This window comes from Anoplopoma fimbria, chromosome 3, assembly GCF_027596085.1.
Source record: "Anoplopoma fimbria isolate UVic2021 breed Golden Eagle Sablefish chromosome 3, Afim_UVic_2022, whole genome shotgun sequence".
Classification (NCBI taxonomy): domain Eukaryota; kingdom Metazoa; phylum Chordata; class Actinopteri; order Perciformes; family Anoplopomatidae; genus Anoplopoma; species Anoplopoma fimbria.
Genome location: NC_072451.1, coordinates 16216969 through 16334293, shown reverse-complemented (window position 1 = coordinate 16334293; position 117325 = coordinate 16216969). Strand labels below are relative to the sequence as shown.

General features: G+C 43.9%; 2 protein-coding genes across 8 annotated transcripts; one reads left to right on the top strand and one right to left on the bottom strand.

Moving 5' to 3' along the window:
• Positions 1-4854: 4854 nt before the first annotated feature.
• Positions 4855-9089, top strand: LOC129089276 (histamine H3 receptor-like). Its single transcript, XM_054596673.1, has 3 exons — positions 4855-5014; positions 5802-5968; positions 8337-9089. The coding sequence occupies exons 1-3, from the start codon at positions 4876-4878 to the stop codon at positions 9087-9089; spliced, it is 1059 nt and encodes a 352-aa protein (XP_054452648.1). The 5' UTR covers positions 4855-4875.
• Positions 9090-18436: 9347 nt separating this feature from the next.
• On the bottom strand, positions 18437-108155 carry LOC129089046 (zinc finger protein 521-like). Of its 7 annotated transcripts, none has more exons than XM_054596374.1 (8): positions 108101-108155; positions 100238-100291; positions 93394-93594; positions 64121-67632; positions 63903-63987; positions 35752-35883; positions 29950-30065; positions 18437-18642 (listed from the first exon to the last, which is right to left on the bottom strand). In XM_054596374.1, the coding sequence occupies exons 4-8, from the start codon at positions 67274-67276 to the stop codon at positions 18613-18615; spliced, it is 3519 nt and encodes a 1172-aa protein (XP_054452349.1). In that variant the 5' UTR covers positions 67277-67632; positions 93394-93594; positions 100238-100291; positions 108101-108155; the 3' UTR covers positions 18437-18612. The 7 variants fall into 7 exon arrangements, with proteins under 7 accessions (XP_054452349.1, XP_054452350.1, XP_054452345.1 ...); XM_054596375.1 differs by having other exon boundaries at positions 100238-100294; positions 108101-108125; XM_054596370.1 differs by lacking the exon at positions 108101-108155 and adding an exon at positions 107359-107736 and having other exon boundaries at positions 100238-100294.
• Between the last annotated feature and the right edge of the window lie 9170 nt (positions 108156-117325).

The following is a 117325-nucleotide window of genomic DNA, read 5'->3' as shown; positions in this document are numbered from 1 at the left end:
AAGATAGCCAGTTAGACTGCACGTGCCTTTTAGTGCATGTGAGTCCATGTTTGTCTGTCCTACTGGCTAGCTCAGGGCCGCCACTCTGCACTGCACTTATACGGCGTCTAATGCTGATCACGCCGTCCCGACCAACAGTGTTGTTACAGAAGCGAAGCGCCCACCCGTTACCCCTCACTTTGACCGCCATGTTGAGGCAATCCCTCAGTCATTCCTCTGAATTCCTTATAAAGCTCCTTTAACATAGAAACTCTCACCTCAAATATGACTCATCACCAGACACATGCATTGTTTCTCCAAAATGCTCTCAAAAGCATTGTCTCCTCTCTGAATGAACCCCAGTGGATCATCAGGTTAAGCTATTATTCTCACAGGGTTTTTGTCAATAGCACTGATACTACACATTTATATTCATGAGGAATATCATTCTAAAGTAATTGCTGTGTTGGTGCCTTGAAAATACAGGATAGATGTGACACTGTTTTGGAATAGATTACCTTCGGTTATTTGTCTGTTCACCTTCAGCAAGGAAATTGAAGTAAATAATCTAATTTCAAAGCCTCCTCAATACTTGTTTTATGATTTTATATTTTTATATCACAAGAACCAAGATGTATTGATACACCACCAGTGCTGTATGAATCAAGGACTAAGTGGGCATTTAAAAGGACTATTACATCTTTATTATATTTTCAACCATGACTGATTACATAATACATTATATTACCTTGTAGACTACATTTCATTTTTCTGTAAGCCTAGGCATGCTGCATTCTGGTTATTTAACATGAATACTTACACAATGCTTACAGTAATAATTAGGGCACATGATGATTACAATAATAACTTGCTTTTTTTTTTAATATGAGGGTGGGGTACAGTGATACATGGATTACCCTGCTTGGAGCTTTTGAAAATGAAATGAAAAATTCAACAAGTCAACTACTGTCATTATGAGGCACGCCCACAGCATTTCAATGAGCTTCTGTGGATCCACAGCATAAGGTAAATGCCAGCACCCTTCATCCCGGAAGCAGCTCTGCCAAACAGACTGTGAGGCTGTGAAGCCATCCAACTACGAGTTCAGCTCTCTCATTAGTGATTAGCACTTATTATGTAAACTGTGACAGCACTGATGTGATGTGGAGACTGAGACTACCAAGGGATGTTTCTGTTATGTTCAAATGGCAATACCCAGCATATTGATGCAACCCTCCCCGTTCAACAGTGGGACTACGCTTTTCAAAATGTTATTATCTTCCTCTAACATCATAGGGGCATCACCCCAGTGTCTGATAGATGCTTCTCTAGGTTTTTTGGAACTTTTTAACCAAAATGATCAAAATTCAAATCTTAAGGAACTCACATATTTTACCGTGGAAAGAAGAATTGTTCAAATCAAGTAAAGTCAGATAGTTAAGATAGTTCAAATACAGGATGTGAATCAGAACATTTTATTCTGTTTTTTGCCCTTTTTTTTTATCATTTTGCAAGTTGTTATCTGATCAGCAAAGTTAGTTAGTTACTAAGACAATTTTAAAGAATGCATTTCCTGGTTACTTGGTCATCGATATCAGTTTTTATCAAAGATTTCCATAAGCATGCAATGGTTGTTAAATAATCAATCTTAAGTCTGTTTTGAAGGTTTGTTTTTAACCTGTCTTCCCTGACTTTGAATATTGGTCACTTTACCCTCTATCACTTTGACAAGGATCACAAAGGTTTACAATATAATACACAGACATACATTAATATGTAGCAATTTTTTATATTTATAGTAAAATAGAGTATCTAGCTCCAATATGCAGACAATTTTTACTCCCAATTTGTAAACTGCAACATACCGTACAATGAACGATGAATGTGGCCTTAGAAGGACTCCTACAAAGACCCCACTGAAGAGAAGAATCTGGATGTGCACTGTACATTTCATCGTTTAATTTAGGCTGTGATTACTGTGGATAGGCACACTGTTACAATGTGATAGCACCAGTACTCCAGCCCAGCATCCAAACACAAACACTTGAGTACTAGAGTAATGGAGAGCCACAGCAGGGCACAGTATAATCAGCAACACTAGAGCCTCTGTGTACCCTCTGTGGCACTGCTTTGTTTCTGAGTGCCCTCCATTTTTAGATGAGACGCCACACTTGTATTTCCAAATCCAGCGAGGGTGCACCTGCTAAATTCATTGCTTCCATGACACACTTTCATTTGCCTTCTGTTTAATATGTATGCAGTACTTTACATTTCTTACACTGGCAAAGCATCATTATATTAAAATACATTTACCTTGGGCTGCGTAGATACTGCTCCCAATGTTTCAGTGTACCACTCAGTGTGGTTCAAGAACACCTTAAGAATGACCTTTGCAGTAATGATCTAATATTAATGTTGAGCTGACACACCTGCTTGATCTTTATATTGTGACATTTATTATTTATTATTGGTAATAGAATATTTCTAGATAAAAATCAAGAGGAAAATTAATATCAATGTTTAACTTTTTTAATGTTTTTTAAGACAAGAAACAACATTTTCAGCGAAAACTGCCTCCGGAGCACTTTAGCAATAGTACAGCACTGGTGTATATCTTTATGTGCATTAGTTTCCATGACGGCACAGCGCCAGTTTCCCTGACGTCTCTCTGCATTTGTTGACTATTTGAATAACTGACATTTGTCAGTAATGGGTATCATTATCACCATCACTAGCCTTTTTGTAGCTAGCCAGAAACTAGCTGAATAGGTTGGCCTCTGAGGGGAAAAAAATCAATGGATATGAGCGTAACAATTCACCAGGATTTGAGATCATTACGGTTTAAAAACATATTTGTCGGTCATTCTTTAGAGGAGAGCAGTTAATCATATTGTATATAACTTGAGTACAGTAAGTTAATATTCAGCAATTGAAACAGAACTTTATTCCCTAAACTGCCTTTCAACAACCATTACCAAATGTAGGACTTTTCAAATTTTTGTCTTTGAAAATATATATTTTATCAACTATAATGAGGTGCGAATCATATGCACAATTTCCTGTATGATCATTATAACACATTTCTCACATGAGGAAGCACTCAATCCTTTCTCTTTTATCAGACCTGTTAATACAGATTGCCATTCCTCTTATTAAGAAGATCTGCAAAAGCAGTTATGGTCAAATTTTTTAAAGAGCTGATTTTATTTTAACTGAGCTTATTGTGAACAACACTGGTGAGAAGTCTGAATGGAAAACTATGCTTTGCCTTCACTGGTTCCTGTGTTACAACTGTGACGTGACTAACACTGAGAAATGGTGGTGGCTCCATTTGTGGAAAAATAACAGTAATTCAAGCTGGGCTCCTTCAGTCACTTCTACTGTTCTGTAGTGTTTCTCATTTCTCTTGGACCACAGCTGTGGGACTGACAGGATAGTATCTGAATGCAAATAAGGCCTGCAGCTTCCTCCACTGTGAGCTCCTGGGAAGTATTACACCCACAAGTATCTAAACAGGTTCAGGAAATACACTGTAGGTTTTCGAAGTGCTACTAGCGAGAATTCTAACTATTTTACTGCGAATGGTAAAACTGTTAATCTCACGAGACCTGTTGAGTTGAGCTTCAGTGAGAGACCAGTGTGCCTCCTATACTCGCTTCTGTTTTGTCTACCAGGCTGTTGCTGGCTTGAACAGCTTTTCGTGTCAGTCAGATTGAAGGAACTGGCTGGTGGCAGGATGGGAGGAAAAAGAATGGAATATATGAGATTTATTTTGGGGAACAATGTCTTTAATCTAATATGTAAAGCCTTAAACTGTCGTTGAATGTCCAAAGTGTGAATTTTAATGAAACAAAAGCCCTCAACAATTTCCACAGACAATGGAAGCTGCACCAATATACAAAAAAATAATAAGAAAAAGGGTAATATGCACGTTTCAGTAGCTGGAAGGCAATGTTCTTAATACCATGTCCAGTGTGGGATTCCTTTAGGGTCATCTCAGTTTGATTGTGCCATGCTTGTTCATGTCCACGCCCTGTATCATATCCTCTGCACACCCACAGCACGCTCATTTCAGGCTACAACAAACAATTAGTGAGTCAAACAGGAGGTTTCCATTAATGGATTTCAGCAGAGGAAAGATAGATTTGGTACTAAACTCAGTTTACTAAATCATCTGATTCACAGCATGAAAATATTGGGGGGGAGAAAAAAATTGACTCTCTGACGTCAGTAAAATTATCTAAAAGTACCAATTTCAGTTTGTACAGTTTAAAAATAGATTTCAGGTTTCATCATGAGCTTCTAAAACCTCTTTCCATTGAACAAATTGAAGGTTGATGCTGGAATAATAACTCACGAGTTCTTGGATACGTCTAAACTAATTCCTGTTCATTTCCTTTTAGATACGAGAAACCAAACTTTTCTGTGTCTCTAAACCTCTTCGTGCCCCTTCATTGTATCGTCTAAACGGATCGTGATATTTCCTTTAAAGTCATTATGTATCATACAATGTGTGATGACAAAGTCAATCCTTTTGCTTGGAGAAGTAATGTCTCCAAAGCAAGGCTTCGTTGCTGGGAAATGCGTAATTCATCTAGTGTCCAGGCAGCGTTGTGTGAAAGGAGCTGTGCGCTCTCTCGTGGATTTTCCCTGCACAGCTTTTAAAGGATGCGTGGGGGGGTGTTGAATGCGGAGTCCCTTCGCCCGCCACCTGTTGCTGGCTTATTCTTTTCAGGTCTGGTCTTTTGAGGATATAACGAGAACACCGTTCATCATCACATCAGGACCATGTCGGAGGAACAAACTGATTCCAACTCTAGTCGGTACTATTTTGAAAACACCTCAACTAGAGTCCAGAGCAGCTTCGTGTTTTCTGGACCCGTTTTTGTCATTTTGATGGTGATGATGGTGACTTTGGTCGTTGTCATAGTGTTGGGCAACGCACTTGTCATTTTTGCCTTTAAAGTGGACAAGAGTTTGAGAAGACAATGCAATTACTACTTCCTGAATTTGGCAATATCAGATTTGCTTGTAGGTAAGTCCAACCTTAGTATTTCTAATATACCCTGGAACAACAGAATATAGAGAAAAGTATGTGGTAGCTCTGTCATAAAGCTTATTGTTACAGGCTATGATGTGCTATGATATGTGCATCCATTCTGGTATATGACAGGTAAAGTTTTGGAATATATTTGATGCTCCTGCATATGCCTGTCAATCCCCCTTTACTGTAGTAGTGTTCTACCAAGTAGAGTATTTAAAGACTACACTCATGAATTAAGCCGCTACATTGATGCAACCAACAATATATTTATAAGAGAGCTCAATGCATTTCTTGATATTTCCTTTATATGGCAATGGATTTGCTTATTTTTTGTAGATGTGCAATCTTTCTATTACATTAGAGTCATTTAGCAGACGCTTTTCTCCAAAGCGACTTACAGTCAGTAGTATGTTACATATCATTCACCCATTCACACACTGATGACAGGCTACCATCAAGGTGCCACCATCAGACTCTAACTAACATTCATCATCCAGTCCACACCGATGGCAAGCCTTCGGGAGCAACTTGGGGTTAAGTGTCTTGCCCAAGGACACCGACATCGACCGGGTATCGAACCACCGACCCTCTGATTGGAGAACTACCTTGCTCTCCACTACGTCACAGCCGCCCATGATCTACTCTTTCACTCTCATCTCTCATCACTTTGTCACCCTCCCTGCGTTAATGTTCTACTTAGCATTTATGCATGTGCATTACTGAAAATGTACTGTGCAGCCTTGGTTTCTGATTCCTTTTCCAATAACTGTGTCTGTAGGGGCATTCTGCATCCCGGTCTACATGCCTTACATCCTCACAGGCAGGTGGACACTGGGCCGAGGACTTTGCAAGCTATGGCTGGTCATGGACTACCTGCTCTGTTCGGCATCTGTCTTCAACATAGTCCTTATCAGCTACGACCGCTTCCTGTCAGTCACCAGAGCAGTGAGTGGAACATCCTGTGACTCACATATGTAATGCACACAGCAACAGCAAAGTGAACTCAGAATTGTGACTCATGCGGCATATTTGTGAAATAATCTGAAATGTTGTCACTATCAAATAAAGGTAAGATAGAAATAACTTTAATTTTTTTTATTTGAGTGAACACTAAAGCCTTTTTCCATTGTAATCACACAAATGTTCACTGCCCATGTCAGTGGCTTGATTTCTGACTGGTGAGTCTCCCAGGTTATTGGTAGTGGCAGTGGCGCCTCATTCTCCCAAATGTGCCCATCTGCAGAGGTTAATCATTCCTGACCCATTCAGGCCCAGTGCCACCCCTAATTATAGCCCTTCCCCATGACGAAGATAAAGAAAAGTCACATTTTGACTTTGGGACGGAGTGTTCTTTGGAAAATATGGAAGATGTCAATAGCGTAATATTGATATCTAAACTTAAATACTTTTAAATTCCACTTTAGCAGATTCTAATAATTTCATCAATGTCCGGGCAACTATGTGCCGCTTCTTTGTTTTTCTGACATACAATTGCACAGCATCAGTTATGTCCATTTTCTAGTTGGATCCAGTAGTAGCCAAACCTCTGCAGCTCTTAGGCCCATTGAACCTGTCCTGACTGTATCCTACACACGTGTGTGTCAACTCAAAGGTGGGATGAGGCTTGGCATGGCAGACAAAGAGAGTGTTCTGTCTCCTTTCACAAGCAAACACTTAACATCAGAGCAACGAATACAAATAACACCAGAGAGAGAGAGAGAGACCCTTCTTTAATTTGCTAGCTTTGATCATAGAGATCCTCCTCCGTGCCGTGGTCCTTCCAACCTGGAGAGATCAATCACAGCTGAAACAGTGCCACCGGCTGCCAAGCAGTATTTTCCTAAAAGCATTTCTCTCTGAACATTGAAAGACAAAGGATGATCAACAGCCACGGGACAAAGTTGGTCTTTTGAAGGAATAAAGTCAAATTAGATGCATGTATTTGGCAGTTAGATGAAATGTCAGCACATTAACGAAATGCTAACTGCACAGTTTTAGAAAGTATGATATTGTACGTGTTATTTAGGATGATAAGAAAGAGCTAAGGTCAATCTCTAGAAACTCCCAGGATTAATCTAACAAACCTCAAAAAGATATGCAAAATTTCAGATCGGATTTATGAGTACACTTGATTCTTCTCCGTTGAGTGCAACAACACTAAGTGAAACAGGGGAAATATTCACTGTACTGAATCACTACATACCAATTCATTTACACAAACATTTTCCATATTCCTCGAAGAACTGTGGTTTATTTCTTGTCATTCAGAACAGGGGCAGAGCAGCTGGAGAGGGTGTAAAGTATGTTGCCCGCAGAACAAGAATGTGGACAGGAACATAGGAGTGGTCATGAGAAGTGCCTCATTGACTGAACACTCATTCACCCACTTTTCTGCAGAGCATGATGTCAGGATGTTGCAAAGTTCACATGTTCTGTTTGTCGGCCAACATGTTCTATGATTTCACAAACATGTCATTGTGTGTCTCCAAAGCTGCATATTATATGTTTTAAATGTTATTAGCTTGATGATTATCGTAATTCTCAGTTTTTCTCAGTTTTGAAGGGTTTCACTGGATGTTTTTGTTAACATGGTTTAAGATATGGCTTCTGGTTGAAAGATGGCCTCTGTATTCATTGTGCCACTGTGCTGTGATTAGTACAAGAAGATCAGTGATGTGTTTCAGTAAATATACCCAAATACTGCACTACAGTTGTTAAGGCATGTCTACTCTGCTTAAGCACTTCTAGTTTCTGCTTCTTGAGCAAATGGACTTTTTACTCCATTTGACAGCTATAATAACACCACTAGTTACTTTTAAGATACATATTTTACAGAAAAAACATGTGATCAGCTCATAAAATATGATACACTGTCAAAGATTAAACTATAACAGGTGAAATTAACACTGAAATGTAGCTCCACCCTGACCAGTAGCAACATTTAAATGCTGTTAACGAATGAATGCATCACTAATGACAATAACATTTTAAAACAAATGATAAAACAACACTTTCAATACTTTGCATACTTTTAAAACATTTACTCAATATTTAACTGTATTTTTAATTGCAATGCACTATTTTACACTGTGTTATGGCTCTTGTAAATCTCAATACCTCTTCCACCAATGCTGTTAAATGAACATTGCCTACCTTTTTATGGTTAAAGATAGTGTACTTTAGCATAAAACATTCGTTATTTTGCTCTATTTCTACAATAATTGCAGCATGCAGCAACTACAAATACAATTGAGTGACTCCACGCTGACAGTATCACACAGTATATTTTTTTGATTTCTGCTTATATTTGCAGGTAAGTTACCGTGCCAGGCAGGGCATGACTCATCAAGCCGTAGTCAAGATGATTGCTGTTTGGGTGCTAGCCTTTGTCCTGTATGGCCCAGCTATCATATTCTGGGAACTGGTGGTGGGCAGAAGACGTGTGCCAAAGGATGAGTGCTTTGCAGAGTTCTATTACTCTTGGTACTTCCTGCTGAGTGCCTCCATGCTGGAGTTCTTCTCTCCTTTCATCTCTGTGGCTTTCTTCAACCTCAGCATTTACCTCAGCATACGCAGGAGGAGGCTCCACAGCAGGGAGGCCCAGCTCCACCTGCAATTGAGCGTACCTGCCTCTGCCCAGGAGAAAGGTATCCCCCTGTCCCACAACTGTGGGTTTGGGATGAAACTGGCTGTAAGAGGCTCAATCAACTCCCAGACCTCCTCTCCCAGTTTGAGTAAACTAGATCCCTCAACCAGCAGGGCTGCCCAGCCTAGCCGTCTGTCCAGGGATAAGAAAATTGCTAAGTCCCTGGCCATCATAGTGTGTGTGTTTGCCATCTGCTGGGCACCGTACACCCTACTGATGATCATCCGTGCTGCCTGCAGAGGGCGGTGCATCCAGCATCACTGGTACGAGGTCACCTTCTGGCTCCTGTGGCTCAACTCTGCTATTAACCCATTCCTGTACCCGCTTTGCCACAGTAGCTTCCGCAGAGCCTTTAGCAAGATTCTCTGCCCAAGGCGGCATATTACTCCCATATCTTCTGTCCTTCGCACTGGCCAGTGACAATCAGATATGGAAGACTGATGAACAATGTGCCAAAACTGTGGATGGAAGTGTTTCAAATCAGACCCATAAATTACACAGTTTCAGCAGATGAAGCTAAAACTGTGCATCGCAGTTTGTCACTAAGATCATAATTATTTGTTTCCAAAAGCTTTTCAGTGTTTGGATGTACAAGGTTGGTGCTGTACAGTATGAAGTAATTAACAGTTTTCTGTGTTCACATCTAAAGCGTATATTACACTTCCATCAAAGGCATAAAAACAGTTTTCCTGTCAAAAAAAACCAACTGGATACACAAACAGTTCTCACCTACTATAAGAACAAGTTCTAGATTTTATATTTGTCTTGAGTGTGTGCAGGCTACATAGCAATCCATTTATCATGTTGTCTAGTATGATATGTTATGCAGCTTGTATCTTGATTACTTCCACGAAGTATAAATGTGTGTAACATGAAACGTTTTTAAACAATATATTAATAATGGATTACATTTCTCAACAACAACAATGAGTACATTGTCTGCACATTTATCGTCTCATGTTAAAAAAAAAAAGTTATCTTTGATGTACATAAAAAACAACACAAACAAAAGTAAAAACAACAATGTTTTTTTAAGATTATTTCTCAGTTTGTTAAACAGAAAGTATTTTCCTTTATGTAAAATAAAGAAAATAATCCGTTTACAAACAATACCAAAATACCATTTTACTGTGAACTGAAGATGCATGTATACTTGTGTGCCACTAGATGTCACCATGAACCTTTATAGCTTCCTGCGTGTGCAGTGCTTGAGCATTAAGCTCTAATTCATCATAGAGAAGTCAACCTTTGTTATTGGCCAGGGTTTACATTAAGTGTGTTTTGTTTGTTTTTGAATTGTCATATATGTGCTATATTTTTGCACCAGGACCCTGACTGATTGGAAATGTAGAAGAAAAAATATAATCACAAGTTTATAAAAATCTCTTTATATTTATTCACAGCCTTTTCACTGTCACATAGTATCAATTGTATTTGCAAAACTTGAAGCATTCCAGCATGTCCTATGCTTTAGCAAATGTTTTATACAGTCCTTTAGTGCTTTTATGCCTTATCATTTTTGGCAATAATTTGTGTAATTAAATATTAGACCTAGTTAGTGGCCTAAATGTTGTCCTCTTGACGTAGAAGAAAGTTCAATCTTTGGTGCTAAAGTTAATTAAATTTAGGATTTTCCAAAATAAACACATCTCTGTTACTGGCTGAGGTTCTTTATGCACATTATAAAATAAATAAATGACGCTCTGTGACGCATTTTAATTTTAGATGCTGTCTACCTGATGGCTAATTGGGTCAGTGCCAAGAGCCGAGTGGCTTTTGTTTGATGTGCAGAGGAAATGCTGAGAGTACAATATCATTTTTTGTATTGTTCCCCAGTTTAGCTATATGATTTGATAGATTAAATGAGTTCTTACCAGATGTAGACTTATTAGACCTGTAATTACGCTGTCATGTTAGATAGTGGGGTTACATTTGCAGGTGCCTGGGTCCCACAGGGGACTTACATTGCTCAAATTGTTGCTGTTGCGCGAGTGCACATCTGGGCCCCTGGTCAGGTGCTGCGAATAAGGGCACAGCTGCAGGGAACAGGCCTCTGCTCCCCCCCCCCGCCTCACTCCCTTTCCCCGCCTGTGGTGTGGTGGGGGGACAGAAGCACACTTCTGACCAGAGGGATGCAAGCACATTTCCCTCAGGAGGACAGAACTGCATTTATCAGCGGAATGGCAAGCCTGGGTTCACTCCCTGTGTATCTAAATGTGACAGCAAGAGCCGTATCACTGTGAGGAGCGCTTGCACTGTGTGCAGTTATATTAGCAGCACTACTGCTATTGATTTTGTTGATAGATTGAAATGTCATGGCATGTGTGCCAAACTGATGTGGCTACTGACCGAGGCTGTGTTGCGGATCATGCCAACTTAAATTGGTCTTGGAGGAAAAAATATGTAAAATAGATTTTAATTATGTCCGCATGCAGAGGTCTGTGTGTGTGTGTGTGTGTGTGTGTGTGTGTGTGTGTGTGTGTGTGTGTGTGTGTGTGTGTGTGTGTGTGTGTCTTTTTAAGCCTTTTCAGTATGTAAACGTGAATGTGTTTATCGCAGGGTTTTGGATGTCTGTGACCCCAAGCAATGGATCTAAAAGCAGTGACCTCAAATGGAGCACACCTGTGCCCCTTAAGTTTATAGAGTCCCATTAGCAGAGACGCAGTCAGTGATCAGAGGCGGGAGAAGGCCTATATAACTTCCCCATGATGATCTCTGTACTCTAAGATGGTTCCATTTTAGCACTTTGTTAGGATGACTTTAATGCTGAATTGTCTTGTTTTCAGACAACGTCGCTAGTCTACACAATAGAAAGACAATAAAAAGTAACAGATTTTAAGGCACTGTAATGTAAAAAAAAAAGTACATTTTCATATACCATTACTCCTTACAACAAGGGGATGACGGATATAGCATTTTAAAAGTTAAGCTGGAATATAGCTTGAGCCTGCAGACAAGACCAAACCACTTTAGTCTGCAGATACAGGTCAAAACTGTGACCTCTTTTGAAGTTGTGGCATCACTTAGTGCACATCCAACCCCTGCGTAGGCTGTTCACTTTCTCAGCTAACTAAATGTAAACCACAGATTAATATTTCATGAGGGACATACTCAAAAAGAAAAAAACTGACTATTTCGGCTTCATTTTTGCCTGTTCCGTTCTTCCGTTTTTCCCCCTGCTTTTTCCTGCAGTGTACTTCCTGACTAGAGATTAAATAATTCCATTGGAATCCTCTTAGGATGGGTTCCCAGCACTTGGCAATTAAACAATTACATTTAATCAGCATGGGGCGACGCTTCAAGTCACCCTCATTTCAGACGTTGATTAAAAGCAATTCTGCAGTGGTTATTGCTGTCGACTTTCGAAACTGTGGTTCACTTAGGTTTACTGCATCTGTGGGGTCAGGTTGGATAGCAATATGGCAGGTTCAGTGATGGTCGAGTGCTGTATCTGCCTGTGGTGGGTAAAACAGTAATGATGGAACTCATGGCAGACCTAATATTGTCCCTTAAGTCAGAGCTAGTTAGATTACTTTGAGACACTCTGACCCTACAGCAAAGAAGACTCAACTAACAATAGAATGAAGAGGGACATTAAGTTATGCATGTGGGAGTCCAGATGTGTGAGCGTGTGTGCTTTTTTTTTTACATGTGCATTTGACTGTGTCCACACACAGCTGTTTCTTCCAGCATCCACCTATAGGTGCATCTGCAGTGAATGAAATGCACCTTGACATATACAATTTCATCATGCTATGCAATAACATCTCCCTCTGTGATGGCAAACAAGCTGAGAGAGGGCACAGGGGGAGGAGCGCTTTTTTGTGCAAGAGCCGTATTTGACATCATGCCCGAGTGAAAGAGTGCTACGTGGCACAGCGCTGGAGCGGACCATAGTCTTCACCGTGCGTCGCAGATGAGTAGTGATGGATACCCGGCCCCCTCTTGTGAAACCCAGGTGCCCCTGTTTCATAAGGCACCCCACTGGCTCCCCAGCCCTCTTAATTAGCGGCTTCCGTCAGCTGGCACCAAGGCCTTCAAGCACCAGTCACCGGCCTCTGCTGCTGAAGGAATCCAGCTCGCTCCAGATCTTCAGCTTTTCTAACAGATGGATACATGGGTGGGCTGAGTAAGAGGCATGAAGGTTTTTGCAAACCTGTCAACAATCTGTGAATTTCCTCGGATCTAGATCAGATGCATCCATGCTGACAAATGCTTCATTCAGTATGTTTTTTTGGTATTAATAAAGATTGGCAAACTGCAGACAATGGGCTTTAAGTTGAAGTCTGCATATACACTGTAATGAGACATTGATGATTTATATATGATGAAGTCAAATATAGATAAAAGGTTTCAACAGGACTGGAATGTAGCCTTCTTCCCGGTGCAGTATCACAGCAGAGCTGTAACAATAGTCTCTTCTAATGACATTCCCCTAGTAACTTCTTGCCTCTAAGAATCTCACGGGGGAAACGCTACAAAAAGTGATAATTACATGAAATATACATAGAGAATAAAGGGAGCATGTTTACATAACCAGGCCCATAAATATCTGACGGAGAAGACATTGTTCTCCGACTCCTTTTAAGCTGATCTCCCAGGGATGCCATTTTAATGACATGATGGTTTAAAGAGATGCTGCTCCATCTCGTTCCATATTTAATTAACTTTTGCTTTTCTGACGCAGAGGAAAAACAGAATAAAGAACGCGTGATAGAGACAAACACACACGATAGCGGAGGAGACAATAACAAATAGCTGGGAGAACAGAGAGGGAGGCAGGGGGAACATGAGCGGAGACCTTGTCATGCTTTTGTGAGCTGTTTACAATACAAGAGATGCAAAGGGAGGAGGAGGGGCGGTGGAAGAGCGAGAGTGATGAAGACTGACATGGATGAGAGAGGATGGTAGTAAGGGATGAGAAAGACAGGATGAGAATGAATGCCAGATTTAAAGGAAATTAAAGGAATAAAATGGTGTTCTCCAAAGGGGCTCCATTATGGAGCATTATCTAGTTAATCAGTGGTAACAGAGCAATAAATACATAACTGACAGTGGTGGTATGTGTTTAACTGAAATTCTAGATTCCCCAAAATAAATAGAATAAACATTTAAAAAAATAATTTAAAAAAGGAAGCAATTTTTTGTGTTCTATTTCAATATCCTTCTCCACATTTTGTGCAAAACATACCAGTGTTCATCTGCCACATGTTCATCAAGTAAGCACGTTTACAAGATTATTTCACATCAGCATTAATATATACGTATAAAGGGATTTCTAAAGACAGCACTAAATTGTTGAAAAACATGGTGACATTTCTTTGCATTACGTGGTCTCTCACTCCAATAGTGCTAGAAAACCTGAACCACTTTCTGCAGCCACAACGAGCTCAAATCATTTAACCAATAGATTCATGTTCTGCCGCGTACATGCAAGGGACTCAGCCCAGAATTTGGTGTGCTCTCCTCTCTCTCAGACAGTGTGTTTTTTCTATTTTTACTGTCAGCTGTATACGGTGTACGCTGCATTATTGATACTTTCTTTCCCTTTTCTCTCCTCTTGTTAGACTCTTCCCCTGTCCTCATATCATCACATCGGCCACACTGGCGGTGGAACCTGGAGAATAGCAGTGAATTTGACCCCACCTGGTCTATATTTTATTGCTTGGTGTTTAATACATTTTTGAAAATCCTCCCCCGGCCCATCCACACACAAAAAATAAAAAAATTCTAGTGCTTTGTCTATTTCAAGTGTTTGTCTTGGTGAGGCAGAGGGAGATGACTGGAGGGGGGTACTCACCTTCAGCTCTCCCAGTTCGGGAGACAGGGGGCATCATTATGAAGGGCTGCAGAGGAGGGTGAATGCATTTGCTAGTCTGTATGTGTGTATCTCGGTGATGGACTGACGGCTCGGCCAGGGTATACCTGCTTCTTGCCCAAAGTGTGTTTGGATGGGCTCAAGTCCCCTGTGACCCTGAACAGGATAAGCCATTTAGAAAATGCATGAGGGGATGAAAGATGCATCTCCCCTACATGAATCAACCCAGAATAAATGTTTTTATTTTCTAATACATTTATTTAAATTTTCAGATGTTGAAGCTTCAAGTGTAGGATGAAGGTGGATATCCTCTGAAGGTGATATTCACAGCTCCAGGTGCTATAATTATTACCTGAAAACTGACTTTGCCATTCGATACATTTGCAGGCGAAAAATCTGTAAAGTAACTTTACTCTTAGGAGATCTATTTGAGATAAAGCTTTCAGAAGTTTTTTTTTACAGTTTTTCGCATTTCTGCAATTACATTTTAAATACAGAAACAGGTTGTATTCAAAATTACGCAGGGTATAAAGAAAAGACAATATCAAAAGCCCTTAAGCTGATCCATAAACACTGTGGCAGGGCTACACACTGAGGTTGGAGCGTCCATTTTGCTGACACAGTTCTGAAGTAAAAAGATGGCTCTCTGGATGTGGAGTGCCGGTGTGAGAGATTGGGTTACCCCAGACACTCCCAGCGGATCTCCTGGCCAAATGGATCTGGATCTCACGCTTGGGCGCACATATTGAATGCCATAAGAGGTCTCTGAGGTCTCTTTCAGTGGGAGGACTGCGCAGCCTAACAATGTGGAGTTTTCACCAAACTAAATTTTGCACCAAAGAAGAGTGATAGCAAGGACATTGGAGCACAAGGGACAAACACTGAATGCATACCTACATTTGTGCAGGTTGTTCATACCCGATAAAGTGGCACATTCTCAGCCTCGCAGATAGCAACAAACCGCACAGGTTCAGTCGGATCTCATAATTCTTTAATAAAGTCTTAACACAGGCTGCCACTTTTCCTCTAAGGGACCATGGGTATTAGGCTGTCAAATGAAAAAATCCAAAATGCCATTTCACACACATCCTGGACAAGAACAATGGCATTTCAGCGACTCCCAAACATCTGGCCCGACTGCCCAGTTTCACCAAGGACCGGCCCGGCTCTTAGCTTCATTGAGTGCCACTTGCATCGAGGTTATGTTCAGGCAACGACACCGCAGAGGATCAGCCAGGCTAAGTTATCTCTGAACAAGCCATCCATTCTGCTGCTTTCTGATGGAAGAATACTTGGGGGCTGTGTAATTATATTGCTTTAAACGAACCCCTGAGAACGCCCCTGCCAAAGCGCCCACAAAGTCTCACACTTGGGCGAGTGTCAGAAGCACATCGCTTGTGTATGCACTCATGTGTGTAGCTGTGTGTGTGTGTGTGTGTGTGTGTGTGTGTGTGTGTGTGTGTGTGTGTATGTGTTTTGCTGCTTAGGCTGGCGTTAAAAGGGAGGCCGCAGTGGTTCTGATACGCCTCACAAGTGAATTTAATTAAATCATAAATATGAGCTGGAGGCCGCCACCCAATTTAATGTAATGGATGATGTGGGCCAGTCCATCTCTGGCAAAGCTAAGTTCTGGACCCGTTCAAATGCCCTTGAAGCTTATTAAAAGTGCCTGGCACGAGGAGATGCTAGCAAAGTTGTTTAATGGATGCCCAGCTTGCATTCAGTATGACAGTTAATGTTGGGCCATACCATCTCTGCTTTTGGACGAGGGGTCTGTCAATGTGAGAGGCCCCGGTCCATTCCTCATATGATCCTCATTATAGTAATGTAATAAAATCTAATATGTGACAGACAACATGCCCATTTGATGTTACGCTTGAAATAAGAAAATTGAATAAGCTTCAGAAACCCCGATGACACAAATTATTTTCTGTGACAAACGTTCTTTAATATTAACATCCAGAGGGGTCATATTTAATAGTTTTTATACACGCTCTGCACACACTAGATCAAAAATATGAATATTACTTTTCTTCTCTTAGTGTTCCATGTATGTTTTAATATGCATACAATATATGGTATAATGCAGTATTTCATACATACAGTACATAATGAAATGCAGTATCTTCTGTGTATTTAAAATAAAGCGTGAGTTCACGGTCATTTGTTACTCACAGCATAACCTAGTTACAATAAGCTGCAGCGCTGAGCCTTTTCAAAACAACACTGAAAGCTTCGATAAATGTTATGCTGCTCGTGTGTCACCATTGATGAATCATTTGCCGGGACAGACAGATGTTGTTGCAGGGGTTTCGCCCCATCCGGCAAAGGCAGAAGAATCTTTTCTGCAGTCTCCCGGAGAGCTGGAGACTCCCTAAATAGACCCAGCGCAAGGGTGTGTAGAATGGGACCGCACAGGGTGATGGGTAATGGAGTCATTAATAACACAGACCTCCCTTAAGATGCTCAGATGTTTGTTAGCGAGAGCCACGAGGGAGTGAGGGAACATAGGATGCAATTTGATACAATGAAAAAAAAAGCAGTATACACTTTTGATGATGATCGTGTTGGTGCCATCATAGGTCTCGTCTGACAGGTTAATTGTGTTCACTGACATTAACACTCAGATACACAAGTCTTTTATGTAGATAATGAAGGGACAATGAAGCCATTTCCTCATACAGTTTTTAATATTTCCATCACATGTGCAACACAAAAAATGAGGTCTGTCAAATACAGAACTCCATATTTGTACAATACATTTTAATAAGATCGGAGATAACTGTCCTTTTGCTGCAGGAGATGGTGATTTCCTGTAAACTGTGTACGAACAACTCTCAATCAAAATGTCAAAACATTAAAGTTTTATACAAAAGTGCATCTCAGGTTCAATGAATGCAAAACATTTACATAACAGAATGGTTTAAAGTTTCGTATGCTGCCACAGAGGCTTCCAGCTTGAGCAGAGAGCAATGGGACACTGCAAAGATACAAGAGGAGTACTTGGGCACTCTCCAGGAGAGCCAGGGACCGAGTTTTGTAACCACGGTTTATCCCCAAAACAGACTGAAATTATGTTCAGTCTTAACAAACCCAAATCCAAATGGATTTTACTCCCCTACTGCGAAAAAATATGTATAGATAACAAAACGTAAAGAAAAAATATTCCAGTAATCTCCAGGCTTCAACGAGCAGTAAACATTGACAACAGAAATGTACAGGTTGAGTCAGTGGGCTGGAGATTTCCCCATGCTCTGAGAGCCACATGGGAGCTTCACGCCTCTGTTCACGAGCCAACCAGAGGAACTAGCCTTTTCCAAATCTGTGTCACTGCGTTTGCATATATCAGCATCCTGTCCTGTTTTTCTGTTCTCCGTGTTGTTTTTTCTCTCTCTTTTTATTTTTTTATTTTTCCTCCCATCTGAACTCCAGCGCAGGCAGTGCAGATTAGACGCACCGCCGTTCTCAGCTGGTCCTCTGGCAGCCATGTTAAAACACGGACAAGATCTCAGCCTATGCTGGTGAATCAAGCTTTTCTACCCCATAATGATTGACCATGTTAAGATACAGAGTGACATACTGCACAGTAGGAGTGGCGCTGATGAAAAGAGTCCTCCTAACAACACTTGCCGGCTCCTACGGCTTCCAACGCTCTGGGTGGCACCCTGTTTCTCCTTTACACAACTGGTTGAGTCTCATCTGGTCTGATTGACAATGTCATTGATATTTTTTCCCCCCCCTTTCTCTTCTTTTTTTTTTAGGACAAACATTTTGAACTGTACATTGGCAAATACTGTATAAGATTGCAATATAGCTGTAGTTAAGCAACACATGAAGAATTCTATGTACAAACAAGTTGGCTTTTTCTTTATTTTTGAAATAATGGTTAGTAAAGATCGGAGGGCTCTTTTATGTCCCCCCCCCCCCCCCCACCCCCCCCCTTTCCTTTTATTTTCTTTGCCTTTCTTTTTTCTTGCTGTAGCATGGTTCCTTGTGGTGAAACTGAACCGAAAGTTCAGCGCAAGACAGTCAGTGGGAAACTGCACTGATGGTAATTGGTGGTCAGGCATTATTTTCTGCGTCATGTGATCCTTGTTCTTGGCCACAGCGCTGATCTTTGCCACGTTAGCTGCTGTGCTGAGTCAACGCGTGGTTCTGCAAGGACACAGAAAGAAACAGGGGAGACATTATGATCACATAAAACAAATGTTTCTTTTTTCCCCTTTCATTAAAAAGGACATTGGGGACATTTTTCATCTTCCATAACAAGGACAATAATGCTCTACACCTAGAAACATATTTCAAATATTATGATTGACAGGTGAACAACATCATCATTAGGCTTTCATTATTCAGATCCAATTAACTTGCACAGGAATCAAACCTGTGTAGAACAATTGCAGTTTGGGATTAAGTTAAATCGGGGTCTAATACAAAGGCACAAGACCACTGACGGATAGCATCGCACTCCTTAGAAAAACCTGCCTCCTGATCAAAGACTGTGTGCATGGAGACAAATCCATAACAAGACACTGGCACACCTGATGGAACATCATCCTTTGATCCAGTGCCTATACATGCATCTAATGTACTGTAAATGTACAGCGCAGAAGAAAAGCAGTCGAAAAATACTTTATGTGCAGGTGAGGCTGTAGAAGATTTGATTGTCCACACTTCTGCAAAAAAGTAAAGGTGCACAATTCACTACAACGGGATAACAAGCTGACAATATCACTCTGTTTTGCTGTATCTCCCCAATTTATGCAGGCACACACACAGGCCGTTGAGAGTGGTTGTAGTGGGGCAGCTGTGCCAGGTTCTTTAAAGGGAGTGTGGACCAGGGGGTGTGTAACTGGTGTCCCTGGTGGGCTGAATCCAGGTCATCTTTTGAAGTGACTGCTAATCCCTTTAATGCAAACTACATGCCCCACTTGCTGCGCTCTGTTTAAAACACGGCCTTGGACTCTCTAAACTGGCATGGACTAGACACACCTGTCACAGAGACATCAGCACGCATGCACGCATGCATGCACAAATACACGCACACCTCAGCGCACACATACATTTTTATCCTGCACATAGGCAGAGAATTAAGTGCACTAGGATGTGAGATGACTTTTTTTTTTTTACGGCTTCACTAGTTTGAAAATAAGTGAGTGAGAGGGTAAGAGACGATCTAAAATGATTACTGCAACCTCAGAGGGAAGGTTTACCAAAGCAGTCACCTTCAGTCCTGTTGGTGCAGAATCCCTCGGGCAGTTCTAGGAGACGACTATTAGCCCCCCCTTGCATTCATTCCTTCCCTCTTTACCCTTTCAGCTGCCTCCATATAAAGCATTTAAACACCTCGACAGCTTTCCTTTCAGCTAGGGCGATTACTTCCCGACAGGTGGGGTAATAAGCTGTTTGACGGGGGGAGCAGGAGTGTGACCCCTGTAAGGGTTAGCGTGGCTCGCCTGGGCCCTGCTCTCCCTTTTTTAAAGAGGCGGCCCCGGACAGCTCCTCTGCTTCCCTCACTCTCCTCTCTTGCTGAAATAAAGCTCCTTTAAGTGAGTCTGGGAGGAGACTCCCCACGGGACACTCTCTCTCTCTCTCTCTCTCTCTCTCTCTCTCTCTCGCTTTCGCTCTCCCCACCTCACCTCCTCCCCCTCCTCACACTCCACCAACCCCCCTACCCCCCGGTGAAGACATCCTTGGCGTTGCCGAGGAGGGACAGGAGCACGGCAACCTTATTAATGAATGCGGCCCATTACCCGTCAGCCTGGCTCCTCGGCGACTCCCAGAAGCCCCTGCAGTACGTGACTTCAAATGGCAGGATATTGACACGAGGAGAGCAAAGCGACTAGGACTGAGTGCGTGTGCCCGTTTGTGTGTGTGTGTGTGTGTGTATGTGGAAGACAGAGAAACAGAGAGAGGAAAATTGTGCTCAACTGAGTGTGCATGCCTTTGTGTGAGTGTGCCAGTGCGTCTAGGTGTGTGTGTGTGTGTGTGTGTGTGTGTGTGTGTGTGTGTGTGTGTGTGTGTCTGTCTGTGGACCCCAAAGGAACGTAGCTCCTTGGATATAATGTAGGGCTCGTAACAGCTATTAGAGGGGAAAATAACCCCTCTGGGGAATGGCTCCCCCCTCCGCATGTCCCGGCTCTGTCTGACACACACTGCATTCTACCTTTTCCTTAAACATGCCAGGAGTTTTCTCACTGAGGGCTTTCTCAAGGACGGTGTTAAACGACTTCAGTGGCTGTGGCAGCCATGCAGACTAAAGGGAAATAGAGGAAAAAGACGGAGGGGATAAAAAATAAAAAAAACGTTAAAAGAAGATGAAACTGATACCTTTATCTCTGTGGATACTAAACTCCGCAAAGTAGCTATAAACTGTTCTGTGTATGAGTATGGAGGGTGGTAGCGACGGGAGGGGGGGAATTCACTTTCCAATCTTCATCCTTTTCAAGTTCTTCAAGTACCTCTGCATCGGTGGCGCTGTTTAAGTTAAATACTGACAATACACAACCACAAATGTCAAAATCAATGTAAAACACCTTATTCAGGTCTTGTGCAATAAAATGACCAAAATGTCCACTAGCCCGGCACGAAGGATGTCACTAATGGTGTCACACCAGAATCACGGCAATTTAGGATTAGATGCCCTCCATTAAGCCTTTTAGCTCCCATCTTAACCCCCCTCCTTCAATGCCACCCTATTCCCCCTGAAACTCTGCCATTCCTCTTATCATCCATTTCCTTCCCTTCTATGCAACCCTTAATCTCCTCCTCGATCCTTTCAACCACCTGCTGGCCACACAGGCCTGCTGCAGGGGCCCAGTTAGCAGCAGTGTTTCAGGTAAACCATAGCAGTCAATTCTCCACTAAATTAAATTTTGCTCTGATCAATAATGCGCACCCGCTTCTCCCTTATGAAGACTGGCTGCATTGGCTCGGAGCTAGCCTCCTCCTCCTCTCCTATTCTCTCATCGGCTCTGTGCCACCGTTAAAACCACCACTTTCATCTGATTACATCACCCCACTGCAACGCCCTCAGGGGTAGTGTGAGAAGAGGGGGGAGAACATCCGGCAGGGGTCTTGTGTACTCATGCAAACAGGTGCAACATGTCTTAGGAATTTAACACTGCTGCAGAGAGGGAGAGGGTGAGGAAAAAATGGTGAACGATTGGGGAAGAGCAGAGAGCGAGACAGAGCAAGTTGGCTAGGGAGCTGATTTATTAACTAATCATTCTTTATGTCGTTCCCCATTGCTCTGGTCTCCATCGATAGCACCCGGTCTCCAGTGAGGCAACAGAGGTGCATCTCTTGCATCAGCTCTGCAAAGGAAGTCCAGCGAACTAACACACATCCGCTCTTTCAACTGATCTCGCTGCATTAAAGACATGCTTCACATTGTCCAACATCACAGGGAGAAGATTAATCGCAAGCTAACAATGTTTGATTAGCGTGACGTTAATACCTGCAGAGCACATGTTAAGTAGCCTACATTGCGTCTGCTCTTCTACCTGGTGTTATCCAGCATGTGAAATTAAACCCAGGCTTTATCGAGTGGTTAGAGAGCTGAGTGAGCAGTAACGACTCTTTAGGCTGTGACCTTTTCAAGGCATCTCTAGCAAACAAAGCAGTGTGCACTTTACACAAGCGTGGAGCTGACCACTGAATTACACAGAATTTGTCTTCAAATTCTCGGAGCTGTATCTTTAAATTCTTACATTTTTTAACATTTATACATCATAGAAATAGAAATGCCACCAAAATTAAAATGAGTGCATAAACTAGCACTGAATAAAAGCATAAATAAATACATGAACGTTGACAAGGCTGTTAACTAATACAACTGTAATTGTTGTAAATCCATTCTTTTAATAAGTTCTTTGTATGTCAATATTCAACCAACCCATTCTTATTCCCAACTCGTCACATACAGAGCCCCTGGTGTCAATTAGGTTAAGTAAACAAAACTACTTGACTAGGTTTAGGAAAAGTTTGTTATGTAACCCAAGTCAAAATAATGACAAAATAAGTCAATTTCACACGGGGACACGAACAGCGGTCTCCTGGGTAAAAGTCCATCCATCCATCCATCCATCCATCCATCCATCCAATCCTCCTCCCTACATGAACTTAGTGATTGGTTGGCTGGAGCAGTATCTGTGAGCATTTTATAAAGTCTCTGTTGGGTTCACATTAGAATAAGTTGAGAGCCTGGTGCCTCTCATTAAGACCCTAAAGGTTGCCTTGTGTGGTTTTTTTTGAAAACCTGGGCATAAGACTGGGCTGCTATTTCTGTCTAATGTAAAGTAATAAAAAAATAGAATTACCCCTTTATAGTTGTATGCCTCCATATGCCAAAAAAATTCTCAAGGCGTTCCTGAGTTATAGGAATCATGAGTTTCGAATGAACCTGAGGTCAAAGTGACCTTGACCTTTAACCACCAAAATGTCAGTTCATCCTTGAGTCCTGGTGGACGTTTGAGCCAAATAAGAAGAGGGTGTTACAAAAATGTCATGTTCACGAGAATGGACCAGATGGACAACCTAAAAATGCAATGCCTCCGGTTATGCCTGTCGCCGACGCAGAGGCATAAAACATACAAGCCCAAAATGTATTTTTTCTTAATGTGTACAGGATATAAAAAGCTATTAAAGGTCAGACAGGAAAACTGCAAATATGGAACGGATTATTTTGTTGGGGTATCTGAGAATATTGTAATTGTACATTTCTGACAAAAGGAAAACTTATTTGCATTAGTTAATGATTACTCAAAGATTCAAGACATTTACTTTTGTCTGTTGATGTGCTAGCATTTGCTCGTAACGGTAAAGCTTGGATGTGCTAATGTGAGTCAAGTAAGTCTTAGTTACAGTAAAGATCACTCATTAAAGATACTATTTAATTAGAACAGTGAAGCACATTTATTTTAACCCCTGCGGCTAAAGTGTCTTATGTAGTTTATCTATAATCAAAAATTTGAAGGAACAGTCAAAAACTGTAAACATCCCCCTTTAAGCTATGATTAAAAAGTCTTATCAGTCTGTGCCGAGTTCCTCCAACCCTGCATGGCTGGCATACGGTTAGTCTGCATAGCTGCATCTGGAGCACGGGGAGTGTGCACAAAACCACTGAGACCTGTGCATACCCGTAGTCATCACTCAGGAATTTAATTAACGCATAAGAGAATGTCATCAAATCATACTAAAACAAAGAACCCCTTACTCTTTCTTTGAGGTTTCCAAACTGCAGGGCGACTTTAAGGAATCAAATGACTTGGATATTTGAGCTAATGCATGTCTGTTTAATGATTTAAGAAGATAAACAATGGACAATAAAGACCCCGTTGTGTCTCGGATAGTTTTGAGGAAAGTTCTGCCACCTTGAGAAGTGTTTTCTTATCGCTCAAAACTGCTGTGGAGAAAGACAAGAGTGTTGCATTCTGCCTTGATCTTTAATGGTGTGTTGAACTCGGCCCAGTATTGACTCAGTCTTCCCTTTGTGCATTCCCTACTGTTGACCAGTCCACTGAGGGAGTAATCCTTTCCTGCTTTGACCTCAGGCCAGGCTTACTGCTGGCTAGTTTAGCCAATGAAGAACACAATCAAATAAATAAATAATACAGCAGTTGGCATTCTCCACAGTCATCACTTATCAGGCCGTAGGGAGGGTTGACCCCAAAACACTGTTGTGCCACAACCGGCCTGGTCTCCTTGGTAACAGACTGTTGTTTTGAAGTGAGGTGTCCGGGGAGTCATGGTCGTACAGTAACAGCACTAGGCTAGGGTGGCGTTGACGTCAGCGATGCAATACAATGTCTTCCATGTGTGTCATTTTGCGTCCGGTCATCTTTGCACCGAACGCTTGTAAAAACATATATAACATCCATAGTGCTTGAAATGCTTTGATTAGATGTCTAACTACCCCGACCAAATGCTTCTGAGGTGTAACCGGAGATGACGGACCACCCTTTTTGTGGGCTGGTGCTTTGTAGCTCCAAATGATACTCATTACCCTGTCTAAGTAGACAAGTGAATGGTACTAGAAACACACTATGCAGTGATCCCGCTGTTTGACTGAGGTAGCAAAACAACTGCACAACTGCTGTGTTATTATGGGGCCTCATTAAGTGAGGAGAGAGTGGGAGACAGGGGGAGAGGGAGAGAGAGAAAGCAATAGAGAGAGGGCCAGCGAGAGGGAGGGAAAAACAACAACACTGGAGAGCGATACAAACCGTAGTCTGAGGTGATTGCAACACACAGATGCCTTTCCAGCCAAAATGAAGACTATGACTAAAGAACCCAATTAAGGGCTTTCTTAGGGGAGCCATCTTGGGAGGGGGATGGGTCTTCCTGGGACATGAGCCCTGGGCTACATCCTCTAATTAGACAGAGCGAGGGGGGAGGATCTCTGCCTGTCACTGGGAGGGAGATGGGGTCCATGGGGTTCCACATGTCAGTCCCAGAAACAAAACACAATTACTCTCACATTTAACCACTTCAGTCGGGGACAGTCTTTGACTAGGGATGTTACAGAGCGTCTGCCCCCCCCGTGCTGCTTGATATGCCACTTCACAAATGCGAAAAAAAATTGAGGACTACATTTTCTGCTGCATTTCCACGCTCTTATCGGAGGGCGAGGGGTTGATCTGCACTCTTGTGTTTTCCCACCGAAATGGAGGAGCAAATTGGTACATTGCTTTTAAATAAATAAATAAATGCTTTTAATTGACGGGTATCATTTCAACATCCTTTTCGAAAAACTGAAGAGTCAAATTACTTTGCCGGTACGATGTGTGAATCTGAAATTCGAGAGGGAATAATTGTTCTAATGCTGTTTATTTTGGCCTCTGCTGCATTTTGTTAACATCAACAGCATAACAGACACTTGAAAATCAAATCACTACAGGCAGCAAATTAAACCTGTAGTGAATTTTCCTGAGAAGCGCTTGAAATGGCATTTATCAAAGTTGCTGAAAGAGTCAACTAAGAAAAGTAAAGGAGACATGTTTGAGGGAGAGATCCAGTGATGGATTCTAGCACAGTACGCCAAGCGTCTCCTCTTTGTTTGGATTTAACTTTCCCCAGTGGTGCAACACAGGAAAAAGAAAAAAAAGGAACAGCTCAAAGGCTTCTGGGAGTTTTTGTCATGTCTCCCTCCAGACAATGTGTTTGCATGCACATATCAGACCCTGGGAGAGACAGACACAAAGACAAATACATACAGCACGCACACTGATGTATACACACACACGCACTGAGAAAGAGAATATCCTCCCAGGATCATTAGGTCTGTCATGCTGTCTAATTCTGATCCACCTACAAAAACTAGAACACCACTATTGTGATACATCACTAGTCATCTAAGGGTGTTTATGTCCCCATTTACAGTGTGTGTACAGTGTTGTACATAATTATAAATAAGCTTAAATATTAATGATGGCGCCTCACAAGCAGCTGTTTCTTTTTTCCTTAATTCATTGTTCTTTTATTTTGTAGAGCAACTTTTTGAAATGGTGACAGAATTCTGAGCACCTGGGGTGATGAAGAAGAAAACAAGTTGTCATATGAAAGGAGAAAAATATATATATACAACTTTCAAAAGCGTGAAGAGCTGTCACACTTGGCAGATCAAGATATTCAGAGAAAACGGGGTGTTTGAGAGCCGCTTAGGGACAAACACATGAAGCTTTGCTTTTGTGCGACACTTTTGGGACGTGGGGCAGTTGGGGCGTTTTTGGGGGCATGTTTTAAAATTCATAAAAAAATTGAGGAAGAAAAAAAACTTCTGGGGAATTAGGTGTCTTTGCTTCATGCTGAAGAGTGCCGTTCTTAAGATGTCATGAAAAGGCAAGGGGAAAAAGAAAGGCCTGAAATATTGTTTTGAAGAGCCATCATTCATAGAATAAACTCAAGTTATTTCATGCATTTAAAGAAAAAACAGTGTACTGCATACACACTTTAGATACATTTAACCCATTTCATTTCATGCAGTTGTCACCTCTATAGCTCTCTCTCTCTCTCCGCTACCCCCTCCCTTCTCTGCGACTGTCCATCTCTAATTTTTTCCCCCTCTTTTCTGTCTTGGACGGACGTTATGACATGCATAGTTGTTTACACCTGGTGACCGTGAAGCCTATAAATATGCTTAATTAAAACGGTGGAATTGGTCACAGCTTGGCAATAATGGCTATCACACGGGGAGAGGAGAATCTCATTTGTGTGGGGAAGTACAACATGATGCAGATGTGCTCTTGTCACTTTCAGCACTCATTAAGGCCAGGGCGCCTCGGATTGTCTTTGAAGGAATCCTTTTAAAAGACACTCCAATTAAGGTACGTGTCCTGCGGGCGTCTGAGGAGAGGGAAAAGTAATACGGCACCCTGGTCCTTCCACTCCTCCGCCGATTGCGGCACGACTTAACACATGACTTACAATCTGGTGTCACTTCCAAGCAATGATAATGAAATTGGACGATTGAGAAAAAAAAAAAGAAAAAAAAAAAAAAAAGACAGCCCGGCTTAAAAGGACCGAGGGAATCTGGCGCTGAAAATGTCATCTTCACCGTTGTGTAATTTCAATCTCATTGTCTTGTCTTTGGAGTAACTGGAATCATTGGGAGAGGAGCCTCCGATTGCAGAGCCCTCCAGTACGCCGCATCGCTGGAGGAGCTGAACTAGTGTGTTTCTTCACAAATGAACTGCGCTCAAAGAAATGTCAGCTTTAAGCTGTGGCTAATACTGCACGCCCATCAGTTAATGAATCTGGTTAATTAATCCAGCCTAGCAGCATTGTGAGTGTCTCAGTTCCTTTCAAATTCTAAAGAGCTACTGTATCAAACTGAAGCTGACTCAAAGTTTATTATCATGTTTCACATTGCAATATGGACTTTGCTAGCACACAGCAACATATTTTTTCCAAAGGGGGCAGCTGCTTTTTCAATTTCTTATATCTAAATTTAAAATTTTAGAACAAAAGTGTCTTATTTGGGAGAGAGGATGTAATGAAGCCATGTCTCCTAGTTGCTCAAGGGGTGGGCAGTAGTTGAGGGTCAGAGAGAGCGCTGCACAGCCAGCCAGCTTGCCCTCCCCATCAGCACCTCATGAAATATCTAGACTTTGCTCCATATTTTAATGGGGAGAGAGAGAGGGATGCACAGGGTGGAGGCTGTGTGAGTGTGTGTGATGGTGGAGGGGAGTTCTCTGGAGAGTTTTGAGGGGAATGGTGGTCTATGCATCTCAGTGCCTATTTTTTAGTCTGTGAAAGAAAGAGGAAAGAGGGAGAGCGAGGGAGAGCAAGAGAGATTATTCTCCTTTGGAATCTGGATTCTGGGGCACACAGGCCCAGGAGTCAGTCAATCTGGCCAGTCTGAGGGGGGCGGCTGGGCGGGGGGTCCTAGGAGGGCTGATTAGACGGATGCTCTCCCATCATCCATCTCGACAGGCTGGCGAAAATTGGCTAGCCCCTCGCAGGGTAGAGTTCACGGGGGGAGGCGGTGGGGGAGGATGTGGAGCGGTGCACTGGATACCTGTCACAGCCTTTGGTCTGTTTCAGGATCTCAGCAGCAAATTAATAAAATATCGTTCCTGCTTCCCTTTACCTGCCGCGGCAGCTCTCCCTCTCGCAGCTCCTTCTCCCAGCTTGCATTGGCCCTTTGACCCCTCCGACTACTGTGAGAGATGAGGAGCCCAGGCAGCCTGCGAGTGGGCCAGAGTGTCAGGGAGGAACAGGGAGAAACTCCAAACTCAAGACCTGGCAAAGGGAGAGAGCTTCCACTTCTCTCGCTGCTGGAAGACAGCTCTACTTCAGACAGACTGACAAACGACTGCCCTGTGTCAGGGAGACATTTTGAAGTGCGATGCATGGGAAATGGCAACCGCAAACAAACAACAACTAAAAACAAGACTCCAACCTGTGCTGTTTGTTGAGGGCTTCAACTATAGACAGTGTAAGAGGCAAATCTAACATCCACCAAGTTCAGCAGTTGCTTCTCAAGACAAAGAAGAAAGTTGGTCACAATACAAAATAAACTGACGACGTGTATTTTTCTGTGCGAATGTGATAAGAAAGAGTACCTATGTACGCATCTATGTGAGCCACATATGTGTTTGAGAGAGTGTGAGCACGCACTCACATGGGATTGCCTTTAGAGCATGGTGAAGGCTGAGTGTGAGGATCATCTTATCCCCCAAGCTCATTCCCGCTCTCCTTTCATGGGCCCCCATTACACAACAAAAGTGCCATAGGTCTTTCAAGTTCTACTCTTGTCTTTTCACACAGGGTGTAAAACAATATAATCATGCACAAAACAACACCTTCGGGAGGCGGAGATCACTTCATTCGAAGAAAATGTAGGAAAACATCCCCAGGTTAAACTATTTACAGGCACCTGCAACAACCCTTGCTGTACGGAGAACACAAGTACCAATCAGAGATGAAAATGTGATAAGTAGGAGGCCTTGGCGTGAATGAAAAGACTCCATGTTGGCAGTTTGGTGGAGCGCGAGGCTTGATGAATAACCTTCCACTTGTTTAATTCATGGTTGGGGTGCTCAATTGACCAGCAGATAATGATCACATTCACCTTCCTCCTGGCAGACACACGCCTCTATGTTTACAACCTGAATCTCAATATGAAAATCGTTGCCGATCAATGGGCTGCCAGGCCCTGGATACTTCCTCTGGCTACTTGCTAATACGTAGTGCTGCTAATCCAAGTTTCAGATAAATGTACTTTGAGGATGAGCTCAGGAGCTTTCGTTTTTTTTTCTCTGCGCTTTAAGGCGAATTAAGAACAATTTCAGTGATAGGACTTATTACTCATTTTTTAATGATTCAGTTTCAAAAGGTAATAGAAAGAGATTCTGGATATGAGAAGTGTGCCATGTGTATGGCAGATAATCCCCAAAACAAAACAGAGCTGCTTGAAAACACCACCACAGTGAAATAATATAATAAGGTCTGTTTCATTTTTTCAGCTTCTCCAAGGACCGGAGAAAAAGATTGCTAGAAAATGGATTATCTCTCTAACGTTGCGAGTTCATAAGTCCAACTACTAACTTTGTTGAAGGGCAGATACGGTCTCCCGGAGGACAAAGCTCATATTTAGCCATGAGGCCTCCTCTGTGATTAGGAGGGGAGATGCAGGCATATTGACTCAACTGTGTTTTTGCCTCTGCACTGCCTGTAATTACCTCTTCAAAAACGAACATTCCACTAATCCTCTAATTCCAGATATTTTAGTGCTCTGCTGGTCTAATAAGCAAATCAAATCATATCTGCACATCACAAATGAGTTTTGGAAACGGACTGAAATAATTCCTTCTGAGTCTCTCATCCCAGCCGGGATGGAGGGGATAGCTGGAGCGCGGTGAGCGGTGTTTAGTGTTTGTTAAGCTGTCATGTGCGATTAGTGGTCGCAGCTTCTGCTGGTGGCCCTTTTTTTTTTGCAAACACCAGCCCGAGGCTCACCTGTAACTCTGTCTGGAAGAAGAACTTCTGTGGGCACTGCGAGCAGTCGTAGATCTTATCCTCCTGTCCGTGTGCAGAGAAGATGTGCTGCTGGAGCTTATTGGCCTGGACGAATACTGCTCCCATGCAAGGAGAGGAGACACAGGGACAGAGGAGAAGGAATTTATTAATGTTAATGTTAATTAATGAGAATTTTCCAAATGTTGTACATAATGCATTTAAAAAAAAGTCACTATAATATGCCAATACTCTTTGCTTCCTAATGATGACCCTGGTAAATTAGAGTAGTACAGCCTTGTAGCCTGCGTTAAGGGAACAAAGGCAACATCATAATTGCTTCTGCTGGAATAAAAATTGAAGACAGAGTATGTCAAATGGCAAGGAAAATTACTTAATCACAAACAAATGAATGCACTATCAACAATAGAAAACACATTGTTATGAGCTATAATGCTATAATTGAAAAAAAAAACAACAGAACAATTTAGATGTTAACTGTGAAGCTAGAGTGGTCATATTTATGGCACTAGAGTTAGCAAATGCATAATGTTTTGGTAATAATGATGCTCTTTATTTAGCACTACTGTGGGGACAACAAGCCTGAAAATAAACAACCACGGAAAAAATTGGCATGGCTTCAAGTGCAAAACATGGCCTCCATTAGTCTACATCGCTAATTATATTGACAATATAAATATTCATGATGTTGCACTACTTATTCATGCACACTCTAGTCTAGATTCGCCATCATATAAACACACAACTCACTGGAACTTAAAACATATACCATACATTTGTGCTTTAATTAAGCCATAGTCCACACTGGAAAGCTAAGGGGGAGGCAATTGTGTGCATCTTGAGTGAGTGTGTGTGTGTGTCTGTGTGTGTGTGTGTCTCTGCATTCTCCAAGGAGCACTTCAAACATGCTGTTTGTTATCCCAGACCCTTGTGCTTTAAGGACGGCTGTCTAATCTCAAAGGTCTGGATGCTCTGGAAAAGTTAGCATGTGGGGGCTTCATTTGAATTTCTTACAGCTCAAAATAACTTTTCTTCTAATGGAAGCACCGTGGGGCCACGAGGAGAGCAGGGAAAAACGCACAGCAACAAAAGGTGAGGTGTCTGTCGGAGATGGCTTCGGGGTCGCTGCAGCCCTGTGGCGGGCCTCGGCAACATTAACTTGTCCCAATTTGAGCTCACCTGGGAGAGTGGTTATTAATTATTGAGCTGCGTACACTTGAGACGCACTCGGTTTCATTGAATGTCACACTCCTGACCTGGGAAATAAAAGTTTGGATTCAAAGCAGTCACACTGCAGTTGGTGGTGCTTTCAGACTGCTAATGCCTGGCTGACAGCTGTCTCTGGAACATGGCAGCATGTTAACCAGAAATGAACAAACCTCCTCTAATGGACAAACAACAACTCCATGGTCCATTTCTGAAACTAATGACCACAACATTATGAAGACAAACATAATTGCAGATAGATGGCTGGTTTTTAGAGTCTGCTACAAACCATTGCCGCCCAAGGTTAAGGCCTCGGCTATCATGCACATTTGTGCCTCTGTTATGCTCCAAAAACGATGACAATTTTCTTTGTGGGGAATACATGCTCTGGAAGACAAAATGCGATGATAAACAATAGCTTTTTCCTTTAGCTGTGTTTTGTCTGCATATACTGTACGGGGGCAGGTCACAGCAGCTGCAGGAAGCCTTCATTATGTCTTTGGCTAGCGGAGGAAAAAGTCAATACAGCAAAAATAAAAATGGATTTGAGACCAGGGGGGCCTTCAAATACTGTACAATAGGGCCAAACGCAACTGAGATGTCAAGTTGGCTGATGCTCGCTGTTTACGCGCATATCTGGTTCAGTTCCAGTAAGAGACACATTTAATCAGCTATGCATTTATCAATTTATGACTCTGCATTCATTATTATGCAAGTGGATAATGGCAGCTGATTTAAAGTGCCAGAGCCTCAAATGCACTAATGGCACTTACGAGTCTCCTGTAAGAACAATAAATACCAAATGGACTTGTGACATTTAAGGCAAAGATGTAAATGGAAGCTCAACTACTTTTGAGCTAATTCATATAGTTCAGTTTTGACATTTTTGAAGGCTTGGGTTATATTTATGATTTCTAAAGATGATTGGAAAACGCAATGTTTGCTAATATAAACTGTGGTTGCCATTTACTCAGTGGTGCAAGTTAAAATGAACACTCTTTCTTTGTCTTCACCACCAAATTAGCACGCAACATGTAATAAAGGGATAAGCTGAGACGGACAATGAGGGGACATTGTATTGGAATTTAGCAGCATGAGTCACATATGAAACATGCCACGGCAATGCCCATTGCAAGGAGAAAAAGTCGGCCTGGAGGGTTAAAATGAGGACATAGAGAAAACAGGAAAGAAATAATCCAAAACCACATCCAAACAGGATCAGTGGCTGGCCATTGTGACTCTCCCTGCTGAGAATGAGAGAGAATAAGGGGGGGGGGGAGAGAGAGAGAGAGAGAGAGAACTTTGTGGAGTTTGTTGGCCATGGAGCCAGAGCAGAGCGGAGCTGAACAGAGCGCTGAGCCGGGTTGGGCGTCAGGGGTGTCAGGGCTGAGGGGGCTGAGGGGCCAAGGTCTCCTCGCTGTGGGGGATATTAAGCCCTCTGATTAGATCTCAGGGGCCGCCCATGGCAGACGTCTCCTTTACTACAGGCCCCAGCTCATCTTTATTTTGGCAGGGTGGTGCTCTCTGCAGGCTGCACTGCACCAATACTAAGCTGTTTGTGCAGGCAGAAAAAAAAAAAAAAAGTTTATCCTTTTTTCCCCCCTTTCTCCTTTTCATTTATTCATTCGTCTAGTCTACATGTGTTCGTTTCTGCTTAATCCGGAGAGTTCACAATGCAGAGGCCGATCCAAGTGTTTCTGAGGCAACACAAACATGTCGGCTGTGTAAGTTGATTTGGAGCTGAAGAATTCTAGTTTTGAGTTAAAGCTAAAGCCTATGTCGTTGTTTTTGGATGCAAGATGCCATAATTCTAACATCAAGCACCGGCAGCAACTAAACAAGAAGCCAATTAAACTACTGTATTTGTCGAGACTGTTGCAGATTTGCATCCTGTAGTTTTTAGAGTTTGTACTTCACGCTGTGACATAAGTAAAAGAAAAGTGTATACACACACAGACACACACACACGCGACTTTCATCAGGCACACTTTCTTCTGTTTTGTTTGTCTTAAGCACATATTCCCAATCACAATTTCCACACCAGCCCTCACCACCGCTCCTAAGGGTGCAGGCAGACACTTCTAGCTGCAGGCTCCCCCACTTCTGAAACCTGTCAAATCTGTCCTGGGAGAGTCAGCCTCCCTCTCATCATCCAGGGGCTTATGGACCTCTCTCCATTTACCCTCCCTTCCCTACACAGTTCTCTTTTCCTCCTTCTCTTTCCCCGCTTTCATCTCACATCCAAACTTGCCAGTTGCAACCCTCTCAGCTTCCTCCAAGTTTTGTCTCCTTTTCTCCTCTATTTTGTCTCCCCCTCATCTACCGACTACGACTTACTTTTCCCCATTCTTTTTCCTCTGGTCTGTTTTTCGCAGTATGGTTTGTCCTCTCTCTCCGTTCCCTTCGGTGCAGATTGAGGATAATCAGGTGTGTCAAAGAATGACAATCACTCCCTGCCTCCCACAGAGTTTTTGGGTCACGGTGGGTAGATCAAACTAACACATGGGCATCGAGTTGGGATGATTTTTTTTGAACTAATAGTAACCTTGTAAATCTGACGAGCTTAATGACCCAGCTGCTATTACCAGAACCACCTACTTTGATCAAAGTTTTGCTTTTATTGTCTGACTCATTACGTCTGTAATAGGCATCCTTTTAATCTGTAAATAAAGTTTTGGGAATAGTGCATGCACTGACTCATCAACGCCTACAAACAAAACGGGCTTGAACCTCATGGTGAATTATAAAAAGTAGGCTCTGGAAAAGTCCTTAATTAACCATTAGAGTAGTAGTAACAATTAAGATGTACTTGTCCTAGACTTTGGACTTCTACACTGCTGAAATTCAGAGAGAAATATTCTACTTTTGGTCCCCTACACTGAATATTAAGATTAAAGATAAAAAATAGAATACGATGTATTGTTTTACATTGAACAACCAAACAGTGAAATGAGCTAAACTTTGAATAAGCCAAAACATAAAAGCAATGCTTATGTGTTAATGCTTATCAAACAAATCCAGTAAAACACATCCTTCACATCCTGAATCCCATGTGTGGTTTGGTTTACGCAACAAAACCACTAAGGTTAAGGTTAATTAAAGATTGAGGTTTTGAATGAAGTGAAAAAACAATAAACGCGTCCTGTTTTCCGCACTGTTGACTTTTGCAACATTTATCTGAGACGAGAATCATTCCCAATCATGCTACTTTTACTTTATAAAAATATCTGAATACTGCTGCTGCACAACTGTACAGTTTATGTCTAAACACATAATGAAAAATTCGAAACAATTGTCTAACAATATACTGTAAAAGTCTTTTCTCTACTTTCTGCCAGGCTCAACTTGAAAAGATATATTCAAGGACAGCTGTCAGGCGAACTCTCAGTTCCTCCTTTTCCTCCCAATGCTCTGACTTCATTCTGCCTGTCCCTTGCATCCCCAACAGAGGGAGGCCTTTCTGTCCATACATTCTCTCCACAGCCTGCCTTCCCCACCACCACGGGCCTTCGCCCATCTGTCTGTCTGCTCTGCGACCACTGTCCTGAGGGTGCACTCTGTCTCTCCCTCCTCCCCTCTTCCCTCCCAGCATCCCTCTCTCTCATGCGCCGTGATCGATATGGACGCGGAGGGAGAGGGGGGACCTGTCTGTCAAAGCCGGCGGTGGAAAATGAAGGCTCAGATGAAGGAGGCATGCTCTGGATATTAAATGCCCAGACCCCTGTGAGGGGTGGAGGGAGGGTGGGGGAGCTCAGGGTGGGGATATATCAATAGGCTTCTGCTAAAAGAGAGATAAGGCCCAAACAGCAATGAGAGAAGTAGAGCGCAGTAGCGGGAGGGGGAGTGGAGAGAAAGAGAGACGAGGAAAAATGAATAAGGAGCTGAGCAGTGAGGTGGACGAAGAGGTAAAAAAAAAATATATGTGAGCCAATTGCAAAATGTGAGCTAATGATGTTAATTGGGAATGAGCTGAGGACCCAAAAAGTGCGAGGAAGACTAAAGAGCTGAGAAGGGAGAAAGAGTGAAGAGCTGAAGTTAACGACTTTGCAGATTTCATTATAGAGATAGTTAACCCTGTTGACACTGAAGGAGGGCGCTATCCTCTCAGGAGGAGTCCGGTCCTTCCACCTCCACGCACAGAGACAGATGAGATCATTACAGCTATCAGCACCACTGCCACCCACAATTAACACATCTCCTTTTCTTCCCCCCCCGCCCCCCCATCTCCCCTCCGCTCACACTGTCTTCCCCCCTGCTCTCTCTCCCCCCCCCTCCCTCCCATCTCACCTCATGACACTTCTTTGGCCTTGATTTGGAGGCAATTTGACTAAATAAAAAGCCACATGCAGCAAACTGTTCCCCGCTTTAGCCGACCCCGCTTGCATGACCTTTCCCAACTCATTTAGAACCCATTTGCCTTTTCAAACTAGAAAAAAAAGAGACAATGTGGAAATGGAAAGCTTTGCATATTGAGAATGCAAATGTGTGTTAAAATGTACATAAAAAAACTCTTTCTAATCTTTGTAATCAGTTCATTGGGTTGCAAGCCCATGATACACACACATACACAATGCATACCTGTAAAGCAGACCGGACACTTGAAGGTTCCTCCCATGCCTTCAAAGCTGTGCTCAATCAGGTGGCATTGAAGCTTCGCTGGTGAGTCGAATGACTGACTACAGAGCTTGCATTCATGGTTCAATCCTTCCTCTGCAGAGGAGAAACAACAAAAACACATAGAAAATCGTAAGAAGGAAAATAAGCAAAGCGTGAATGGCAGAGGTCTCACTCTGCCTTATTTCTTTTTTGACTTCTTACACATGAAGTTTGAATTCAACAAATTTGTGACAAAGGCCCCTGCCTGTGAATTTCATGAGATATAATAATAAAAGTTTTAATCTGCTCCCATCAGGCATAAATTAGATGACCAGCCGGGGCCTTGCACTTTGAACATGGTGAGCGTCATCTTTTTTGATTCACTTACATGCAAAATCATTTATTTTTAGCGTCTGAAAAAGAAAACTGATTTTGAAGGAGGTCTAAATGAAGGAATTTGTGCTTTGAAAGGTGAATCAAAAATAAATAGAGAAAGAGCAGTTAAATAGTCTCGTTTCAGATGGGCAGAGTGTTATTACTATTACTGCAAGGACAAAATAATATAAAAAAAATAATAATCTGAAACATTTATTGTATGTCAACCAATCATCTTATCATGTCTCCAGTGGACATACGCTGACTGTCAAGGCTGCCAAAACACTCTACACTCTCTCCTCTACAACATGCTCACGCGTCAACATTTTTAATACAGTGATACGACAGTTATTTCGAGAGCACGACAGATTCCCAGTTCATCTGCTTGGCATTAGAATTCCCTACACGTCTATCCAAACATTGCACCGCTTCAGCCGCGGCCGCAATAAATGTCGTTCAGACTGCGAACCTGCACACTCGTTTGCAGCACAACAATCTGCTGACTCAGGCTTCCAGAGAACTGCCCATCTCCTGTGCGTCAATAAAAGGGCCTATACACTCTGCCATGGGGCCGGACCAGTGCTCTATCAAGCTCCTGCCAATGCTGACATTAGGCCAGCTACTGCGAGGGGGGTGGGGTGGATACTCCGGGGACTCATCTAGGGTTTTACCCCAGGTCTCCACAGCCCAGTGCCCACCACATAGGCCCTGGGTACCAGAAGCACGAATACACAATCCACCTAACCAGCTGAGCTCCTGGAGGATCCGCTGCTGAAAAACACTGCTGTGCAATTAACTAGTAACCTGCAATTGGCAAGTCACTTCCTGCTTTTTACATTTTTTATGTCACAACTTTTTGACCACTGAAAAGTATTTTTGTATAGGGATAGGTTTGTATGTAGGGCAATTGTTTTATAAAGTAATTTAGGTTTGTTTAACATCAACTTCCTATTCTCCGTTTTTTTTTTTCAAAATGCTAACCTGACACGGGGGTATATAAAAAAGGGAGTATCTCAGTTTTTCTGCACCTATTGATTTTGAGTTATAGTGACAACTGCAACTCATTGACCCCTGATATTTCCAGGACGAGAGAGGAATTGAAACATCTCCTCCGGCGCCAAAAGAAACAGAGCATACATACTGAACTTTCTCCTGTAACATATTACCACATGTGCTTCACAAGCTTTTTTTCAATAACATAAACATATGGCATTGTATGCTGCATAAGACGATGTCTTCTGCATAAAAACAAACCATACAGTAAGTTGTAAGCATCAGCACAAGCTGACAGACAATTGTCCCCAATGACCGTCTAGTAAAAAGGTACGGGCCGATCAAAGCAGCTCTTAGTAGTTTGAAAGGGACCGAGTTGATGATGTGTTCTGCAATCACGCATTTGACAGATGAGATATTCTGTAGCCCACATGTGCGTCTGTGTGTAGCAGTAGGCATCAGCCAGAGAGGGGGAGGAGGGTGGCACGAGTGCGTCCGCGCAGCCGTGCAATAGGATCACTGCACTCTTTGATCCCCATTCAGTTTGCTTATTTGTGTGAGGGTGTACACTATAAGGTCGAGCTTGCTGCAGGGTTCATGGATCTGTTTTTCTGCCATATGCGCAGCCCTCATTTGACCCCAGTGCACAACGCTGTCCCTTTGGAGACCTGGCCTGCTTCATTATGCAGATAACTCTGCACCTGCCTGACTGACCCTGTGTGCGTGCATGTGTGTGTTTATGTCTGTGAGCAGGTGCATCGAGGGGGAATGAAAAAGAGATATGTATACAGTGTGCTTCAATTTGAAGAATAAGGCTGGTGTTTTTCTATGTTCTTCTTATTGCCAAAAAATAGCATTAACTGATCAGCAATGTGTAAGTCCATCTCTACTTTCCTAACCTGATTGTGGCTCTTGGGCCCAAGCTCACTGATTCCTACTGAAGTAGAGCACCTTGTAACATGTAGTTAGATTTTTTTTAAAGGGTCAGCAAATCCCTAAAACAGCTGGGCATTGTGGTTTCAACCAAATGTTACTAAAAAATGAATAAATTGTGCATTTGTTGGGAACTATTTTTTGTGGATTAAGACACATTTGATGTGAAGGATGGTGTACAAAACGAACTCCTACTTTATGATGAACATGTCACCCAGTGCACAGGTGTGGCTCAATGATGTGTTCTAATGTTTTTTGGAAAACAATGGAGGTCTATGGCAGTGAGCAGTGAACTACAGGATATATTTGGCTACACACACAATAATTGTTACGAGGACAAATTCAGTGTTGGATCTGATGTTTTAATGGGATTTTTTGATCATTCTAAAAAGAGGGTGATATATATATTTATATGTAAAATACAACACGACTAGTGATATGTGTTTGAATTTTAGTAAGTAGGCCTACATGCTTCAAAAACATTATTCATATGTTTATATACAAACCTAAACTGAAAGAGTGCCACATGATACATAGACAGATGGTAAGAGAAAAAAGGTTGGGACAGCAACAGAGGTTTGACTGTGAGATGTTATGAGTAAACTGTGCTCTGTTAGCTCCTGTGAAGCAGCCTGTGTAGGGCTGGGTTCGTATTCGGCAGTGTAACAGGGGTTGAATCAAGCTGGCAGCCTGTTTCTTAGTGGGAGCCAAGGGAGGAAGTCAGCTCGATCACCCCTATAGCTGCCTCATTGGACTGAGGTCACTTCCTGTCGTTCCCCCAGCCCTTCTCCAGGGCTGCCCAATCAGCATGGCCCTGCGTTGTCCCACCCTCACCCCTTTCTCTGCACTGAGCTGACTCTGGATATAGTTACAGGGCCACATGGGACTGTCAGCTCTCTCTCTCTATCCTCATCTCTGTCTCGCTCCCTCCTCCAGCTCTCTGTTTCCGAGTCTCTTGAGCGTTCTTTGCTGCCACCACCCTGTCCCTCTGCACTCCTAGGAAAATCCTTTAGATGAAATCTGCTCCTGTGCCTGCTCCCTCTAAGCATCCCTGACACCAGCAAAGTAAGCCCATCTGCATATCCACAGGGCCTCGCGTTCCTGTGGCTCATGGTTTATGTATTTCACAGCTCCTTAAAACACAAACGCCTAATATCTCTCCCACGTGGAGGACAGGAGAGGGGGAGAGGGAACAAACTGCTCTCAAAAAGAATGGTCTTTATTTCTCCATGCTGTTTACTTTTTTTTTTTTTTTTATCCCGGCTGAAGTTCATGTGCTGTTGAAGGTTGTTTGGGACACTGGGGCTTGTGGGTCTGGCTTGCAGAGTTTAGTGAACGCTTTATGTAACAACGACACAGCTGCAGCATATTGAATTCTGTACGTTAACGGCACCCGCAAAGTCTGGGAATTTGATAGAGATGTCTCGGTTTTACTTGGATTGTGAATGCAGAGCCATCAGCTGACAGTGAGTAAAATAATGAAACTAAAGTAACTAAAGACAGTCTAACTTTCTGATAATAGTGCGTGGTTAAGTATAACACAGGGCATTGTTTAATTAAAAACTGTCCCTCAGCTGATTGCGCTCCAACATCACCACTCCCCCCTCCCCGCCACCACTGCCCCTTACTCTATTTAAACAATTCTGCTGAGGAGCAGTTTGAATTGGAGGGGAATTCAGGATCACTTTTAGCATTTGGCTCTGGAAGAGAAAAATCTGATACTTAGATTTACACTCCTCTCTGGGGCATGGCGAATGGTTCACTGAAGCTCACTCTTAGAGGGACCCATGCTGCTTTGTGTCGCGAAAGCAGCACACTCTAACAAATGATATTAAGAACATCAATCAAGGCACTTCTTTGCTGAAAGTAATGAGTAAACAAGTGGGAGAACAAATCGAGAATATTTAGTGGGCTGGAATGGGTTGTTTTGGAAAAGCCGGAGACAGAACTGCCATCATAATCAAAGTTGGCCCAGTCAAACTCATAGGTCAAGGCAATGCAAAGTTTCTAAACTGCCAAGCGTTGCCATAAAGGCAGAAAATACCTGCTTGGAGCGATCTTGTTTATGAGGAATTTCACCTTTTGGAAGAGTTTGCTTTCCGTTCCGTACCATCTGTTTCACAATAATCAGCCTGATGTTGGAGTTGCATGTTAATAAAGCAAGAAGATTTGGTTTTCAGCGGACTCGCTGCTGTATATACAACCCACTACGGGATTGTGGATGGTAGCAGAGTAGACAGCTTCAGGCCTGTAAACAGTAGGTGGGTTTACTTCTCTCTTCTCTCCGCGGGAACTATCCATTAACAGATAATGGGGGGAAAATCAGAGTGATTAAGGCCCAGGGAATTATGGGTGAATACAAATTGACTCCACCTCCGTGTGGTGTGCTCTCTTGAGGTAGAAGCACTGCTCATAAGGAACAAACTCATTTCAGAAGTACTACAAGGCCCATTAAGGCCTGGAGAATGTTGCAGATGGGGGTGGGAAGGTGGTAGGTGGGAGCGCAAAGGGATGGACTCCCCCGGACCAAAGCTGATTGGAGAACTGGCGCCTGGGGGGAACGTTGCTAATATCTATTTCCTGCCTCCGCTGTTTGAGAAGGACAGAGTGAATCAAGTGCAAAATGTCAAAATTAAAGTACAAGATTTAATCATAGCACCTTGAAAATTCACCCCATTCTATCAATGAGTTAATGTATTACACGAGCAGTGATAGAAATGTGGTCGAGCTAGCTAATAAAATCAAAGAGATTGGAAAACTACTGCAGCATGAAAGGAGAAGCTTTACTTCAGTTTGCCTGTAGGGAAGTGGGAATGTAAAAGACACATCCTGTGTCTGCAGGAGAAGGCAAAAGACTAGCTAAGTGAGGCTACAAAGCCCTCGTGTCAGGGTCCCAAGTTCGGTACATGCCTGATGCAGTTTTCAAACCTCCAGAGGGAGAATGAGGGGTGAGGTGTTGGCTGTGACATGTCAGTGGTGGTGACGCCCTCGCGCAGCAAGAGCAAAGGATTCTGGGGGAACATGTCTCTGGGAGAATGTCAGCTCTGATGCATGGCAGCTCGTTGGAGGTGCTAATCAGAGCAGGGCTAGGCTCCTGCTAGGATCAGCCACTCTGTGCCTACATTAACCGCCTCACAGCTCCCCTGGCTGCCGGGGCCAGAGGTAGAAACACAAAACTGACAGGTTTTGTGTCGAGATAAACATGCGTACCGCTTGAGTGGATGTTACAAAAGGTTTAGCAGACTAGAACACCTTTTGGAGTTCAGAAAAACAAGGGGGACAAAAACATAAGGTGACTTCTCCTCCCTAACATAAACGCACTGAGCAGACATTTCCACTCGAGTTATTTGCCAAGAGTGTGTTGCCATGTGTGTTGAGCGATACTCTAGATTTTTTTTTTTACTCTGTAGCAGAAAATAAAGAAATTCAAGCTATAAGTCATTGTTGTAGCATTAATATTAGAGGCAAAAGAGAAATAAGGCACAGCTTTAAGCCTCATTAAAATTATTAAGATGTGAAATTATTTTGAACCAGTAGACCAGAGGCCGAATGCTTTAAATGTTCAGACGTTTATGATGCTTCAACATAGTTTTGTTTTCTGTCAGTAACTCTGTATAGTATATGGACAAGTCCCCTAAGTTTCAATACAAGTAAATGCAAATCTTTACAGATGGATAGAAACGCAGAGAAAATAAAAAAATTCTCAGTGTGTATATGCATGGCAACAAAAAAGTGATGAGGTTAGCCAGCAAGGTGAGCAGCAGCAAGTTTAGTGAAATAGTTTGTTAAAAGACGTACGGACCACTATTTATGCACTCTAAAAGATACACAGCTAGCATGCTACAAATGTTAGCTAACAAACTTTCCCCTTAAATAGATTCATCAGTTCACCAAGTCTTCAGTTAGTAAGTAAGAACTTTTATTTCCTGTGACACGCTGTGCATTTAGACAATCCGTCCGAAATCTGCCACAAAATTGTCAACGTAAATGTCAACTCGTTCGGCAAAAACATTACATAGGTTCCCACAGGAACCAATGGACTACCTGTTGACTCGCATAAATACAAAGAGCTATGTGCAAAAGAGGATTGTAAAACATACTGTGCTTTGTGTTTCTCTGTGCATGGCTTGCATTAGGTCTTTACAAGCTTTATGACTCAGCTGTGTCAAGGAGGCATGGCAAACAGGGGCATAATGCCTAAGTGGAAATAAGCCTTTCTTTTCATTCATATCACTGTTACATCTCAGTCAGTGTAACTCAAATCCTGTAGTACAGTAAGACAAACACACAAGTTAGCCAAACACAGGATATTACAAGTTCTGTAGGCGTACTGTATGAGATTTTGGAAGGGCTTATAAAATGGCTAAAAGACTGCAGGCCTGTATTTCAGTTTTTTTTTTTACATACATCCATTTTTAGATTTGAATCTGCACTGAATGTAATGTATCACCGTACACCATGCCAGAGGGAAACCAGCTGGTAGAACCAGATGAAGCTAGTCTTTGTGTTTCAGCAGAACCACTGTGTGCTTTAAAGTATGCTCTTCCATTTTGTGTTTTCGCCTGGACCACATTACCAGCTATTCTTACAGCTGAAACCCACAATGGCTAAAACTCGGTCAAATGAACAGTGTGTAGGTCACAGAGGCAGAAGAAAAGAAAAAAAAAAAGAGAAGGGAGAAATCCACAACAACAAAGGCCAGAGCCGAATACTTGTTAACGAATGATGTGTAGGCGCTGCAGCTGCAGGCAGGTATGGAGGTCCGTCGGGGACAAACAGTGCAGGCTGCTGAGATGGATTGCATGGGAGCGCCGGACCCCCTGCAGCCACACAAACACCATTCTGGACTGAAATGCTCTAATTTACTCTATACATGCCTATTCTAAATTGCTGCTTTTTTTTCTTTTAAGAGGAAATAAAGGTCAAGTGGCTATGCCCTAGCGTTCCAAGACTCTTGTACTCATTGACAGTTGCTGTGCAAAGTAAGAAAAAAAATTACAAACAAGTAAAGGAAGACTAAAATGGGCAAAAAAAACTTTCCGGCAAGCAAAGAGGAGAGAAGAAATGAGGTGTGATTCCAACCAGAATCTCTTTCAGGTCTCAAAAGAGTGAATGGCCTGAATGTAAAAAGTTAATTACGGGCACATGCCTGGCTTTTTTTTCCGCCAGCCTCACTGTGGCATTGTCGGGCTGAGGTATGTGACTCTACGGGGTCTGCGGTCCACACAAAGGAACGGGGAAAGAGAGCGTTGCGGAGAGGCCCCTTGGCTGGGCTCACGGCATGGAACACTGTACAATTAGCCAGCCCCTGCGTTCTGCCGGCTTATAATTATCAGTGCTTGCCTTAATTGACTCCCTTAGCCTGCTGCAGAGGGACCCCCCCCTCTCATACCCCCTTCCCCCCCTGCTCGACGCAGGCCGCCGAGTGCCACGCCGGGCTCTCCAAAGTCATTTAGAAAAGCGCTCATATTTTCGACACAAAAAAGGGGGAACATTTGGTGAGAGAGAATTCATCATCAGGTGTCTAGAGGTTTTCCTTAATAGAAAAGCTGAGTCCCACTGAGTGCGCTCCGTGTAGCGGCCAGCCACGCATGCTCAGGACCAGCAAGCCGCCATTCGCAGCGGGCCACGAGACATTAGCATAATTTTATATAACACAGGCACCCGTGCTGGAAATTTAATACATCTCAGCAAATACGAGACAGGCGTTTTGCATAATTTTTTTTCTCAGTCTCCACCTAGCTTCCTCTCTCCCCTCTATCTTTCTGTCCTCGCTCCATGTCTCTCTCCTGTCTCGTCTTCGTCTTGCCTCACTCCCTCTCTTTCTCTCTCGCTCACTGCCACTCTCCTTTGCCCCCCCCCCCCCCCCTCCCCTCACACAACCACCCCTCTCTCCTCGCCCCATGGTGCTGCTCTCACTAGGAGAGGGGAAGTTCATTACCTCAGCTAAATCAGAATTAGTCCCTTCATTTTGACGGGGCGAACTTCATTAGAAAGGCCCTTCCTTAATCCAGCAGGGAGAACTGATGAATCTACATGGGGGCAATAATTTGCTTCACACAGCACATTCAGCCACTTCCTCCACAATGTTTCCCCCTTCCTTTTCTCCGGCTATTTCGCTTTATGTAGTTATGGTTACATTTTTATTAGATCTACAAAAAAATAAAAAAAAACCTGAGAAAGGAAAACACCTGCATATAATTAACTAATGGCAGCGGAGAGGGTGTGAAGAATGAGTTATGCTATTTGGAATGTCCCGTCTCCCCAACAGGCTTCGGGGCCTCTGGAGCAGCCATGGCTGACTTGGCCGGCGCTCAAACACAGGCTGAGTGAGCACGGCAGACAGCAGACCGGGTCTGAGGTAACTATTCACAATGATTTTTACAAGGCCATGATCGCGTTCTAGTGTTTGTAATCTTTCCTGTGCATGTGGTTACAGCACGTAGAAGGATAAAAATAAGAGGGGGATAAATACTTGCTGCTGTTATGAAAGTTAGAATCTTCCATCCTTTGTTTTCTGCAGTTTTGCAATGAACTCTAAAGAGACGGAGTTGTCCAGATCCTTAGGACAAACTAGAGACAGGGAGATGTGAATCAGGACAGACAGCCCCTGACTGCCATACCACAGCGCCTGGTGTCAAGCAGATGTGCAACTTGGCAGCTACGCTCCCTTAGAAAACAGAGAGCCCACGGATTCCAGGGTGGCGTCGAGTGGAGCTGCCCTCCTCCCCCTCCCAGCACTCCTCCGTCCCCCAGCCGTCCCAACCACCCCACACTGTGCCCCGGCAGTCTCCCTCCCTCATCACCTCCACACAGGGGTCCCCTGACTGGTAATCTCGTCCCTCGAATGTGAAATCTCCGACAGCGATGCCCCGCGCTTTTACCCCCTACCTCCGTGGCTGATGGGTAAATTGGAATGGCGCTCCCTGCTGGCGCCGAGAGCTCTGAACAGACAGCAGCACACACATGCTGAGGCGCCCCTCGCACGCTCTGTCTAATATAGTGGACATGCACACTCTTTCTCCAAGCTGCAATATCCATGCACAGACACACGTCCACACACAGACGTACACATGAGAGCAAAAACACACGTACACGCAGTCGCACATTCACAAAAGCTTCAGGTAGTTCGCATACACAGCCTCATAAACATACACACACTCACATACAGATGCAAAGTAAGTGTTCCATGCATGGTCTGTTCGCCCTCATCTGCATAAAGATTGTATATATGAAAAATAAACCGATACTAGGAACTGAGTCAATATATGTTCAAATTCAAATGTGCATCATCTGGTATGGCTCAGCTTGGGTCCTTTTGCAGGAACCGCACCTGATTTCTGTTGCCATAGTTTCTATTATGTGTAAACCGCAGAGTAAAAAAAAAGAAAAAAAAAGAAAAAAAAAGGAGCACATAGCTTGGTCTACAGATTGTATAAGCACTGCCAACATGGTGTTTTAATAAGCTTAATGTAAAACTAATAAACACAACCAGTGTAGAGGCTATACTGCTGTTTTTTTCCATATTTTTTTTAAATTTAGCCAGGCATCAGGGTAGGATTTCCCGGAGGGATGGTTCAGCTGTCCGAGGCTTTCACTCCATCTATCTGTCTATTTTTCCTCCACCGTCGATGCTCTGAAGCATGCGTGAATGGTTGAGTCCACCCACAAATCGCAGGGACGTCCTGAAATAGTCAATGGGACCTGAAGGGGCTAAAGATCACTGCAGAAGAAGCCACTGAGGCCTTCCTGTCAAAGGCAGTGCTTTCAGGGGGCCAGGGGTGAGGGGGAGCCAGAGGGAGAGAGCCAGAGACATGACACACATTTCATTACACTTAAACCAACTGTGGGTTCAACTTAGAGCCCTGGATTTCCAATGGCGTCTCGAAGGATGTAGTAAGTGGAGGTGTAAGAGAATGGTTTTTACAAAGAACACAATGGGTAGGTGGACAAAGGCAGGCAGCTGGACTAATTGCTTGGGGGCTTGTAGGAATATTTTGCTAAGTACTTCTGTTTAAAGCTCAATTTGGTGGCGCACGCCACTCTGGTGAACATTAAATGTAAATCTCACTCCAGCTGCAATTAAAAAAGGACATTGTGATTAAGAGGTACATTTTTTTATATTTGCATATATTTGTATATTTATATTTTAATATCTAAATAGGCGCACATTCTCTCTCAGCGACGTACTGTAACGACAAACTTCCAGTCGTCATCGCTACATTATGGAAAATATAATTTGCAGTCTAGCCTACTTTGCTTTACAAAGAAACGTCTATTTAAAATTCCTTGGAGTATTATCAAAAGGGCTATAGAATTACAAAACGCTATTATTATTGCTCGCTTGGGGGGAGCCCTCGCTCATTAAGCTTCTAAGATGTCGTGGGTTTTGATTATTCTATCAGCTTCATTCTCTTATTATAGTGACAAACTCCTGCTATTTTGTTGCCAATCTCCTTCCAGCTGTCATATCTTTTGAAGGATCACAAAAAAAACCTTCAAACACACTTGTGATACGTCTTCAAATTCACCAGACGTCGCTTGATTCCCCCATTGAATTTGCAGGATTAACTTGAGGAAGAAATGTCTCATATTTCTTAACTGGTTGCTACGTCTGACATCAGAGTGTATGAGATTCTAGCATACTGGTATTGTCCAGGGGAGGGAACCCTCACTCTAACCGTCAGCGCTCCTCCAAGTGGGACAGAGATGATTAAAACACACCATGGCTGTGACTGACAGACTCCCCACCGCTTCTAGAAGATGACATGTCTCCGAGTCACGCAGAAAAGCAACTCCTCTAATTTTAACTCTGACTACAACACCGACCCCCTCTGTCAAAACCCACAAAAAAAACAAAACAGTAATGCTGAGATTCTTAACCACAATAAAAGTGATAACAACTAAACAGAGAAATAAGTTTAAGAACAACAATAGGGAGGGTGGAGACGAAAGGGGTGAGAAGGCGCCATTTCCCTCAGGTGCACACAAACAGCAGGAACCTGTGAGCTTGTGACAACACCTTCAAACATTTCTGTTACTTTCACAGAAATATCTGATGCTGGTGCTCCGATGTGATGCTTCCGCAGCAGTCTTGTCCCAACGCACATTCGACTTGGCAAGTTCTTGGTTACCGAGAAGAAAAAAACACTCTCCTAACGGACTGCGTTTGACATTTGTCATGACAGGAATACAGTGAGAGGGGGGAAAAAAGAAAAAGAGGAGCGAGAGCAGGGAGGGGAAGACAAAAATGGAGGAGTGGCAGAGGGTGATCGATGTGTGAAATTGTATGTGTGAAAAAAAATAATTCGGCGTTCTCTGGGTTCGTTGCAATTTTCATTTTTCCGCGATAAGGAGGACAGAGGGGGGTTTCCTGTTATTGTCACGTTGTGTAGAGAGCTCAGGGTCGCGTACTAAATGATTCACAGAAAACGGAATCTTTTACATTGGCGTCAGCAATTCAGCCAGGCGCCCTTGTGGGGGAATTCTTTTTGTGTGTTTTTATTGAAGTCTGCACTGAGTGCGCCCAAAAGCTCTGACAGGGGGCCCCCGAGGGCGCTTGTCTTCACCTCCAAATCATAAGATGGAGAGACGAAGCTCCCTCTGTGCTCTCAATTATACCCCTCAACACCCCCCTCTCGCGCACAGACTCGCGAAACCTGCCCTCCCCACCCCAAAAAAATAAAACAGAGGCAGAGAAGAAAAGCCTTCAGTAATACAGTCCCGGCGGAGGGGCTCCGCGATCACTCTGCGCTGCTGGAACAGCTGACAGGCTCGGCTCGGCGGGCCCGTTCCCTGCGGTCTGTCAGAGTTGGTGCTACGGCATGACGGTTAGTTCTTCTCCGGGGATGTGCCTCCTTTGCCTGCCCCTGTGCCCCTCACATGACAGGCCCCCTGCTTTGACCCATGGAAGCGCCGTGGCTTTGCCCCAATTACTGCTGCGGGTAGGTGTAACTCTGGGTCACGTGCCCCCCTCATGTCTCTTCACCTTTCCCATTCTCCCCGATGAATGGGAGACCCATCTGAGGCTCCTGGCACATTCAGAGGAGATTGAGGGGGGGGACAAAAGGGGCAGAAGGAGGTGTGGGTGTTGCAAGAGGGTTGGTGTAATTTGATCAGAGGGCACAGCTGCCTAAACAGGGGTATCGAGGAATTTCTGTCTGCTTGATGGAATTGACTTTGCATGAATGGCCTCTATTTTCCTCCAAAATGGGCCATTTTCCACATGTCTCAATGAATATGACAACAGCTCCAGCAATATGAGCGTAATGCTGGAACTGCAACACCAGCTAGGGGTAGCTTGAGTCTTTTCTCGAGCTGTGAAACTCTCCCTCGCTGGCTGCCTTTGCTAAAGACCTCATCCAAGTCCTGCTGCCTGCCCTGTCAAAAGCAGCCCCATCGTCTCTAAAATGCCCAAACAAAATAAACCAACAACCGCTGTCAGGGTCAGAGGGCAGCTGCTCCGGGTGCCTGGACTCTGGCGGGGCCCTCTGATTGGTGGAAAGGGCAGTGAGTAAAAGGGATTCTTTTCAAAGTGAAATCTCCAGCTGATGGCTTAGAGCTCCACATCCCACAGTTTGTTTCTCTTGCTGCTGTCAGGAGTTTTGCCCGAGCCATTTGGAAGGATTAGAAAAAAGTGGGGGGAAGAAGAAAACTCAACTGGGCAGATCGTGTGTACTGTAGAATCTGAGCGATGGCTCCAGGACCCCTTGGAGAGTGATAAACCTTTTGACCTTGACAGCCCACTGTGGTGACCCCTGACCTCTGGCTTTGTGCCACAGACTCAGTGAGACAGGTGCAGGCAGGAGAGTGACCACACCCCCAGTGTCCAGGCAAAAAATCCCTCATCTAACCTACCTGTCCTGATGGTCCGGACTCTCAAACTATGGTAGAAAAAAATAATATAAAACCAACCAGATAACAACAGCTGATTTTGCCAAGTAAATTAATATTTCCATGGGAGGCCTGCAATTATTAGATTGTAACAAAAGTGCTATAAAGCAGAACATAGTCATGCTACATTTATAAAGCAATACTGCAAAATCTCAATCAATAGATTAATATATGACACAGCTAGAATGAATCGGCTAAAAGGGAAATAAGCGAGACAGGGAGAAACTCTAAATAGAAACCGAGGAAGGTTTAGAAATGGATTAAAATTATTTTTTTTCCTACGTAAGAAACTAAAGTGTGAATATTATCAAAGTGGAGGATTGTGGTGAGTGGGGGCACGGTGACACATCACGCGGCCTCGTTTTCTACTCCGCAGCGGGCACTAGCTCCAAGGTCGCACCGGTCTGCGCCAGCCTTTCTGCAGATCCATTTCCTCTCCCTAGGCACTTCCCTCATGTTGTTGGCCCAGTGATTCAGTGCCTTGCATTAAGAGCAATTCACCTGCCTCCGGCGTCCCAGTGGCACAGGTCCCCTGGGGAAACCAGGTGGAGCATAAAAAAAGTTCCACATATGGTAAAGTCAAGCTGCTCGGAGGCTGCCGAGTGTCTGCTGTGGGGATAGAGGCTCCTAAAAGGCCCAGCTGGTACTTGGAAAAGGGCTTCTGCATTACTACACCTCAGTGTCTGTATGGGCTCCCCTTTGGAAAGTGCTGGCCGGCGCACATGACCAGCCATTTTAGATTTCTCCCCCTCTACCCTGCCTCATCCCTCGCTCCCTCCCGCCTTCCAACTGGTTCTGTATCCAATTGAACATTTGGTCCTCCACTGCTGGTTAATCAAATTCCTCCATCTGGCCCCCCTATCCCTGTGGAACAGAAAAGGTGCAGCCTGAGCCCGGGTCCAAGTGCATATTGGGAGGGAGGAGGGGGGGAGAGGGGGTGGAGACAGGGACTGCCTACCTAACTTACACAGCCCAGTCAACTAGATCAGGTAGAGAGCACGAGGCCAGGCCTGATCGTTTTGGGCAAACAGGAACAGCTTGGGACTAAGTATCAGAGCCCTGCTGTTCATATGGAGCTCAGGGACAGCAGTGGGTTCACATGACAGTAGGAGGGTTTTATGAGCTAATACCTCCACATACACTGTAGAATACAGAGTAGTGTGGAGCCTAAGTACTACTGGCTACAACAGAAGGGAAGCACTGCCCTGGCACTCTGATGTTATTGAGTCTCCGTGGCAGTAGAGGGCACTCCTCTAGGAAAGCACTGCCCAGGAAGAAAGAATAAAAGGGAGAAAAAGGGGAATAAAGACATTTGTGTTAAAACTTAATTTGATTGTTGTCTTCCTACACTGCTTCCTTGAGTTCAAAGTAGCAGTGTGTCAGCAACTAAGCAGTGCATAAGACAGTACTCTGATCAAAATGAGCTATCTTGAGATATCACACAAAGCCAGCAGTGATCTTTTAAATCCCCCAGAGAGACTGCGTAGCCTTCACAAAATATCTCCTTAACTACATATTTATTAGAAGAGACCTTTCAAGAAAGCAGTCCTGCCGCACAAAGTTAAACAGGTTTTAAAAGAGCAGTCGCTTTCCACAAAAAGGCTTCGCTTACAACTGTGACACATCCAGCTGATCACGTCTGCTCCCTGCTCTGATTCAGCAGGAGAACCTGAGGCGAGGTGAAGGCGGGGACATGAAACGAGTCACACATACGGAAACACATGGCATCTCGAGTGCTAGCTCTATCCGCCCGTAACGTCTATTGTATGATTTCTATTCATGTCCAACCATCCCTTCCCCTGCCAGGTGGCAAAACATGTGTCAATAATTAAACTGCTTTTACATAACAGGATACAGGAACACAATGCAATTTGCTCCCCATATTTCATTGGGCCTTTATGAAAGCACATGAGAGAGTGTAATTAATCAAACCACTGGAATATGTGAACGGCAATTTCCACTTAATGGCACTTACAGGGATTGGGTCCCTTAAGCACCACGTTCTGTCTACCAAACGAGCGGGATTCATTTTCATCTTCATAGTTCAGACAATAAAACCTGGCGTGGATGTTAAACAACACCCATTCCACATTAGGAAATCCAAAAAAAAAAAGTCAGATTGGGTCCATGTGGCATGGTCTGCTGCTTTTGGTCGCACAATAACTGCGATATGCTTAGCTCAAGTTGAGGATGAATCGATCGAGTCATACGTGTACGATCGTTATGCTTGGACTTCAGAAATTAATATTCTTTTTTAATGATCTTGCTTTGACCTCAAACCTGAGTGTATGTTCTGTATAACCACAGGAGGCTAAACCACCTCCCAGCCAGGGACAGGAAGAGGATCATTCACTGCTTTTAGTGGCTTTCTGTGAGAAGATGGTCCTAGTCTAAATGGCACCCATGTCCCTAAAAGTGTTTCTCTCTCTCCCCCACATCTCGTTCTCTCTCCCTCCGCCTCTCCAAAGACTCCTCTAAGTGCAGCATCTTGTTTCAGTAATTCAGCCAGGGCAGAGACAGTGGAGAGAGGAACGTCATCGATTTCTCTCTCATTTGGTTCCTCCTAGACTTGCTGTAAGGCCTCTTGGGGAGTTCTGGACTATTGGACAGGACAATGTTATGGGAAAGAGTGTCATTGCGTTTAAGGTCATCGTTACACCAAGGTTTCATTTTGAGTGTATTTTTATTGGTGTGCGGAACAAAGTAGACAAACAAACAATGCTGCTGCCATTTCCAGGATGGCAGACATCAAGATATGCCCTCCCCTTTCATAACGGCATCGCCACTCTGAATGATAGACAGAGATATCATGCACTACAGCAATGTGATCCACTGCGGAGATACATTTAGAAAATTGCAGCCGTGTAGCAAGCTTTTAGTAAGGTCCATAGGTAAACCTTGTGTCTATATTAAGGCAGCATTGCTAAATAATTTAGAGGAAATGCCTTTACTGTACGATTACTATTTCTGCTTCATCTTTCCAAAATGAAGAAAAAAGATAAGTGGAAAGAGAAACAGCCAAATGGCATGGAAGATATGGGTTGGAATAAAAGACAGCATTTGAGTTTCACTGCAATATTAGACATCCACCATTCTGCTAACTTTCATAAAGCAAAAAGTATATTTCGTATTTTAAAATGAGACTATCTATATAATTTAAATAATTGAGATAGTTAGTCCTGCCACATGGTTGTGTATATTGTATCAAAAGTAACAATTTCCAGCTGAAAACAGCAGAGAAATTACATCCCGTCTGTTCCATAAGACTTTGCATTATTGGGCCATGCCAACAAAGTCTTTTTTCAGCTTTTCAGCCTCCCTACCCGGCCCTATCAACAGGTTTGGGGTTGGTCTCGTTCCTAATCTTTCATTCTGTGTTTCAATTCCAGGCCAGCCTGCTAAATTCTTAATAACAGTCCGTGACTCTCAGGTTGAGCCTCGGTTCATTTACATCTGATTGAGATATTCCCGCACAAACCAATTAAAAATGCAGTCCTACTACCTGCAGATCTAGCCATGTATTATTTTCAAAATAGAGATCAATCTCGAGTGCCATTAAAAGCACGGCAGCTGCAATACAAACAAGACAAATCTATCTATTGTTTATTACCTCCTCGGGCTTTTTACCCAGAGGGCAGAATAAGAGAGGGAGGGGCAGAGGTCAGCGTAATTACCATTCCCTCCCTCCTTGGAGTCAGACAGTGCTAAGACATGCATTGGCAAATTCCATGGCAGCATCGTATATCACATTACCATAAAGCCCCAAAGAGCTAACCTTTGTTCAATTCCATTTGATTCTAAGAGAGGAAAACAGTCTCACTGACAGCCCCATCCAGCCTCAGTGTTTCATGAGTTCAGTTGTTTGTCTTTCAGTCTTGTGACTGCTCTTGCTAAAGATGTGCTATTCCAAAAATAAAGCGTCAGGGGACATGGGGGATCATTGAATCATCCTGGGTAGAATATCACATCATCTGGAGAGCTTCAAGGTTCAATCTCAAACTCTGCCTGGGAGAGAAAGACAGTTTGTCTTGAAAATAATACAACATGTCTAGCTCCTAGACACTTTATATACGTGGTCTACTTCAATAATGTGCATTATATGTTTCCTCACATTCTGATTAACAGTTATATTTGTTCATGTGACAATTAATAGTGAGCTCCTGGTATTATAGAATTCACCTGGAAGCACTCTCCATTTTGGCTTCTGTTGAAGAACAACAAAGCGCTTGCATTTGCAGCATCAGTACACTCTAATATGCCCATTGACTGAAAATGAGAGCACCAGTGCTGACAGAATGTGAAATACTGTTACTGAGCAGAGGAGGCTTAGTGGCGATGTCTTCAGTCATGCTTAAAACTGGTGGCTTTCGCTCTCTGTGGCAAACGTAGGCGCCACGGAAGGACAAATGTTGCTACGGAGCATGAAAGAAATGTAAAGATGAGACAGGGCAAATAGTAGGCTGACACATGGTAAGAAATACATAGACGCGAGAAATGTAGACAACATAGACCAAAGGAATAAAAACACAGGAGTGGGCAAAGAGAGCAAAAGAAAGCCAAAGTGGAACGATGGAAAAAAGAAAGAAAGAAAGAAAGAGAAAGAGATCTGTGAATTTCTCCTTCCTCCCGTGAGACCTCCCTTGATGCCAAGCATTCATCATCCAGCCTCTAATATCAGTTATTCTGTGGCTCCTCTGCTTACAGCAGAATTAATTTCTGCTTTAATTACTCTCATCGGCGGAATGCTGATGAAGGAGAGGGACGAGGCATTCTGGGACTCGGGCCTCATTCCACCGCTTTAATTTGAATGAATTCCACCCGGAGACGCTGGCAAACAACTGGCAGCCGAGCCCCGGGAGCCACTCTGGGACTGCGCAGAAGAGCTGCAGCCATGGCCCCCACCAACCCAGCTACCTTGTGTGTGCGTGCTTGTGTGTGTTATGCTGGCGTGTGTGTATTACGCGGAGCGAGTTGATTGCGCCGAGGCTCCGCGTCGGAGTGAAAAGGCAGGGAGAAAGAACACACAAGACGAGCATAGGAGAGAAAAAAAAACAAGATTGATGGATTGAGTGATGAGTATGTGTACAGTATGTGAGCATGTTTACAGTGTTTGTGTGTGGGCGTGCGTGCGTGTACCTTAGTGCGCAGTGCGTGCATGTTTGCATTCATATGAATGAACTCGGCAATATGTGGTGAGAAAGTAGAGCTGCAAACGATTTCATACAGAGAGAGACAGTGAGAACAGATCCATATGGACATGAAACATATGAAATATGAAGGACAGGACTGACTGCAGCCCACTGTGTAACACAAGTGTTGGTTGGAGAGCAAAAATCATTAATAGTTAATTTGATTATTCCAGATATGGCACATCATACTCCCCAACAAACCACCAGTCCGTGTGTCGTACAAGAACTAGCAGTATAAAAAGGAGAACTAGGAAATTACTGCATGAATAGAAAAGGGCTAGATGCACACAGTCCATGTTTGCATAATGAAAACAACTGCAGAAACAGTATAATATCTCAGCCAACCCGGCAGAGGAGCAGAGAGAGGGTCCATAATTGACTTTTCTCCAAGCCAGCTTGGTAGTTACAGAATGTAGCATATTGGATAAGGATTGTGATTGATTATGTGGGTCTGCCATACCGATTCGTTTGATTAAATGTAACCATGGGCTTCTTTTCCAAGCCCTAATGAAGCAGCAATTTGAAACTGAGAGACTGGAGCAGGCTGAGCCAGGCTGTCTTCACCCCACGTTGTCTATCTGTGTGTGTATAGAAGGCTTCAAAACGGGAGTCATCACAACGTCCTGCCACTGTACGTCTTTCAGAATACAAAAAAGGTGAATATTTTGTAGATGTTTTGGATTAAATCGATTAAAAAAACTAAACATCTTATTTACAAAACTCTGATTCAATGCAAAAAGAAGTAGTGTCAAGCATTAGTGTTCTGCTGCCGGAATAGTCTGAAATAATAGCAAGATTGAAATTCAATGAATAATTATGTGGCATGAATCTCTGCAGGGAAACACACATTTCCCCTCACAGCAGTGTAACATAACTATAATTAATATGTATGCTTGTATTGTATACGAGGAAGTTGCTTACAATCTGGGGTGAGTTTTAAAAACCACTTGAATCCAGAAGCGCTTTTTAGACTTCATCCCGCATAACACAATTCATCTCCTCCAATTTGATGTTCCGAGCCATCCCTCCTCCAGTTCAGCAGAGGGCGGGGAGGTAGGTGGGTGTGACCTCCACTGACCCTGAAACCTCTGGACAGGTGGGCGGTGGCCTACGTGCACTGTCCGTTTTGGCAGCGGCTCTCTTCCACTCCCCGGCAGGGAGCTCAGGCCATGATGAGCAGCTGGGTCGCAAACACTAAGCACATTAATATCTTCTTAATGATAATAATCATTATGGCATAAGCACCTTCCCCAAAGTGGGAAGGCTCGTGGATTGTGCCAGAGTAGCATCGTCGTTAAGGTAAAAAAAAAAGGGAGATGAAATGACTCTTTTAATGGGCAGCAACTTACAGCCACCAGTATAATGCAGACACTAATGTAATAATGTGATAATGAGATACACCGAAGTCGTTAGGGAGACCAAAAACTCAATGAGAGCGGATGAATAAATAAAAACTGTACTTGAAACTGAGGTTGACACAATTAACACTGCAGATATACATTATATGATACATACTGCATGCTAATATGGACTTGACTGTTCTGCAGATATGTTTTAATGAGCACAAACTATCTCCTACTTTTCCTCGTACTTCCAGGCCTTTCCGGAGTCACAGGAGTGCCTCACCACCTTGCATCCCTGTGCCTTTGAATCCATGAAGTGCTCCAGCATTTCCCATATACGCGCCTCATTTAATATAACTGTCAGTATTCACCTATCACAGGCCATTATCTGTCTCATCCGCGTTCATTATTGAAGCTAATGATCTGTTGTCCTCTCTGCTCCCCATTGAAGGAGGACTACATTAAAAGTCTCTTACTAACTTAATTAGTAATTATAAATGTTAAAGATTAATCAGAGAGTGAGTGGCTTAAGGTTTGCGTCTCTCGGCGGCGGTGGGACAAATGGAGAGACAAAGAGGCCATGTCGCTTCAGTGTTCACACTCTGCCGTCATGCTAGAAATGGAAAGTGACGTATGAAAAGAGTGGAAGTGTGACCATTTCACCTGTGTTTTAGCATTGCTATTGCACAAAAATACAACGCCATACTATTTCAAATTCAAAAATGTCTCATGCACAGTGAGAGCTCTTTTGCTTGAGACAATCTTTAAGCTACAATTCTTCCAGCCAAATATAGATTGTTGTTTCATTTCTATAATCTACAAGCACAAGTGTAGTGGATATAATGCTGTTACAGGAAGCAGCATTTAATATGGTAACCTATGATGCATGCAGTACTCACATTATCTCTTTCTAACAAGATGGAAATAGATCCCTTAATTAAATCCTGGGTGTACACTAATTCCTTACTAAATTTGCACCACTCTGACAATTCCACATCAGCAGCACTGTGCACTCCAGTAAACATATAAGCACTGATATCAACATTAAACCTTAATAACTAATAAAGCTTTCATCCAGGGAGTTCCTGTGTGATTTCCATTAATGTAGGGGGGGAATCGCCCAGGACCATCTCCCGGTTTTCCGGCGCATGTTGACACTCAAGCCGGGGGGTCGGTACTCTCGGTGCGGGAGGGAAAACAAGGAGGAACTTTAGCTGTGCTGAGTTTGTGGGATGGAAGAGATGCAAATTGCATTTCCGCCTGAACTTCAACCATATGGGTAGAAGAAACTGTTTGAACGTTAAAATTCTCAAGTCGGAGGAGATGCACTGGGCTCAAAGTGAATTTTACAGTAAACAAAAATGGGTATCCATTTTAGCAGCTCTGCCCTCTCTCTTTTTAGAGGAGAAATGGCGGTGCTTTGACTGTTGAGCGGGGAGTCCTATCACACAAGACACACAGAGTGGGGTGATGGCGGGGGCTGGCCGGTGGCCCGCAGCACCTGAAACCTATTAGAGAGCTTTGGAACATTCCACAGGGTTCTTCCACTTTGGCCAGAGGGCATCGTAAAGGTCCTCACAGAGAGGGTCGGGGCGACTCAGACGCTGACAAACAGCCAGCAAGGTGAAACACTAAAACGTGCGTGACGGCTATATATATATATATATATATATATATATAATATAAAGAAAGAGAGAGAGAGAGAGAGAGAAAGACAGAGAATATATGATGGCAGTGTTTTTCTTGTTGTTTGGAAGAAAACACGCGGCTTCCACCAGATCCCTAACCTGCCTGTTGAAATGAAAAAGGTGTTCTATAGACAATAAAAAAAAATTCACTTAGATTCACAAGGAATTTGTCTTCATAAAAAAACACTATGATTAAAACATTTACCATTGGCAAGCCAAGCAAAACTTTTATCAACTTTTTATCAAATGGTTTGCCATCTGGACTTAAAACAGTAGGGCCCCAATAGTGCGCTGACACTAAAAACAAACATGCATAAACACACACAACCTGCTGCCAAATATCTTGCAGATAGCCTTATCTTCTCCGCTATGTGTTTGTGTGAGTGTGTGTGTGTGTGTATATGTGTTTTAGTGGTACCAAGGCCCATCTCTTTGGCTGGATCTGTGTCGATGCCTCAGTGTTATGCTCACTGGGTTTAGCTCTATGGGTGTCTGTGGCCTCTCCTCTGGCCGCCCGTGTCCATTTGCTCTGCGGGTATGGCAGGCCTGAGCTGACAGATGGCCGCCCCTCTCCATTCCGCTCCAGAGTAACACAGTAACTGGTTTTTCCTCCGCCGTTGACCTTGCCACAGCCAGCCAGCAATCCAGGCTGGCACTCGGCCTGTCGAACAGGAGGGTAATGAAGTCCAGCGCTGCTCACATGATTATTAAGGCTTTGACGCTGGGGGGCCTTTCAGAACCCTATCCCCCTCCCCTCTCCCTCCCCCCCCTGTCTGCCATTCACGCAGCCAAAGTTCGATGAGGGTAGTAATTCGTTACACGGTACTTTGTAAAACCACCATTGTGGACTATAAAAAGAGCTAAAACTTTTTTTTGGGGCTACTACTCTTTCGGAGTCTGTTTTTTATTGTACTACAAACCTCTCCTCACCTATGAAGCGTACTCAACAACTATTTAGTGAACAACATTGAGACTCTGTCCTATTCAGTAGCATACGATAGCTACTGGTGTCCCAGCATGCATGTCATTCCACAAACACACAGAGTAAGAGTCCCAACACAAAGTTAGATCAAATCTGTCACACTACTATTGGTGCTGACAACCTCTAAAAGCAATGCGGCTCAGCAGCAGCGCACCACTTGACTCTCACTGTAATTCCCCCTTACCACAAGCATCTCTAGGCACGCTTGGAACCCTGGTCCCATCAGGGCTGGGCTGGGATTTGAGGGGTGTAGGTTGCAGCTCTGACCTTTACTAAGGCAGGACTGTCTGTTTGCACTTCTCCCATAAGCCCCCCTCCAGTCAGACTGCTAAGCAACCCCATCAGACCAGGGGTGCCCGTGCACCTACGGCCTTGGTGACATCACAGAGACCACTGGGAGGTAGAGTAATGCAGAGGTTAATTCTGATCATCCAGTATTTATGGGCTTCACTTCAGAACAAGGGTTGGCATTAACACTCTAAAGGAGACATCCCTCCTGTATATCAATAAAACATAGCCAGAAGCACAGGAAGAGCCTACCTTTATTCAGGTCGCCCAAGTCCTCAACTAGACTTGCATAGGAGTTTTTTTTTTTTTTGAAGTACACCAGTGGTGCTTTCATTAGACGATGTCTTAAAATTCCCAGAAAAAAATTGTAGGATTTATATAAATCGGTATTATTGTATGTAATTTATGTTTTAAAATGCCTAGCTCAACAAATGAGCACAGTTCAACCAATCACTGGAAGGAATTTGCCCCGGATCACCATGGTGACATCTACCTACCAATTGCAATGCAGCAAGGGGCAGCAAGTGTTCGCTCCGAGTTTGTACAAACAGGCTGTATGAACTGAGAGCATCAGATATTTTCTCACATGTTGGCCTAGTCTGTGAAGTGTGGGGAAATGTCAGGAAAATCAATAGATAAGGACCACATCAGCCTGAGCTTGTCTGGCCTAGCAACAGAGCATCCCCATGGTGATGTCAATTACCTCTGCTTTACAACAAAAACACCAGGAAGAGCAAAACAGTCTCTGCAATGCTGTAAAACTTTTAATGCAGTCTCCTGGTTACATTGAGGAATTTGTAAGAAACTTTGTTTTCCATCCATACAGGTAGGTAACACAGTGAATGTGAGAATCTTATTGATGGGGGGTTTTTTCTTCTTTTTTTTTTTTTTTGCAGCTCACTCCGTTTTCTATTCTCCTCATGGACGCCACATTAGTCAGGGAGAGGTATAATGTAACGAGCAGTAAGGTGCGCATAATTGCATATTAGCAGCAACACACTTGGCTGCACGGGAGGTGACTGCGCTAACGAACAGAGAGGCGTTATTAATCACCAATTAATAAAAGCAGGCAGATATCACACTCGGTATATGGCACGCATGGTTTCCTTTGTTTCCACTGGCTGGTCCAAGCCTGTTCTCTTATTTATTTCATAAGATTGATCCTGTTCCTGTGCCGTGTTGTCTATTGAGTTCTGACTCTGATCCAGCCCCCTAGGAGTCAAATGAGGAGTGTTTGGCCATGTTTGTTAGCAGATTACATGTGTGTGTGTGCTCTATGAATGAGCGAACACCAACAGACACTCCTAATCAAAGAGGATTACAGAAAAAAAAAGAAAAGAATGAAAATACCAAATTCTGTTTATGCACCAGAAAAAAAAAGAAAAAAAAAAGAAACCTTTAATGGAGTAGTAAATGTGTTGCCACCAGGGCAGAGACAGTGATGGAGACCATGAAATCAACATACACGGGCCAAATTGCTCTAGGGGCCCAAGAGAAGAGGATATGTGTCAAGGATAATTTGCGGCCTTTAGCAAGAAATAAAACAAGCCTTCCAGCTTCAAATACTGTTACAGTGTGCCTCCTGTCTGTTACTCCGCTGACAGCCAACGCAGTACGCTTTGCCAGGTTGGAGCGCAGTAAATATGAAAATGTGAGAGCTAGATAGTGAGGCAGAGGGACTCAGAGATAGTGGCCTGAGAGGGGGGTGGGGGTGGGGGAGGAGAAAGAGAGAACAGAAAGGAGGAGGAGAAACTAGAGGAGAGCTAAAGGCCTCTCACTCGCTCTCCTCTCCAGCTCCGTAACGGCCCACAGTGCCTGCTTCACACAGAGCGGCCAGCTGTACAGCAAATGTGCCTTTCCCTCTCCGCCCCCGAACCTTTCCACCCCTCCAGTGCCCCCCCTCTGCCTGGGCCGACCAGGCCACCGGCTCCTCTCTGCGAGAGAAGGCTCCTCCCTGACTTGGCTTCGAGCTTGGTGCTGTCACCGGCCCAAAAAAATCCGTAGAGGTGACCCCAAAAAACACTTTTCTGGGATGTGGTTCGGTTTGTTTGTTTACAGTTGTCCTTCGGAGCACTGCCACCTTGGCAGTAGCTGCTTGGAGTGGACAGGAGTGAGATGAGAATTGGATTGAAAGCCGATATAACAGGAAGGCAAAAACCCTTTTCACCTTTAAAACCCTTTAAGAAACAGCCTGTGCTTTAAAACATGTCAGGGCTCTGAAAATCCACACAGGGACATTTGAAACAGTGCGATAAATGGGCCAAACTTGCTCCCCCATGAGGCTCCAAATGTCATAGTTTACAGTGGGGTCAAAGTGAAGCAATGGGGTAGCATGATGGCATGCTGATAAAACCATACAGGCTTTTGTGTCAATGAAAGACCTTCAAAGGTCCTCTTAAAAGAATAAAATAATGGACGACTTTGTGAAAGCACTGTGATTTTAGACATTTCTGTCCAATGCAATTACTACAGAACAAGATGGCTAATTGATCTGCTGGACAGATTTGTTTCTTTTTTTTTTTAATCTCAATGAAAAAATAGAAATAAAAAGGTTTGGTAGTGACTGCAGCAGCTGAAAGCTGTATAAATCTGTGGGTCTCTAGAGAAAAATCGGACACCCTCAATTCTGTAAGTGAGCCATGCCAAAAAAACTCTAAACTAAAGAGTGGCCAGCTGTCTTCTGGCCTGCTATTAAATTGCTCCTTGGATGGTGGCGATATCATTTTTTTCTCCATAGGAGTATCACACCAGGTCCCCAAACAGAGCGACCAGCTGTACAGCAAATGTGTACTGATCCATCTGGGCCCTAGCAGGCTGCGGCCTCCATCTTAAAACACGTGGGGCCGTTCACAGGCTTGGCTGGGGCTGTTCTGCCACACACCCCTCTGCACCCATGGCCACCTCCTTCTCTTTCATTTACCTCTATTATCATAGGCAATGTCGAGTAGCTGGGCACCAGAGCTGTGCTTTAAGTTTGAAGCAGGACCGCCATCGCCTGAGTGCAATGTCCACGCATCAAAATGTGCTGGCAGTCGTACAGAAGAGGCAGCCAAGAGCACCTCGGACCAACGAGAGGAGGTGGAGGGTGGAGGCTGAGTGCACTTGGTTTAGGGAGACTATTGTATTACAAAGGCAGCTAATATGGACTTGTCTGGGTGAGACAGGCTCGGGTTTTGTTGTTCCATACACTTAGCACTATGGTTATGTCACGGCACATCACTATATATAGAGTTATCAGTGTGAGCTGACACCATGGAGCGGGGCATGGATGAAAACAACACCCCTATGAATCCAGCGTCTGCTCCATTACCTACGCTAATAACGCTGACAGCTGAGCGGAGATGACCCCAGCCCCCTGTTTCCCCTCTCCTGTGCAGATGGCCATTAAAAGGAGAAAGTGTCCCCTTTTCAGTAGAGAAGGTATTTAGAGCTTTTCCTAATGAGTGTTTTTTTCTGTGTTTTTGGCCCAAATTGGTTTTGCAGTGATTACAGGCTGGATTGAATTTAACCCCATTCTACATTTAAAAAGGTACCAATTCTTCAGAAGCTATATAAATCCAAGAGATCAACGTTAGTGCTGTTACACAACTAACCTGATACAAAAGTTTTTTCCATACACCTCTTCAGTCGAATCTATTTTCTTTATTCAATCCATTTCACTTTTAGTTTCTTTGTTTCACAAAATGCAGTCACACATTGACAACTTCATCTTTCTACCAAATTTTCATCATGATGAGTTTTGTTTTCTCCATATTTTAGAGATCACGAAACAAATGCATGTAACAGAAACCCTTTTGAGGAGTCTGATGAAACCTGTGATCATGTTGAATACAAAGCAACGGCATATCAGAGAAGTAAGACATCAGACAATAACCCAATCACCTATCCTCCTGTTATCTTAAGCTGTCTCAATTCCACCATTATGGGGGAACTGTGTGCTTGTACGTCTGACAGACATAAAATAACCAGTAGGGGGGTTTGTTTTCTACCCTCCCAGTGTGCTCCGTGCCTGCCTTTGCGAGAGAAAGGACTAATGCTGGCATGGTACTGTATTAGGCACCCCCAGTAGAATAGTGGGTGAGCAGATCGCAAAGATGAATACAAAATACACACCTACACACTCTCAGCTCGTCTCTCTCCTTTGCAAATACACCGAAGCATCAAAATCACAAATCACATGCTTCTGATTGTTTATGCACAAACAGTGGGTCCCTGATAGAATTGCCTACCGGTCCTGATAGAATTGCCCACCGTGTTTAAATTCACCTGCGCCTAGAAGCGTGTCCCAAACAGAGAGGCGGTTTGGTTCCAGATCAATGAGTCTCTCTCCCACTGAAGACAACAGATAATGCAGTGTAATGAAAGAGCCGCCAAACGAGCTGAATAAATGAATGAATAAAGGAACGTGAGACTGGAATTCAGACGCCTACTTACTGCAGGCAAGAAAACCTGTTTTCCAATTGTCTGTTCTCTACAAATTATTCTGCCTGCATACAAATGACAACCAAAAGTGAAGACATTTTGAAAATGTGAAGGTTAGTCTTACACCAGCACTCTTTGTTTAAGAATCTTGTGAAAGAAAATTGGGAATTTTGGAATAATTTTGTGATACACAATGTAATAAAATCAAATATCCATTTTTTCAGTTGATTTGACGTCATTAAATGCAGAGAGTATGAAAGTATTTACCAAATGTTGTATTCAGATCTCAGTCATCTGAACAGACTACTTAAGTGAGGAGGCACGATAAACAAACAAACAAAATAATGTACAGTAGCAATGTGGAGATTTTTCAAAAACTGTGGAATAATAGTTGGAATTTAAAACAGCTTGAATAAAATCTGTTTTGGTATTTTAATATTTCAATAATTTGTATCTTTCCACTACTTCAAACGACCTTCATACAGAGTGGTTTGAAGTGGAGAGATTCTGCTCCACAAGCATGCACACGTACTATTTTATACCATTCACATGCATGGGGAGATGAAGGTGATGGGTTTATAAATGCACAACACTGGGGATGCAATTGATGGTCAAAATATTAAAATAATTCCACCTATTTGGTGATGTGATCCAGATACTTGTGAGCCTGAATGAGACAGGGTCAAATATTTTATTACATATATCACATCAGTCTTTAGATTGTGATTCACCTTTTTAAAAAAAGTATGAAAAGACTTTGTCTGAAATTTATTCAAAATGATCAAATACTTGTTGTGAAATTGGGGTATTTTCCTTAATGATTTGTATATTGTATCGATGATAAACACACAAAATCATTCCCTCTAACACTTAAATCGCACAACTAAAAGCCAAATTGATTAAATGTATGCTACAACGTAGAAAAACATATTTACATAGATAATACACAAGGACTGTTTTTGTGACTTTGTTCCAGAAGAGCAACAGAGACCACAATGAATGAAAAAAAAAAAGAGTTATCTCCTACCCAGCATGTGGTTGGCCACATGGACTTGGATGTCCCATTCACTGTAGAACACCATCTGACATTTGATGCACTGGTATGTCTTCTTCTGAAAATAAGACCAAAAGGAAAAGGATAATTATTAACAAAATGGCAAAATAGCAATACAGAACAATTTGTGAAACTCAGCATGTTTTAATGAACTATTAAACCTAATTTAATGCAACACTAAATAACAGTACCTCTTCAGTTTGTGAGGGACTGGCTCTGGGCATGGGGGACACCTGGGGGGTCTTGAGCTGCCCGCCGTTGCTGTCCCCAGCCTGTTCCCGATGCACTGTGTGGACATGGTTTTGCAACTCTGCTTCAGTCTCAAACTTCACATTACAGCTGGAGCATCGTGTCTTGGCAGCGGATAATGAGGATGTAGAAGAGGATGAAGATGATGAAGAGACGGCTTTGCCTTTCCCCTCTCCAGGGCTGAGTCTCTCCCCCTGGATCCACGTGGCTGTAGTTGTTGCTGGGGTGGTGGCTCCACCATGCTGCTGCTGTTGCCTTCCTCCGTTCACTGTTGGACTGGAGCTCTTGGAGCCAGCTGCTGTTACGCAGGATGCACAGAGTCCGTAAGGCAGTCCGTTGATGTCCAGCTTCACCAGGTCTAGCTTCGACCGGAAATCTTTCAGGCAAGAGGCGCACTTGAAAGGTTTTTGGATATGGTGTTGCTGCTGGTTATGAGAGATCATATTGTTTCGGCCCATGGGTTGGTGGTTGCCGGACATAGTGCCTGTCTTTTGCATGTGGAAGGTACCATGGATCTTGAGCTCCAAAGTAGAGGTGACTGTCTGCATGCACACCACACAGCGGAAACCTGTCAGGGAGTTCCTCAGGTCAGGGTGCATCTGGCAATGCTCCAGGAAGTCCTCCTCACAATGCAGTGGCATCTTACAAATGCGGCAGCTGCCTGTGTCCAGACTCTTGCTATGGGTGACCTTGTGCTCAGTAAGGGTGAGCAAGGAAGGGAACCTCTCACCACAGATGGGGCACATATAGTGTTTGACAGGCCCAAGGTGGGTCTGCATATGTTCCCTCAGCCCAGCCTCAGAGAAGAAGGTGCGGGAGCAGACATTGCACTTGTGGTTGCCCTTTATCATTTCAGCTTTCCTTTTCAACAGGGCACTCTCACCAGGGCGTATATTGTGGTCCCTCAACTGGTGGTTAGTGAGGAGTGAATCCATGGTGTAAGATGCCCCGCAGATGTCGCACCCATACATGGGATCTGCAGTGTCCACCTCTTCCTCACTTCCATCCCGGCTGTTCTGAGATTCCACCACGGATCCTACTGCTACCCCTGAACCATGGCTGTTGGTTAGGAGACCATGTAGCTCAGCATCTTCTTTAGGCTGGCCATCCACAACACTTACAGCAGAACCATTAGCACCACAGTTCTGTGCCTTTCCCTCAAACACACAGTGTTTCTCCCTCAAATGCTTCTCCAGAAGGACGATGGCATGGAAGGCCTTACTGCAGAAGCGGCAGTTATACTTCTTGCTGTGGGTTGTGATGTGGCACTGCAGCTCCACCTCTGTGCCAAAGGACTCCCCACAAAAAATGCAGCGGTGGGCACGGCCCTGGTTTTCCAGATGGCTGTGTTTGACATGTAGCTGTAGGTCAGTCTCATGCCTGAAGTCCCAGTTGCAGGAGGTGCAGCGATACACTTTTTTCTCATTGCTGTGCTTTACGGCCAGGTGGAGCTGAGTAGACACCTTGGAGTCAAACACCTCCTGACACAGAGTGCAACGAAAGAACACAAAGGTGTGCATGTCGAGTAGGTGCTTCTGTAGGTCATCCACTGAAGTGAACTGCTTGTCACAGCTCTCACAGATGTAATAAGTGGAGGTAATAGTGAAGTGGATCGTCACATGCTTCAACAGGGACTCCTGGTTGGGGAACTCTTTGTTGCACTGTGGGCAGGTGAGTTGAGGCTGCATACCATCCAGATGAGTTTTTAGGTGAGTCTGGAAAAGGTCTAGACTGGTATACTTGGCTCCACATTGGTTACATATGAACTCACCGGTAGAGCGTGAGGCTGAGCCGCCTTGTTTAAGCAGGGTATGTTCCACTGATATTGGAGAAGAGGGGCTAAGAGTGCGCAGGGATTTCTTTCCATTGTTGATGTAGTTCAGTGCCAGTGGAATGTTCTTGTGATTCTCCTTAATGTGCTTGTTGAGCTTCAGAACACTGTTGAATATTGGGGAATTGGTGCAGTACGAACAGGAGTACACCTCTACTATAGACTCCTTGGGAGTTACAGCCATGGGGGAGTCAAAGCGCAGGCTTCCCCCATCACAGTGAGTCTGACGAACATGCTCCTCCAAAGTAGTCTCGGTCAAAAACCCCATGAAGCATTGGGGGCAGAAGAAGGCATTGCTCTCCTTTGCCACAGGACTGGGAAAGCCATGGGAGCAGCGAATGTGTTCCTGGAGGCCGTTGAGGTCAGTCAATACCTCAGGGCAGAAATTACACTGAAGGAGGGCGTCAGGCAAGCTGGCTAACAGGACAGCATGGTCTTCTGCATTATGGACCTGCTTAAGATGTTCATTTAGATTTAGTAAAGAGGGCAGAACCTCCAAACAGAACTGGCAAGTATGAGCCTGCTCTGGCTTGTCCAGGTGAATGGTTCGCAGGTGAATTTGAAGCACAGCCAAACTGGAAAACACTTGCTTGTTGCAGTAGATGCAACTGTAGGAGACTTTAGGCTGTTTGGAGGCACGTCCTCCCATGTCCGTTGTGTTTTGAGCCGCCCTCTTTCTCCTCCCCCTTGTCTTGGGCACAGGTGGCGCCGTCTCCACCATTGTGGAGCTGTCGACAGAGAGGTTGGAGTCAGGAGTGGTGCTAGAGACAGAGGTGTAGCCCACGGTCAGCAAAGAAGGGCTGTTGCTATGGTTACTAGATTCGGGGAGCTGGTGGATGTCCATATGAGCATAGAGGTCCTCGACAGACAGAAAGTGCTCAGAGCAGATAGCACAGGTGTGGCCCTTCCTGTCTCGGCTGTGGGCCTGGTCAATGTGGGTCAGCAGGGTTCCCTCATCACTGAAGGGCTCATGGCAGTAAATGCACTGCAGTGTGGCACCCAGGCCTCCATCCTCTGATGGAGAGCACTCAGGGTGGCACTCCGCGATGTGCCTCTGGAGCTCCTCTGGAACGTCAAAGCCCTCTTCACAACGGCTGCATTTGCGAGTTTCTTTCAGCTTCCATTCATCAGCTCGAGAAAGGCTTGAGCTGCTGCCATCTTTGCCCCTTTCGTGTACTTGCATGTGGCCGTGGAGGGAGCTGGAGGAAAGGAAGCCTCGGCGGCACACAGGGCACTTGTGGGGTTTGTTAGAGGCGTGAGTTTTCATGTGGATTTTGAGGTGATCACTGCGGGAAAAGGCAGAGTCACACTCCCCACAGTGGTACTTCTTATCACCGGTGTGTAGCTTCACGTGCCGATCTCGACTGCGCTTGTGCTTAAACAAGCGACTGCAAAAGGTGCAGCTGAAAGGGAGTTTATCCCCGTGGCTCTGTTCGTGGCGCTTGAGGAAGCTTAAGCGGCTGAAGGACTTGTCACAGAACTGGCATGGGTATGGCAGGCCAGGGCCCCCTTCTTCCTCCCCAAAATCATAGTCCTCGCAGTGTCCTGGAGAAGTCTGATCCTTACTGGAAGGAGATGATGCTGGCCAAGAACACGATGGGTCATCCTCAAGATCAGCACCGTCTGGATAGGAAGACAGAAAGATGGAAAAAGAGAGAAAAGAGGGTATCGGGGGTAGTTGAGAGGGGAAAAGATGGAGCAAGAGAAGGAGAAATGAGTAAGAGAAGTGTTCTGTAAGACCATATTAGCAACTCATTTGTCTTACTCTTTTGAATAGAAAAGGTGGCCCACTGTGGTGTTATTTGTCATAGTAATTATAAGGTTGTGGTGTATGAATTAGACAAATTTTTTCTTCGGTTGAAACAATACCTCTCCTTAGGTGTTATCTAAAAAGTTACACTTAAATATGCAATTTAAAGTATAATTAGAGAAGAGAATAAGTGGAAATACTTTTAGCACAATTAACCTTGTATGTGGCCATGTAATGGCTTAGCCCACTGTGACTCAAAACACAATCTCTCTGACATTTAAAGCCAACACAGGACAATGAGTGTACTTTAGGATGTAAACCCGGCATGAGGTAAATTAGAACATTTCTATTATTCCCTGAACAATTACTTAAATATTTTTTGAAAAACAAGAGCCCTTGAAATGACCTTAAGAAAGTAGAAGAAAAAATCTGGGAAAAAGCAGTTCTCAAGAGTGAACGAGAAGATTAAATGTGCAATTTGGACCACAGTTATGCATAGCCTTTAGGAGGTCTCCACTGCAAAACAGATGATTTTCATGAAAAAGGGGTCTTTCAGAACATCATTCAATGGATATTAGATTAAAGAATATGCATTATTATCATATTTGTCTGTGGGGTCTGCACTAAGCCGTGAGGCAACTGATCCAGGAAGGATTAATGTGCCATGTGCCGATGCAGAGGGGGGCAAGGAAGGGACAGGGACACGGACATGGCGAGATAACTGAGTAGCTAACTATTTAACACTCAAGGACAAGCAGGTGCAGAGACTGGCCAGGGAACACCAGACAACTGACAATACAGCCCCTATTTGTTTTACAAACACTTTAATGTGTCCCTTTACAAATTGCTTCAATGCCAACATTCCTTTCCCCTGGTTCACTGTACAGTGATATGAATGGAAAACACGGGACACAACTTTCCACAAGTTCAAAAGGTTACAGACCACTTGTTCCCGCTGCCGAATTCTAAGTGCTGTGAACTTCCTTACCTAAATAAAACAAAGTAATCCCAACCCCTTCAGAAAAAAAAAGAACTGTGTCAAAAGGCCAAAACTTGGAATGGGAAAAACAAGAGGAAACTGCAAAGATTTATGAGTGGGGCGAAGGAAAAGCACAAGCTCTTTTCAGGATCCAACCACTGTTCTTTCCTTCAGCTGACAAATCTAAGTCTCTCTCTCTCTCTCTTCCCTTACTGTTGTTTTTGTTGGGAGATCTGCCCTTTGTCAGGATATCATGCCCTCTTTGAGCGCTTACCCCCATCAGGGCCTATCTTCAGGAAACAGATGGGGTCGGAGGCCATTCCCTTGCCCCTCCAAACTGCTGAAAGCAGCACATTGAGAGCCCACCTCCACATCGTGGCCCTCCCGGAAACCTCCCACCCCTGGCAAGGCGCCCACTCTGCACACACATCTCACTCAAGGAGCGAACCTTGCCTGATTTACTTGCTTTATCTCTCAAACATGTCTCAATGTTTTCTCTCTCTCTCTCTGGTGTGAGGGAGGATGGGTGACTCAGTGCTATGCCCTCCTCCACAGAGGGGGCGGATCTGCCCTCACTCATACTGCCTCCCAGGGTATAGGAGGAGAAGACAGTGCAAGAAGAATGACCCCAGCCAATGCCTTACAGTCAAACATATTGGCTTGGAGACAATAGTATAAAACAAACAAATAAATGGGGCCGTACACAAGGCTAAATTAAATTCTACTGTCTTAAATGAGGATGTCTTTGCCTTGAGACATTACTAAGCTGTCAGGACAACCTCCTTGCATTTTTTTTGTATGATTGTTTACTGGATGTAGATTATTTATTTAGTGCTTTAGCTCCAATAACACACATACATAAAGCTATATCTGTAGGGGACATGTGGGAGTCGCAACCATTGCTTGAGTTTGACTCGCAGCTAGCATGCTTAGATGGGCAAACAGCTATGTTAATATTAGGTTTGTGAAATATTACAGAGGCTGCTGTATACTAAAATAACACCATCAAATGAATATTAAAGAGTAAAGATGTAAATAATTGTACTATTCAAGGTGTCATCATAGTAGGGATGCACCAATCCAGATTTTTCAGTTCTAATACCGTTACCTAGGCTTTGGGTACCGATAGGATACCAATGTTTAAATAATAAGCAGTAGGCCTCACTGTGTGGATGTGAGTGGGATCATTATTTAAATGTAAGGCAACATCAGGCCTGACGTAAACAGTGCTTTCATAACTTTGAAAAATAAAAAATGAATTTAATGAATTGTTACTTATTATTAAAATAATATTTTTTGCACCAGCAACTTGGTAAAAAATATTCAAAATGAACAGAAATTGTGATAATGAGTGTTAACCTTTTTAATGCAGCCACAAACTGGTCGAAACCTAAACAGGATGAGAAATTCTAGTATATTATGTGTATAGTATATAAACATGAATTGAATTGAATAGATTGTCACTGTTACACGATCTAGCTATTTGATTCAGTATCAGTATCGGTTTCCCTACATCATACCAATCTGACTAAAATAAGTTTCATGTATACTGGACCAATAACCCAGAGTTTCTCCTTTTAGCAGTAGCTAAGTCCTTGTCCTACTGTTATGGCCGTCAAATTGCCTGATTTTTTTATAAAAGTGACGTGTTTTAGAGCATTTAAAGCTGAAACTGTACATTTCGTGAACAAATGACCTTCATAGTGAGATTTACTATAGTTTTACACTCTCACTCTCACACACACCAGACACACACCCACACACACTCAGTAACACACACACAGTGAGCAAGCGTGCACACACTGCCCACTCGCTTACAGTAACAAACTATGTGGAGACATATATGACACACATAGAATACACAGATACCAGAGCAATGGCCGAAACAAGTGTGTGAACAACTGTAGATGAAAGAGCAATCTCCCTCAGGAGACCCCAAGAGGAAACAGAGAGAGAGACTTGTTTTTTTTTTCCTTCTTCACCCAGACAAGAAATGCCCAGGCCTCAGCAGCAGCCTGAGTAAATAAAAGAGCGGGCCTTACTTCCCTGTCTCTCGGGCCGGGGGCCTGTGCACGCCAGCACTCTCTGTGCTGCTGCCAAAGGGGATGCTGGGGCCTGAAAAACTACACCCTGCAGCTGAAGGGCTGTCTTTGTTGGTCTGCCAAGGCCTTCCTGAGCATCCTCCAGCCAACAGCCTGTCACGTCCTGGGAGGAAGACCTCCATCTTAAGGCCTGTCCCTCTCTGGGAGTTCTGTCCCTACCCCCTCCCTCTTGCTCTTTTAAATGTCTCCTATATGGAACAAAACAACCTCATTTGGAGAGCTCCTATAGGGGATGGTAAAAAAATGTGCCATAGCCATATTTACTAGTAAGAAATCAAATTCAGCCTAAAGCTGCAGTACATAAAAACTTTTAAAGTTAAAGACATTTGAAACAGCTCTATACAAAATAGTGGGTTTTTTTTTCTTAAACTGCAAATGTAACCACTAAAAATCCCCCCTTCACACGTAGGTCTCAGTTTCCTCTAAGCCAGTCTGAACTACTCTTTGTGCACCACTTCCTCTATGTTCATTTATAGCACCCTTTCCCAGAGTAAATACTCCTGTTCAAATAAGATCGTTAATGCTGGGAACAGGCCATATCTGTACACACAGCACAGCACAGCTTTCAAAACCCCTGAAGAATGTTTTGATTTATGCAATTAATGTATCTGAGAATTAGCAAGATATATGAATACATTTTTTAGAGAGTAAGTCATTAATTTTCCTGATGACATTGTTTCCCTTTGGGCTATAATACATATGGCGTAAAATACTGTCTCTTAGATTTTAAATGCTAAATAATATGATTAATTTGAAAAGAATGAATACAATCTAATTCTTTGCAGACAAAAATATGTGAGATTATGGTTTGGTGGAACAATTCCAGTGATAATGCAATTAGATAAAACCCTAATGCCTATTTTGTATCTGTGCCAGAAATGAAAGAGAGAGACAAAAAAGGTATAATTAATTAGCATGTTAGATGTTTTTATCTTATTTATTTAACCTTTATTTAGCCAGGATAATCCCATTGATATTTTGAATCACATTTTCAAGTGGGTCCTCGAAATTATTAGGGCTGAACTAGGATGTTTGGTTTTACGTTTGGTTGAGAAAATCATCTGTTAAAATCATTTAGACAGAAAAGGCCTTTGTGAAAATACCACAAAAAGCTATATATGCCAAACACCTGTCTTGCCATTCTGTGATTTTGTTCTAAAGACATCCGCGTTACACACTGATTTCTTTTCAGAATTTTCATTGTAGTTTATTAAGTGTAAAATTTTATATTCCTAAAATGTTCTGTGTCACAATTTTTTTTTTCACTTGGATAAAAAAACAACAATGAAGACCGTAGACTCCCTGTCTTTGTCAGTATTGTGAAGCACTTTGTTACCCATTAAGTACAATAATAGCGGGTTTGCCTCAAGTCCACTCTTTAACAAAGTGTTTACTAAACAGGCATTTGTGATTTTATTGTTTTTTTTATCCAGTTCACCCTCCTGAAACCTTTCAGGGACCATGGTTGGGGAATAACTTACTGCTGGCGCCCGGACCGTCGTGTCTGAGGTGTTGGAAGCAGTTCAAGATGGCTTATCACTGTCTGACAGCAGCAGAGTACACCTCTATTTAGGAAGCCAAACTCTTATCCAGGTCCAGGACCTTATCTTATCAGAAAAGTGTTTTTTGCTATCACTCATCTGCCACTTCTATTGCAAGCCAGACTTTGTTCAAAAGCCATTCTAGTGAAGCAAAGCATGGCCATGTTTTCAGCCGCCAAACCTTATCTTCCCGTGTGTTGTACCAGAGATCTGTACGTAGTGGTTGTCATAAGAGATGTGTTTGTGTGAGTGTATTTGTGGCACATTGGGGATTGGGGATTCAATGAATAAACAAAAAGCTGACAACTTGTCTGATGTAACACCATGACCCCACTTCATATTCAGAGAGGGATTTTTTTTTTTACAGTTACTGGGAAAAGTAGTGAGCCTCTCCCATGAGACAATGCATGTGTCATCTCAACGCTTTTCCTGTTCTGATGCCCAAATAGCAATGTGTGTATGAACAACACACTATCATGTACGGCCTTGTCTGTGACACAACCACTTAAGATCTAATAGAGGAGGTAGTGAGATATTTTTTCTTTTTTTAAGCATCAGCTAAGCCTCCAATCTCCCTGACTGAGAGAGAGACGGTTGGTCGATTTTTTTTTTGGGACTAATTCCAGTCAGGTGAACAAATCACTCAGTTGACTCAGGACCGAGCGCTCAGAGGACACAGAGCTGTTGGAAGAGGCCCAGGGCAGGGCTTTACTCGCAGTAGTCCTGTTTTAAGACATAAAATCCAGTCAAAATGAAACACTGATAATTCCCAATAGCTGTCAACAAAAGCACCAGGTGGCTAAACGTGACTTTTTGCACCATGCAGCACGAATATGTAGAGGTATTTAAAATGAGCATCTATCTATCTACTAGTAGACAGTCATCCTCCGATATACTGTAGTATTGTCTATGTGTGTGTGGGTGTGTGTGTGATGTGTGTATGCTCGGCCTGTCTCCCTCTTTTCCTCTTTTTTTTCTTTTTCTTAGCAAACACAATATGTTTTTTACACATCACTGATAAATGTCAGGTCCCTCCCCCCCCTTGCTACAGATCAATCAAATCCACTATGCTACAGGATGAGAAGGAGGGGTTGTGTGAGACGACTGCGAGGAGCAGCGAACAAGGATGCTATCTTTTACCGAAACAGGGGGGAAAAACACTAGATGAAATAAGGATTCACTTCCTGGGGTTTCATCAGTGCCGGTAGCGGCTCTGGCCTTAACGTCATGTACACAACGCAATTTCCACACACACTTTGGTGGAGAAATGCACCCCCCCCCCCCCCCCCAAAGAACAGCAGTCAATGGGGATTTTTTTCACACAGGGCCTGACACAAAGAGCTGGAACATCAAGCGCTGTCCTGACTCTGTGGTCTGGGTGTCCATTATTCTGGCCCTCATGGCTCCATCTCTCAACCATGGGGAAGCAGCAAAACTGTCAACTACTTTGTCCACATTACCCACGTCCCCCAGCTCAGACAGGAGCACTTGGTCACTGTCCCAGAAATCACAGTGCCCCAGTGGCATCCCAGGAAAGTTAGATAAATGGAAGGCCAGAGGAGGAAAAGTAGGGCGGCTAGTCATCCTTTACTAGGCTTTTTTTCTTTCCTTGATAGTGAGACACAGTGAAAAGTGGAATTCCATTACTTATAGCAGAGATGTATCCCTTCTACACTGATGTCTCTCCACCAACATGGACTAACTAAAATCAATGCTAATGATTCAAATCAATAAGAATGATCCTTGAGTTAATGCCAGGCCTCTAAAATGACAGAGGATGTTTGTGCTTTGGGCAGGATCCGCCTTATTTTTTCCTGTCAAAATCTGCATCAAGTAACAATCCATAACCGCAGTGTTTGAACTCTGAAAGCATGCCAGAGATGACTTACTGCCGGGTAACATATTTCTTATCCTTCATAACAACTGCTTCTATAACATTTAGGTCACTGAGGTCAGCAACACATTTAAACACAACATGAATGCCAGATAACCTTTAAAGATGCTGTTAGTAGTATTTTACTGCTTTAGAAATAATAGTGCAGTGCTTGTGCACAACATGCCTGTTATAGGCACGAGCACAATGTTTTTACTAAACTATGGATAACCGCTTATACAAACAACTTCGATCCGACGTGCCACCTGCCATAAAACCAAACTTCGCCGTCAACACTGCGCTTCCTTGGGTCGTCAGTGATACACCTACCATGCGCAGTTGCGTCACGCGTGCAGCTAGTCAGAAATAATGGTTGAAATTGTGGAATTTTAATATTTGAGTTGCAGTGGCACTGTTTCTTTAGGCAAGCCGCCTGGCTCGTTGACTCCAGGGAAGTGACGAAATGTTCGATTGTAATGTAATCAAGCATCCTGGTAGCGTTAGCAGGCCAATATACAGCAGCAAAACTACTACTACTACTACTAATAAGACTTCTACTTCTTCTTTTTCTTCTGCACACAAGTTTGCCTTTAGAGCTTTCTGCCAGAAAGCTCCTAAGGTTTAGGCAACAAACCTTCTTGGTTAGGTTAAGGAAAAGATCACAGTTTGGCAGAAAGCCCTGAAGGCAACATTCTCCCATATTTTACACCTTCTTCTTTTTTCTGCTCCAGAGTTCATTGGCGTTTATTAGGTATATTAAAATTGAACGTGTCTCCAAATCTGACATTGCAGGTCCTTTGGTCCCTAGCAAATAAACCGCCCAAGTGTGAAGTAGATCAGAAGAACAATCCTTGAGTTATTGAAAAGGATATGCCAACATAGCTCACAGACTATGAAATTCCTTGCTTTATATTATCAACATTTTGTTTTGACAAAAGTTTAGCATAAATATGGTAATTTGTACAATGACCATAATTTGTACAATGAGCATAATTTGTACGGACGTTGTCTTTTAGCCCCTACTTGCTGTGTATTGTGTATTTTCTTGTCGAAAAACAAATGTTAAATCAGGGCAGAGCAAAGTCACAGAGACAGGGTTAAAAAGAAATTAAAATGTCAAGAGTGTTTCAATTAGCTGCTTTCAAAATCAAATCTTTTTTTCATAAGAAAAAAAGACAGACAAGAAAAGGGAGACATTTAATTACACAGTTATTCAAGAAAGGTGAATTTGGGGTTCATAATAGGTTAATATTCAGAGTGCAGTAGTTGGGCTCGTGGGCTAATGTTGATGTGTTTTTGTTTCAGGTGAATTTGACTTGATTTGAAGTGTTTGAAATATTAAAGTGAATCACACTGGAACCAAAATACACCTCACCGCACGCATGTTATTATCTCTGAGATGCTTAATATATAGTGTTTTTACATTTCAATTAAATGTATATTAATTGCATGCCAACGATCACTGTGGCACAGCTAAATTTTGATAAAGTGGAAATATTTAAATGGTCGGTATGTTAAACAGTATTTATACATAGATTTAAAACAGGCAGCCGTATTAAGCTTTGGCGACGAGTGATAAGACCTAAAGCTGTGCTGCAATGCAAGATGGTCAGAGGACGTGCTTTCGGATGTAGGTGGAGCAGTTTGTGTGTGGGAGAGTGGTGGTGGTTATGGTGTCATCTCCTGTGGAACGGAGCTGCAGGTGGTGTGGAGAGGAAGGACAGTTGACCACTTCAGGTAGGCTAAAGCACAAACAGGAAGGAGGCTGTTCCCCAGGTCTTGGCTGGACCAGCAGCCACAGTGGGCCTCCCAGGGGGAGAAAGGAGGATGGCAATCTGTCCCCCAGCATGCCCCCTTCACCGCCTGCCTCACTGCACTGGCTCTAAGGGAGAGCTGGACCAGGCGGGACTGGACTGGGCTGGGCTTCAATCGGCAGGGGAGCCTCTCTGTGCATATGTGTGTGTGTGTGTGTGTGTGTGTGTGTGTGTGTGTGTGTGTGTGTGTGTGTGTGTGTGTGTGTGTGTGTGTGTGTGTGTGTGTGTGCTGCTCCCTCAACACTGCGGCAGACCAGGCGCAGGACCCAGTGGACAGTCAGCTAGCCAGTCAGTCAGTCAGCCACTGTGAGGGATGCTGCAGCACTGTGCGGTGACTATGCTACGACTCTATTAATATTTCCTCACTGCGCAGGAGTTTACTTGGATGCTCTTTTTATTTTTCCCCACTCTTAGTTAGCCACGGAAAATATGATTTATGTGATCAGCTAGGAGAAGAAAAAATTGTTGTTCCTACAGAAATATGCTGAGTTACTGTATGGTTGCTTCATTAAAATAGGGTTTGCTCTGCAAGTTTCAAAAGGGGCTATCCATTACTTAAAACCACGCACAGCACACACTGGATTCAGGAAAATAGGGTCCAATTCTTTTTAATCAAACTACTCAGACTGACCTATAAAACTGCAGCTAGACCGCTAACAATTATATCACTTTTTGAAGATAACTTCAGAAACTTGGATCTATGTTTCAGTACATGAGAATATTTTTGGGAAAAAAGGGCACTTAGTCTGCCAAATGCCCATAAAAAAAAGTCTTACATCAACACCTCTTTTTTGCTTTCAGAGGACGTTGAATATCACATGCATATGGACAAGCAACCTGAGACGCTTGTGTTAGCTTTAGCATTTATCAAAAAAGCCTGACCCTGCCTCTTGACCCACAACCTTTGGTTCCCCTGATTAATACACTGTGGCTCTATTTGATATCTCCTCAACGCCATCCCAGCTTGTCAGTGGTAAAACAACTGGAGACAGCCCAGGAGGGAGAAGAAAACACGCATCTTGGAGGGGAGAGCGGGAGGGGAAGAAAAACAAGCATCAACTCAAGCAAGACGATGTATTTTCATGCATCCCTGTCTTAAATGTCAAGATTTCTTAACCCTCAGTGGCTGCAGCGCTGACACCTCTCCAAGGTTCAACAGAAACCGCATTCATTAATAATTAGCTTAGCTGTGAGAACGGGGAGTGAGACGGAGAATGAAAAGAGCCAGCGAGACGGCTAAAAATTTAAACTTCTGTTCTTTCCCGAGAGAATCGAATTTCACCACAAGTTTTTTTTCCATTCTTCTTCATTTCTTGTTTTCCTGGTGTGTTGGCCTGAGTCCCGCAGGCGGCCCATGAACGAGCGATGCAGACGTCGCATCAGCCTCACTACTCCCTCCTCTCCTTAATCATGGCTCTAATACCCTCCAGATGAATAAACATCTTCATCCCCTCTCTGTTAAAGCCAGAAGGCTCCTCCACTCTCGAATCCAAGAAAGGGAGAAAGAAAGAAATGGAGAGTTGACGAAGGAGCACGGGAAAAAGGATGACAGATGGAAGGGTGGATCAATGTCGAAATGAACCGACAGCAAAGTAACAAAGCCACGGCAAGATTTTCGGCTTCTTCCCATAATTCCTATGATCTATCTCCCCCTTGACACAATTATCACAGTCCTCCTAATTATTTTTTCGTCTTTTAACAGATTCCTAATGGCAGGCCGTGTTTTTTTATGATCATGTTTGTAAAGTGGTGGGTTTTTGCGGAACTGTTGTGCAACCTTGTCGCCTCAGACTGTGTCCACAGACTGCACAGGAAGGGGGAAAGGGGGCGGTGAAGGAGGAGGGGGGGTCGTCTCTGGAGAATGGGCCAGGCCCCAGACCAGCACTCCCCTGGCCCAGTAACTGTGCCAGAATACTCATGACATGTGTGTACAGTATGTGAGCACAAATGGCAGACAGATTTAGGGGTTTGCTTTGTTTCCCCCTTCTATTGTTTTCTGCTGGTATCCAGGCAGCTCATCATATTATCTCAATGCCACTAAGTGTTATGAAAACACACGCACGCACACACTAACACGCGCCTCAACGGATGGGGTGGCTCTTTCGTTGCCCTCATCTTCATTTGCAGAACAGGGCTGGAATTATGAGGCCTGAATACAACCAGACAAATGACTACAGGGCATTTTACTTATTCATTCATCACTTCACATTGATTTATTCCTGTTTATCTATTTATCAGCTGCAAAAAAACTTTCCAACTGATTGTTTTAAATGCTGACGTACTTAGTGGAAAACTTTCAGGGTCACTGTAGAAAAAAGAGATAATTGGGGATAATCTTCCTCTCAAATACCATCCTCTCACTCCAACACCTCAACGGGTACCATTCCTCTGCCTATTTGCATAGGCCCAGCACTCCTTGGCTCTGTAACCATTTACTTAGTTACACTCCACCACCTGGGAGGCTATTTATGTCTCTCTCTGGTGAGGAACTGCCAACCAACACCCCCGTATGAATTATCATCCAGTCATTATAAGTTGATTTGAGGAAATAGCTCAGATGCTCAGAACGACTTTAGATTTGGACTCTGCTTATATAATATCAAAAGGGGCTATACACGAGATTCGGAACTTTTCGATTGGCTTTCAACGGCGCTAAAAATGGAAACCACTGAGCCGGCGGCTTGCAAACGCCAACAATGCAAACTACGGCAAAAGTGCTGACAGAGCTAACAGTGTTTAACTGACGGGGAGCCGCATGGTGGTCGCAATACAACCATATAACCAGTGGGGCACGCTCACATGCACTAACATGCACTAAAAGACCAGCATGGCAGACCTGGCTATGTAAACAAAACGCCGGATAATAACAACATCACTTTCTGCTCAGGAATACATTATTCCACTATATCTTTACATAGCAAATAGTTGTTTGCTGCTATATCAATGCTCAGAATATCGAATTGAGCACTTTTTTAGTGAAAAATCTAATATTAGATACGAGTCATGTGTTAATAAAAAAAAAAGAGATTGCAGCATATTAAATGTTCTGGGTTTTGTCTGCTTTTTGTGGATACTGTGACCTTTCATATGCAACACTCCTGCAGAAATAAGTAGTTTTCCTTCTTATATACGGTAATCACGCGTCTATCTGAATATGCAGCTCACTGTGATGAACCCATTTCAAGGATCATCATTCCAGAGAGTGAATGTAATAGTCCCCCAATATCAGTTATCACTGACAGCAACCTCCATATCAGCTAATTACTTTTCATTGGGCTTGTCGACGAGAGGACATCAGCCTTTATCTGTATATGAGAGGAGAAGCCATTACTATTATGCTGTTACTGTGAAAGAGCCCGTGTTACTGTACAGCTAATATAGAAAGGCCATACAGTGAGGTGGTAATAAAGCCCTGGCTGTTTTACAAGACTATTTTAAATATTAAGAGAATATTACCAATAAGGTGACCTTTAAATATATTTGGCATGCAAATAGGTTGATGAGTCAGGAAGAGGGTTCAGAGAAATTGATGTTCTAAGATTACCATTGGAGTCCTGATGACACACACATAACACAAAGAGCCCTACTCGCCTGGAAACAGGATCCATGCTGCTTTTTTCTTTAACCAGCATATATCCAGCACAAACAGAGGAGGCCAATAGGTCAGATCAGTGCTTTCTCCCTGCCTTAATTTGTATTTTCCATAGCATTCTTGGGTTAGTGAGGTGACTGTCGTCTCTGCGGCTGTTCATTGTCTGAGGGAGGAGTTGAAGTTGGGGAATATAATCCCACGCATTATGCCTACAGCAGGGAGGAAATACGGGCACAGAGGTGGTGCACGACCCCCTGGGTAATTTGTAAAACATGAGCCATGGCACCCGAGCGCCATGTTGATGCTCGGGTCACGTGACTCAGTCACAGGTGCACCATGGGAGGATCTCTGGTGAGGAGGCACACCTCCCACAACAGAGTGCAGTGGGCAACACAATGTTTTTTCCAAACATGGAACTCTCTAGGAAGTTGCTTCGGTCTTTATTTTTAGGAATGTGTAGAACACTGAAAATGCAGCAGAGGTGGTAGCTAGATTGTTCTTCATATTTTTTCTGTTTTTATTTAACTTGCATCTGTAGCTGAAGGTGAACTGCTGTTACATCAATAGATCTCTTAGACGCACTTAGGAACACAACATATTACACATGCCCGCGCCCACACATGTCGCTTTTAGAAGAAGTCTTGATTAGGATGCGGCAGACATCGCATCCCGCATGCACTCTGCTTTGCTAGGCCTCAGATAACCTTTATCCTATAGGGTTTAATTAATGTCAGCCAGTCTACTCTGCCTTTCAGAAGGAAACGACTTATTTCTCTGCCCTCGTGGAGCTCAAATCCCTCTGTTTCACTGGTGAGGCCGGCTGCCTTGTTTATCCCAACTACAGGTACTGCTCCCTATTAAGGCCAGCACTTGTTACAGGGAAAAGGTTGAATTATTTACCAACAGTAGAGCAGGAGAAAGAGAGAGCAAGAAGGAAACAGAGAGAGAGAAAGAGAGAGGCGTTTCATACATGGGATGAGATTTTAATGTTGTTTTATTTTGGTGTTATGGACTAAATTAATAATCCATGGACATAAATAAAAGGTGCTAATTACTAAGGAATCCTTGCATACAATGGCTGGGAAATAACCATACTGAGATGAGTAAATTGCCCTCAAAACATTATGCATTAAATCTCTTTGATGATGAACACCCTGTGCTTTAAAAATATGGTAGAGTTTTATACATTTGGTCATGTGTAAATAGATGAATGTGTCTTGGTAAATAGATACCAAGGGTGCTCGTGCGCACTCTTCACCCAGGGCAAACTCTCTGCATTCTATCTGCATCTCTGCCTCTCTGCACAATACAACAAAACATACAGAAAACAAAAGGGAGCACAGAGGGGGAGAAGGGAGAGACAGACCAAACAATAAACTCAACCACAAGAGACAGAGTTTGACTGTGTGTGTGTGTGTGTGTGTGTGTGTGGGTGTGCGTGTCAAGGAGGGAGACAGAAAGGGAAGAGGAGGACGAGGGAGATGAAGACAAATGCAGAAAGGGAGAGAGACAGAGGGCGGCGGAGAAAAACGAAAGACAGAGGGAGAAATCAAATTTGCAAGAACATAACAAAAAGCTGTATCTCCGACAAAAGAGAACACACAAGGGTATTTGTCTAGCTGTCTACACCAGCAGGATCCTCTGAAAGTTTATTAAACTAGAACCCTTCAAGAGAAGGCAGAGAGTAGTAAACTATACTACTGGGGAGGAAAAGAGAGAGGGAGAGGGAGTGAGGGATGGTGGGGGGTAGGTGGGAGTCGAAAAAGAAAAAAAGCTTGCTTTTCAGCCTCTGTCTCAGAAATTCTTTTATTTCAGCCATGCATTAAGTAACCTCCCCACTGAGTTCTGCTCCCCTTCCTGGTGTGGATAAAGCCGTCCCTCGGGGGAGCCGCTGGTAATTTCCAGCTTCGCCAGAAACTCAGGTATTAGAAAAGACCGCTTGGGGACCTGCCACAATATACCTTCACAATTTCATACGCTCTGAAAAAAGAGGGAGCCCCTCCCTCCCAGCCTACCCCCACCCTCCCAGTAAAACCCCCTCGAGGGTCCCCAGTTCAAATTTCTGAAGTGCAGACAACGGGTGTATGTGTGGGGGGAGGGGGAGGGAGGGTGGAGGTGGTGGTGGGAAGGGGGGGGGGGGTGGCCCGTGGGACCGAGCACCAGCAATAGAAAATCCACTGCATGGAGGAGAAAAAAGCATTTCCTCTCTGGTCTGGCAGGAGTGCCTTTTTTCCCCTGGCTCCCACCAGAGGCTTTTTACAAAACATGTGTTGCTGACATGTTGACAGATTGCTCAGTGAAGTGTTAGGCGCATGCACACGGCTGGCCATTTAGGGGGACATGGCTTCCTACCCAACATCCTCTACCTGAGGCACCATGTTTTATACATCATCCCCCAAAGAAAAAAGGGAAACAATAAAAGGTAAGGGAGTTGCTTCCTTTGTGAGGAAAGCAGAATATCAGAGAGCAGGGAGAGACTGCGTATAATGCTGCCTTAGCTGAACTGCGGCGATGGGGAGGAGCAACGGAAGTGAGAATAAGGGAGGGAAATGGTTTCAGGCAGGAAAGGAGATAAAGCAGAGAGGTGGGGAAAAGGAGCTTGAGGATGTATGGCATTGCTTATGTACAGCAGGTGAGCCTGTCAAACTAATAAGGAGCCCAAAAGACCTCCCCTTTGTCTTCCTGTGCTGAAGCCACCGATAGCAGGCAGGAGGATGGAATCTGATCAAAGGCCAGCTTCCAGATCCAACTTTTGCTCCTATCAGGGTATCGACAGCACACGTCTTAATCGCCCTGCGGCTCGAAAAGTGCTGCCGTGGCAACAGGATGGAAATGGGGATCATAATGTATTCATGGTGCCGGCGACCTGGGGGCTGCGGAGCGCGCTCTCTGGGGACCGCACTTTACCCAGAGCCAGACGTGTCTGGGCAAAATCACTCCACACAAGACAGCAGCAGAATACTGAGGAGCCATGACAGGATGGAGGGAGGAAGGGAGAGAGAAAGAAAGAAAGAAAGAGAAAGAGGGGAGGCAGGATAGAGAGCTATACGGATAGAAATGGGAGGTGATAATAGAAAACAAAGACGGAGAAGGGTAAGGACTCTAGAGGTAAACAATGGCTGCCGGTAGTGTCAGAGCTTACAGTAAAGGTAGGAGGAAAGGTTGCATTACTCCAGTACTGAATGGAAACTTCAAAAAGCACAAAAGATCTGAGGCTTGAAGAGGAAAAAAAACAGGATGTGATTGGTGGGAAGGGGCTTGCTGGGATGAGTGGCTCTACCTTGAGAAGCCTGATGCTGCTTGACCAGGTGGGTGGTTGGCTGGGAAATAAATTGCAGAGGAAATTGGTCCAGATTATCAGGGCCACGAAGAGACATGGCCCTTTGACCACGGGCAAGGATGGATAAATGGCTGGATGGGTAAATGAATAGAGAGAAAAAGAGGGGGGGGAGATTGATGGCCGAGCAGATAGATGATTCTGTTGGATTGAAAGTCCAGTTACACTCCACCCACATACCCACCCATCCTACACGCTGCTGAAAAAGAAATGCTTACATTGGAGATTCATCTTGCCTTTTTCCTTGGCTGAATGCAATGCGCTCTCTGACCCTTCCCATCTTAATGAACTCCACCTCCTCCTCACACACACACACACACACGCACGCATGCACGCGTACGCACACACACACACATTCCAAAAAACTCATACACACCCTGCAAAAAAAATACTCACATGCACAAACAAACAAACAAACAAACACAAAGCTATAGCCTGACCTGCTTTTCCTCAACAGGAGGGCAGCTACAACAGGCACCATGCCAGGTAAACATCCTCAAGCCTTGTGCACTCACTGCAGAGGGTAAAGCTCAATGCTGGAAACACACTCTAAAATACAAGGAATAGTCAATTATGTTGAGTATGTAGGACTGGGAAGCCATTCTTAGAATATATATTCCTCTTACATGGCCCTCATGCTGTATTTAGAAATAAAAAAAAAAAACTTTTGCTGCATTTCATATCAAGGTTCCTTCTGGAACAGAAAGTCATAACACTCCCCCCTAGAGGTAATGATTTGAATGCATTAAGTCTCCCGAAAAATGAGAGGATTCACCTGCAGACTGTGGTGCGTCCTGCTGCACTAACTATCCTCCACACGTAGTACACCCTCAGGCATTCAACCTAGGGCCAAAGACAGCTCCCCTGTCTGTCTTTCCTCCTTCCCTTTAGCTGACAGGTTCTTCGACTGCTAAGCTCCAACACGGACCTCTGTGTTTGAGATGACTGTGCACAACAATCAAGGGAGGGAGAGACAGAAAGAAAGAAGGAAAGAGAGAAAGCAAAAGAAGGAACGATGAAGACGGGCAAGAGAGGGAATGCGGGCGAAGGAGAGGTGGAGAGAAACAAGGACATCAACAACTTGTTCTCACAGAGAGATGACCCCTGGCCATCCCGAGGCATCTGGTTTATCTAGCTGTCTGGGTAAGCCACGCACACACCTAATGACTCCAGCCTGGTCCGGGTCCCATAGGTTTTTTTATCCCGGATTACGGATGGGGAATGACAATGGGCTGGTAAACTACTGTGCCTCACGCCGAGGAGCTCGTATCAGACAAGGAGTTCTCCATGATGAAAAGACCGGGGGCAAGTTGAGAACAAGGTTCAAAGTTACTGAGAAGTTATGGCATTAGTTTCTGAATTATATTGACATACTGATGTTAAGATTAACATCAATATGTCCTAAAGACACCTATATTTGTAACGGTGTGGTACTGCTGATTGGTATGCATCATGAAGGGCCTAGTATATATCTCAAGCTGAAGGTCAGATATACCCTTAACTCTGAGTTGCGCATAATGTTGGGGCCAATATGGAGATGTGGTTTGGACTCTAACCTCCCATTTTTCTTTTTTTTCCCCCTCATGTTACATGGCGCTGCTGAACAGACCTCAATCTACTTCTGTGGTGGAGATTAGTAATCATCTAGGGTCTTCATATTGATGGCCAGGCTCAGCTTGTTTGCATATTTACTGGCCTCAGAGCCCAGTCGCCTGAGGTGAGAAGCAAATTACATTTCTGCTTACCCCCACGCTCACAACTCTCTCACACTCTTTTTCGATTTCTATCCGTCGCTTTTGCCTCCCTTTTTTTTTTTTTCTCCCAACCTCGTTTCTCTTAACATGCTGATCAGTCATCTTGCGGTAAGCATCCTTGCCTGCCCTGGTTGCATCCGAATAGCGGTCTCATTTGGCTAACATCATCACAGCGTAATCTTGTTGGAGAGAGCAATCAGTTTACTTTGGAATTAGGTATTCCGTTGGCGGGGCCCGGAGAGAGGGAAGGCTCACAGGGTTTAAAGGATGCAAACGAAAGCATGCTCTCCAGAATACAGTCTTGAGCCTGATTGGGTGATAACAACCCACACAAGCGCCATGTGAGAGTAATGAATGGCCAATGGGAGGCCCGAATAATAATGCAATTGGATTAAAATCCAATCACACGATGGTTTTGTCTGTTGACTTTGTTTGTGGGGTATGTTCTACAAACCAAGTTCATGATGAGAAAGATGCATCATGCTTTGACTGGGGGCACATAATGTCCCAATATACAGATTACCACTCTGTTTACCACAGCTATCAGTCAGTCCTGCAGGGTTTTTTTATTTTTTGTTGATCTGATTTCAGCGTACATGCGTTGCATATAGAATGAGCCTGATAACACGATGAAGTGAGAGGAACAGTTGCATGTTCTTTGCTGTCTTAAATCAGCGGCTTATTTAGAGAATGGCTACCGCAGGTGGCGAGTTACTATTTAATCAGGGATTTTAATGTCTTGGTTTATCACGGAGACATGTACCAAGCTGGCACACTCTGCAGCCTTCCACAGAATCCCAGCCGCTCGTTGGGAGGCCATCTCTTCGGAGAGGCTCTCTGATCAAATCGATTGACTCCTCTAGGATGATCGATGAGTCAGGCAGGTTGGAGGTGGAATAGATTAGATGACCTTTACATTCTCAGCGGTGTTGGACCCCCCTCCACTGTCCACCGCTCTTAACATTAAAAGGACATCTCTGTATTACCTGACAGCATGGCTTTACTGTCAAACCATTACATTTTGTACCGACACACAATGTTCCCTCTGCCAAAGCATAGTCCAGCTGGTGGCCTTGGAGACCTTAAACGACACCCATCCTGCCCATAAAACTCAATTTATGAACCCACCTTCCAGTCCGAAAATGGCAATTAGCACTAAGGAACAAGTGTGTTACTTCACATGATATTTGAGAATCCCTGTCCTTGTGGGTGGCTGAACTCCCCATATCCTGAAGCATAGGAGTGGCTGTTCCACAGAGTCCTTTAGCCGCCCGCACCCAAACACTACCCCCTGGCCAACAAAAACAACCCCTGGGAGGGGTAGAGGAGAGGGGGAAATGTTGAGTCGGTGATAGTGTAGCCCCAAAGTTCCTAAAACCACAGTGGCTAGCAGGATGCCGTCACAGCTGGCTCTGCTCCTTCCTGCGGGCCCGCTCCACGGAGCTCAGCCTGCGGGGAGACATAAACCTGTCGGACTGGTCACTCTTTCCACCGCCCTCCGTCTCCCTCCTTCCTCTCCTCCCATTACTGGTGAGTTTGGCAAGAGCCATCTAAGGGAAAAAGCCTTATGGGGATCAATGTGCAGTACACTTCCATGCAGACACAAGCTGAATCCTATGACCTTTTTTCTTTAGGGAGTATTGACAGGATTTAAAAGCCCATAGAAGTTTCTTAAAGGTGTCTGAGAAGGAGGTACGTCTCCATCGGTGAACTTTTCTTTGTCTCAAAGCCATGTTACATCCTGTCAGCTCCTGGTGTAAGTTATCGAAGGGAAACATGCCGTTGAAAAGCTGAGAGGAGAGTGTTAATTACGAACCATGTGTTTGTGCACGATAGGCACTATACACACGATTGTTAATAAAGTCAATATGGAGCGAGTGAACACTCAAATGCCACGCAAGACACCTGTTAAGGTGCCATCTGATATAAGGAAATCTGATTACTGCAAACAAAAGTGTAAAAAAAAAAAACACCTAAAAGGCGTTTTTCTTGTTTTTCTTAACATTGTATTTTATGACTTAAAAAGGTACAAAGAAACTGGACCATGCACACCTTTTATTTACTTTGCAGATTCAGAGAAGAGAGAAAAAACAAATTCAACACTTCACAAAGCATTTGTCAGAAAACTGAGCCGTAAAGTTTTTTTTTTTCGTGCCTACGTTTCTCTGTATCTGCTTCATCATTATTCTGGTGCGCAGTCCCACGTTTGAAAGAGGAAAAAAAAGAAAATCATTTGAATTCTGGGGACCCAGAGGAGAGTGAGCAAAACCCAGAGGTAAGATCCAAGCTCGCTCTCCGTGCCCTTCCGTTGGCTGCCTACCTGGTAAACATCTCCACAAGCTCCTTGCTTTCAAAACACGTCAACCGGTGCCTATGTACTTTAGACTGGCCGGCCAAGCAGGAATAGAGTCTTTATTCGTTTTTTGTTTTTTTAACTTTTTGCTGTCTTTCCTCTGAGCCACTGCACATAACCTGTCTGGCATTAATGATGTTGTTAATAAAAATGCGGCTGGTCTGTGGGTGGATTTGCCTGGCAGGCCTGGTGCCTGTCCTTCTCAGAGATAAGCCCACTGCTGGCCTTATCTACCTCCCACAGCCCCACCCAGCAGTGCCGTGCACTGGACACACAACCAGTCAACTCATCACTGACTAATTACCACCTCTGACTGCCTTACAAAGCAGGCCTGGACTCACATCGCGGCTGCTGCTGCAAAGATTGGCTCTCTCCTACCTTGACTGTGTCTCTCTCCAATTCTTTGTCTATTACCCATCCCCCTATCTATCTCTGTCCTTCCATGTCTCAATACATTTCACCTGTCTCTCCTGGCTAGTTTTGTCCTCTTCTACTCTTTTGTATTTGTCTCAGCCAACAGGCAACTAGAATATAAGTGCAGAGTTTTATTGTGGTATTTTCCAACTGAGAAGAGACTATGCAACAGCTACATGGTGGGTAGTCAGGTTAATCCTGTGTCTACCTTCCAGTGTGCGGCTATGCATTTAAAAAAAAAAAAAAAAAAAAAAAAAAAAAAAAGGAACAATACCATTTATGTTACAGTTTCTCAGCGAGGGTTTATGCCATTTGTGAGCCAGAGTCAGTTCAGTCTCATAGCTTCAGCAGGGCAGCCGAAGTCACTTGTGTTACAGAGGGAGGGAGCGGTTTCTTTTATTCAATTGTTTTCCACTTCCACGAGCGTGTGCCAAGGGGGAGGAAAGCGCCGGCTTAACACGCTCTGCAATTCAACACGGCCAGACGCAGTCCTATTAAGATTTAATGTGCCATTCTTCTGCTTGTGCCGCTGAAAAAGACTTGCAGGCTGAGGAAGAGAGTGAACAAAGAGCAGGCAGAGCCAGGGCCAGGGAGAGATGAAGAGAGCAAGAGAAACCGAGACAACCGCTCCACGACCACGTCTTTGTCACTCCGCCGAAGTCAGTAGTTTCAAAGGGATGCTACGTAGCGGAGGGGGGACATAACAACAGTGTGGTTGATACACTCTTTTCTTTCGGTGTGTGTACTTCTAGGTGAGAACATGAGGTCATGTCCGTTTTGTCCACATGCCACCCCTGCTATTGTGGCTACCTACATAAGAAAGAGGTCAACTGGATGAAGTCGCAGCATGTGTTTACCCTCTCGGGCGATGAATTATGTGTCGTCTAAAATGCAGAGCGCAAGCACGCAGGTGCTGAGAAGGAGCGCGTATGTGCGCGTGCGTGATAACACGTGTCTGTTTGTGTGTGTGTGTGTGTGTGTGTGTGTTTGCATGCCTAAGCGGATGACTGATTGAGCAAGCAAAAGAGACGGAGTGTTATTTGGATGGAGGGGGATGTGAATATGAATAGTGCTGTCCATCCTCATCTCTGCTATGAACGCACAAACGCACTATTAAAAACGCAGGCACCTCTATTCTTATTTTGATTGTTTTTTCTGCAGAAAAATGCAGCCCTCGTCTGACAAAGACCAATAAATACTTTATACAGTGCATAATGTGTGCGGTGTGAAGCACTGGGGAGAGAGAACGAGGGCGTCCTCACGAGGGCATATGCTTTGAATTCCTAATGACATTCCTGTTAACGTTACTGGCATGGTCGCACAGCGAGGAAACGCGCAGGGATGGTATGCCGTGGAGTCAAACATCTACTTTAATACTCCCTTTCTTTCTCTGCCTCTCTTTCTCTCCCTACCTATTCCTCTTTCTCTCATAGACACTCACATAGAGTATGCCCCCCCAAAAGACACACATACACAAACACATACACACAGGAAAGACTCAAGCCCAATTCTGAGAGCTCACTCTAGCATGAGGTCTCTTTTCAGTGGCTGCGTTGTGCCAGAAGTAGCTATTCTCCCCTGACCGCCTCTCCTCTTTTCAAAGCCTTGTAATCAGTGTGCTGCTCTTTGTACCAGGATGTCACAAGACGCCACGGCAAAAAAAAAAAAAACAGCAGAATTTCTGATGAACGGCAGTGGCTCAGAGTTCAGCTAATCAGGTCTTGCTCGTGTCGCTTTCCTCTTATGTGAGCCCTTTTGAAGCAAATAAAGTCTTTGCAGTTTGGCACATTCTTCTTGGCAGCCACAAAGCAGCTGTTGGATCAATACACAAAGTTAGATGAAAAAAAAAAAAAAAACAGTACAACCAATAGGAGCCTGTTGGAAACAGTTAGTAGAAAACATGGACTGCCAGGAGCCTGTTCATAGTCGAGGGTATTACTGAATGTTTCCATGCTGCTGACCCAACGACTTGATGTAAATGAATTCAAACACTTCAAACAAACATGGCGTGGTTTGGAGTGGAAAGGGGAAAACATATATCAGTGGGTTTTAAAAAATGTGTCTGGATCCCCGTCGCAAACAGACTTCATATTAAAAAATTGTCTAAACTATTTCTATCATATTACCACCCTCTTCATTGTGGGGTGATCTTATTGTTTTTCACAGAGTATTAATATTTCATTTGTATTTTTCTCATAAATCTGAAACGCATTTTATTGAAGCTGAGTGCATTTTGCAATGTCTTCTGGGAAGAAGAAAGGGGAAATCTACATAACATAAATCCATATATGGCCCAGTTATCTCCCTCTCTTTCTCTGTTGCACCCTCTCTGATTGATTCCTTTATCTGAGGGAAGCAGAAGACATGCTCTGTTTGCTCGCGCACTGGCCGGCAGGAAAACAGAGAAAGACACTTATTAAAAAGGTCATCTCACAGAGGGTTAAAATAGCAGGGCACAGATCTCTGGGGGGGGGAGTAGCAGCCATGCCCCTCCTCTAGTGAAGGACACAAGAAAAGGTGTTGCTCAAGGGAGCTGGACCCGTAATGAAAGAATGGCCACCAGGCTGCCAGCCCATGTGTGCACTGGACTATTCAAATACCTTCAGAGACACGGAAGTGCAGAGCTGACAGTGAGAGGCTTTGTGAAAATGCAATTCTTTTGAATTAAACTCTGAGCTGGATGTGTTATTTTTATTTACAGTGTGGGCTAGCTAGTAAACAGGTTGAAATGAGCTGAGGAGCAAGGTTTGTCTTTTGGCGAGTATGTCTGAGGGCAGAGTTCCGTGACTACCATCGCAATCTCATTTCTAGCAGATGAACATGTCTTGTGCCAACTGAGAACAAAAGTCAAACTGTAGACACTGTTTTCTCTTTCTCCGCGAAGGAATCAGTAACAATACAGGGGTGCACAGACAATACCGTGAGACAGCGAGACAAAGCGTTTGTGAAGTGTTTTTTGGAAAGGCCTATGGAATAGCAGTGCCTCCAGCCTCCTGTCTCCTCCCCAGGGCAGCCTAAAGCCCTGTCGGCAGGATGCTGATCCCCACACGGAAACCTGATCCGCAGCCATCCTGGAGCCGGAGGGGGGGGGACGGGGGGAGCGCTCTCCCCCGCGGAGCCCCTCCACTTCTGCTCTGGAGTTAAAGGGGTGCTCTGGGGGAACATTCCTCCAGCCCTGCCCCAGCCAGCCTCCACTCTCAACTCTCCAGAGGAGCATTCTTCCAGCCCTGCCCTAGCCTTCACTGGGATCTCCTGGGGAGCATTCCTGAAGCCCTGCCCCAGCCCAAGACGGGCTCCCTGGGGACGCATTCCTGCAGCACTCTCTCCCTCTCTCTCCCCATCTCCCTCCTTCTCCCCTCGCTCCCTTCCTCAAGACTCTCGCCTTCCTCCGCAGTCCAGCATTAGTGCGATCAATAGCACCGATCGCATCAGGGACACGAGGCAATCCATACCCATGCGCTCCCTTAGCGCACTGCAGTGGTTACGGCTTAAGTGCATGGAAAGGTGTTATACCTCTGCCAGACGGGGGGGAGACAATGGCCGCCATTGATCGCAGTGACATGTAACATCTTCCTCTTTTCTCTCTGTCCGTCGGGCGTGGTCGACATGCAGCTAGCATCTGTTTGGACTTTATTTAGTCTGTTTTGTCTCGCTCCTGTGGTGAAACTCGTGTTTTACCGTAGCTCACAGACGCAGAGTACGAGGCCCCAGAATAAACATGTGCGGTAGTGGGTTTATATGGGCATGTCTGGTTCTGGTAATACACTGTATACGCTTATGGGATATCAGCTGGGGGAAAAAGAGCTGAGTTCTGTCAGGGAACAGCAAGCAAATTTCCATATGTGGATTGGTTCCAGTCAAGCTCTGCAATTTGTTTACCAAAAATAAAACATTTGAAATTGTAAAAATGGAAGGTTTAGCAGGTGCTGGTGGTTGATTAGAAAATGGTTCTAATAAAGGATCCATCTGTGAGTAGAGACTTGATGTAAGGCAGATTAATTGGTCATGGATGTCTACATAATGCCACATAGGAAATCTCCTAGAATACACAAACACACACATGCAGGCACATTCAAAGTACTTAGTATGCCATCTAGAAGTTTCTTTTCTCCCACTGTGTTTGAATACTAATAGAGTGTTTCTGCGCAATCACAATACCCTAATGGCAATTAGATTCTTTTGTTTGGTTTCCACGGGGGCTCTTATCCAAACTGTGTTTTTTTTCCGCCATTGAGCAATTAAGAGTTATTTGTCCGTAAGATTGACATTTATAAAAGCTAGGTTTAATTATTGAAAAAATAGTCAGAGTCAGTCATGACCACTTTGCCGCGGTGCTGAACATAGAAGGCCTGAGCCTGAATCAAATACACAATTCGTTTAAACACAAATGACTGTCCAGACCATCCAAATAAGTATAATTTTAATATAATTTAAATTCATGCAGTGTTAGAGCCCCCCCCCCATGATGCATAAACTTTGTGTTTATATAGCTTCTCCAAACAAGCTGTCCACAATGCTAGCTTTGATGGAATTAGGTGTTACATTGAATAAAAAAGGTGACAGGAGGTGCTGCACTTAGTTTCCTTCAAACCCGTGCATGCTTTTGTTGGAGGATGGTAATGAGAAAGTGAACAGCCTATTGATTTTCACACCTTTAGTCGATTAAGCGTCACTTTGAATTTGCACACACGAGCACACCCTGGGCACATATACATGCAAACAAGTACGCCTACACATACAAAGTCACTCTTGCAATGAGGATGTGTGCATTTCTGCTTAAATTAACACAAGTGGGGGCATGACAGAACGTACACATAAGATACACACAGACGCAAACAAACAAACGCGGGACTCAGTTCGTGAGACTGGTTTACAGTTAAAGGAAAATCTTTGTGTAACTCGTGGGATATCCACAGTAGCCTATAATTTGTGGCTTTTTGATTGTGGGTTGTGAAAATATGAAATCAAACTGTGCTTGAATGTAAACAGAAAAGAGACTCCACAAGCTTTCTCGTGAACAGGGCTTTGGCTTTGCTTAGAGATGATAAACGGTATAGCTCTTGTACATCAGAAAAACAGGACCATTACATGTGAGCCTCCTCGTGTTCTGTTTCTGAACAAGAGAAACAAGAGACGAGGTCTGTGCCAAAAACATTGGTAAAATGTGTGTCGGCTGGTGTTTCTCGACGCAGGCCCATCAGGACGTGTAAAAGGAGGACAGCAAATCCAAGAGAAGCACATGGAAACCTTCAGTTCACATCATTAGTTCTGTCTGCCACCTTGTCAGGGTATTTATAGTCCTATTCATCCATCAACAGGTCAATGACACAGTCTGCCAATGGCATCCTTCTCTTTCACTCCCACTAGGTATTACTACTGCAGCTAGCTAGCATTGGGACCAGCGGAGGGACTTTCCTGCAGTGAGGATCTGGTTCCAGTTGGTGGTCTGGTTACTGTGGTTACCTCGTAGCTGCGTGTTACACTCTAGTGAAAGGTTAGAATTGGTGTAGTGCTGTATGAAAATGCTACATTGAAACAGGCAAGGACACAAAGCAAATGCTATAAATACACATACTGCAGCCTACAGTGATCTACCATAAGGACACATGGAGGCCTATTTATGTGTCACGCCTGTAGATATAGATGTGCAGCACATATAAATAATGCGCTATGTGTGTGAGGCCTGTGTGTGTGTCGGCATTGTTGGATGTCTACCAAGGCAAGTGGTAGTCTGGTGTTGTGCTCCCCTCGGTGCAGCACACTAACACACATATTGTGGCATATTCTCTGGTGAAGGCATAGAGCGAGAGTGGGAGTGGGAGAAGAGCTGAGTGGCAGAGTAGAGGGGAGGCTCGGTGGGCTGAACGTTGTTTACCTGTCAGCTGGCATTGATTAATCTTGTGTTCGGTGAGATCGCTCAGCGACTCGAACACCTGCCGGCAGCTGTCGCAGCTGTGCAGCGCGGGCTCCTCGTCGTCGTCCTCTCCCTCCTCTCCTTCCTCTGGAGAGAGCAGCCTCTTCCTCAGACGCCCGGTCTCACCATCCTCCGCCGCCCTCTCGAGGGCGCACTCTGGATCTGTCGAGCCACAGGAAATGACAGCGCCACATAGTCAGAAGGGGTGACCCACACGGCGAGGCACTACAGCTTCCTCTGGGTGACAATAAAATGGATTTCTAGACTCTGGATTTAATAAAAACAATAATAAAAGCTGTAATAAAAATGCAGGTTCAATTTGGTCCTCTGTAACTCAACCACTCATGCCATAACAGAACGGTTGGGCAGGTGAGGGTGAGAGATATACAGGCACGCACAGACAAAGTGGCACGCCGCTCACACACACATACAACTCTAACACACACCTGCACACACACACACCTCTGTTATTAGAAATGGTTTTTACGTTGTGTTTGCCCTGCTTCACCCAAGCAAAACTTCAGTATATGAAACTAGACAGATGGGAATATGTGTAGTTAATAAATCCTGGATTGCAGTTTTGGCTCGACCAAAGAAATATGAAATTCCGCCAGTGAGTGCTAAATTGCATCAGTCAGCGTCTATCAGAGGAGGTAGACCTTGCCATATTATCCAGACATCTAGGCCAGGACTGTGGATGTATGGCGCGCAGCAAGACACACAAAAATTGAGATTGGTGTGCGTTAGGCTGTCGTCACGACACACTTCCCTAAATTATTCAGCCTTGCTCGCAGGCAGCCGCGGGTCGCACACATCAATATTCTTCAATCCATCTGCAGTTTTGTCTCTTGTTGGCTTTGTGCTGCAGCAGTGCCAGGGGTGGGCGACTGACTGAACCAGGACTGGGAATCATCTTTCAAGCTACCAGTCTAATCTTAAGATCCTCATGTGTTCTTAAATATTCGGACGACAAATCAAACCTGGCGCTGTTCATCCACAGCGCACCGTAAACAGCCTCCCTCTGTAACGTGGTAAATCTGGCCCCGCGACTGCATCTTATAAATAGGCAGCATGGCCTGCAGCCCTCTTTCTCCCCTGCTGTGACCATTACACTTCACAATAAGACTGATTAAAAAGCCATACTTACAATCAAACAATCATGTCACCCTGGTTAAGGCTTTGTGGGAGAGGAGAGCCCTTGCACTTCACCGGCAGCCATTTTAAGCCCCACTGATGCAAGTGTTCCTCAGCTTGTTCCTGAAACTCTGGAGGGGAACGCGAGGAGGAAGCCTGTGTTTTTTTTATTTCACCTAGCACGCGGTTAACAGTGCTGGAGGACAAAGGCCTGTGTGTGGCACGGACGCGCGCAGGTGTAGCTGTATATGTACCAGGTGTCTATACACATGGGCGGCCATTTTAAGTCCTCCTTCTGCAGGGTGCTCTTAAACTGTGAAATTCCTTGAGGAAAGGCGTTCCAGGGCTCATCAAGGCCACCCAGGATTTTTTTTTTCTTTTCTTTCCCCCACTTGCGCCAAGTATTGATGTAACATCACACCCTCCATTGTCCTTCCCTCTTGGCGACTGAGGCTCTCGGAACATGCCCTCTAAAAATATCAGCACTGTGGTCCCCAGTGGGACAATGCAGAACAGAACAGAAGGTGTTTCAAGAAAATGAAAATCCCAACCCAATCCTCACAGATGCAGGCCTTTTCTAGCTCCGGGGGGGGGGGGAGACACTTCTGAGTCCAAAAGCCAGACAATATAGACTAATGATTCATGCGCAATTCACAATATGCACTTTTCTTAACTGGGTGCCTGTGGAGGAGGTTAAGGCTTAAAAAAAAAAAAAAAAAAATCCTTTATGAATCATTAATTTGTCTAATATTACAGCTCAGAATGAAAATGCATTTTATTCCGATTTTCATATTATTATCACATTATTTGAGGGAACTTTATGAGATTAAAACCCAAAAAGCTTCATGTGCGTGTTAGTTTAATCCTCACTTGCTTGTTTTTCTCTTGTTCTCGAGTGACAAGTTTCAGCTGCAGCATCAGGTGAACTAAAGCTGGGTCAATGCTCTCAGTTGAGCCCAGTGACCCCCGGTGCAGTGCTGTGATGCACCGCTGGAAATGTAAACTACTACACGTTTGGGGGGGGGGGGTTCGGGTAGCATGAGTGAGGGTGGGGGATTCTTGACACGGCAAGGTCACGTCCAACCCTGGGATTAAAGAGCCACGTCAATACTCAGGTTCCAGTGCCTCTGGGCCTCATACAGTAATCCATCAGATCAGGACATCCTCCTCTACCAGTCTCTACAGGCTGGACAGCAGATCGATGCCAGCATGCTTGGAATGGCTGACAATCACATGTGGAAATATCGGGGAGAAGATGTGTGGCATATTGAGAATTTTTCATCATGCCTGACACTCATTAATTTAGTTAATCAGCTCGCCCAATGTTGGTATGTCAGGGAAGGACAAGAGGGAAGCCACATTGACCACTGATCCATATTCTGATAAGGTCAGCTCCAAGTAATATGATCTAAGCTCGGACTGAGGAATACTTCATAAGAGGAAGATCTGTCTGAAAGGAGACATTTTTAATCTTTATGATACTAAATCCACGTTAGTTTTGCACCAATAAAAAGATCTGGATGGTGATTGACGTCTTTACAGCTGTGTAATATCTGTCTGACTGCGAGTCCATCCATCATGCACACTCTTGTCTCTTATGGCGCCTAGTGACATTTATCATGCCACAACTTTCATCCTGTGAGTTGAAGAGTCCCCAGGACCCCCCACCCTTATACTATTGAATATTTCTGCTCTTAAATATTTATAACCTTTTAATTGATATTCTCTTCTCTGCTCCCTCGGTCCCACCGGGGACCCGTGGTCCCTAGCAGGGAGGCCTACACTCGTGCCCCCACTGTCTGGGCCCACACACTGAGAGAGGTGGAGACACTGACCACGGGGAGAGGAGGAAGGGTATGAATGTATAGGAATACTTCAAGAAAGCGTTTGGCCGTGCTGCACAGGCTGAAAATAGAATTATGATCAAAAAATAATAATCTCTCGCCATGAACCCTGCCTTTAGCCTTGTTAGAGATTTGTCTCACCCTCAGATTTAAGATTAAAATATTGAGAGCCTAGAACAAGGAAAAGAGACCCGGAAAAGTTGTTTGTTTTTTTAAATGCAACACGTGATGGATGTCAGTTTTTATAAATTTTAATTCATTCAAATCCAGGCCCCAAAAGCACGAAACCACTGAGGGCTATAATCTTACACGCCTGTAGATACAGTATGTCTAGCTCCATCAGGGTTCAGCCTGAGTCTTTCTTTGTGCTATGAAAGACCTCGGTGTGGAAAACATCATTACCGGCTCACCCATCTCCTCATTTCCCCATCGTTTCCCAGAGATCCTGATTCTATGATGCCCCCTCCCCTGCAACCCACCCCACAACCGCCCACCCCCAAGTTTCGAATTAAGAATTTATTTTAACCAGCGAGCAGCTTCTGTCGACACATGTCGGCGGGCCTGATCAAAGGTGAGCGCGCTCCTTTATCAGAGTGAGGGAGGCTGTCAGAAATAGGAGGACATTAAGATTGAATAACCTTCACACGGTTGCCGGCACCTCATTATTTAAAAATCTAAAACTTTTTTTGCCGAGCACCCGCCATATATAGGTCACGCCACATTCTAATGCCACATGTGCCTCCGAGTGTATCCTCCTCTGTGTGGATGGGATTTGGGGCCCTCCACTTAGACCGTCACATCCACTGATCCCCCATCATTAAAGAATGTCATGATCCGACGACGCGGCTGTGCGCTTGACACTTGCCAGATTGTTAACGATCCTCAACAATTTGCATGGGGAGGGGCGGGTGGGGGGTCTGTGTTCATATGGTCGGCGCACGCAATTTGAGTTATCAGCTTCAAGTCCCCCGGATTCATATTAAGGACTAATTGCCGTTTAATGTTTTGATGCATTCGAAAATTTGAAAGTAGATTAGCGAAGGTTGTTTGTCAAAAGCCATTTCTTAAAAAACGCTGAGCACATTACAAGCACAAAGTGATGCGCAGACAGACAAACGTTTCCCCTATTGTTGTGTGTTACAAAAGAGAAAAACATGCAGAACATTTATGACAATGTTATGATGCGGGCCGAGTTAAATAAAAAAGATGCTGAAACAATTACACAGGCCGTGAGAACAAACAATGACGACGTCACGACAAGCAGCTACATAAAGGAAGCAGCACATACGATCACAGGTACACAGACAGAAACATCCACCATGAAAATCTCAAAAAAAGATACGAGCTCACAAACAGGAAGGGAAACCAAAGCAGCTAAATGAGAACCAACATTTGATCATACCAAATGCTCTCTCTCTCACACACACACACACACACACACACACACACACACACACACACACACACACACACACACACACACACACACACACACACACACACACACACACACACACACACACACACACACACACACGGAGTGATAATATTGAACGGAGCGCCATGCTATGCCATTAGTGCAGTAAAACATCAAAGGAAATGAATAATAGAGAATATGATTTTCTGAAGTGGTGGAGTGAACGAGTCCTTTTCCTCTTCCTGCTGTAGTGAGCCCTGCAGTACATTGATCTGTGGGCAGCCTCAGCCGGAGCCGGAGACTCAGACGCCGCCGCCGCACCACGCTATACGCCACTCTCTACACTGTACAGCACCCTCGCAACCCAGACTCCCCCCCTTCAGATCTCGGTAACAACGCTCCCATTTGCCTCAGTCCACTCCACTTTGACAGAGCTGACACCCTCTCCCAAAAAATACAGCCTCAGCCTGACACAGCCGAGAGCAAGAGAGAAAGAGAGAGAAGAAAAAAAGAAAGAGAGGGATGTATATACAAGAGAGAAGAAAAAGCACAGAGCATGTGGTTATAATTACACACAGGCAGCGCAGTGGTAAAGCCAAGCTGCAGATCTTAAGCCTGCTCGACACTCTCTCGGTAAAAAAAGCGCACTGCCTCATTAAATCTCAGATATCACACTGTTCCTGCCCCTCTATACTATGCATAATACTGTCTGTCTTTGAGAGGGGCCTCTTTTGTTAGCATTTCTCCTTTGCCTTTGCTACATATCAAACATGAATGAGAAACAGGATGCGGGGCCTGCGGAACGCTTGCAGAGTCACAGAAGAGCACGACTGGGGGTCTACTTATGAGGCAGATCTTGACACCATGTCTGATTAAGCCCTTGGCTTGTCAGGACCCAATGGCTATTGTAGCCGTGTCCGTCAAAGTGGCAAATGCATGACGAGCAGGTAAGCTTTTTCTGCCGCTTTTCAATTTGAAGTTAAAAAGGGGGCCTGCTCGGGAAGTCGTTTAACCATGAGGATGAATCGACGTGCTACAATCAGGAAACACAAGCGGCGGGGAGATATTTTTAAAAGTTAAAGGAGACAACAAACAAGACTTTTCGAATTGACCATTCGGCGAGCCGCATCCTGAGAGGGGGTTTGTAGAGAAAAAAATAATAAAAGAAATCAGTCAGATGAAGTCAAATGAGGAAAGTGAGAAATTAATTTGTGCGCCCTCCTGATTTCTCCACAGGCAGACATCGATCATGTGGCGGCTGTCTCCCCTCGCTCTGGAGATAGAGGCGGTGGAGGGATGGGGAGAGGGGAGATTCGTGTGTCTGAGGGGGTCGTTGTAATCAGGCACACTCATTAGCTCTACTTTGGCTCTGGATGACGGGAGGTCTCCGAGGCAAGTCTGCCTTTTATGCCCAGTCCTCCATCCCTTGAGCAGGGGTTAGAGGGGGCTGAGGAGGCCGGTTTCTCTCCTCGGCATTGCCCACCGATACCTATCAATACACATTAACTCAACGGCAACAGATATCTGCTTTTTCCAAGAGATGAACAAAATAAAAAAAGGTTGCAAAAATGTTTGCTGGCATATCCGATCAATTACGCACTAAAGGGTCAATCGGAAACGCATGAGAGGTGCGATGATGGGTAGCACAAAAGGTCAGACACCTTGATTGATGTCTACCTTTAAATACCTGCTAGACGCCAAAACCTTTGTTTTAAAACGATAATAATGTAGTCAAAAGCAGCTGAGAGAAAACTGGACGTATTGTGGCTGTGCATGCTCCCGTATTTTGTACTCAGAAAGCTGTGGGTAAATGCTGGACTAATGTGGCAGCCTAGGAGTAACCAGGGTCCCCAGCCTGCTGGGCAAAACCATCCATATCGGGTTTAAAATAACCACGCCTGAGACTTAACCTTTACCAGAGACAAATGAAATGAAAATATACAGTGTGGAGCATCAGGAGCAGGCTTCATTCATAGGGGGCTTTCTGCTAGCCTGACCTGAATTACCGCTCCGTTCCTGGAGGGCCACTGTGAATGGCACGCGTGGAGACAGGACACATTCATCTGGGTAGCTCTATTCTACATCATACAGAGGGTTGGGAAACAAAGAGTCCCAAAAAAAACCCAAAAACGGCAGGAACACACAGAAACACAAGGACGGCTTTAAGCATACCCGCACCAATGCATGCACACAAACAAAGAAGAGGAGCTCCAGCGCTCTGCCCCTTCTCGTAAACTAACACATGCAACCATGCAGTTTACAGAATGAAAACCTCAAAGCCAAGAAAAACACACTTTTTCCTTATCATTCCGAACCCAACAAAGATTTTACAGACACACACAATCACACACAAGCAGACACATGATCCACTTTCCAGCCGAAAATGATGAAATATGAAATGGAGCATTACCGCTTGGAATGGCAGTCTGCCCAGGACTGTGCTGGTCCTCTGTCACATTGTCTTCTACTGCCAGAAACAGAGAAGGGGGAGAAAAAGAGGGAAAGAAACAGTTAACAGTGAAAAACAAGTTAGACACATTGAGATTTCCCTCTTTTTTATTATTTACTATTGAGGTTTTTCTGTATGGAAACTCCAAGAGATTTCAACAGCTTTCGACAGCTCAACCTGTGGTTTGGGAATCCACACAAGCCTTTCATATGTATGAGGTTTGGCAACAAGGCAAACAGCCACCCACGTAAATAACATATTGGACTGGGTAATGACGTGATGAATTATGAACGTCTCCCATGGAACGTCCTCCCAACATCAATAGTGACCAAGTGAAAAACACCTTGATGAAGGTTGTGGAGTGTCTTGCTAAATTAGTAAAAAAAACAAGATTCGTAGATTCTAGTAATAAGGTGGACCTTCTTAACGCTTACTGTGATCCAAACTTAAATGCAAGAAAACATAACTGCATAAAACATATATTCTCGTTACGTGTCATAACAACCAAAGCAGCTGCAAAGTGCTTTTTCTCTTTGAAAAAGGATGGCTGACAAAATAGTGACAGCTTGAATGGCGCGCTGAAACACGCTCATTAGGCGCATGGCAACTAAACCACTTTTGACTTTTTGATAACAGCATGGCCTTGAAAAACCCAACTTCTGTTTAGTAAAAGGCAGGAACCTTTTACATTAGAGCCTTTTTTGGAATTGGTGAGAGTTCCTCGTGGCATGTCAAGTACAAGAAATGAAATGGATTTTAACAGCGGGAAGAGAACAAAAGCGTCTCCCACCTGTTCCATGTAAAATGAGGGTCTCACTGAGGACTTCTTACGCCTCTGCGTTCCACCCCTGCAGTTGAAATGCATTCTCCATTATGTCTTTTCTTTCTAGCCTTTCATTTTCCTGGGCAAAGAGGAAGGGGGAGTCTGACAGGACCTCCCAGTAGGGGAGTGTGGCAGTGACTGCCAAAGTACAAACTGGCGCACTTTTAAAAATCGCACAAAATATCCTGTACTTTGCATAATTAAGGCAGGATCCTATGGTGGTAGTAGCCCCCTCAGGGGAGCAAGAGTCAGTGTCAAGCAGGGTGTCAAACCTCAGTGAAAAATGGAGAGGAAAGTGTCGAGCTGTTTCTTGTGAAGATGGCAAACGACCGTACAACGCTGATTTGATGTCTGGCCTTGCCCAGCCAAAACACAATTCCGAAGGAATTCTACTGAGACGCTTTTATTCAAAATAACCTTTTGTCAATAAATGCCACTATTCACTCACTACACACCTACATATAAGTCTCTGATCGTAAATATTTCCCTTGGCACACACAGAAAATATGCTAAACAAATATCCATGGGTCTTGCAATTAATTAGCCAAATCAATTAAACGTGATGGAGCAGACATAGCTGGACACCATGGAGGTATGTCCCTTGGAGCCACCAAAGAGGACTGTATCAGCCAATACAGAAACCATGTCCTGTTAAAGGAGGCCTTAGTGACTGGCGCCCTGAGAGTTTAATGAGTTTCTCCAGCACTGTTGAGCGCCTTGCATCTAGGATCATTTAAATGGGCAAGGGATGGGGGTCCTAATAAATCCCCCACGGTTCTATCAGGGATTGTCGGTGGGAGCCGGAGTTTTTGTTTTGATTACCGTCCCTGTTGGTGAGATGAAGGGAGTTCAGGCAGAAAACTCCATTTCCCAATGCCACGAGAACCTAAACATTAGGGCGGTTTTGCGATCGCTTCGTCACCACTGTGAGCTTATTAAAAGTTTTTGTCATTTAAAGTAAACGACGTCCGTCAACAGCGCTAAAACGCTTCGCTCATTTGCACCTGTCTTCAGGATAATTAATAGCAAGCTAGGAGCGATAATAGAGGGTGAGCTGTCAAGGTAAGGCTGGACCCCTGTGATGTTTCATACTGGCTGGACATTTGATCAACAATCTTGACACAGTACTAAAATAAATAGCCGGGACAGTTTTAATTAAAAGCACTCTAAACGCTCATGATCACTTCATAACGACAATGACTTCCAACGGAATAAAACTCCATACTGTCCTACATTGTTCTATGTGTCTCACCGCTATCAGTTAATTAATGTTTGACAAGGTACAGTGTATCACTCAGTCGGTGACAACCTGTAATCATGCTGCTAGGTTTTGTTGATACAATAGCACACACACATGGGACCATTTCAGCACTGCTCCTTTTGATTTTCAAAACGCGGAGCAGGAAAGACATAATCCCACAACAAGTGGCAAAGCATTAAAGGCCACTAATTAACACACTGGCCACACACGAAAATGAACGCTGAGTAACCGTCGTCACATTCAGAGTGACAATCCCCAAGGTAGGACGTTTCCTTTTTTAGGGATGAGTTAATTTTCTACGGATAGGGGAGCAGATCGAGAAGCAACCAACTAAATGCAAAGTAAAAAAATTAATTAATTAATAAATAATAATAGATTGATCACCGCATGCACAGCCTGCATAAAACTGATGATTTAATAGACGTGAATAAGCAAAACATGCCAAACACTCAGCGGCTTGGACCTTTCCTAATCTATCAAATGAATTCCTGCTGTGTAGGAGAAGAGAGTGAAGAGCGCGTACATGCACGCGTACACGTGTGTATAATTACTGTAAAAAAAAAAAGCGCTTTTATTTGTTGATTGCCACGTATTTGTGCGCGTCTGCATCTCGCAGCACTTCTCAGACATCAGAAAGAAAAAAAAGCCCAGAGTGTGTTCCTGGATATGCGTGACTCATCTGCTTGGTTACAGCCAGCTTGGACGATACACTGCCGAACACAATGGCTGTGTAATCTGCCCTGACTGACCGGGAAGGAGACGCTCGCCACAGGGACTACAACTCAATTTAGCTCGGGTCAAGAGGTCAACCCTCCTCAATTAGGGCCGGGAGAGGGAGGGAAGAGGACACACACTGCACATGAAGAACTTTCTTAATGAGCATTATTTGAACTGGTGATTAGAGTCATAAATAATTTGCAATAGAGGAGCATGTTAATCACGTTGAGTAGTATTTGTTATCCTTCATATATTGCCATGTGCTGTAAGCAAATCATAAGAGTAAAATAATTGAAAAGAACTCCACTAGTAGCGATACAAAAAAATGTCACAAATCAATGATCCCGTTCCACAATTACTGCAAATTTAGCTTTCCAAAAAAATGATTAGTGCTATTCATACAGGGGAAACGAGACGGATGCAGATAAGCCTCGCATCCAGTTTTTTGGTTTGCGGCATTGGTACAAATCAATCATCGTCTTTGAATCAAAAACTCTTTCTCCATGTGGCACACAATCCATGACAACAAGAGAGACACATGCCATGGAGTAAGAAGAGATATCGGCCAGCTCCCGCGACACCCAGTCCAACGCACTGAGCCGCATGTCAAGAGCACTGACAGCCGTGCTAATGGGATTTTTCCACGGCTCCATCATAATTTCCTTAATGATAATACTAACCATATTTTTGTGTCACATTAGAAAAGTGTTAATGGGTGTTATGCCACAGATCATTAATTGTGAGCAGACTGGAATACTGCAGCTTCCTACAAACTAAGACTGACGCAACTGTTATAACAGGGGAGGAAAAATTGAGCTGGAGGAAGTATGTTTCTGCGTTTTGGATTGTTCAAATTGAGAAGAGGCCTTTTGTTACATTTATCATTAAACTTACTGAATGAATACAGTGTGCTTTTAAAATAATGAGTCAAAATAGTTTTTTGATGAGTTTTGCTGACAAAAACACTTGAGCTTAAAGGTGCCACCACACTTTTTAGTTCTATGCTTATAGGGGGGAGTTATAAGGGGGAGTGGTTACGCATATCAAAACGGACACTGTTTCTTTTCTCAAAAAAGAAAAGCTTCAAATTACGACAAATGAGGGTTTAAAAAAAAAAATCTGTTTTAGATTTTCTTGATGGGCCTAATTTTAATAGCAGTTTTATTATACTCGACATGAAGGGAAATATAAAAATGTGCTTCAAGTCTAATCTCCTTATGTCTGAGCAGAGGATTTTTAACGTTAATTCACATTAGCTTTATTTTCAATAGGCCCAACACAGATTTTGCAAATCAAACTTTATATTTAAAGAGTAAAGTAATATGCCCTCTCATGAATAGCCAAGCAAAAACTCACTCATGTGGCAACAATTTTTCAGCTCCTTGAAAACATCAAATATTTAAGGTGTACATGACACAGCGCTGATTTCATGACAACCTCTATACTTAAAGTAAATGGCGCAGAAAATATATTTATATATGCGAATGACAGGCCTGGAAACTTCCCTACTCAGCCAATAAACATGTCGGGCTTGAGACTGTCATTTGTGCTCCAGATGAAAATATCAACCCAGCCTCGCATTATTCAGGAAGTGCTTTAGGACGGGCAACGTGGCAGTCATCATGCGCTACACATGCAGGATCTGGACTGAGATCCTCCTTTCCTCGCTGCTCACCACCGACTGAGGCAATGTGCTGACCCAAAGCCTCTGCACATCAAAACAAAATTACAATGTGCCTACAGTTGAGAAATGTAGAGGGCTCAGGATTGAGTAAATGTCAGTGGCTAGGGTGAAGTGTTTGCATATAAGCGAATGATGTATGGTCTTGTCCTGTGCCATTTATTCCCCCAAGCAATAACGTAGCCGGATCTGTCTCTCAGACTTAATTGAAACGGGACTTGTAATGTTGCCCTTTTCCTCAATGGGACCAAAAACATAACCTCTGACTCCCACAAGCAGCCAATACTGAGGAAGTGGGTGTGCTGGGCTACACAAGGGAAGAAAAAGAGTGCCAACTGTCACAGCATTATTTTCTCATCTCCTCCGCACACACTCCATGTCCGTTACTATCCGCACCAGTCACCTAAAACGCCGCACACGATGCCCGTTCTCCACCTTCCCCTCCATGTTCCATCTGCACCTCTGTTTATTTTACCTTCCGCAGAACAAAGTGTTCTTTCTGCGCAAAAAAAAGAAGGAAAAAAAAAAGGACCACTGCCTCAAGTAAGAAGACGACCTATAAAAAGTGAAACCTGAACTCTTCGACTGCATTCTGCCCGGTGAAAACATGCAGTACGTGCATGAGCATGAGGACACATTTAAAAAACGTGGTGGCCGCAAATGTAGAGATGCTGCTTTTGTGTCAACTAATTTTTTTCCCCGAAAAGCCTGCAAATATAATGACAATTCCTGTCTGCTGCAAAACAATAGTGGACAATACAATGTCAGGCAACTATTTAAAAACAAAAGGAGGGAAAGTTATTGTGGACATCTGTATAAGTGTATCTCTCTCCCCGAGGAAAGAGATAGACAAAGAACAATAAATAACATCTGCCTGGCCTTCTTTGGGTCTGATCCAGAGCAGGGAAATATCTATGACGTATATGCATTTCTGCTCCGCTTCACCAGTCACTATGAGGACATAAAAGTCGAGATGTTTTGTGCACCACATTTTTCCAATTTAAATTTTACTGACAATAACAAAACAAACAATGTCATCACTCTGCCTTCATTTGCATACTGATTTGCTCACTCTCTATCCCTCGCTCTCTCTCTCGCACACATAGATGTCCACAAATCTTGACAGATGTTCTTCACAATTCACACACACACACACACACACACACACACACACACACACACACACACACACACACACACACACACACACACACACACACACACTTGTAGCATAGGCACGCTTGCAGGGGACTATTATATCTAAGTGACGTGTCTTTTGAGAATAGCAATTGTCAACACCAACTAAGAAAAAGAAAGCAGTCAATGCCAATCTGGTGTGAGAAAATCTGGAATCTATGTATAGAGCTGTTTGCTGTGAAAAGAGCAGTGCAGGTCTGGAAACAGAATGTGACAATTTCAAGACGTGCATGCACTCACATTTCCCCCCCCTCTCCTGGGTATTGATTTAAAATGGTGGCTGCATGAATGTACTACCGCAGACCATGTAATCTTCCTTTGAGATGAAGACTTCCGAGAACGAAAGGGGAGAGAGAAAGGGGTCCACAGACCACAAGCTGGGAATGTGAAATTGTGGACAATTATTTGCTGAGCAAAATACAATGCCTGCCAGATGAACTGGAGCTCAACCTCCCAAAAAAAACCAGCAGCTCCCCCACTAAAATGCTACAGAGAAAAGTAGTTTGTGAATATGTGTGTGTGCGCGCTCATGCATGTTGCCCTGTCTCTATTCCCCCCCCCACACACTCTCTCTTACTCACATGTACACTCAGACACAAATGCACGGTCGAATTACCACCAGTCCAACTGTGTCAAAAGAAAAGACAACAAAAAGTAACAACAAAAAAGAGAGTGAAACAACAAAAATCACACACAATGTCCGCTGTGCATATCCTGACGTGCTGGGCTGACATTTGATATGAAATAAAAAAACATCATAAAGTTCAGTTGTTTTCCTGCTTTGCCTGATAAATCCAGATGTTTACAACTTTTTGTGTGTGTCCAATTAGCACTAAACACTACCTCTTATTTATCTCCTAACTATTGTGTACACACACACACATCACAGCCATCCCTTTCCTCAACATATAAAATGTTTCCTCCTTAGTTTCTCAGACGGGGGTGGGGGTGTTTGGGGAGGAGGGGGGTCACGTGACTATGCACCCCATTCCATCAGACGGCTTAAGTTCCGACCAGGAGCGTCTTTAACACATCCAGATGTTTTGCCAGCGTCGCGCTGCACTGTTGCTCTCAAAAACGATCCATGCCCTCGCCCTAGCACTTTTTTTTAACTATCATCACAACACAAGCCCGTACTGTATAACACCAGCCAGCTTATTTTTTTATTTATTTTTTAACCCGATGCCAAGTAACGTTACGTACATGCAGTCGATCCCATGCGCAACACAAAACAGGAAGAACACTTGTAAATGCGTAAAAAAAAAAAAAAAAAAAAAAAAATAGGGGGAAGACAGTAACATTTCAGTGAGCGATAAGTTCAGTTCATGCGCTGTCTAGACTTGTCATCAGCTTCAAATCAAATTGTGCGGAGAGAGCCACCAAACAGAGGCTTAATCACTTACCTTTCAGTGATCTTGGCTTAGCTTGCTTGCGGCGCGACATCCTATAGAAAAACGCTGAAGTTGCTCAGTTTCAGTCTGACAATTTGTGTAAAACGGGATTGTCTAAAGGCAGAGTCTCTCTAAATTCCACTGGCCAGGATCGCGGCAGCCTTTTTACCATTACAGAAAGATGCAACTTAGCCCCTCGCCGTGCGGTCTAAAACACGAGTTTGCCGTTATTATTATTATTATTTTTTTTTTGTGATGAGTAGGTGGATGTTATAAAATCCAATTACCCCGATCGGTATAGGCGACTCTATTTAGTTGAGCTGGTGTATCTGGAAAAGTGTGAGAATATAGTAATCCCCGTCATGCGCTTCCATTCTCCGGGAAAACGCACACGCGTGCAGGCATGATGTTCGTTTAGAAATAAAAGCGGAATATTTGCTTTTCGCATCTCATCTCAAATGCATCCGCGTGAGAAAGACATCAGCAAAACGCCTCCTGTGAGAGTGCAAAAAATAAAAAAAAAAATGCAACAAAACCACCACAAAAAAAAAAAAAAAGAAGGAAAAATGATAATAACACTTTTCACTTCATATCCACCTAACAGCATCAAAACTATTATAGACTCTTCCTTTTCCCACTCCAGTCAGCTAATCATGAATTAGGTTCGGAATCTGATCTAAGTCTACGTCTAAATTGCTCTTAAAAGAGGATGAAGAAGCAGAGAGAAGATGGAAGCTCCCTCCTCATCACAAACCTGCAAGGTCTTGGACTGCGCTGTCGCTCCGGTAGTCCACATAATAATGGAAAATGGAAGCAAGGCCCCCAAAGCCATCAGGATGGCTCCAGAGGGGGCCCCTACCCCGCAGGGACTCGCTCTGTACGTAATCACTGAGGAAATCATTGTCAGCCTGCCTGCACTCACACACAGACAGAGAGGCATGATTAAAATCCTCGGGATCATGGCAAGATGCGGATTGCTGGATCTGCTGGTCCCCGGATCCGGAGTCGAACTCTAAACCCAAAGTCGGCTTGCTCACCCTGGCGTCTCCTCTGCCTCAGCTCGCCGTCGGCCACTCTCCGTCTACGGCAGACGGACTGGTCCCCCTTCTGGTAGAAATGGTTCAGCAGAAATACATTTTCTGTGCGAGACAGTTGACATATATGACATGCAATGGCACGCATAGGATTTTGGGGATGATGGCTTTATTTAGTGATGGAGTTTTTTTTTTTTTTTTCCTTCACTATGAATTAAATTATAGCCTATTGTATTCCCTTAACTATGTTAATACTATTATAAATAAATATCTCTTTAAAATAAAAAAAAAAATAAATAAAAATAATAAATTGATTATTTTGCGGTTGAATAAAAAAAAAAATTAGCATTCTCCACTTTTATAATATTATAGGATTTGTTTTATTGTTCTTATTTTTTTAAATCTTATTTTATGATTTCAATACTAATCATTCCAGGTAGTTTCCAGTTAAATGAACTCAGCTAATTTTAGCATCCAAACTTTGAAGTGATTTAATTAGAAAGCCTATTATTGTGTAAAAAAATTCAAAAAATAAAAATAAAAATCTTATTTCTCTCTCTAACTCATACATAGTGGTGCATTGTAATACACCCTCACCTACATGAGGACATGCAGGACCCCATACTACCCCCTGCTATGTGAAAATGAGATCCAGAGAGGAGTCCTGCAGTGGGCTTCTCACTCTGCACTCGGCCCCTCCGCAGCCTGTGGGCAGCGTCCGCCAGGGGCCCCATCTAAAAATCACAGTCACGCAACTCGCTTTTTTCACACTTTCAATGGAATTTCTGCACCGACTGATTCGCAGAGACAAATCGTAAGAGGAGAGCAAGCTTTTTTTCGCTGCACACCTAGAGGGAAGGAGGGAAACAGTCGATAGGGCAACTCCCAAACACGGGCTGGAGTAGAGGAAGAAAATTAACAAGAACCTTTGATAGCCTTTACCGTGGCTGAATTTAACTTTGTTAAAAGGAAATTCTCCAGGAAAGTTAACCAAAACTATAAAAGTTAATGATGTGAGTACATAATAAGGCTGCTCTTATTCTATAGGGTGTTCCCACCTTTTACTTTGGAGTTCATAATGAGGCCCTACACTGTTATAGACATCTAATGTAATCAGCTACAGCAGCACAAAGTAATAAATGTAATAGAAAATTCAGAGCTGAAGAACAGACTTATCTATTAGCTGACACTCATTATTAGCCTCCTATTTTAAACAGGCCTCGTTATTTCGCCTCTTATATCCCTAATGGGCGGCAGATGTGAGTCTTAAACATAATAAATGGGGACTTATGACCTACATATGATGTGGAGGCTTGCATCCTGTTTGCTCAATTTGGATCTTGTAATTTTCATCCGCGCACCCTTTGCTTTTTCAAATAATTTCCCCACCCACACGCCGCCATGAAATGCACGCAGAAGATCAATGAAACAAAGTGTGACACAGATTGACGTGATGTGCTTTGGTAAATTCAAAGCCCTCACAAGCTACAGTAAAGTTGGTAAACACACACATATGAAACATCTATTTGTAGGTGCTTGGAATCTGTCAGGAGATCCCAGCTGCTTTAAAACTTCAATCTTAACAGTGCTCCAAAGTTCTCCCCTCTCTGTCTCGACGCTCTGTCAGGCGGCTCTCCCAAAGTTTTACCACCTTGCCTCCCCCCCATACCTCTCGAATGCTCTCCCAAACACAAACAAACAGTGCTCTTCAGTCCTCCAGGGCTCTTTGCTACTTTCATTAGTGACAAAGTAACTGGGAAAAGGCTTGACTTGACTCAGTGCTTGCACAGTTCAGTCTCTAAGTTACAGTACACTCTTGCTCAGAAGTTGTTGTTTTTTTTCTCTCCCCCTCTTCAAGTGAAGAAACCTCATGTGAGGAATGTTGCTCATGATGCTCCACAAACTGTCTGACACAGCTGGTCCCTCAGGGATGACTTTATAAATATGGAAAGGAGAATCAAATATAAATTTTTGGGAGCAAATAGGCACAATGAAAATCAACAAAAAATGCTTTTGTTTCAAGTCTCACCTCTGAGCGTGAGGGAAAAGGGAATCAAACAGAGATGAATAAGTAAAATGAAAAAATAATAAAAAAAAACGTGACATGTTTGTCATAAAAACGATGCCAGCCAGGAAATTTCTATTTAGCATGTACCTTTATGAAAATTAAGCAAGTGATTTAATTGTGTAGGCCTACATGGTGCATCTTCATATTTAGTCATTCACATAAATGATTTAATCCACTCTCTAATTGTTGTGTCCTTCAATAATGCTACACTGCAGACGAAACGCCTTTGAAATCCTATCAAACGCACAAAGGCACAGTTTGTTTTCAGATCAACTAAGCTTCTTACCAGCATCTGTAGTAAAACTGAGCAGTTATGTGGAGTTTTGTTTTTTTCTTTCACCACCCATAGCTTATAGTTAGACATCGAGACGCCGCGCCAAGTGTGCGTGCCGCAGCATTAGAGATTTCACTCTGCCTCTCAGCGGGGTGAAACGTTCCCCCGTGGAATCCGTTGCCCTCGGGTGGTGGGACCCTTTCAGCAGTTCTTCCTGACCTGTGACCTGCTTGCCCTCTGTCCATTTGGCTCCGACTGCACATTGGCCAAAAAGATTACAAAAAAAGTAGCAACTGAACTTTGAAACTCAGAGAAAAAGTTTTAAGCCAAATGAAGTGTCTCCTGTAGAAATAATAATCACTGAAGGCTATTTAGTAGAATTCTCACAAATGGTGAAAAACGGCGGCTTAAAAGCACAGTCGGTCAATTACGCTCGTTAGAACGGGGGCCGATACACAGACATGCATGTGCATCAACCGCACACACACACACACACACACACACACACACACACACACACACACACACACACACACACACACACACACACACACACACACACACACACACACACACTTGACTTGCCTCATTAAAACTCATCCAGCTACTAGAACTCAGAGATGTGAATGTTTCCCTTGAGGAGTGGGGCACGTTCATTTTCGAGAAAGGCAGAAGATTCAACTTTTTTTCTTACTTGCTTATAATTACAGAGATTGCTGGAATGCATGACCCTGAGAATAGGGCTGAGTCCTGGGAGAGTCCACCAGAAGCATCACCATCTTCAGTCTTGCTCTCCATTGTGCATCTCCCTGGTTGGATGCCACCCACACCAGGCATGAGTGAGGTCGAGGCAGCGCCCCCATCACCAGAGGAGGGCACCCCTGGGACTTTAACTCTGCTCCAACAAGCCAAACTCCTGAGGCTGAGAAAAAGGGAAAAAAGTCTAGATAGCGAGTGACTAAAAACATTGCCCTCTCTGAGCACTGAGACATACTTACACAGTAAACGGATTTTTATAAAAAAAAAAAGAACAAAAACAACACAGAGAGCTAATAATCAGATGGTTTCAGAGTTGGCAAGTAAGGATGAGTGGTTGCTTTCCAACTTCACTGTAATCCAAATTGGTGGGCAATTAAACACTGGAGCCAATAATGTATCATATGTATGCAGTTCACATAAACATCAGGCCTTTCTCTACCAAGAACTGGTGCATATAATGGCAAAAACATCATGGAAATCACATCAGATTATACCTGATTTGCTGCTCAGCCACGCCTGTTTCTGTGAAAGGTCAGTGGCGGCCTCCGTGTCTCAACATCCTTGCAAATTGAAGGATGTCGACAAAGTAGTAGGGAATGTTGAGTGAGTGGTCTTCGTTTGACAGTGACCTTCCAGCTGGATATCCGCAACTTCCGTCTTCCCAAGCCAAGGAGCCCCGTGGAGCAACTCCCAAACCGGGTCATTAGCGCAGTGGTGTCACCAGACAGCAGATCACGGGCCAGAGAGGGAGCAAGAGGGGGACTCCTGGCACCGTGGCGGCTGCTGTGCGGTTTGACATTCAGGGCTGGCTGATCTATGGGGCTGGGGAGACAGTGCCCTTGCTCTGGGTCTTCATGAGGAGAAGGTCCTGGCAGTTTTCCCCCTCACTTACTCCATCATAAAAACCGAGGTCGCGAGATGTTAGACGTAGCCCCGACTTGCAGCATCACGACCCGAGCTGCAGGGTGTTATCTTGGCTTTAGCGACAATATTCTGGATCCAGCACTGAAAGTTATTTCGCATCATCAGCTAGCTCGTGATAAAACTCCGAGACGAGCTGAAACATCTACAATCACCCACCAGCTGGTTGCTTTACAGAATATACAACCACCAAATGGGGCTGCAGACCAACTTTAGATTGCCCTTCATGACAATAACCTCCACAAAGATGTGTTATTGGCATGAAGAATAGCATTTAACCACGATGGGACGGTTTCATAGTGTGATCAAAAACCATTTTAGGGGTTTTATGTCCTTCTCAAATGGCTTTGACCTCCGCAGCCTGTCTCCAGCAAATGGTGACCACTATGGCCATGCCAAGAAAGAGGGTCCCCTGGGGGTATTACCATGAGCCAAGACGAACATAAAAATCTCCCGGTGAAAGATGGACATTTTCCACTTGGCACCGCCACGCAAGATGAAAGGGAAAGATAGCAAACCTTTCAACACTTTCTTTTTTTCCCTTTTTTTCCTGGAATGAGAGTGATTTTTTTTCTTGCTCATTACCACTCTCTCATTAGGCGATCTTCACTGTAAGATGAGATCAAGCCTACTCACCCCTCTATAACTAAGCTGCAGCATGTAAGTGTGCTACAGAGCCCCTTATCATACAGAGCATTTCACACGATCAGCCAGACTCACCTCCAAGTGCCACCGATGTCTGATTAGCAGGTTCAATGGATCTCACACTGAATTTAATAATTAGGTAAAGCATATTTTTCAGAATTAAGGCTTAAATCATAGATAAAGAACATGGCTAAAGCTAAGTAGCTGTGGTGGGTTGTATTGATGACTGAACTCCATAAAAATGGAAACAAGGAAACAAACACAAAGTTGTATGGCTCTTATCTTAAAGCGACAGACCACCCCATTTTTAAAAATACAATTCTTTTACCCATAGTTCCTACATGAAACAGCTCACAACAATGTCTGTGTAAGATTTCGAAAAAGAGATATTGCTTTTGAGTTTTTCAAATTTATTTTATTGACGATTTGAGCATCACAGGCCGAATGAACATTTAGTCCCATTAAATTGGAGGGAAAGAAGACATCTCTCGGCCAATATCTCAAAAACTACGCAACTTACAACACATCAATCTAGATTAATAAATAGCTCTACAGGTAAGAAGAAAAACTATATATTTTTGCATAGCCAATGAGTTCAAAAGCTCTGCTTGCAGAGTAATGAGCTGTAGTGCAAATTAAGGGCAACCACCTTCTCATCAGTGTGTCCAATTTACTTGGGGATCGTCCCTGGAAAACAGGCAGCTGTGTGGAATGACTGGTGTGTTGTAGTTGTGTGAAGGCATGTGGATAAAGAAAAGGCTCTGAAGGATTAGAAGAACCCTCACTCCCAGTCTGTGTGCGCATTATTCATCCCTCCTCCTCCTCACCCCTCTCACCTTCATCACTCCCACCCGCCCACCACCTCTCTCGCTCCCCGATGACTCTCCCACTTCCCTGACAGTTGCATAAGCCCTGAGAACCCTCTCACCGGACCGCGGTGGCGGGAGTTGGGAGTTGGGACGCTGTTAATTAAAAGAAAAGGTTAACACACACGGGGCTAGGCAGAAGGCGCGTTCAGGGGGCTCCCTTGGTAGAGCAGCTGCTCGCTGTGTCCTCCCTCAGAGGCCCGCGACCAGGGATGGAAGTCAGGTGATCAGGGGACACCAGGATGAAGGAGCGACTGGGCCATAAAGGATGGAGCTGATTTGACCCCCAACGCTAAGGAGCAGCCAGGGGGTGTAGCGAGTGGTTCTGCTCACCTGTCCAGCGCCTCCCCGCCCGGCTCTTGGTTTGGAGCTGATTAGTGTGTCCCAGAGAAGGTCTCACCTCCCTAAACACCACCCACTCACACACACACACACACACACACACACACACACACACACACACACACACACACACACACACACACACACACACACACACACACACACACACACACACACACACCTTCGTTAGACAGTGGGATGCATGCCAGGCCCATTTAGAGGAGTATGTCACAGAGGTAAGGAGAAACAGACAAAGTGTAGGACGAAAAGGAGACAAGGAGAGGTACCGGAACAGCCTTTCAGAGAGGAAACAGTCAGGCTGGACATCAAATAAGGGGTCAAAGGTTTATGCAGGACCGAACTCGCAGACAGGTTGAGTCTCGGAGAATAAGCCCCGTCAAGATCCTGCACAGCTGTTGTCACTGACTGCACCGCGTGTGATGTACTGTCTGTGGGAGATCATTAAATAATGATAAATTATCACTTCATATTGCTCAAATGTGCTGCATTATTTAAAAAATTAAAAAAAAGAACATCCATTTGGGGAAATAGTTGGCCTAGTTTAGGTAAGGTAACGCTGGGATAGGTGTTTTGCATCAATTGGGAATAAATTATAAATGATCACACTTAGCAGCAATATTATAAAGATTAATTCATTAAAGCAAATTAAGAACACTAAATCAGTTACATATTCCTTACAAAAGACTAAATGGGTTTAATCTTTGTATTATGGTTCTTTGTTTTTAAGGTGAAAACGCGACAATGCAAGATGGCCCCCTCTCAGTATATTCTCTCACAAATGATTCACAATATGCTCTATCTTAGGTCAATACATTGTGAAAACCAAACATAGCACACTGATTGCCACTTGAATTAATTCCAATAAATACTCATGAGCTTTTAAGACAAACAAGAGGGAGTGAAACTGTTTTTCCTTCCTTTCCCCCCACCAAACAAGCAGAGATAATTAAACATCTATCCTCGGAGAAGAAGTGTTCCCACTGGAAGGTTGTTTGGTTTAAGGATTTGCTCAGTGGTTTGACTCGCCAGGGACTCTCCATTTGAGTCTCAATGTTTTATATCTCTAACAAGGCTTTAATTGCCAAGGTAACAGACCACCTGATTAAGCCTAACAATAAGTCTGCTGGAGTGAGCAGAATAGACTGCAGGGGTGAGGGGGGAATATTCAAAATCAGCTATCGGCATGCCATGTGTCCGTGCTCTATGAGGTTGTTATTTTTTTGTATAGCCAACAAGAGCAGACATATATTGTATTGGCATGCAACTCAGCAGTGTGAACTCACCTCAAAAATTCTATTTACTGCGCGTCAACTTTGGAAAATGCACAGCACTTGCAGGAAAGATCCTTATTCTACTGAGAGTGTGGAGGAGGCGGCACTCAAAGCCTCAGGTCCCAAGCCATGTGCCCTCCTTATTGTAACGAGTGCATTTCTCTCCTCAAACTCTGACTGGTGAGTGCGTTGAGGAGGAGGGGTATTCTTCAGAGGGGACGGGGAGCGTCTGGTGGTGAAAAACTCTGTGTTAAAGTCCCATCTCTCCTGTCAAAGGGCTGACACGGGGCATCCAGGGACGCGGGGCCTTTGGTGCTCTGAGTCTGGACACTGGCCTAGTTTCCCCCCCTTCTTACACCCCCTCACAAACCCACCGTCCCGTCCCCCACCCCTCCTCCTACAACATCACCTATAAAACATTCCTCAGCCGCCCCATCTCATCTGTTCTTTACTGTCAACCTGACCTCAATGAACTGCCCTCCTCCTCCTCCAACACCTACCTCCATCTCCATCCCTCCACTTCGCCCTGTCTTGCTCTCTTTCTTGCTTGCTTTCACTGTTGCGTTGCAATCCCGTTAATATTTGAAATTTCAAAAGTCATGTCAAAATAGTTTGTCCTGCTGTAAACAACAACACCGAGGTTGTGCCCAGCTTTGATCGAAGTCCATACTACCAGAGGTGAAAAGAGTACTAAAATATTGTACTCAAGGCACAATGTGGAGAATGTTGGGCTCAAGTAAAAGTAGTTGAGTAAAAATGAACTTCAGTAACAGTAAAAGTAGGTCAGGTAATGTCCAAACCAATAGATGGGCAGCACTCTGCAGTCTGTGCATACAACTGATTATCAATTATAAATACGCAAATGCCTTCCTATATGAAAAAGACAGGGGCAGAACTCAGACGAACTGATCGAAACAATTGTGAATAAATGAATTACGAGCAACGTTGAAATGTATAAACAATATAAACTCCACAGCAGCTGCAGCCACCAACTATTAATGCAAAAAGATAAACTGCACAGTTACCATAGATGTTTTTTGCACACCGGTCGGCGCAGCGCACCCGCAACTAAGTTGCTAGGAAACGAAGAGGTTGTTGACTTTGATGAACAGAGTTCAGCAGTGTGTTGTTGTACTGGGCATAGATATAAAACCGTTACATGGTTGAAGGCTACTCAACTCAAGGCTTCTCTTTTCCAGTATAACCAGTCCTCTCTCTGCGTCATGGTCCCATTGCGCTCCTCAACAATCAAACGTTTTGAGCTGAATGAGGCTCTAACGGTCTCAGCAGGGAAGACCTCACAGTAGAAGACCTCAGTAGCTTTTATCATGTTAGCCAGGCCCATCGTGTGCCAACTGTTCAGGTCGCAAACATTTTTGGGTGTGTCACTTGGGTGATGATGCTGAATTGTTTTGAACTATGCCGAAGTACAATAATGTAATAATAACCACACCCCATATGTGTTCCTTATTGATTGTGCTTGAAGTGGCCACCGCTTGTTAACTTGGCGGCCCGTGAACGCAATCATTCATAACTATCATTTCCGCAGTGTCATATTCTATTAGGTTAAATTAAAACATGTTATAAGCTTTGAAATAAATTGCATTAAATGCCAACATAGCCTACTGGTGGAACAACATCACACCACTGAGCCCTTATGTCCAAACCAACAGTATTCCTTTTCTGCAAACGGCACTTTGCAGCCTGTCTAACGATACCACTACGGGTGCAACAAGTATTATTAAGCCACATAAATTAAATAACCTGATGCTTCTTAT

What these genes read in the sequence shown, in the direction of transcription:
- LOC129089276 (XM_054596673.1), top strand. Translation starts at nt 4,876, where the DNA reads ATGGTGATGATGGTGACTTTGGTCGTTGTCATAGTGTTGGGCAACGCA. An exon ending in AATATCAGATTTGCTTGTAG is followed by an intron (nt 5,015 to 5,801) that starts GTAAGTCCAACC and finishes CTGTGTCTGTAG; the next exon opens with GGGCATTCTGCATCCCGGTC. An exon ending in TCCTGTCAGTCACCAGAGCA is followed by an intron (nt 5,969 to 8,336) that starts GTGAGTGGAACA and finishes TTATATTTGCAG; the next exon opens with GTAAGTTACCGTGCCAGGCA.
- LOC129089046 (XM_054596370.1), bottom strand. Translation starts at nt 107,398, where the DNA reads ATGTCGCGCCGCAAGCAAGCTAAGCCAAGATCACTGAAAG. An exon ending in GCAGACTGCCATTCCAAGCG is followed by an intron (nt 93,595 to 100,237) that starts GTAATGCTCCAT and finishes GTGGCTCGACAG; the next exon opens with ATCCAGAGTGCGCCCTCGAG. An exon ending in GTCCCTCACAAACTGAAGAG is followed by an intron (nt 63,988 to 64,120) that starts GTACTGTTATTT and finishes TCTTATTTTCAG; the next exon opens with AAGAAGACATACCAGTGCAT.